We start from the raw sequence: 144,179 nt of genomic DNA, 5'->3' as shown, positions 1-144,179 counted from the left end.
CCCTAAGCAAGCTGAGTACACCATGCCCCTTCGGATAATGAATAATCCATGGTGTAACTACAGTGTGAGTTGAATCCTACAGTCCATCCTCCTCCCTTTCCTTACTACCCACCATTGTATCTCAACACTTTACGTCCCAGGCTCAACCAAAATGAAGTTTTTCCCTTTACCCAAGCGTGTCATGCTACTGAGGCTGGCAAGCACCAGGATCAGCTCCCTGCTGAATTGTGACATATTGACTCTGAATGACTCAAGCTTTCATGGGTCAGCTTTGCCCAGCTCTGAACTCTGGGCATCTGCCTGCTGGCGTGAAATGTGTTGCAGCTTTGCCAGGAATGACTGTCTATCTAGCCCCTGAGCCTCTGCCTCTCTCTGCAGCATATATATGGTGTGATACCTGTTATCATTACTTTCCAATGTGTTGTTCTTACAGATTCCCAACATTATCAGATGTTTTCTTTGGATCTTCATAGGCTATTCAAGTTTATCTGAGACAGGAAAGAAGAAAAGAACTAATTTCTATAGCTACGTGTCATATCTTGCTTTAGCAATTACTATTGCTGCATAAAAAGAAGTATCTCCAATTTTAGCAGTTTAGAACAATGACTGTATTCTGTCTGCAGGTACCATGGGTCAGGATTTCAGGTAGAATGGGAGTGATTTGTTTGTTCTCTCTGATGTCTGGAGTCTCAGCAAGGAGTGTGACTAGACAGCTGGGTCTGGAATGATTTGGTATTCCATTCACTCAGCTGTCTGACTTCTGGGCCAGGCTGACTCAAAGACTGGGATTGCCAACCAGAAGGTTCATGTGTGGCCTTGCTATCTGCTACCCATGGCAGCCTTGGCATTGTCAGAATTCTTACATAGTAGCCCAAGCCTCCAAGAGTGGTTTTTCCAATGAACAAGGCAGAAAATGCATAGCCTTTTATGAACCAGCCTCAGAAGTCAAACAGCAAAGGAGCCTGGGTGGCTCAGTCGGTTAAGCGTCCGACTCTTGGTTTTAGCTCAGATAATGATCTTGAGGTTCAAGCCCCATGTCGGGCTCTGTGCTCATGGCACGGAGATTTTCTCTCCCCCTCTCTCTCTGCCCTGCCCCTGTTAGCACATGCTCTCTCTCTCTCTCTCTCTCAAAGTAAGTAAGCTTGGAAAAAGAAGTCAAACAGCATCCCTTCTGTTGTGTGCCACTTGCTGAGGCTTGCATAAACCTCCACCACCATCACCCCATTCACAGGGAAGATAACTGGACTGCACCTCTTGATGAGAGAGTGGTGAGGTCCCACTGGAGAGAAAGAAGTAAGACAGGAGGTATTGTTCAGCAGTCTTTGGAAAGTGCCATCTGCCCAAAGAACCTTAAAAGCAATTGTTTCTTTTAATCCAACAACTCTGAAAGACAAGTGGCAGTTCTCCCATTTTACAGACGAGAAAACAGAGTCAAAGAGGGTGAGGAACTTGCTCAAAGAGAAAGTGGCAGACAGGAATCAAGGCTGATCATTGAATTCTAAGGGCCACCTTCAAAAATATACCATGATTAGGGGCGCCTGGGTGGCTCAGTCGGTTAAGCGTCCGACTTCAGCTCAGGTGACGATCTCGCGGTCCATGAGTTAGAGCCCCGCGTTGGGCTCTGGGCTGATGGCTCAGAGCCTGGAGCCTGCTTCCGATTCTGTGTCTCCCTCTCTCTCTGCCCCTTCCCCGTTCATGCTCTGTCTCTCTCTGTCTCAAAAAGAAATAAAACGTTAAAAAAATTTTTTTAAATATATCTTGATTATGTGTGTGTATAAATATAAATATACACAACGTATGAATGTGTGTTTAAATTACAATGTCTCCTGCAAAGCAGAAGCACTTTTGTAATACTGAAATCATGTTTAGGGGCCTTTCCCTGACTTAAATATAGTATTAAAGATCTAGATTTCCATGTTTCCCCTGGCTTCCTTTTCATGTACCTACTGGCAATTTGTATGTTTTCTTTGGAAAAATGTCTATTTAGATCCTATGCCCATTCATTAATCACATTGTTTGGTTTTTTGTTACTGAGTTCTTCATATATTTGGGGTAATAACTCCTTATCAGATATATGATTTGCAAATATTTTCTCCCACTGGGTAGGTTGTGTGTGTGTGTCTTTTCATTGTATGTGTGTGTCTGTGTGCATGTAAGCAGGCTTCACACTCAGTGTGGAGCCCAATGTGGGGCTTGAACTCATGACCCTGAGATCAAGATCTGAGCTGAGATCAAGAGTCAGATGCTCAACCAACTGAGCCACCCACATGCGCCAACTTTTCATTTTGTTGATGGTTTCTTTTGCTGTACAGGTTTTTAATTTCCATGAAGCTTCTTTATGACTGAAGGACAGAAATATCTAAATGGCAAGGTTGATTGATGGGATAGGAGCCAATAGCAGATTTAACCAAGTAATACTGAACTGCCTCTCATTCCAGAGGACCAGACGCATACACATACCTTTTCAAAGGTGATAGTATGAATATAGAAAGTTATACATGCTTATAAGATGTGAGAAGAATCTAGGAAATTGAAACTTGAAGGTAACATATGAAGAAACAAAAATCTTTTGAAGACTTTTAATGTTTTTTATTGACTTTTAAAAAAAAATTTTTTTTTTAACGTTTATTTATTTTTGAGACAGAGAGAGACAGAGCATGAACGGGGGAGGGTCACAGAGAGAAGGAGACACAGAATCCCAAGCAGGCTCCAGGCTCCGAGCTGTCAGCACAGAGCCTGACACGGGGCTCGAACTCACGGACCGTGAGATCATGACCTGAGCCGAAGTCGGACGCTCAACCGACTGAGCCACCCAGGCGCCCCAGTTTTTTATTTACTTTAAGAGACAGAGAAAGAAAGTGACAGCACAAGCTGGGGGGGTCAGAGTGAAAGAGAGAGAATCCCAAGTCAGCTCTGCTCTGTCAGCACAGAACCCAGGGTGGGGCTCGATCTCAAGAACCATGAGATCATGACCTGAGCCAAGATCAAGAGTTGGATGCTTAACTGACTGAGCCCCTAGAAACAAATGTTTTATTATTTTTTAAATTGCTTAATGTTTATTTATTTTAGAGAGAGACAGAGCACAAGCAGGGAAGGGGCAGAGAGAGAGGGAGACACAGAATCCGAAGCAGGCTCCAGGCTCTGAGCAGTCAGCACAGAGCCCAACGTGGGGCTCGAACCCATGAACCACAAGATCATGACCTGAGCCGAAGTCGGCCGCTCAACCTACTGAGAAACAAATGTTTTAAAAGTCTTTGCGGAGTGACTGGTGCAGGAATTCTCTCTCCCGCTGAGTGAGAGATCAGATCAAATGGTGAAGGATTTGAGGAGCTGTGGTTGCACGGATCTTCCATAGAAATCTGAATTTCTGATAATGTCAAAACATGTGGAAAATCATAATACTTCCTTATGTGGCATGTCCTATTTGGAATACTTCTATTTCTTTTCCTTGTTATGAGAGACGAATGGAACAAAATTTTCGAGGTTTGCCTTTGCAATCAGCTCTGCTTTTAGTAGGCTACTCAATATACTGTCGGTCTCCACACAAAAACACAGATGAATCTTACAAGCACCCTACAGAGCAAAAGAAACCAGACACAAAATGGTGACATGCCAAGTTACTTCATTTATATAAAATTTTAGAATAGGCACAATTAATCACTGATGGTAAAAATCAGAACTCCCTTGCTTGCAATTCTCTAACACTAGCTTTCCAACAACAATTTGCCAGGGAGAACATATTTTCAAATTTCAAACTCTGCCTCGCTTCGGAGGTTTCTTAGTAATAGGGTTCAACTTCTTTATGGGAACACTCCAGGTTCCAGGGAAAATGGAGCTAACTGCCTGTTGTCTCCAAAGTGCTGGGTGGATATGGTATTTCCTCTTCCAGAACCTCTTCCTAGTTCTTGTAGATCAGTGTGTCCTCCTAATCCCTGCCTTACCTCCTCTCCAGGACAGACTTCCTTCCAGAGTCTCTCCACTCCAGTCTGCAGTGTGGACTGGCACAGCCAGAAACCAAAGTAACAAGGGGCTATGGCAGTACTGGGAACACAGGAAGATCTGCAGCCCTGAATACCAACCGGGCAGAACCTTAGGTTCAAATCACTTGCTGTCTGAAACACTGTCTCAGTCTGCGTTCTCCCCAAAGCAGACCCTGAGACTGTAACAGCACTGCAGCCGGTCTTAAGGGTTAATTTGCTTCAACTTTGTGCACTCCTTGCCAGCAGACCTAAGTCCCTTGATCTGTGATTCCCTTACTTTGACATTTGCAGCCCACTGGCCTTGAGGAGCGAAGGACCAAACTTTCCCAGAAGATAAGGCCTGACTACATGCGAAAACAGCTGCCACGGATGCCAGCATGTGTCTTCAGGGTCATGTCGACATACGACTAACTGCCCAGATCCTGCACACAACCTCCCGCCCTTTCCCTGTAAAACCGTCTGGCTCCTGCTGGACAGGGGAGGGGGTCTTTCAGCTGTTAGTTCACCACCTTCCCAGGTTCATGAATAAAACAAGTTTCCCTTTCCCACTGTCACTTATCTCTCAAGTATCGATTTTGAGCGGCAAACAGCTGAACCTTAGTCTGGAACCGGTTCTCTGCCCGCTAACAAAACAGGGTCTTGGGTGCAGGTTGTTAACATCAGGAAGCTCAGTACAGGGGAGAGGGAAAAGCCATGAAAGAGTAAATGAATAAGCAAGTCATAACTTAGGGCAAACTGGGTTCAGTTCTACTGGGAACCTCCTAAGAAACTGGGTAGAACATGCCTCAAAAACACCACGCTGAGGGAGCTGGGGGTTGTATGCACTGTTAACGGACAAAACGTCCATATGACCCCCAATTCTCATGTTGAAGCCCTGGTCCCGAGCATAGCTGTATTTGGATTTGGGACTGGATGGAAGTAATTAAGGCTAAATGAAGACATAAAGGTGGGGCCCTGGTCTGATAGGATTAGAATCCTTCTAAGAGGGTTTCCTCTTAGAGCCTGCTTACCTGCTCTGTCTCTGTCTCTCTCTCTCTCCCTGTTCCTCTATGTACATTTGCTGAGAAAAGGCCATGTGAGGGCATAGGACAAAGGCAGCCATCAGCAAGTCATAAAGAGAGCCCTTACCAGAAATCAAATTGGCCAGAACCTTGACCTTGAACTTCCAATGTTTGAAATTGTGAGAAAATTTTTTTTTTGTTTTTTTGAAAAATTTTTTGGTTTGTGTTTAAATAGACTTTCCTGTCTCTAAAATTTCTGTTTTTTAAGCCACGCACTCTGTGGTATTTTGTTATAACAGCCCAGTGCAGACTGAGGCATGCACTATCTTTCATTCTCAATGATTAAGGGTTGCTGTTGAGCTCACTGAAGGTGGCTTCAAGTGGGAAATTTTGTAAAAGTATGCAAAACTTTCCATCCTGGCTGCCAGTGAACTCAGAGGTTAACCAAGGGAATATGGAAAAGCCACACAGTATCTGCTATACCATTGTTTCCAATCTTTGACTTAGAAATGCTGCTGCATTGACTATCCTTGTACATATGCCATTTTGCAAGTGTTAAAGAATAAACTAGGGACAAATTTGTACAATCAAATGGCGTGGGCATTGTAAACTGTGATTGATATGACCAAATTATTCTCCCAAAAGATCATATCAATTTATATTCCACCTGCAATGTCTGTTTCTGTAGCGCCTCTCTAACACATTTTATCAGACGTTTTGATCTTGCCAGCAAAGTAGGTAGAACACAGTGTCTCATTGTGATTTTTCACTTGTAAACTTCTTTTGAATCAGTGTAGTAGAGTGTGAGACAAAGGTAGGGGAAGGAAATTTTCCTGCTTCATTGGCAACCTTAGTTCATGTATCATTTCTTCACTGAGGGCATGGATCCGTCAGCAACCTCAAAGATTGTTGTGTCTTTGACTGGGTTGGGGCAGGAAGGAAATCTCCCTAAGTATACTCTGGTCCAGGTATCACTTGATCTTGGAGGTAGCCATGGTAACAATGACAACAGCAACAAAGGCAGCAGAAGTAGTTTCAAAGCATCAAAGGCCTTGGTGCAGATTAAAGCCCAGGAAACACAGTGAGGGTGGGGTTGAGGAGTGAGTGCACATGCCACGCCAAAGCTATGTTTGTGAGCTAGCCTAAGTTACTTCAGCCCGCTGCCAGAAGAGATGAGATCAGAGACAGAGATAAGGCATGTGTGCTGTTACCTTGTTCCTGTATTTTTGTCTCTGCACTGGGTCCACAGTTAGTTTGCCAGGCTTCATCAAAGACACTATATTCTTTTAAAAGACATAAGGACCATAACATTCAAGCAGTTGAAAAACATTATTTGTTGTCACCTCCACTATTCCTATAAACAAATCAGAAATGGGATGGCCATATGGAATGCTGGGGAGATCATAAGGCTCGTTGTGGGGAATTTAGCAGTAGAAAAATTTGGGAGAAATGGGACCTATGGACCGAGGGCTATATATGGATAGAGCTATACAGTGAGAATTCCCTCACAAAAGTTCTGGGCTAAAGGGGCGTCTGGGTGGCTCAGTTGGTTGAGCGTCCGACTTCGGCTCAGGTCATGATCTCACAGTTTGTGTGTTCGAGCCCCGCGTTGGGCTCTGTACTGACAGCTCAGAGCCTGGAGCCTGCTTCGGATTCTGTGTCTCCCTCTCTCTCTGCCCCTGCCCCATTCATACTCTGTCTCTCTCAAAAATAAACATTAAACAAAATTTTTTTAAAAAGTTCTATGCTAAAAAATTATGCGATTTTGCTTCTGGTAGGTGTGGCCAGGGAATTCAAGCTAACTCTTGTACTGTGCACAATTTGAAAGCAGGTTGGTATATGAATATACATTTAAATCATCAATGAGTTATCAACAGAGTAAAGAATTACTGAGCCAAAATCTAAGGTAAGGCAATAATCTAGAAAGGTAAGCGTGGTGCTCAGAACTATTTTTGCCTCTAGATCATTTGTTGATTTGAAAGTAACAGCTACAGGACTGAGCTGTGATTTTGACAGCGTCCAAGGGTGAGAAGAACAAAAGTCAAAGCTCAGAGGCTGCCCAAGGAAAGAAGAGCAAGTATAAATAAACATTCAATGTACGAAACAAAAATAATAATGTCTTGGGAGGTCTTAAAAATATAGAATTAAAATATAAAGAGAAACAATCAGTTTAATGGGATGATGGGGATTGGGTGTTCAATGATTTCAGATTTGCAATAACAAAGTTAGGCTATTTTAAATTCAAGTTTGGTTGTATTTTTTTCTTTTTAAGATCTTTTTATTTTCTTATTTTTATTTTATTTTTTTAAGTGATCTCTACACCCAGCATGGAACTCAAACTTATGACCCTGAGATCAAGAGATCCATTCTCTACCGATTGAGCCAAAAAGGAGCCCAAGTTTGTTTTGTTTGTTTTGTTTGTTTGTTTTGTTTTGTTTTTAATGTTTTTACTCATTTTTGAGACAGAGAGAGACAGAGCATGAGCAGGGGAGGAGCAGAGAGAGAGGGAGACAGAATCCAAAGCAGGCTCCAGGCTCTAAGCTGTCAGCACAGAGCCCGATGTGGGGCTCGAACTCACACACTGTGAGATCATGACCTGAGTCGAAGTCGGACGCCCAACCAATTGGGCCACCCAGGCGCCCCCCAAGTTTGTTTTTTTATTTTTTTTAATTTTTAAAATGTTTTTATTTATTTTTGAGACAGAGAGAGATAGAGCATGAGCAGGGGAGGGGCAGAGAGAGAGGGAGACACAGAATCCGAAGCAGGCTCCAGGCTCCGAGCTGTCAGCATAGAGCCCAACGCGGGGCTCGAACTCACACACCGCAAGATCATGACCTGAGCCAAAGTCGGATGCTCAACCCACTGGGCCACCCAGGCACCCCATCAAGTTTGTTTTTTTAAAGTAAAAGTGTTTTTATGGCTATAAGGACACATACATAAAAATCAGGGAGCAAATCCAATTTGGTTTGATTAAACATTCTTTCAAAAAGACACAGACTTGTTATGTATAGTCTTGTCAACTTTAACATCCATTATTAGGAATTTGGGGATGGGATAAAAGACAAATAAGACTTTAAAAAACAAACAAACAAACAAAACCAGAATATCGGAATACATGATAGACCATTCACAATCACCAATTAACATACCACCTAAGCAGCCTAACAGACAAAGCCCAAGCTGACCTTGAATCCTGTTCTTTCCCCTTGATGCCAACCCTTCCCTGACTTCACATTCTCTAGAGACACGTCCCCATACTAATTAAGGGATTATATTCAGTTTCTCTTCAGAAACTTGTGCTATTATAGAAGTCTGTTTTTAGTGACACACAAAGCCGCAGAGAAGCCCAGAATCTCTAGGGCTTTTGGGGGGAGAGTTGACTTGCCAGATATCAGTGGCATTTCTGAGCCTACTGCCTGCTTATTCCTGGAAGTCTGGGTGGTGTTGCCAGCCGGGGGTATCTTATTCATTCTGTCCTCCCCTCTCTGATGCATGCTTTTTTCCATGCTGATCACATTACAGGGGTGTTCTAGTTTGGGCTAACCTTGAATGACTTAGGTTCTTTTGCTAATACAGAATCGAACAATTGGTTTGCTTCCATTCTGATTTACCTGTTCCCATCAGGAGAGCGGATCATCAGAAGGACACCTACAACATATAGTGGGAAAGCCAAAAGACCCCTCTGTTTTCAAGAAAAATGGCTATGTCCCAGCCCGTGTGCAACAGATCGCCCGCACCCCCAAAATTTGCATGTGCCATGATAATGTGCACCCTTCCTTTTTCAAGGTACCGAGTTGATTCAGGCAAACATCATCTGATGACAGGTAACTGCAGTTGGAAGTTGTCAGCTACTCCTCAGCTTACCACATAAGGGAGTAGAATTGTCTCATTCCCAAGCTTTCTGGAGCTTCCCTTGACATCTCAGAACAGTTGGCCTCACAAGCTTTTCCTCCCTTTGCCTTTCGCCCCTGTGCTCTAAGCACTGTGTGCACTTGATGCAACCCACTTGCCCATGGTCTTCTTTTTTTGTTTTTAAGGTGTATTTGTTTATTTTTGAGAGAGAGAGAGCGCTCGAGCAGAGGAAAGGCAGAGAAAGAGAGGGAGACACAGAATGTGAAGCAGGCTCCAGTCTCCGAGTCGTCAACACAGAGCCTCACATGGGGCTTGAACTCATGAACTGTGAGATCATGACCTGAGCTGAAGTCGGACGCTTAACCAACTGAGCCACCCAGGCGCCCCTTGACCACGGTCTTCTAATATCCCCTGCCACCCCTGTTTTTCCTAGGCCAAGTTCTAACAGTCAGGTTTAGGGATCTCTGTGAAACTGCAGCTTGACAACAGGTGGGAAGGTGACTTATTCGGTAACATTTCCTGTATGGTTCTCTTTCCCCACAGAAATCCTTCGAAATCTTTCTGGTGGGAAAAACATTTAGTCCCAAACTCTGGTCAAGGTGAAGTCAAATTTTTAGAATGATAGTTCAAGATTTTTTACTGAATTCAGGATACAGTTAGATTTGTTCATCTTTTCTGAGAATAATTTATTGAACTAATTACACTGTACAAATCACTTTAGGATTAAAAGAAGCCAGAGCACCTGGCTGGCTTAGTCAATGGAGCATGCAACTCTTGATCTCAGGGTTGTGAGTTTGAGCCTCACATGGGGTATAGAGATTACTTAAAAATAAAACCTTTTGAGGGGGGAATGCAAGCTGGTGCAGCCACTCTGGAAAACAGTATGGATGTTCGTCAAAAAATTAAAAATAGAACTACCCTACGACCCAGAAATTGCACTGCTATGTATTTATCCAAGGGATATGGGTATGCTGTTTCAAAGGGACACATGCACCCCCATGTTTTAGCAGCACTATCAACAATAGCCAAAGTATGGAAAGAGCCCAAATGTCCATCGATGGATGAATGGATAAAGAAGGTGTGGTATATTTATACAATGGAGTATTACTCAGCAATCAAAAAGAATGAAATCTTGCCATTTGCAACTACGTGGATGGAACTAGAGGGCATTATGCTAAGCAAAATTAGTCAGAGAAAGCCAAATATCATATGACTTCACTCATATGAGGAATTTAAGATACAAAACAGATGAACAGAAGGGAAGGGAAGCAAAAATAATATAAAAACAGGGAAGGGGACAAAACATAAAAGACTTAAATTTAGAGAACAAACAGAGGGTTGTGGAGGGGTTGTGAGGGGGGGTGGGCTAAATGGGCAAGGGCATTAAGGAATCTACTCCTGAAATCGTTGTGGCACTATATGCTAACTAATTTGGATGTAAATAAAAAAAAAATTAAGTATTATGTTGAGAAATGAATACATAAATAAATTAATTAATTAATAAAAACTGGAAAAAACTTTTTTTTAATTTTTTAATGTTTATTCATTTTGGAGAGACAGAGAGACAGAGCATGAGTGGGGGAGGAGCAGAGAGAGAGGGAGACACAGAATCCAAAGCAGGTTCCAGGCTCTGAGTTGTCAGCACAGAGCTCGATGCAGGGCTCTAACTCCCGAACTGTGAGATCATGACCTGAGCTGAAGTCAGATACTTAACCAACTGAGCCACTCAGGTGCCCCAAAAATAAAACCTTAAAAAAAAAAGAAGTCAAGAAGAGTTTGGTCGGGTAATGTAGCATTGATTTAACGTCTGTTGGTTGTCACCAAATAGTAGTGATATTGCCAAATCGTTAATAATAAATTGATTCAACTATACTCTGAATAAAATCTGTATTGCAATCTTGTAATAAATGGTGTGCATCCACACATGGTATATAACTAACATTTATTACTATATATATTACAAGACATGATATACAATACAAAGTTGTTATGGCAGACTCGAGAACCATGGGTCCATAATAGAAGAGAAAACCAGAATTCAGAGGTAAAAGGATGCCAAGGACACAAAGAGTCAATTTTTAAACTTTCCTATTTTTTAGTCTTCCTGAGACAGTGCAGCTGTAGAGGTGGATTAACCCACCAAGAATGTACCAGCACGAACTGCAGGCTTTCCAGCAAGGATGCAGCCAACAACTGTAATATCATCTTCTTTTCACCGATTAGGTAACCGATAGAGAGGTTAAGTAGATCCCCGAAGGTTTTACACCACGAGTCGGTGACAAAACCAGGAACAGAACCAAGTGGCATGCAACACTGAGCGGGGATGTGCCAGGTACCTCTTCTGTGAATTGGCAGCCTTGCAATATTCTGAATATGAGCCTTTTTTTTTCAACCATCTGTCACCACACAACACTATTTTAATATCATTGACTATATTCCCTATGCTGTATAATGATTTATTCCTTCCGTAGCTGGAGTCTATACCTCCCACACTTTACCTAGTTTACCCATGCCCTCTACCCCCTCCTTTCTTGCAACCACCCATTTGTTCTCTGTGTTTATGGGTCTGTTTCTGCTTTGTGTTTGTTTATTCGCTTGATTTTTTTTAACTTAAAAAATTTTTTAAATGTTTATTTATTTTTGAGAGAGCACCAGTGGGGAAGGGATGGAGGGGGGGGGAGTGTGGGGGAGTGGGGACAGAGGATCCGAAGCAGCCTCCGTGCTGACAGCAGTAACCTAATGCGGGGCTTGAACTCATAAACTGTGAGATCAAGACCTGAGCCGAAGCCTGATGCGCAACCAACTGAGCCACCCAGACGTCCCTGTTTTGTTTTTTAGATTCTGCATAGAAGTGCAATTCTACGTTTGTCTTTTCTCTGTATGACTTATTTTACTTAGCATAATACCATCCACATTGTCACAAATGGCCAAGATCTCATTCTTGAATATGACTTTTTTCATACATTCTGAATGTTAATATAACCCTTTGTTTTTTGGAGTGTTCTTCTCCAGAGACTGCCATTTTTGTATACAGGGAAAAAAAAGCACATAAAACCCACAGGCAAGGGCTTTTTCTGAAGGCACAGCTCTTAGGAGTAGAAAGACTTCAGCTAAATCAGTCCTGGCCTCCCACACCAGTGTTTGTCCTGGTGAAATCAGATTTAAAGTTAACTCAGAATCAGCCCTAAAGGTTAAAAAAAGAGAGAGAGAGCCCACTCACTGCATTTCGTTCTTCAACAGTGCAGACAGCTTATGGTCTGAAACCAATATTACAGGAAAGCTACATTCTAGTAGAACCACATTTTTTTTAACTCCTGTCTATGCCCAACGTGGGGCTCAAACTCACGGCCCTGAGATCAAGAGTCAGATGCTCTACCAACTGAGCCAGCCTGGTGTCCTTAGTAGAGCCGCATTTAAGAAAGTTGTCCCTTCCAGGGGTGCCTGGGTGGCTCAGTCAGTTAAGCGTCCAACTTCAGCTCAGGTCATGATCTCGAGGTTCGTGAGTTCGAGTCCCACGTTGTGTTCTGTGCTGACAGGTCAGAGCCTGGAGCCTGCTTCAGATTCTGTGTCTCCCTCTTTCTCTGCCCCCCCCACCCCTGTGCTCATTCTCTGTCTCTGTCTCTCAGAAATAAATAAACGTTAAAAAAAAAAAAAAAAAAAGTTTTCCCTTCCAGCTAGCGTCACAGTCCCTGTCCTCATGTGTACTATCCTAGGCACATGTGAGTACTGATAAAATGTGGGTGCATTCATGTTGTGGTAAGCCCAGTTCCTTGTCACTATGTCCTGCATCTCTGTGATTCTGTGTGTGGTACCCAAGTGTGCTCAGAGTTCAGTAGGTTGCTGCAGACTGAGATTCATAACACTCAACCTTTCCGGATCTCAGATGGCTGAATTGCGGCCTCTACCCACCCTCTGGGGATCCTCTCTTCTTCCAAATGAGGAAGCTGCAAGGAGGCACCTTCTAGCTTGATTATATCCCAAGTCAACCATCTTCCTCAGGTATAATGAGCAACAAGCCAGCTGAGAGAAATAACTGGGAGCATGAGTTTTGCAGCAGATCTGGGTTCGAATCCAACCCCTGTCACTTACTAGCCATGAGACATTGGACAAGTTACTTAAATTTCTCCAGGGTCCTGGTTTGGATTCCCTGGAAACAGACCTTGAGGCCCCTAAGAATTTTCCCAACCACAGGGCAAGGGAAGTTGGTTCTTTATCAGCAATTGATGGAGGGCTGCTTGGGGGCAGGGAGAGCATTGATTCCTTGGCCCTTCTGGTTGTTTCCCTTCCCTACCCCTGCCCCCATACGAGTAGAACAGACTCTGGCAGCTAGAGAAAACCCTCAGGCAAATAACTGTAAGTGTGGCAGTTGAAAATCTAACCCTGGGCCCAGAAATGGTAAAGCGCAAGGGGAGATAGCCAGAACCCAGACTGTATATGCCACACCCAGCTGCATTTCCACTATCTCTAAAACCCGCCTCACAGGGCCTGCGCATAGTGGCCCTTCAGCCTATAGAAGCTCTACTATTACAGCAAGAATAGGGTGGGGTAGTTGCAAGAAGTGTGGTGAACCAGATAATTACCTCTCCAAAGAGGTCCACATTGTCATCCACAGAACCTGTCAATATACGACCTTACATGGGAAAAAAAAAAAAAAAGGGACTTGGCGGATGTGATTAAATGAAGGATCTTGAAATAGAAAGGTTATCCTGGATTATCCAGCTGGTTTCAATATCCTCCCTCCTTGTAAGAGGGAGGCAGGAGGGTCAGAATCAAAACAGAAAATGTGGCTTTGGAAGCAGTGGGGCCAGGAGCCAAAGAATGCAGGCAGCTCCAGCATCTGGAAAAGGTGAGGAAACAGAATCTCCCCTGGAGCCTGCAGAAGGAACACAGCCTTGCCGATCCATGGTGTACTTCTTTTAAATGAATTAAACAAGGAGGCCTTTTGCTGGGTGGTCCTAATACCTCAGCAGTCTGCTGTAAACAAGCCAAAAGCTAAACCTGTACATGCCTCAAGGTTAGAGAATTGAAACCAATTGCAGTCAGCTAGTCTCTCTCAAATAAGTCAAATGCTGAAGTCATAGCCAATCAAATGATGTTCTTGCTTGCTTCCACCTTGGCTTTGTAAAAGACTCTCAGTTCCTATCGGTACAACGCTTCTACGAACTTCTGGTTTGGCACGGCTCAATTCGAATCCATTTTTGCTCTAACTCTTAACATTTCAATATGCCCCACGTTATCTTTCCTGACCTGCAGAGCCATAAGATGATAAATCTGTGTTGGTCGTAGCCACCAAGCTTGTGGCAATTTGTCACAGCAGCCATCGGAAACTAATACAGAAGGGTACACCAGGGATAAGAATAACTAACAGGAGGGGTGCCTGGGTGGCTCAGTTGGTTGAACATCTGACTTCGGCTCAGGTCAAGATCTCACGGTTCATGAGTTCGAGCCCCATGTCGGGCTCTGTGCTGACAGCTCAGAGGCTGGAGCCTGCTTCGGATTCTGTGTCTCCCTCTCTCTCTGCCCCTCCCATGCTTGCACTTTGTCTCTCTCCAAAATGAATAAACATTTAAAATTAAAAAAATTTAAAAAGCTAACACACAATAATATTTCCTATGAGCTGGCACTAAGTGCCATAAGTATCTTGACTCCTTTCATTCTTAAACCAACCATAATATATTTGCTACATGGACTGTAATTCACTTTGCCATGTTAAATGTCCTTTTATACCTCTTCTTTTCTATAGCTTAATGATAAAAAGCTTTACATTAATGTTATCATTATGGGTTTCCTAATGCACTCAACCAGTTCTCTTCTGGGAAAATATCTGATGGCAGAAACTTCCTCTCCCTGACAACCAGAGAGTGGAGGCTGACACAGTTCCACTGGAGGCAGGTTGAATAAAAATTGGCCTCGGTGCCTTTAAGTCCCCCTGATTACAAACAGATGCTTTTTATCCTTTGCAGTTTGGTCTGGCTTAGTAAAGCTATTAATCATTAAAGGAAGGGTCCATGCTACTTTCACAGTAGAAGGTGCAGCTTGGGCTAGAATCTTCCTTCCATCATCTCCAGTGATGAAGTTTCCAGATTGAAGCAATGGAAATATCAGTGGTGTGGCATTCCTGGAGTTCATTCTCTTGGCTCCCCAGGGAAAGCTAGACTTGGCTTTGGGTTGTTGCAGCATAAAGTTTCTCACTCAGCAGGAAAATCCACCAGAGACTCAGGCCAGCAACTGTATTGCTGTGAATATAAAAGCACCATGCATATAACAATGAAAGGTTTTGTATTATGGGAAAAGTCCTGGAGCTTGAAGAAAGAACTTCTGTTAATTTGCAGGTCAGTATGCTATTATATTAGACCTTCTCTCTCTCTCTGTCTCTCTCTCTCTCTCTCTCTCTCATTGTTTCCCACTTATTTCTAAATAGTGTTACAAATAAAGGGGGGGGGGGGGCGGGAAGGCAACTGGGCTACCATTTCATTAAGAAAGAAAGAATTATTAACAGCAAGGCTTTGAGGTACAGATTAGGAAACTGTAAAGAGAGAAACAAAGGTTTGTTGACTATAAATCTTCCTTGGGTTTTATGGAGAATTCAGATTCTTGAATCTTGAATTCTCACCTGGATTATTGCATGGTTCTCCTACCTGTTACATCAGCTACCTTCCTTTTTCAGCTGCAAATTCCTCAGGGTAAGCCCCCAGTCCCCTTCCTTTATCTTTGATTCTCCCAGTCCCAGGTGGTTCCAAATGCATAGAAGGCATTTGCTGTTTACTGAGTGGAATGACAAGCTGACCTACTGTATATATTCATACATGAGTAAATAAAGGTCACATGTTGAATTATTCCAGGTGGTAGCTGAAAACCCAGCCCAGAGTCTGAGTGAGCTCAGGGACCACCTTGCTGTGATCTCTGAGCCTTACCCACCCCTTTCTCCAGGACTCCCCAACAGCCCTACTTCGGTGACTTCATTCCCCCCATGCTTAGTTACGGCAGTGCAATTCAGTAAGTATTTTTCGTGCTCTGGTGGAGATGCTAAAGTATGATGATAGCCACACCGTTATGCAGTTCACAGCCTGCATGAAAATGCTCAACTCCAACACTCAAATGACACCGCAGCTGTATACTGGTCCACTCCATGGTGTTTCTGCCTCCACAGGTAAACCACTCCCAGAACACTAACAGGAAAGATGGGTCGGTTAAAAGGAGGAGAGCAAAACAAAGGAACGAGGACTAGTGACACAGGAAATCCTACCATGGAAGGGATTGACCTGGAATTCAAGGGGGAAGGAAAAACACTTTCTCCTTAAACCCAAAGCATCTTCAAGGTAAAAGCGGCTCTTTCTGTTTCCAGGGAAGGCTGAATGAAGGTCACTGAAGATGGGGGTGGGGTGTGGGGGCATTTGTGAGGCCCGGGGGCAGTAGCACACGGTAATTGTAACGGATGCTCTGGCGTCTTGTCAAGATCCCCACTTCAGGACCAAGATACTCACCCCCTCAGTTGCCAGGAAGGTTGGGCCCTGGTGGCTGCCTTGACCAAGGCTGCATGACCTTCCTGGGGGTAGCCTGAGTGAAAAGACTGGTTGTCTCAAGTCAAAACAACTCTGAAGGCCCACCCAGCTCCAGAGCTCTGAGTGGGTTTGCTCGAGGCCTGTAGAGTGACAGCATCACAGCCCAACTTCCCAAGCTGCCCGAACCTTCCTCCCTTTCTCCCTCAAAGGTCTTATGTCCCCCCAAAAGCACTCCTCACTGGACTTCCTCCATGCAGCTCTTTATCTCAGAGTCAGCTTCCCTGAAACCGGAAGGAGGCTGCCAGCGGTGCTAAGTGTGGTAGGACCCTATTCTCAGCTCTGCCAGCACCTGGGGGAGGGACAAGTTTTCATAAGACAATGGCTGCACGCGACATCTCAGGGGACAGGGGGTGAGATGAGAAAAGTCTTCTGAAAATCTACGTCTCCGCCTTCTACCTCACCTCCCTCTGGTACGTAGGTTAAAGGATGTCTGCATTAGCCAACAAAGAATGTGTGACCCCCCTCGAAAGTCACCAGGCATCTGTTGTGTCTAGGCCAAGGCCCTGGTGTCTTCCTCTGGGCTCACGCCTGCTATCTCATGTGTCTTGGTGCACCCTCTTTCTGGAGTCCGCTGTCCTCATGTTTCCCTTGGCACCTAAGTAAATTCCCAGGGTTATTGCCAGAATTCAAATAAACAACCCTGACCTCAGCCTGAACTAAAGGGGGAAAAAAAAAAATAACCTCAGATAACCTTTTCTCCTCATTTGAGGAACACCGACCTTTCCAGCACATGGCCCGATAGGACTGTGTCGTAAGATATTTATATTCCCTACTCACAAGTCTTGAACTAGAACCTCATAACCAGCCAAGAAGGACATGCCAGGCCCGGTGATTTATGTTGTGGTGCTGACAGATCTCGTAAGTGGGAGATGGCCTGTCTGACATGGGCACCTGCCAACCAACTAGATGCCAGCCAGTCCTAACAGATGCCTGTAAACAAGCTGCACTGGATTGTACTGGCAGGGTTCTACCCTGCAGAGCCCTGCATCCCTGACTCTCCTCCGTAAAACATCAGTGGTGGGTGCTGTTTTAGCCGGGTTCCTCCAAAAAAGCGCAATCTGAGAGAAGGCTGTGCGTGCAGGTAGTCTTGTTTGGGAGATGATCCGAGGAAGCAGGAGTGAGGGGTGGGGAGAACGAGACGGGGAAGGGGGGAAAGCCAACACACAGAGTGTGTTAAGGAGCTGGTTACCGCTGTGGGCAACTGAGGCTCAATACCACTGGACTGGGATCTTCTTCTCCTTTTTTAAAATGTTTATTTATTTATTTTGAGAGCGAGAGAGAGCATGAGCAGGAGAGATGGGCAGAGGGAGAGAGAGAGGAAGAGAGAGAATCTTAAGCAGACTCCACGTTCAGCTCAGAGCCCAATGCAGGACTGGATCCCATGACCACAAGAACATGACCTGAGCCGAAATCAAGATCAAATCCGATGTTTAACCAACTGAGCTACCCAGGCGCCCCAACCACTGGAATCTTCTGAAGAACCATGAACAAAGCACATCAGAAGTGTTCCACCAGAGGATGGAGGCTGTGGCAGTTAACCCTTGATTCCATCTACCATTAGATGAACATTGCTCCCTCCCTGAGTATTAACTCTCTTGCACTTTCTACTTAGCTGAATTTGCCTAAGTGATCTTCCACTGTCTTAGAGAAAGCAGAGAGCTGTTTCTATGGAAACTTTATAAAGGATGCTGGCAAAGCATTCAAACTGACTATCAAAGGTGTGCTAAAATCAGGTGAGTTGAGAAGATGTGACATAGGACATCACAAACATTTGCTACAAATGTTTAATAAAGGTACGAGGGGTGCCTGGGTGGCTCAGTCAGCTAAGCAACCGACTTCTGCTCAGGTCATGATCTTATGGTTCGTGAGTTCAAGCTCGTGTCGAGCCCTGTATTGACAGCTCAGAGCCTGGAGGCTGCTTCAGATTCTGTGTCTCCCTCTCTCTCTGCCCCTCCCCTACTTGCAGTCTGTCTCTCTCTCTCTCTCTCTCAAGAAAAAAAAAAAAATATATATATATATATATGTATATATATAATTTTAAAAAGGTACAAATGAAGTGCACAAAGATGGGTGCCCACACCCCTTTAAATCTTAAATTATGAGAGAGAACATATGCTTCCTGTCTTCCCAGCATTCCTTCCTTTGAGGAGTCACCTTTATCTCATTGTGATTGTGTTTGTTCTATGTGGTATGCAGAGTAATGGACCCCAGAGATATCCATGTCATAATCCCTGGAACCCATAAATACATTAGATTATGTGGCAAAGGGGAATTAAGGTTGTAGAAAGAATTAAGATCACTTATCAACTGACTTCAACGTGGAAGATGACCCTGGATTATCCAGTGAGCCCAATGTAATAACAAGGGTCCTTTTTTTTTTTTTAATGTTTATTTATTTATTTTGAGAGAGAGAGAGAGAGAGAGAGAGAGAGAGAGCATGAGCAGAGGAGGGGCAGAGAGAGAATAAGAGAGAGAATTCCAAGCAAGATTCATACTGTCAGCACAGAGCCCAACATGGGGATCAATCTCATGAACCATGAGATCATGAACTGAGCTGAAATGAAGTCACTGACTGAACCACCCAGGCACCCCTCTTTTTTTTTTCCTAAATCACAGGGGTCCTTATAGGTGGAAGAGGGAGATAGAACTTGAACCAGAAAGATGACAGCATAACATGGATGCTATTGGCTTTGAAAGTGAAGAAATTAGGCACAAGCCATGACGTGCAAGAGGTCTCTGTAAGGTGGAAAAGGCAAGGAAATGGATTCTCCTCTAAAGCCTTAGAAAGGAAATCAGGCTGGCCAGCACCCTGATTTTAGCCCACAGGTTCCCATTTTAGACATCTGACTTCCAGAACCATAAGGTAGTAAATTTATGTTATTTCAAAGCACTAGGTTTGTGATAAATCGTTATAGCAGTGATGAGAAACTAATGCACCCCATCTGCTTTGATGAGGCCTACTGGGCCAATTTCTCACCCCATGGGTGGGATCATGACCGAGTCATCCATCTGCCAGGCCACAGTGATTCATTCAAGATCAAGCCCATGATCTAGGCAAGACCAGGCCTCTCCCAGTGCTAATGGGAAAGATACATCCTTAACTGAGATATGCTATGGCCTCCATTGTCCTTCCACTTATAAAGACCCTGTGATTATACATGGACCACCAAAATTGTGGCAAAAGGGGTAAAAGCCTGGAGGATGTCTGCTTGTGGGAAGGTTTCAAGAGCCTAGCCTGGAAGCAATGCACTTCACATCCACTAACCTTCTGTTAACCAGAGCACAGTCCCGTGGCTCTGCTCCACTGCAAAGGAGGCCGGGAAAAGTGGTCTGTAGGTCCAAGGAAGAAGAGGAAAAGAATTTCAAGAAAAGCTAGGCATTTCTGTCTGATAAGCTTGCCCTGAAATCCCTCCATTTCTAATCTAACTGAAATTTATATTCATCCCTATATTCACCATGAACATAATTACTTATTTGAATATGTGTGCTCAAATTCTACTTTTCCAGAAAGAGCCCATGGTGACCACCTTCTCTTCAGCTCCTAGATCTAGAGTATTGGGTGTCAATTTTTTTGTTTTTACGTGTTTATCAAGGAGGAGAGAAGGGCAACTGTTGAGGGTAAGAGAGTGCTATCAGAAAACCCGAGGCATTTTTTCCACCCACACATGCATTCCCCCCACAGATAGCATATCTGTTCCCAAGGAAACCTGGCTCTGACTCAATGAGGCTCAGTGCCAGGGTTAGCCACAGCTGTTGATGGGGAAGAAGGACCGAGAACTATTGATGTGCGTTTATCACTCAGGCATGCAAATCTGGTCGGAACTTTTACTTGTACGAATTTATTATCAGATAACTTTGTATAATGCCACAAGTCAGATCATGACCCTTTGAACACAGTCATGTTCAATAAAGCCAGCTATAACTGCAACTAAATACATGTCAGATTATACTTTTTACCCTTTCTTTTTTATTTTTGCATGGACTCACGGCAGGCCTGGTAAAGCGTGGGGACCTCCTTCTTAGAATAATGTTCTGAGGGACACCTGGGTGGCTTGTCGGTTAAGCATCCAACTCTTGATTTCCACTTGGGTCATGATCTCACAGTTCGTAAGATTAAGCCTCACATTGGGTGCCACTCTGACAGCCTGGACCCTGCTTAGGATTCTCTCTCCCTCCCTCTCTCTTTGCCCCTCCCTGCTCGCTCACTCTCTCAAAATAAATAAACTTAAAAAAAAAAAAAAGAAGAAGAAGAAGAAGAAGAAGGTTTTGAAATTCATAAAACAGAATACATAAGGTTGCAAAGGAAACCAATTATACTGAAATGCACTTACCAAAATATTTAAAAATAAATATGTTTGTTATATATGCTTCTTTATTAATGCATGAAATATCACAATCTAATTGCAGATCTGGAAACCAACGTTTTGGAGTAGTGATGAGTTTGCAATCTGGAAATCTCTGTGTATTTTACTAGGGATAAAGTCATAATTCCTGCCAATGGCACTGTGATTTGTTTCCCATATTCATCATTAAAAGAAAAGGACAATTTTAGTTCAAAGTTTGTGAAAATAAAAGTAACTTTTTTTCCTATCCAAGTTTATGGACCTTCTGAATCTTACCCGTAGACTCCTTAGGAACCATGGACCCCTAGATTCAAAAGTCCCTATTGAAAAGCAAGGCTACATTTTTAAACACAGACTACAGAGGTAACTCATACCTGCCACCTCACCTTTTTGGCCTCATGCCCACACTGGACCCATTTTCCCCAGGTACTCTATCCTTGAGCACGGCCAGCTAATCAACATTCACCCTCACTCAGCACAACAAATCTAGCATTTATCATTATTGAGGGCTGACCAGGCAACAAACCCCCTTTTTTTAAATTATTTTTTCTTTCCATTTAAGTTGCAGTAAAATATACATAACATAAAAGGTACCATCTTAAGAATTCTTAAATGTACAGCTCAATGCTATCAAGTATATTCATGTCATTGTGCAGCCATCACCGCCATGAATCTCCACAGCTTTGTTCATCTTGCAAAACTGAAACTATGTGCTATTATATAATAAGTCTCCATTACCCTTTCCCTCATCTCCTGGCAACCACCATTCTATTTCCTTTCTCTATGATTTTGACTGCTCTAGATAACTCATATTAAGTGGAATCATACAGTGTTTGTCTTTTCTTTTTAATGTTTATTTATTTTGAGAGTGGGCATGCACACACAAGTGGGGGAAGAGCAGAGAGAGAGAAGAGGGAGAATCCCAAGCAGTCTCCATGATCAGCGTGGAGCCGGACATGGGGCTCAGTCTCACAACCATGAGATCATGACCTAATCCAAAATCAAGAGTCAGACACTTAACCAACTGAGCCACCCAGGACCCCCCGTATTTGTCTTTCTTGACTAGCTTATTTCATTTTGCATGATGTCTTCAAGACACATTCATATCGTAGAAGGTGTCAGGATTTCCTTCCTTTTTAAGGCTGAATAATATTCATTTGTATGTATATATCACAATTTATTTATCCATTCATCTGTCAATGGACATTTGAGTTGCTTCTACCTTTTGGCTATTGTGAATAACACTGTTATGAATATAGGTATACGAATATCTCTTTCAGATCCTGCTTTCAATTCTTTGGGGTATATACCAGAAGTGGAATTGCTGGATTATATGGTAAGTCTATGTCTAATTTTTTCAGGAACTGCTATACTATTTTCCACAGTGGCTGTACCATTTTACATTCCCACCAACAGCATATAAGGATTCCAATTCCATCACGCCCTGTCCATACTTTGCTATTTTCTGGGGTGTTTTGTTGTTTTTGGTGGTGATGGTGGTTTTTGTTTTTTATAGTAGCCACAATAAATGGGTATGAGGTGGTATCTCATGGTGGTTTTGATATGCATTTCACTAATCATTAGATGAAGAGCAGTTGTTTTTTTTTTAATTTATTTATTTGTTTTGGGAGAGAGAAAGAGCTAGCGAGGGAGGGGCAGAGAGAGAGGGAGAGACAGAATCCCAAGCAGGCCCTGCACTGTCAGAGGAGAGCCCAACTCAGGGCTCGAACCCACAAACTGTGAGATGATGACCTGAGCCAAAATCAAGAGTTGGATGCTTAACCGACTGACCCAACCAGGGGCCCCAATGAACATCTTTTTAAGTGCTTATTGGTCATTCACGTTTCTTCAAGAAACGTCTACTCAAGCCCTTTGTTCATTTTTATTTAAGCTGTTTGTTTTTTTGTTGTTGAATTATAGGAGCTCTTTATATATTCTAGATATTAATCTATCAGATGATTTGCAAATATTTTCTCCTTTTCTATAGGTTGTCTTTTCACTCTGTTGATACATTCTTTGATGCACAAAAGCTTTTAATTTTTATGGAGTCAAATTTGTCATTTTTGTTTCTGCTGCCTGTGTCTTTGGTGTCCTATCCAAAAAATCATTGCCAAATCCAATATCATGAAGTTTTTGTCCTATGTTTTCTTTGAAGGGTTTTATCATTTTAGCTCCTACATTTAGATCTTTGGTCCATCTTGAGTTAATTTTTGTGTATGGTGTTAGGTAAGGGTCTACGATACCCTTTTAAAACATTATCTAATTTAATCCTTATGACAACCCAGTAAGATAGGTACTATACAGAATTCCCGTTGTATAAACATCACAAAGGGCAGTGAAGTCACTTGCCCAAGGAGGCACAGTGAGTGAGGAGATGGAACCAGAATTCAGTCCTGCTCGTCTGAATCCAGACCAAACTCCACTAATCACTTTACAACACTCTTTTGTGTATTTTTCATGCCTCTATGTGCATACCCATCCCCCTCTGTCTGGAGCTCCTTCTCCGGTTTGTGCCTGGTAACCTCACCCCTTGCAACAGATATTGTAGGTGTTCTACCCGTACGCCTGGGCCCCTACCGGTTCAGTTCATAGCACCCAGACTTCCAACTGCCAGCACCTGCAACTTTCCACAGTTGCTGGTGGATGCTTTCCGCAGTTGCTGGTGGGTGCTCTGGCCCTGGTGATGGGCCAGAAGTGCCAGCTAATCTGTGCTCCCAGAAAAAACTCTCAGTCAATGACCATAGGAGTTGATCATCTCGTCCTATTGTCCCTCGAATACAGCTGTTCTCAGGCATAGTCTAAACAGTTTCCCTGTACCTCCTTGAAGGACACAACCCTGTTTGCCTACAACTGTTCACTTGCTTGAAAACTCATTTTTATTGACTTCTTTCCTTTCCCTGTCTCACTTTCTCATTCCTCTGCTAGTATTTCCTGGGATTATCACCTAAAACAAGTACCTGCCCTAAAATCCTTGTTTCAGGGCAAGCTTCTGGGAGGAGTCTGACCTAACACAGTGTTCCTTCAAAGCCCTGCTGAAACTCCTCCTTCTCCAGGAAGCCTTCTCCACTGTCTTCCACAGCTGGCTGTTGCCGTCTCTGCCCGTGGCCTGGGTCACACTCCTTGAGGTCCATGTGGCTCAAATTGCCTTGCAGTGGTCAGTTTACACATCGGGTGTAGGTTTTCTATTGCTACTGTAATGAATTACCACATAGAGGCTTAAAACAACACCCATCTCTTATCTTACAGTTCTGTAGGCCAGAAGTCCAGGCATAGTTCAACTGGGTCCCCTGCTTAAAGGCTCACAAAGCTGCAGTCATGGTGCTGGTGAGGCTTCGTTCCCTGCTGGAGAGCCTGGGAATCAGTTGGCTTCCAAGCCCATTCAAGTTGTTGGCCAAGTTCAGTTTCTCTTGGTTGTAGAACGGGGGTCTCAGTTTCCTTTCTGGTTGTCAGCCAAGAGCCAGTCTCTGCTTCTTTGAGAGACTTCCTGTGTTACTTATGCTTTCCACATTCCCCTCCCCACCCCCACCCCCAGCCCAGCAAAGTAGGTCAAGTCTTCCTTACAGATTCAACATCTCCTACTTTTCCTTCTACCATGTCTCTCTGACTCCAGCTGGAAAAAGTTCTCTGCTTATAAGGCTTTCTGTGATTAGGTTATGCCCAGATGATCCAAGACAATCTTCCTATTTTAAGATCTTTAACCTTGGGGCACTTGGGTGCCTCAGTTGGTTAAGCATCCGACGTCAGCTCAGGTCATGATCTCATGGTTCATGAGTTCAAGCCCCACGTCGGGCTCTGTGCTGACAGCTCAGAGCCTGGAGCCTACTTCTGATTCTGTGTCTCCCTCTCTCTCTGCCCCTTCCCCACTCATGTTCTCTTTCTGTCTCTCAAAAACTGAATAAATGTAAAAAAAAAAAAAAAAAAAAAAAAAAGATGGGGCGCCTGGGTGGCGCAGTCGGTTAAGCGTCCGACTTCAGCCAGGTCACGATCTCGCGGTCCGTGAGTTCGAGCCCCGCGTCAGGCTCTGGGCTGATGGCTCAGAGCCTGGAGCCTGTTTCCGATTCTGTGTCTCCCTCTCTCTCTGCCCCTCCCCCTGTTCATGCTCTGTCTCTCTCTGTCCCAAAAATAAATAAACGTTGAAAAAAAAAATTAAAAAAAAAAAAAAAAGATCTTTAACCTTAATTCCATCTGCAAATGCCCTTTTGTCATGTAATGTAACATATTTATAGTTCCAGGGATTAGGAAGTGGACATCTTTGGGGGCCATTCTGCTTAACCCATCAGTCTTCCCCCTTCTATCAGTTACCTATTTCTTCATAAAGAAAATTCAGTGGCTTAAACCAACAACCATTTCGTGTGCTCATGATTCTATAGCTGGGGCTGGGCTGAGCTGGGCATTTCTTCTGCTGTGGTGCCAGTGAAACGGAGCCTCAGTTTCCCAAAATAGGCAGCCATGCTGAAAAGCCTTCCTCTCCTCCCTTCCTACCTCACCTTCCCCACTTCCTCACTTGGACTTTGTGTGATCCCCTCCCCCAGAGAGGGCTCAAACTCACGTCTTTATCTAGGGCTGTTACCATCATGGATTTAACGCTTTCCTTATTATTCCTGTTACTTCCTGCGGTTGTCTTCTTACGGTGTTTTTGCCTGGTCTCAATCTATCTGTAAGTATGTCACCTTTTCAAAATGTTTTCTGCTCTTCTTAAAGATACAACCAGACCCCACTTCTGCCCTACTTGATGGCCCATACCCCGGGGTCTTTTTATGATCAAAGTCAGTCTTTCTAACTATATATGTCCTGTTCCAGCCTTTTGTTTCCTTGCAGTTTGAGAAAAATAGTCCAATCACCTACATAAACTTCATGCTGAGGCTATAGACTTTCATGTCCTAATTTTCTCTACTACATTCTGTAACTTGCTTTGTTTCCCCCAAACTCCTGGTCTGCGCTTGAAAAGACTGGTTGGTAGTTTCTGTTCCTTGACAAAGAAAACCCTGTTTACAGTCAGAGTGTCCTCTTCTGTTACCTAAGGGACCAGCAGCCATTTCTTCCTGATGCTGTGCAAGCAGTTTACGTCAAGCTGTGTCTACATACAGCAAGAGAACAATGGCAGAAATCTTAGGATCGTCGTCCCTGAGGACAGCCAGAGTCTAAGCACAGAATGTCCTCACTTATACGTGGAGTCCAAAAAGCAAAACAAAGTAAAGCCCAAACTTATAGAAAAAGAGACCAGATTTGTGGTCCCTAGAGGCAGGGATTGTGGAGTTGGGGAATCGGAGGAAGGTGGACAGAAGGTACAAATTTCTATTTATAAGATAAGTAAATAGTGGGATGAAACGTGCAACATGATGACTGTCGTTAACACTGCCGCTATATCATACATAGGAAAGGCAGTGAGAGACTAAATCCTAAGAATTCTCATCAAGAGTAAAAAAACCAATTTTTTGGCATCTATGTGAAGTGATGGATGTTAGCTAAATTTTTTTTGGTAATTATTTCACAATATATGTAAGTCAAATTATTACCTTGTACACCTTAAACTCATACAGTGTTGTCTGTTATTATATATCCATAAAACCAGGGGAAGATAAACAAACCCAAAACACACAATGTTGGGATGGAAGGAACCACAATTTAAAATCCTTAATGGCGGGTGGGTGAAATAGGTAATGAATACGAAGGAATGCACTCGCCACGATGAGCACTGTGTGGTATATGGAAATGTTGGATCACTATATTGTACAACTGAAACTAATATAACGCTGTATGTTAACTATACTGGAATGAACATTTTAAAATAAATAAATAGGGGCACTTGGGTGGCTCTGTCAGTTGAGCCTCCAACTCTTGATTTCAGCTCAGGTCATGATCCCACGGTTGTAGGATTGAGTCCTGTGTTGAGCTCCATGCTCAACATGGAGCCTGCTTAAGATTTTCTCTCTCTCTCTCTCTCTCTCCCTGCCTTCCCCCCCCCAGCCAGTCTCCCCCCCCCACGTGCTTTCTCTCTCTCTCTCTAAAAAAAAAAATTAAATTAAAAATAAAAATAAATAAACAAATAAATAAAATCCTTAACAATAATTATAGTTAAAAAATCACCAATGGTGAATTAAGGTAATTAAATTATTTGCGGTTTACTTTCGTGTATTTCTCAAAATTTTACAATGATCATGTTTCCCCCTTATAGTCAGAAGAAAAACAAGAGGATTTCTTTTTTTTAATGTTTTTATGAGATGTTATAATGTTTTTATAATATCTTATAATTTTTTTGAGAGAGACAGAGCGTGAGTGGGGGAGGGGCGGAGAGACAGGGAGACACAGACTCTGAAGTAGGCTCCAGGCTCTGAGCAAGCGGTCAGCACAGAGCCCGATGCGGGGCTCGAGACCACAAACCATGAGATCATGACCTGAGCCAAAGTTGGATACTCAACCAACTGTGAGTCACCCAAGCGCCCCAAGAAAAATAAGGGAATTTCTTAAAAAGAAAATTAATTATCCAGTCAGCCTGTTTAATATCTTATATGGAAAAAAAAAAAAAATCCTGCCTTATACTGACCAGCTACCTCCCTTTTGAAAGTGGCTCACCTGATGCCATCTGGTCATTTAGTGGCTGACTGGGGCCATTAATTCCTGGGATGACCCAATGCATTGGTCATCCTTAATGCAAAAACCCCAGGGGCTGACTCTGAGGCAAAGGCTTAGAGTACTGGTTTATGTGGCAGGTAATTTCAGGAATCCCTGTGGGAGGACAGGTGAGATAATATAGGAAAGCAGCCGATCAAGGTGAATTACCAAGGGACCTAGCACTTGGAGACCCCGAGCTGTGTCTGCAGGGGATCTCTGGGAGCCAGAGCAGAATACACCTTAAGGTGTCCCACTGCCACTGCCCATCAGTTGGCATCCAGGGCTACTCAGGGACAGTGACAATTCCTGGGCACTCTGGCCTGTCTTGCGGGTGGACAAAGTGGGCTCTGGCAGGAGAAAGCCCTGGCAGCTGGAAGTGGGGCCTGCGCCCTAACGGGGTCAGTGTGAGGGAGCATGGGTGGCCAACAACAGCATCTGCTACAGGTATAATAGGGAGGAATTCAAACTGTGAACTTGGAGGTGCATCTAGATCCCTAAGTACCAAAACCATAAGCCTGCACTGGTGGTCACAGGGCTCCAAAGTCATCACCATGTGGCAGGGATAGTGGTTTTGACTACTGTGATTACAAAAGGCAACAGACATTACTGAGAGGAATGCTATCATACCGTTTCCTAACTCTTCGACTTTGGGTGTGGCCATATGACTTACTTTGGATAACAGCATATGGAAAGAAGTGACAGCGTGTCAGTTCTGTGTCTAGGCCTTAAGCCATGTGTGTTTCTGCCTGTGCCTCTGCCATCAGCACGAAATGAACGTGTGTGCGCTAACCCGTTGGTTCCCGGAGAAAGGTGAGAAATACATGGAGCTGAGTCAAGTCTCCCAGGCTGAGCCAGACAAGTTGCCAGACTCATGAGCAAACAAATAATTAGTGCTGTATGACATAAGGATGTGGGAGCTACTAGTTACACAGCAATAGCTAACTGACACATTATGTTGGATATAGCCGACTTTACAGCCCCTATTGTTCTTTACTGCACTTAGTGATCTATATGTCATATCTCTTCTAATGTACTATGATATTCCATTGGGAAGGTAGTGGGGTTTTTCTTTTTTCTTTTTTTCTCAGCACCTAACCTGTACCTAGCACACCATGTACACTCAGTGTATACTCGTTGAGTAAATGAAGAGATGAAAGCATGGATAAATGGACGGACTTTTCTTTTCTTTTTTTTTTTTTTTATTTAAGATTTTATTTTGGGGGGCACCTGAGTGGCTCAGTCAGTTAGACATCCAACTTCAGCTCAGGTCATGATCTCACAGTTCGTGGGTTCAAACCCCGCGTCAGGCTCTGTGCTGACAGCTCAGAGCCTGGAGCCTGCTTCAGATTCTGTGTCTCCCTCTCTCTGTGCCCCTCCCCTGTCTCTGTCTCTCTCTCTCTCTCTCTCAAAAAATAAATAAACATTTAAAAAACTTTTTTTAAGATTTTATTTTTAAGTAATCTCTACACCCAACATGGGACTCAAATTTAAAACCCTGAGATCAAGAGTCACATGCCCTATTGACTGAGCCAGTCAAGTGCTCCTGAATGGACTTTTCTACATGGATTATGATTTTAAAATTGTCCTTGAAGGTCCAAAAGAACTTGTGATATAGGGAGAAGGGGAGAAAGTTTATGAAACTTCTTTCAAATTTTAAACTCTATAGGGGCGCCTGGGTGGCGCAGTCGGTTAAGCGTCTGACTTCAGCCAGGTCACGATCTTGCGGTCCGTGAGTTCGAGCCCCGCGTCAGGCTCTGGGCTGATGGCTCAGAGCCTGGAGCCTGTTTCCGATTCTGTGTTTCCCTCTCTCTGCCCCTCCCCCGTTCATGCTCTGTCTCTCTCTGTCCCAAAAATAAATAAACGTTGAAAAAAAAAATTAAAAAAAAAAATTTTTAAACTCTATAAATGATTATATGATTGTCTATAAGTATACTGAAACAGTGTATAAAATAATAATCATAACTAGTATAACTACTATTATAAGTAGTAGTATATAGTATAACTACTATATATCATACTATTATAAGAACACTTTTTACATCACTTCCCAAAAAACCAATCAGCCAACATAAAACTTACCCCCAAATCAAAACAACGTTTTCAGGTATTGATTGCTCAAAACAAGTTTTTTTAATATTCACGTGGTAGGAATTTTTTATTTGAACCTGCGGGAAAAGGGATTTGATTGATCTGGATAGTTGCCTTGCCCTGAGGAAAATGGTGTCACTCATCCAGAAACTATGTGTCCCTTCTCTGGGGACCAGGGCTCCACCAGGGCAGAGAACTAAAGCACCCCAAAGGGGTTGCTTTGAGGCAGCAGCAGAGGATAAACAGTCACACGTGAGGAAATCCAGGATGACAAAACAGCTTGCTGTCTACCTGGGTAAGTGTGTCAGAGATACCAGAGGAATATACAGTGAAATCTTTCCTTAAATAAAAAAAGTAAATAAATAAATTTCACCCTAGCACAGTCACATTGTTCTCTGTTTTATAGATGGAAAAGTAAAGGTCACACTTTCCTGAAATAAAAACATGAAACTGGCGTAAAGTTTTCTAAATAGTTTGGCAATACTCTGACAGCTGTTTGCCCTTCTTTTCCAGGATGTTAAACTGGCCTCCATCCATTATTGACTTTTAAATTGGAAGCATAATGTAGATTGTTTGTTAAAAGGAAATCTGTGATGGTGAAAATACAATGTCAAAGTGTTGACACTTCTGTTTTACAATTTCAGGGAGTTAATTTCCCTTTCACATAGCTCTGTATTTAATAATTAATTTGATAGCAAGTTAAAACTAAGTTATTTGGGATGAAGAAGTCACAAATTTGTATTATAATCAGATCATATTCCCTGGTTTGTTTGGAGGTGGTAAAACAAAAGCCAAGAATGCCAAGAGGTCTGTAATTGTTTTTTTAAGATTTCATTTTTGGGGGGCACCTAGGTGGCTCAGTCAGTTAAGTGTCCGACTTTGGCTCAGGTCATGATCTCATGGCTTGTGAGTTCAAGCCCCAAATCGGGCTCTGTGCTGACAGCTCAGAGCCTGGAGCCTGTTTTGGATTCTGTGTCTCCCTCTTTTTCTGCCCCTCCTCTGCTCTCTCTCTCTCTCTCTCTCTCTCTCTCTTTCTCTCAAAAATAAATAAACATTAAAAAGGGGGGGGGGCACCACCTGGCCCCCTCTCTCTGCCCCTTCCTTCACTTGTGCTCTCCAAAAAAATAAACATTTTTTTAAAAAAGATTTTATTTTTTTTTTAAGTAATCTCTGCACCCAGCGTGGGGCTCAAACTCATAACCCTGAGATCAAGAGTTGCACGCCCCACCCACTTAGCCAGCCAGGCACTCCAAGAATGCCAAGAGTTACATAATGGAAACTGAATCTATTTCTCATCCCAAGCCTGAAATTCTCAGTCTCCTCCCCAGAGGCAACCATTTCTTGTTTCTAGAATATTGTCCCTAGAATATTCCATGCACACATATGCATGCTACAGCTTTAAAAATTTTAAACACAAACTTCCCAACACCTATGGTGTCATAGCACCTTTTTCCCAAATGTTCTCTTTCTTCCTTCTTAAAAATATCCACTCTTTCTCATGGGAAAAAAAAAACAAAATCTTGGAGTTCATTTTCTAAGTGACTTGCACTTCAACACAATCCCTGGAAAGTGACAAGAAAACATGGGAAACCAAGATTGTTTTGAATTGTTTTCTTATGAATAAATAGGTTAGCAAGTGTTTTCGTTCATGAAAGCACCCACATGTGCTCTGGCATTTGTGAACTGTATATTAGAAAACCCAAGGTTGGGGCGCCTGGATGGCTCAGTCAGCTGAGCTTCTGACTTCGGCTCAGGTCATGATCTCACAGTTCGTGGAGTCGAGCCCCGCGTCGGGCTCTGTGCTGACGGCTCAGAGCCTGGAGCCTGCTTCGGATTCTGTGTCTCCCTCTCTCTCTGCCCCTACCCTGCTTGTGCTCTGTCTCTGTCTATCTCTCTGTCTCAAAAATAAGTAAACATTTAAAAAAATAAAAAAAAACAAAAAACAAAAACAAAAACCCAAGGAACGTAAGACATGAGCAATCAACTGAAGGCATATTTTGTAATGGCCACTGACTGTGAACACTAGAAGCACTAACATGAGCTTCGTGGTAATAACTGCTTTGTCATGCCTTCAGTGTCATTGTTGGGGATTATAAGTCATAACAAAGTAAACAGTGCTCTTTAACAGGGAAATGCAAATTAAAATAACGATGAGCTATGATTTCAGAGCCATTAGGTTGGCAAGATTTTCAAGTCTAATCAACTGTGTTAAGAGTGGAGATCAGATATGGGGGCTTTCGTAGTTGGCCTGTGGGAGTGAAAACTGGAATAATTACAATAGGGGGCAGTTTTGCAATACTTAGCAATGTTAACGTGTACGTAATCTCAACTCAACAAACACTTTTGTGTATATGTGCAACCAAGGCTTTTGCATGTGTGGGTTGGCCATCTGTACCTAAGCTTGTTCTTTACAGCACTGCTTGCAATGATGAAATGATGGGGTACTCTAGAGCAATTAAAGTGAATGTATGAATTAGAGCTACGTTTTTTTCAGCATGGATAAATTATCAAAACTATCATGGCGAATGAAAAAACTTAAGTTGCAAAAGTGCATATAAAAATCGGACACCCGCTAAGCGCATCTGTGAACCACACAACCGATGCTTTGTTTTCTTTTGGATACATATTCTCTGCTGCCGGATCCACCTTCCAGCCTTCTCCCCCAGGCTCTGGCCCTGGGAGGCTTTGTGGACTTCATTAGGGGGCTCTTTTTCCTGTGGCTTCAGTTGGGTTCATCCCGTTGGAGGCACCAGTAGGAGTCTGAGGGGAGGAGGAGAGGGAGGCTGGGTATTAACTCTGCCCCCCTGCCTGCCCACTGCCTCCTCGTCAGGCTGCATTAGTTCACCGAACGTCACAGCTGCAGTCAGGTAGTGGCTCCTATGGTGGCAGGTCTATCTCAGTCTATAGCGGGTGCTTCCAACAAGTCCCTCCAAGCCTAGACATGATGACAACTCCCTTCAGCTGCTCTCCCCAAGGTGATTCACCACCCCTTTCTGAGCGTCCTCATCACAGTCTACACATTTGCAGATAGAACTTTTAGTCGACTCCCTCAGGTAGCTCACTCACTGTGCCTGCCAAAGTCCCGAATGATGCACGTATTTCCGTGGGAAGATTTAAAAGCATGCCTGCTAATGTTACGTATACACTCAGTTCAGGAGACTGGGTACCTCTGCGAAAGGGAATGAAATTAAAGATGGGAGAGCAGAGAGAACTGTAGCTGTGCTGTATTCGCCAAAAAATGTTTAAATAAAATTTTGAATAAAATGTGTGTGAAAGTATATCAGCTAAATCTGGGTGGCTAACACATGGGTGTTGTATGATGTTTCGATTTAAATATTTCTAAAAATGTTTTCTTTTAGGGGCACCTGGGTGGCTCAGCCAGTTGAGCATCTGATTCTTGTTTTCAGCTCGGGTCATGATCCCAGGCTGGTGGGATCGGGCCCCATGTCGGGCTCTGTGCTGAGCATGGAGCCTGCTCAAGATTCTCTCTCTCTCTCTCTCTCTCTCTCTCTCTCTCCTTCTGCCTCTCCCCCCATTCACATGTTCTGTCTCTCTCTGAAATAAAAAATAAAATTTAAGATATATATATATATATATATATATTCTTTTAATAACGAGTTTTAGAAAGTGAAATGCTTCTTTATCCAAATTGACACAAGAGAGTAACAGGAGGCCCAAGGCACATAGCATCTGATGGAAAGTTCTTCTTCCTCACCCTGGGATCTCTCTTCACCAGCATTTCTTCCAAAGACTCAGGATAAATCCTGCACAGTTGGACCATCTCTTTGCTTGGAGGTTGTGAGATAGAGCAGAAGTGCAATTAAAACTAACACACAGGGGGGCGCCGTCGGTTCAGCGTCCGACTTCAGCCAGGTCACGATCTCGCGGTCAGTGAGTTCGAGCCCCGCGTCGGGCTCTGGGCTGATGGCTCAGAGCCTGGAGCCTGTTTCCGATTCTGTGTCTCCCTCTCTCTCTGCCCCTCCCCCGTTCATGCTCTGTCTCTCTCTGTCCCAAAAATAAACTTTAAAAAAAAAAAAAAAAAAAAAACTAACACACAGGGGCTCCTGGGTGGCTCAGTTGGTTAAGCATCCGACTTCAGTTCAGGTCATGATCTCACCGTTGATGGGTTCAAGCCCTGTGTAGGGTTGTGTGCTGAGAGCTCAGAGCCTGGAGCCTGCTTCAGATTCTCTGTCTCCCTCTCTCTCTTCCCCTCCCCTGCTCACTCTCTGTCTCTCAAAAATGAATAAACATGTTTAAAAAAAATTTTTTTTAACTAGCATACGTGATGAAGACGAGTTAAACTTGGCCCGTATTCAACTCTGGAAGGCATCATCATTGGTGACAGCCAGCCTGTTCACAAGACAGATCATTGGTATCTGTTCTTTGCAAAGCATTGTTAACCAAGGCCTGAACTCATGTTGCTAAGGAAGTTGCTTATATAGCCAAAACAGATACAAAGCAGTATTGAAAGTTGCACAATTGTTCAACTTCCTAGAGTGAAACATTTGTAACTCTCTAAAACTTAGAACTTAGAGTCAAAGACTGTGTTGCCTTCCCTTAGGTACTGCTGGTTGTATGTTCTAAGGTTTTTTAATATTTGTATTGCTTTCTATGGTATTTACACAAGTTACATTTATTGCTGTGAAAAAGTAAACAATACAAAGTGGAAAGTTGTCGGACACGTCCCCTGGGCTGTTCCAGCCCCACCCAAGCCTCTCCCTTTCTCAGAAATAAACACTGCTATGAATGTGGTGTGTTTTCTCCTGGACCATTTTCTGTGTGTGTAAGCATGTGCGCGCAGAAAAACTGTCTCTAATAGCAAAGCTTTCATCTCGGTGTTTTACAACTTGATTTTCTCATTTAACGTATAAAAGCTAGTGGCACTTGTTGATAACGTGAGACAGGTGTGATTCAAATGCCTTACCTAACTCCCATGTCAAAAATTTAAAAAACATAAAAACCCAAAACTCTGAGAGGAGCGTACCATCTTTTTTTCCCATTTTACAAACGGGGAAGTGGAAGCATAGAAAGTTTGCTGCGGCTCAGACAGCCAGGAAACGCAGGCACCAGGAGATCTGAGTCCAGACAGGCGGTGGTAAAGCCCTCATTGGGTACCTCTGTTCTATACTGCCTTTGTCTTTAAGATCTTGTCATGTTTGCCCACATAAGTCCTCCTAAATCTTTTTAGGTGCTGCATGGTTTTCAATAGAATGGATCAACCATCGTTTATGTAACCACTCTCTGATGCTGAACGTTTGCACTCTTTCCGATGTTTTGTGACTCAGGCCTGCTCTCTGTGTACATGGGTAACCACTTCTCTGGGCTAAAATTGGAGTGCAGGGTATGCATGCTGAATGTTGGACATATACCACCAAATTCTCTTTGGGAAGTACTCTGCCAATTTTCCTCCTTTCTTTATGTGTGTGTTTTTATCATGATAAGAGCACTCTTTAATCCCCATTACCTATTTCACATAACCCCCCCCCCACCTGCCTCCCCTCTGGTGAACATCAGTTTGTTCTCTATAGTTAAGAGTCTATTTCTTCGTTTCTCTTTCTCTTTCTTTCCTCTATTCGTTTGTTTTGTTTCTTAAATTCCACATATGAGTGAAATCATGTGGTATTTGTCTTTCTCTGACTGACTTATTTGCTTAGCATTATACTCTCTTCTTCCATTCATGTTGTTGCAAATGGCAAGACTTTATTCTTTTTTTTGGCTGAATAATAATCATATATATATATATATATATATATATAATATGGTATAATAATATATAATTCCATACATATGGTACATCTTTATCCATTCATCTATCAGTGGACACTTGGGCTGCTTCCATAGATTGGCTCTTGTAAATAATGCTGCAATAGATATACGGGTGCATATGTCCTTTCAAATTAGTGTTTTTGTGTTTTTTGTGTAAATACCCCATAGTGTGATTGCCAGATCATATGGTAGTTCTATTTATTTATTTTTTTTTTTTACGTTTATTTATTTTTGAGAAACAGAGTGACACAAAGCGTGAGTAGGGGAGGGGCAGAGAGAGAAGGAGACACAGAATCTGAAGCAGGCTCCAGGCTCCGAGCAAGCAGTCAGCACAGAGCCTGACGCGGGGCTCAAACCTACGAACTGTGAGATCATGACCTGAGCCAAAGTTGAAGTAGGACCGCTCAACCGACTGAGCCACCCACGTGCCCTGGTAGTTCTATTTTTAACTTTCTGAGGAAACTCTATACTGTTTTCCAAAGTGGCTGCACCCGTTTGCATTCTTACCAACAGTGCACAAGGGTTCCTTTTGCTTCACATCCTCGCCAACACTTGTTTCTTGTGTTTTGTTTTTTTTTTTTATTTTAGCCATCTGACAGGTGCGAGGTAGCATCTCACTGTAGTTTTTGATTTGCATTTCCCTGATGATGAGTGAGGTTGAACATCTTTTCATTTGTCTGTTGGCCGTCTATATGTCTTCTTTGGAGAAATGTTTGTTCACATTCTCTGTCCGTTTTTTAACTGGATTTGTTTTTTTTTTATTTTTCTTTAATGTTTATTGTATTTATTTTTTAAAGAAACAGAAAGAGCCAGAGCACGAGCAGGGAAGGGGCAGAGAGAGAGAGGGAGACACAGAATCTGAAGCAGTCTCCAGGCTCTGAACTGTCAGCACAGAGCCCAATGAAGGGCTCAAACTCATGAACTGTGAGATCATGTATGGAACCAAAGTCAGACGCTAAACCGATTGAAACACCCAGGGACCCCTAACTGGATTTGTTTTTTGGGTGTTGAGTTGTATAAACTATGTATATATTTTGCATATTAACCCTTTATTGGATATGTCATTTGCAAATATCTTCTCCCATTTAGTAGGTTGTCTTTTGGTTTTATTGACTATTTCCTTTGCTGTGCAGATTTTATTTTGCTGTAGTCCCAATGGTTTATTTTTGCTTTTATTTCCCCTCGCCTCAGGAGACATATCTAGAAAAATGTTGCTACAGCAGATGTCAGAGAAATTATTGCCTGTGCTCTCTTGTAGGATTTTGGTGGTTCTAGGTCTCACATTAAAGTCTTTAATCCATTTTGAGTTTATTTTTGTATATGGTGTAAGAAGGTGGTCCAGTGTAGGGACGCCTGGGTGGCTCACTCAGTTGAGGGTCTAACTCTTGATTTCAGCTCACATCATGATCCCAGGGTCATGGGATCGAGCCCGGGGTCAGGCTCTGTGCTGAGCATGAGCTTACTTAAGATTCTCTCTCTCCCCCTCTGGCCCCTTCTCCTGGTGCACACACCCTTGCTCTTCCTCTCTCAAAGGAAAGAAAGAAGGAGAGAAAGAAAGAAAGAAAGGAAGAAAGAAGAAAGAAAGAAAGGGAGGAAGAAAGATGTCCAGTTTCATTCTTTTGCGTGTAGTTGTACAGTTTTCCCAACACCATTTTTTGAAGAAAGCGCTCTGACAATTTTAAAAGTATGTATCCTCGGGGCGCCTGGGGGGCTCAGTTGGAGCTGAAGCGTCGACTTCAGCTCAGGTCACGATCTCATGGTTCATGAGTCCAAGCCCCACATCGGGCTCTGTGCAGACAGCTCAGAGCCTGGAGCCTGCTTCAGATTCTGGGTCTCCCTCTCTCTCTGCCCCTCCTCAGCTCACTCTCTGTCTTTCTGTCTCTGTCTCTCTCTCTTTCAAAAATAAATAAAATGTTTAAAAAGTACATATCCTCATAGACGCCGAGTATTATTGGCCTTTTAAATTTTTTAAGAGAACTCATGCCCTCACCAGCTCTGGATATTACCAATTTTTAAGATGTTTCCTAAACAGACAAGCAAAAATGATATTTCATTAGTGGTCTCAGCTAACTTTCTTTGGTTTTTAGTGAGGTTAAGATCTCTTTATGTTTATTGGACATTTTAGCTTTGACTTCCCACAAATTACTGTTATCTTTTGTCCAATTTTTTATTGGGCTGTTTTCTTTTTCTAATTGATTTATATGAGGTGCCTAAATAATTAAAAATCTTGTTCTGCTATACATATTGCAATCTTTTCTCCCAGTCTATCCCTTGTCTTTTTACATTTATTTTTGGTGTCTTTTGACTCAAGAAGTACTTAATATTTATAAACACAAGCTCATCAGTCTTCTTTTTGATTTCTGAGGTTATATTTCTCACTCCCCACTTTTAGAGGAAAAAAATACATAGTAATTCATGTTTATTGCACTACAGGTAAACAAAAAATAAAAACAAAAGTCAAGTATAATCCTATCCTTCAGATACCAACCAAAAAATGTTAACGTTTTTGGTATTTCTTATTAATATTTTCAATTAAATATTGTGCCTGGGCGGCTCAATCCATTAAGTGTCTGACTCTTGATTTCGGCTCAGATATGATCTCACAGTTCGTGAGTTCGAGCCCCACATTGGACTCTGTGCTGATGGGAAGATCCTGCTTGGGATTCGCGCTCCCTCTCTGTCTCTGCTCCTCCCCTGCATGTATGAGCATGGGTGCACTCTCCCTTTCAAAATAAATAAATAGACTTAAAAATTTTTTAATTAAATATTTTTACTTAAAACATTTAGACATTTAAAATTAGTATTCTTATTAATATTATAAACCTTTAAAAAAAAGAAAAACAGGGCTTTTTTCTTTTAAATTAAAAGGTTCTGGTGTTACTATCTTTTAATGTTTGGTAAGCTGTTTTAAGACACTCAAGACTGTAGGGTAATTATTACACACCAAGGAAAGCAGTCTGGGCTGGAGAAATGTAAAGGCGACATTTTGAAGCAGTTGGTAGGATTTACCTCTTTTATTTCAAGGTGAGGAGAAGATACCCAGAGGAACAGAGGCAGCCCCATTTGTTGGAAAGATGCCTTTGCCTGCATTAGGACCCTGGTTACCCCTTGTGTTGTAAATGGGTAAACACCTCTGGTTACCCCTTGTGTTGTAAATGGGTGACCAAGGACCCTGGACGCCAACACTCTCTCCCTCCATCACAGACCCCATCTGAGCACTCAAGCCCCATATGTCAGCTGGAACTGAGCCCCAAATTCTCAAGAGTCTCATTTGCTGTCTTGCTCTAGGCGCTAAAGAGGCTGAGAACAGTCTCCATTGTTTTCAAAAGAGACCTGCACTAACTGAGCTCCTGGGGCTGTTAGAAAAATATATGACTTTGAAACACTAAGAGATGGGGGGGGGGGCATTTTTTAGGGAGAAATGTGTTTAGAAGTATTGTTTCTCTCTCAGGCCCAATCAGTGCACAAACATCATTATAACAAGGTAAAGGAAGGAAAACATTCATTGCTCCATTACCACCTGTTTTCAAATTTTTGATGCCTTCCAGCAAAAGCAGTATGTTTAAAAGAACAATTTAATTTCCTTCTTCTCCCCTAAAATCACTCATAGTACAGGACAAATTCTCTGCTGGTGAATTTCACTGGTGTGTGTTAAGCACTTCTGTTATAATACACGTGTTTGTTTCTGTCTACATTTGTGATCTCTCTCTGGCTATTAAGCCATCCATGGCTTAATTCATGTATATTGTCAATTCATTGGGAAGTCTAGGCAGAGGGGTACTAAAAATTCTATTTTCTCCAATCAAATTTTTGACCATGCTCTTTTGAATCTCCTTCTCCATTCCTGAATGATATCTACAGCACATGCTATCTGTGCCTTGATCCTATGGCTCTGACAATTCACACCAAGTGCTTTTAGCTGCCAGCACTTGGAATTTTCACCTGAGCTAACTCCAAAGAGGGCAGGGAATTAACACCTCTGAAAGCAGCCCTCAACCAGTGACAGATGGGAGTTGGTGGATAAATACCCAAGCTTTCTTCCTCCTCAGGTAGGACAACTGAGGTGTGTGGGATTGAGGGCTAGTTTCCCATTTCTTTCTCCACGCGCTTCCCTACTCCCCTACAGGTGCTTCCTGGGATCTTCTCCAAAAACAAAACAAAACAAAACAAAGCAAAACAAAAACCAAAAAACTACTTTCATGCATATTCTCATGTTTTGCTCTGTTTCTAGGGGAAGCCTTCAACAATACTCATACAATTCATTCCTGGTACCTGGCTGTGGCTGGCTGGACCCAAGGTGGGTGGGCATCTGACTGTGCCAATTGGATTCTCTCCACAGATTTTTCATATTGGAACTGAAAGGATATTGGTGAGTGTCTGTAGGATGCTGGAGCTTTCACATGTGAACTCAGGAGCTTTCTGGGGTCATAGTGGATCACAAGTGTAGAAACAAAGAAAACCAGTCTGTGGAGTGGGAGTAAGGGGTGAGAGAGAGAGAGAGAGAGGATGGGTAATAGAATCAGAGATGAGAGATGGCTTCCTCTCCCAGGCTTCCTCCCTTCCTGTAGCCCTCCTACATCCAGCTTATGGTCTGTGAATTATGTCTGTATAGTTATAAGAAATTCCCCCCTTTTCTCTCAAAGTAGCTTAAATAACATACTACCAAACAAAGGGTTAACATGGAAGATCATCAGAAAGTTAGACCCACCCTCTCACAGAGCTGGAAATGTTCTAGAACTCTCCCCCCACCTCACGCCGCCTCCACCCTTCCCATCTCATTCTCTGCTGTTGGGACTCATGAGGAGAGGAGGCTCTGACCTCTGACCTCCTCCTGTGTGACCGGCTTCCTGGGACGACTCCTTCAGGCTGGTTCTGCCGCAGGTGGGCCCCACAGAGTCGGTGGGCTATGCTGAGAGGGTATATGTGGTACTTCTGGAGTGTTGCGTGACTTTATCTGGATGCTTTTTGCCACTGAACACTGACCTCAGGCAGGGGCAGTCATGTCTTCCCTCATCCCCCAGGCCCCAGGCTCTCTCTGGGTGAAGCATCTCCTTGTTGGACAACCAGTGGGGAAGCCCCTTGGTATAGGCCTCTACCCTAAGGAGCCTGGGGACCCCTTGAGGTTCTCTTTCACGCCCTCAGGTGAAGGGATACAGGGTGAGTAAAAAAGTCTCCCCATCCTCTCCTTTTGGGGAATGCTGCAGTGTGGTCACTGCTTATCTAGTACAGATGGCCTCATCAGGCCTCCCTGTTTCAGAATTTTTTTTTAAGTTTATTTATTTATTTTGGGAAAGACAGGGAGAAAGCATAAGTTGGGGAAGGGCAGAGAGACAGGGGGACAGAGATCTGAAGCGGGCTCTGTGCTGGCAGCAGAGAGTCCAGTGTGGGGCCTGAACTCATGAACCACGAGAACATGACTTGAGCTGACGTCAGACGCCTAACTAACTGAGCCACCAGGCGCTGCCAGAATTTTCTAGTCAAGAAGCATTGGCTGATCTCTGAGTTCATGAGCACTCTTGAATTCCGGGGGCCATATGTCAACTCTCCCAAGAATCACAAATGCCTAAAACCGATTCTCTGATAGTCTCCCCAAATCTGTTCCCTATGGTCTCTTCGTATCTCAGCTAGTGGCAATTCCATCTTTCCAATTACTTGGACCAACACCCTTCTTGACCCTTCTCTCTTCCCCATACTCCATATCCAATCTGAGAGCAAACCTTGTCAGTTCTACCTTCAAGATATAGCCCAAATTCAGCCACTTCTAACCACCTTGACTGCTATCGTCAACTCTTGCCCAAATTATTGTAATATTCTTCTAACACAGCTTTCTGCTTCCAGCTTGCTCCCTGTATCAGTTATCCATTGTCATTATGAAGATGAATAAGAAACAACCACAAAACCTTAGTGACATACAACAATGAGGCAACTGGGGTTAACTGGGGATCAGCTAGGTGGCTCATATTCATGCCTGGGGCTAGCTGGTTGGGCCGAATGCTATAACTTCATCCTTATTCTATCAGCCAAAGCAAGTCAGAGTTAGAGGTCCTTTCCAAGTTCCATGGCTGAAATCAAATCAGGTGTCAGGGAAATGCATGTCGCTTCCTGTTGGGAGGGGCACCAATGTGACATGGCAAAGGGTGTGGATGAGAGAAGAAATGCAGAACTGGGGCCTTGAATACAATCAGCCTCCCACATCTCTGTCTTGTGAATATTCCAGTGACGCATCACTTCCCTACTTAAATGCTCCCATAGTTATAAAGCTCTTAGAAAAAAAGCCAGAGGAAAAGCTTCATGATACTGGGTTTGGTAATGACACCAAAAACTCAGGCAATAAAAGTAAAAATAGACAAATTGGACTCCATTAAAATTAAAACCTTCTGGGCATCAAAGGACATGATCAACAAAGTGAAAAGGCGGCCACCTATGGAATGGGAGAAAATATCTGCAAATCACGTATATCTGGCAAGGCGTTAATATTCTAGAATATATAAAGAACCCCTGCAACTCAACAATAAGAAAACAAACAACCCGCCTCAAAAATGGGCAAAGGAATAAATATTTCTCCAAAGAAAACATACCAATGGCCAAAAAGAGCATGAAAAGACATCAGCAATCAAATCAAACCACAATGATACCACCTTACACTCATTAGCATAGCTATCAAAACAAAACAAACCCCCAGAAAATAGCAAGTGTTGGCAAGGATGTGGAGAAATTGGAACACTTATGCGTTGTTAGTGGAAATGTAAAGTAATGCAAACTGTGGAAAAGAATATGGCGATTTCTAAAAAAAAAGAAAATTAAACAGAATTACCATATGATCTAGCAATTCTACTTCTGGGTATATAGCCAAAAGAATTGAAAGCAGGGTCTTGAAAAGATATTTCTATATCAGGTTCACAGCAGCATATTCACAATAGCCAAATGGAAACAGCCTAAATGTCCATCAATGGATGAATAGATAAACAAAACATGGTATATACATACAATGGAATAATATTCTGCCTTAAAAAAGAAGGAAATTCTGGGGTGCCTGGGTGGCTCAGTCAGCTAAATGTCCCACTCTTGATCTCGGCTCAGGTCGTGGTCTCATGGTTTGTGAGTTCAAGACCCACATTGGGCTGCTTGGATTCTCTATCTCTGCCCACCCCCTGCTTGTGTGCTCTGCTCTCTCTCTTAAAATAAATAAATAAACTTAAAAGAAAAGAAAAGAAAAGAAGGAAATCTTGAAACATACTGTAAGGTAAATAAAACTTGAGGATATTAGTCTAAATGAAATAAGCCAGACACAAAAAGATAAATACTATATGATTCCATTTATATGAGGTACCTAGAGTAGTCAAAATTATAGAAACAGGAAGTAGAAGCATGGTTGCCAGAGGCTGGAGGGGAGGGCGAATGGGGAGTATAGTTTCAATTTTGCAAGATGCGAGAGTTCTGGAAGTTGGTTGCTCAACAATGTGAACATGCTTAACACTGAATGGTACACTTAAAAATGGTTATGAGATAAATGCTATGTTATGTATATTTTACCGCAATTATAAACAAACCCTCCTGTGACACTCAGAGTCCCTTCTTTAGCCTTCTTATACCATGTGTGCTGTCTCCTTCCCAAATACTGTTCTCCTTCATTTCTTCCTCACAGTTCCTAGGCTGTCCCAGCCACTCCAGAGACAGACACATGCCTGGAATGCTCTTGCCTGGAATGCTCTTTCTCTAGATAGCTATATGGCTCACTCCTTCACCTACTTCAGGTCTTCTCAATTGTCACCTTCTCAGTGAGCCTTACCTGGAACTCTATATCTAAAATGTCAGCCCCTCCCTTCCCCTGCTTTGGTTGTTCCCACTCACCTCTATCTCCATCTAAAATTCCATACATTTTACTTATTGTCTCGTCTTATTTTCTGTTTTCTCCAGTAGACTTCAAGTTGGACAGGCATTCCCTGGAGGCAGGGATTATTGTCTGTTTTGTTTTGTTTTTTACTGTTGAATTACCAGAGTTTAAAGCACGGTGTCATGCGTAGTAGGAACATCAAGGTTCTCCAGAGAAACAGAATATATAAAATCTATATATCTGCACCTCTATCCATATCTATACCTATACCTATACCATTATCTGTATCCGTATCTAAGTCCATTGGGGTTGCTGCTATAACAAATTACTTAGACTGGGTGTCTTACAAACAACAGAAATTCATTTCTCACAGTTCTAGAGAAGACAAATGCTCTTACTCAAATACACTTAGGCAGAGAGAGAGAGCAAATTCTCTCTTATTCACCCTTTTTTTCTATTCAGGCCTTCTTTTGACTGGATGAGGCCCACCTGAATGAGGACTTTACTCAGTCCCCCAACACAGATATTAATCTCATCCTAAAACATCCTCACAGACAGATTCAGAATAATGTATAACTAAATATGGAGGCATCCTGTTGATGAGGGAGTGTAAGGCAAAATGAGGGCAAAGGATAAGCTAACAACCCTCCCTCCCCCACCCCCAGGTGGGATACTGTGTGATATTCCTCAGGCACTCCTGGATGCTCAAGAACAAAGGAAAGGACAGAAAACAAATGGTTAAACTGATAGCTGTCTCCATCAGTTTATAAATGTTTTAGTAAATTACAAGAAAAAGGCAATCTTATCAATAGCTTAATCTCTAGGAACTCCCTACTGTTTTAATGATAATGCTTTGTTAGAAGGAAAAACAACCTTAGCTTGACAATAGCTAGGCCTCTAGTAAACTGTGAGTTTTCTTTAGCAGATGGAAACCCTTTAAGAAACTTCCTCCTGACTTTATCTCCCCCATACTCCATAGTATGTAACCAGTCATTCTTCACAACCCAGTGCAGTTCTTCCTGCCCCCAGGTCCTGTCCCTGTGCTTTAATACAATCACCCCTTCGGCACCAAAGACGTCTCAAGAATTAATTCTTGGCCATCGGCTCTGGGACCCCATCACTCTAAAACCCCATCACCGTGACTCGGTCAAGCTGGCATAAAATGAACCATTCTGTGCCCAATAAATATTGGCTTATTAAATGAACCCCCATCTTCTGTGCTGACAGCTCAGAGCCTGGAGCCTTCTTCAGATTCTGTGTCTCCCTCTCTCTCTCTGCCCCTCACCTGCTCACATTCTGTCTCTCTCTCTCTTAAAAATAAATAAACATGAAAAAAAAAAAAAAAGAAGTGGGGGAGAAGTGAGGAGGTGGGGTGTGGCTTACAGGAGCCTGAGGAGGAAGCATCTGGCCCCATAGGTTGGCAGATCTCTTTAGAATATGAGGTGTTTGTGTTTGTTGTTGTCAACAATGCAACCTGGCAGGTGCCCCTCCTCTTCCATTTTGAAGGGCCTATGTGACTACATTGGACCCACCCAGACAATTCAGGATAATTTCATTATCCAAAAGTCTGTAAACTTAATACCATCTACAATGTCCTTTTTACTCTGTAATGTCACATACACAGGCCTAACACCACTGATTAGAGCATAGACATCTTTGGAGGAGGGGCATTATTTTACTTACCATAGAGACCTCAGATGAGAGCATCAGAAGAACCACCCAGCTGAGCCCAGTTCAAAAGCTAACCCAGGGGCACCTGGGCGGCTCACTCAGTTAAACATCCAACTTCCACTCATGTCATGATCTCACAGTCCATAAGTTCAAGCCATGTGTCAGGCTCTATGCTGACAGCTCAGAGCCTGGAGCCTGCTTCAGATTCTGTGTGTGTGTGTGTGTCTCTCTCTGCCCCTCTCCTGCTCCCTCTCTCTCAAAAATTATAAACATTAAAAAATTTTTTTAAAAAGTTGACCCACAGAATTGTCAGCAAATAAAATGGGCAGTTTGCTAATGCAGCAAAAATGAACTGATACATCCTATATACAATAACATCTGATCACTAAACCAACAACAACAAAAAAGTCTTTGGAATATGTACTTAAAATTCTTGTTCTTGTGCTCTTGGATTCCCGAGAGGTCCCTCAAACCTTGAAAATCCTCAGAGACAAAGTTCTTGGGGCTCAGAGTCCTGACCCAATCTTATTGCTGCAAAAGTCTCCCTGAAAATGGGAAATGGATGTTAAATCTTGAGAAACCAATGGATTCTCAAAGCATGTTATCAGTAAAATGTTGTAGCTGGCCCCAAGTGATCATTAAATATCTATCTATGCTCCATGCTTCTCTAAGTCACTTTTGGCTGCATGTTGAAAATCAGTTGTGGTGCCAGATGGGTCCCTTTAAGGCTGCCACTTGTCCTGCAGACAGTTGGGCACATTTCCCTACAGTATACAGCATCGGTGGAGAAGAAGGCTTTACTGTGAAAAGGCAAAAGCCACAAGACAGACTCCTACATGGTCTTCAATTTCTCATTAAATCCTGCCACAGTCAGGACAACCACTGGATGCAGAGTGGGCTCATTCCAGTGAAAGGACAATACCCAAGCTTGTGACTCAATGGACTGGCTAGCAGGGCAAATGCAACAGCTCATGGACTGCAAATGCCCCAGATTCAAAGCGCTTGGCATCCCCAGACAACTTCACTCAACATCCCAAATCCAGCCCATTTGCCACCAATCTGTGCATGGCACAGGAGGGAGAGGAGTTGCTCCATTAGAATAGAACCCATGGCATCTCCACAAATGCCCTGGATCTGGCATAGCTTTCTTGAGATAAGAAAGGAGGGAGGACTGCCTGCCTTTCTGCTTGCTGTTTTTCCTTTCCCCAATAAGGCTGCTTTCGTACCCATTCTGTATCACATTGTAGCATTTGTTCCTACCTCTTATGTGGCAGATTTTAACCTGCAGGATCCCACTTTAGCATGATAGTAGCTTTTTAAAAATATACAGATGCTGGTACCACCCAAGATCAACTAAATAGGCCCACACACTGGAATTTTTTATTTGCCATGGGCCTTGTTGCCACTGGTGGAAACCTGTGGACTCCTGCTCAGAGTAGCGTTTTTATGAAGTATAAAATGAAATGCATACAATTACAAAGAAACTCTCCCATAGCAGAAGAGAGAAATCAAAGTATTAAGAAAACAAGTTTGGGATGTAATAACATATTTGCTTCCATGTTAACACATTCAGCAAGATGTAGCCAGGGGTCTAATACCACAATAATTCCAAAATAGTAACAAGTGCAAATTTTTCCTCCAGATTTTGCTCTCCACCAGTTCTCACCTTTATGATCTCTAATGGTTTTCCCAGACAAGAGTCCCTTTACACGGTTTCCCATGTTTGAAAAGAGTCTGTCTTCTCTAGTAATGGCAATAACTCGTTTTCCCATTTCTGGAATGAAAGTAGCTTAAGAACCATTGTTATGGCCTCCAGGAAGTCATTGGATTCCAAGGGCCCTATACTGGAATGACTACATGAGCAAATACCAGCTAAGATATTAGGTGGTAGCACCTTAAACTGATATCCTTCTCAGAGGCATTGACATTGTAACATGGAGTTATTTCTATGTATATTTAGAATGGAGATTATTTTTGCATTTTATGTAACACATCCCCACTAGAAGAGCTAAGATTACAAAAGCTGACAAAACCAATTGTTGGCAAGGATGTAAAGCAATTCGAACTCTCATACATTGCTGGTTGCAATTCAAAATGGCACAGCCACGTTAGAAAATAGTTGGGCAGCTTTTTACACAGTTAAATGAAAACTTGCCATGGTGAAACATACCTACCTTATGATTTATATTCCCATGCCTAAGTAACAACTCAAGAGAAGTAAAGACATGGGTTTACACAAAAACCTGTGTGGGAATGTTTACAGCAGCACAATTCATAAGAGCTAAAAATTGGAGACAACCCAATGTCAACCAACTAGTGAATGGATAGCATGGTATATCCTTATTATGGAGCAGTATTCAGCAATAGAAATGAATGAACTGCCAATACAATACAGATAAGTCTCAAAAGCATTAGACACTAAGTGAACAAACTCAGACATAAAAGAGTATACACACTTTGAATCCATTTATCAGAAATTCTAGAAAAGGCAAAACTGTATAGACAGAAAACCAGTCAGTGGTCAGTAAAGCCCTGGGCTCAGGGAAGGGGAAATGTCAGAACATTTTGGGGTAGTGGGAAAGTTCTATATCTTGATTGTGGAAGCACTTAAACTCTTTGTCAGAGTAGTTACATTTTACAAGGATGAGGGTGGAATCAGAGTAGAGGTGTTAATTCTGAAAACGGATAGAAAAGGTAGAGATAGGGTTTGGGACCCTAGGTGCTACTCAGGGGTCTTGGCTACTCAGAGTCCCCACCCGAATGAAGGGAAGAGACAATGGAGGGATTAGGTAGAACTCCACTTCTTCCCACGGATCAGATGACAAGATGTCTGTTCTGAGTAAGCCCTGGGTGTTACAATCCGAAGGGAGTGAGGAGGAAACTGTTCACCACAAGTCTAGAATTGGATTTCTCCATTGCTAAAGCCAATAGAGGTTGGGTCCAATTTAGTTTCATTAAAGAGTGCAGAAGAAGGTGACAGTTTTTGAGTTTGATTCTCACGGAACAAATCCATACAGATTCATATATGTGAGCATAAAATCATATTAATAGAGGGCTGTTAGGGAATATCCAAAGGAGAGGACAGCTCTCTCACTGAGAGAGGTGGTGGGAGAACACCTTGGCAGCAACAGGGCTCCTGGGGTTTTACCAGAGGCTGGAACTTCTCACCTGCTTTCTTAAAAGACTCACTTGCTTGGGCTTAGGGTCTTTTCAGGGAAGTGTACTTTGGTGGTCTGTCGTGTAGCAAATGGAAAGTCAGCTTGAGGACCATGAGCAAATTTGCAAAGACTGTCATTTCCAAGCAGTTTGTTTTGAAGAGTGGCCTTGTCTATGAAAGGCAGCCAACAAGCCAACAGAAGATAACACTGTATTGCATCAATATAAATAAAGGCTCTCTTCTTATAAATACATGCCCTAAATACCGTGTGCAGCTCACCCAGGCTTGGGAGTTAACAACTGCATGTTAAGGTAATGATTGAGAGTTTTGAATTGGGGAAGAACCCTACCAACCCAAGATGTGTCTTTTCAGGGTAAACCGGAGAAATGGATGACTATGTTCACGTCAGCTTATTATACGTATTTATTATTGCACCAGAACCATCTCCTTACATAATCGCTTGGCTTCCTAACAGTTGAGAAAGGCACTTACGTGTGTAAATACGGAACTGTGACTGTAATGAGATTATAATGTTGAGGATCTTTAAAGATCAACCAATAGGAGTGGATTAAGAGTTTTTGAAATGTCTCAGGTTTCTCCCAGCCCAGGATCATCTATCTGGGTGGAGGGGGTCTTAGTTGGCTTGGGCCACCATAACGAAATACCATAGGCTGGGTGGCTTAAACAATGTATTTTCTGACAGTTCTCAAGTCTGGAAGTCTGAGATCAGGAAAGCCACATGGTTATGTTCGGGTGAGAGTTCTCCTGGCTTCAGGTTGCTGCCTTCTTGCCGTGTCCTCACAGGGCCTTTTGTCAGTGCTTGTGTATGGACAGAACAATCCCTCTTTCTTCCTCTTATAATCCTATTAGATCAGGACCAACTCTATTAGATCGGAACTCCACCTTTATGACCTTACTTAAACTTAATTACCTCCTAAAACCCTATCTCTAAATACAGTCATATTAGGAGTTAGGGCTTCAACTTATGCATTTGAGACACAAATGGGACACGAGTGGGACACACTTCGCTCGTAGCAAAGAATACACAGTCCATCCTCACCTCAACATGGAACTTTCAATGTAACCACCATTGAACTTGTAAAGCATGAAGCAGTAGCAACTGGTAAGGGGGGTGGAATCTACAGCTCAGAAAGAGGAGGGCTAGAGTAGTACTCAAAAAAGACTTTCTGAAGTTAGCACTCTCTTGGGACCATCAAGCCTAACTGCAGGTTTTCTAAACCCTGAGTCCAATCTGGTACTTCCTTACTCAATGGCTTCTAATTGCTCTCAAGAAAATGTCCAGAAAAGAGCTAGTATCCAAAATCTATAAAGAGCTCACCAAACTCCACACCCAAAAAACAAATAACCCAGTGAAGAAATGGGCAGAAAACATGAATAGACACTTCTCTAAAGAAGACATCCGGATGGCCAACAGGCACATGAAAAGATGTTCAACGTTGCTCCTTATCAGGGAAATACAAATCAAAACCACACTCAGGTATCACCTCACGCCAGTCAGAGTGGCCAAAATGAACAAATCAGGAGACTCTAGATGCTGGAGAGGATGTGGAGAAACAGGAACCCTCTTGCACTGCTGGTGGGAATGCAAACTGGTACAGCCACTCTGGAAAACAGTGTGGAGGTTCCTCAAAAAATTAAAAATAGACCTACCCTATGACCCAGCAATAGCACTGCTAGGAATTTATCCAAGGGATACAGGAGTACTGATGCATAGGGGCACTTGTACCCCAATGTTTATAGCAGCACTCTCAACAATAGCCAAATTATGGGGCGCCTGGGTGGCGCAGTCGGTTAAGCGTCCGACTTCAGCCAGGTCACGATCTCACCGTCCGTGAGTTCGAGCCCCGCATCAGGCTCTGGGCTGATGGCTCAGAGCCTGGAGCCTGTTTCCGATTCTGTGTCTCCCTCTCTCTCTGCCCCTCCCCCGTTCATGCTCTGTCTCTCTCTGTCCCAAAAATAAATAAACGTTGAAAAAAAAAATTAAAAAAAAAAAAAAAAAAAACAATAGCCAAATTATGGAAAGAGCCGAAATGTCCATCAACTGATGAATGGATAAAGAAATTGTGGTTTATATACACAATGGAGTACTACGTGGCAATGAGAAAAAATGAAATATGGCCCTTTGTAGCAACGTGGATGGAACTGGAGAGTGTTATGCTAAGTGAAATAAGCCACACAGAGAAAGACAGATACCATATGGTTTCACTCTTATGTGGATCCTGAGAAACTTAACAGAAACCCATGGGGGAGGGGAAGGGAAAGAAAGAGGTTAGCATGGAAGAGAGCCAAAGCATAAGAGACTCTTAAAAACTGAGAACAAACAGGGTTGATGGGGGGTGGGAACGAGGGGAGGGTGGGTGATGGGTATTGAGGAGGGCACCTTTTGGGATGAGCACTGGGTGTTGTATGGAAACCAATTTGACAATAAATTTCATATATTGAAAAAAAAAAAAGAAAGAAAGAAAGAAAACGTCCAGAGGGGTGCCTGGGTGGCTCAGTCAGTTGAGCGTCCGGCTCTTCATTTCAGCTCAGGTCATGATCTCAGAGGTGTTAAGATTGAGCCCTGCATCAGGCTCTACACTGAGAATGGAGCCTGCTTAAGATTCTCTCTCTCTCTCCCTCTCCCTCTGCCCTTCCCCTGCTCACACTCTCTCTTTCTAAAATAAAAAAGAAAGAAGGAAAGAAAGAAGAAAGAAAGAAAGAAAGAAAGAAAGAAAGAAAGAAAGAAAATGTCCAGAAAGCAGATCCTCAATTCTACTTCTAAGCCTCTTCTCTTGCCAACCTCTGATGCAATCCTACTGAATTTCTTTCAGGATATGCTCCTCTACCTTCAAGCCTATGCCCATGCAGTTCCCTCTACCTGGAATATTTACCCACCTAATACCTCATTCTCATGCCCTTACCTTCGGTTTATGCCTGCTACTCCCTCTCATCCTGAAGTCTCAGCTTAGAAGACACTTCCTTCAGAAAACTTCAGATTACCCCCACCAGAGCTGGTTATGTGGTTTTCATGTTTACTACATGCCATAGTAGAGAGAACAATACTATGAACTCCCTCTAACCTGTCATTCAACTTCATTCGATGATGGAATATCATCAAATATTCTATCAGTGTTTAAATTCCCTTAATTGTCTCATAAGCAATTTAAACAAGTTTATTTCTTTGAATCAATATCCAGAGTTCACATTTTGCAAAATAACACTTAGAGTTTTTCACTGAATTAATATATATAATATGTATCAAGCACTCATCCCTTGCTACATTGGTTGAATCACAGGGTACTGTTTGTACTTGCATACACCCCAGGCCACACACCTGGGGTGCAAACTCATGGTTCACATTTATATTTGCAGAGCTAACTCCAGCCACAAACTACGACTGGCGTTGTCCCCCCAGAACTAACTCACCCAAATGTATTGACAGACAGCCCAGATAGACCATCGGTGTGGTCATTGTCAGCACAAACTAGCTTCATTGTAGTGCCCTTCAAAGCTGGAAAACAGACCGTGAGCTTTAAAGGAAAAGAAGGGAAATGCTGTGTGATGCTGCAGTCGACCAGCACAGCCTCTGAGGGCATCTCAGGCAGTTTATAATACGCCAGATGAAATGTGTGAGTGCACCCTGTGAGACATACTGCAGCAAAGGCTGGATCTAAGTTTAGGTGGATTCCAAGATCTTCCCTCTCCTAAGATCCCCTGAAAATAGCTTCTCTGTTACTGAGGAAATCTGTGCTGCTCCTGAGCACAAACATGCTTTGATTTGACTCCAACAGAAAAAGGCATTACTGCCTGCAAGAAAAAACAGGGCTCTTAGTGAGGGTAGGGAACACGGATGGGTAACGTGCGTGATCTGCAATTAACATTCCTTGCCTTTTAGGATATACGTGATGCTCCTCTACCCCCGTTTCTGTGTTTTGGGCTGAAAACACAGAGGACGGGGGCTTTACCATTGCAGTTTGGGGAGTGTTAGGAGGATGGAGATAAAAGCAGTGTTCCCAGTGCTGCTTTGTAACACAGAACGTGTCAGAGAGAGAAATGCTGGAAAACAGAGAGGAAATAGGGGAGGATTTATATTTCCCTGCTGGCAGCTGATCACATTCAGTCTTATTCAGGAAGCTGCTTCAGTGCCTGTTGCCATGGGAACCAGACATGATTAAGTAGTTTATTGGATGCGGCTTCCATGGACCAACATTCTGAAGCTGGGTCAATCCTCACGTCAGGTGTTGTAAAGCTACCAGGGTGTTTTCTTCCCATAGGTGTGTTTCTCATTTCATCACCCGTGATGTTTGGATTCCCATCCAAAACATCTGAAATAAAATGGCCACATGCACGAACCTGATATCTGTAACATTTTTGACTATTTGGTCAGGAATGAAATAAGTTGGCAAATTTGCCCGGAGAAGGCTGCGATTGTAAATTTTGGCTGTGTACATGCTGCATTCTGCATCATGACGTACAAAACTCTGCGAGATCACCAAAGCCATCCCTGATTCGCGGTCTTCTCTTTCCTGACTGTGCTGGGTCAGAAAAACATTCATCACCGTAGTGACTTCTTTGTAACCTTTCCAGATTCTTTACGTGCCTCTTTTTTTTCAAAGCCAGCAGTTCTCTGGTGTGAGTCTGGCCAGTCATCTGGTCTCCCTACCCACCCGGGGAGGTGTAGCAACACTGATGTCCTCCTCACATCCTGCCCTCTTCCTTACTCACACGACAGGCTCGTGGATGGGCAGCTGACACTTAGATACTGTGTATCTGGGATTCTTTCCAGAAATACTCTGTAGCAGTGTGTAGAAATCCAGACGCAGCAGACAGGAAACAACAAGGTGAGAGCTGGGGCAATGCCGGCTAAAAGGCCTGCATGCAGATCTGGGCTTTGCTTCTAGAAGTTGGGTGAATTTCTTCCTTTCCCACACTGCTTCGTGATGACTGGAATGCACCGCCCAGATTCCTCTTCAGGCCAGAAGGACTTATTCTCCCAGCTGCTGGAAGTGTTGTCAGCTGACAGCCCAATCTCTCTCCGGGAATCGCCTTCTCCTGAGAAGAGCCGGCTCCCACAGGGGCCTGCTCCCTCCCTGGGCATCCCGCAAACAAAGTCTGGTTTCTACAACCAGAGGTGAAGGTGGGGGTGGTGTGAGGGCCCCGCCCCTCATTCCCACTTACCTTATTCCGACTCAAGATACCTCTGAAGGTTCAGCCCTGCACCAGAGCTCCCTGTAGAGTTGGCCACAACCCTTGTTGAGATGTCTTTGCAGTCCGGCTTTTCCTGTGCTCAACCCTATTTCTTCCTCTTCCCTTCCAAGTTGCTGCTCACAAGGACACCCCCTAACGAACGTGTCCATGAATGTCCATCTCAGAATCCGCTTCTAGGATAAAAATCTGCAGCAACGCTAGACTTCCTTTGAGAAGGTCTCTCTCTTACTTTTGCAGTGCAGATTTGGAATGATTTCTTTTATACTCAGCCTCGAGTTTAGGGCTTTTGGAAAAGTCCATCTGCTCCTCCACCTCCAGGCCACGTTGATGTCTGAATTAGGGCAATGAAGGCTTGAGAAAAGATCTGAGGAAGACTTCTGAAAATGAAGCTTTCCTAATTTTCCAGAAGATCCGCCAGAAGGGAGCTTCCGTGTCAACGGATATGAACAAGGAAGCATGTGGCCTTTGAGTTGCTGACAGGCATCTAAAGATGATAAGGGGCGCCTGGGCTGGCTCAATCAGGTAAGCATCCGACTTCAGCTCAGGTCATGATCTCGTGGTTCGTGGGTTCGATCCCTGTGTCAGGCTGTGTGCTGACAGCTCAGAGCCTGGAGCCTGCTTCGGATTCTGTGTCTCCCTCTCTCTCCGCCCCTCCCTGCTCATGCTCTGTTTCTTTCTCTCTCTCAGAAATGAACCTTTAGGGGCGCCTGGGTGGCGCAGTCGGTTAGGCATCCGACTTCAGCCAGGTCACGATCTCGCGGCCCGTGAGTTCGAGCCCCGCATCAGGCTCTGGGCTGATGGCTCAGAGCCTGGAGCCTGTTTCCAATTCTGTGTCTCCCTCTCTCTCTGCCCCTCCCCCGTTCATGCTCTGTCTCTCTCTGTCCCAAAAATGAATTAACGTTGAAAAAAAAAAATGAACCTTTAAATAAATAAATAAATACATAAATACATCAATAAATAAAAATAAAATGATAACGAGACATACTTGCTGAGATTATAGCCAGCATGGGGAAGTGGAGGCAAGAAATAATCACAAGATTAAAACCACTGGCTCAAACCACGTCTACACCAGTCACCAGGGCATTTCTCAACCTACAAACCAATTAATTCACTCTATTGTCTGAGTCCATTTCAAGTTCCCCAACTGTAAAATGGCATCGATGACTGTAGAACCTTCTTCATGAGGACGTTTTGGAGAATCAATTATCAATGTACCCAGCGCATCGGAAGTGTCCCATGGATTTTAGTAATTCATATGGATTTCAAAACCCATAGCTAATTTACTTGATGGAAGCATGCGTTTTTCAAAGGTACAAGGGTCTTTACTGGACAATATCTGGGGCTTTCCTTCAACCTGTAGTTAGGCTTATTGCAGAGCTAAGATTTTCAATATTTATGCAGTGGCATTTTTTAAAAAAAATTTTTATATATTTATTTATTTTTGAGAGAGAGACAGAGTGTGAGCAGGGAAGGAGCACAGAGAGAGGGAGACACAGAATCTGAAGCAGGTTCCAGGTCCTGACCTGTCAGAGCCCGACCCGGGACTCAAACTCAGGAACCTTGAGATCATGGCCTGAGCCGAAGTCGGACGCTCAACCAACTGAGCCACCCAGGTGCCCCCATTTTTTTTTTTTAATGTTTATTTATTTTGAGAGAGAGACAGACAGACAGACAGACAGCGTGTGAGCAGGGGAGGGGCAGAGAGAGAGAGGGAGACACAGAGTCCGAAGCAGGTTCCAGGCCCTGAGCTGTCAGCACAGAGCCTGACGCGGGGCTGGAACCCACAAACCGCGAGATCATGACCTGAGTCAGATGCTTAACCGACAGAGCCAGCCAGGTGCCCCTGCAGTGGCATTTTTAAAACCTGAAATCTCACGTGGAAACCGTGAATACACATACACATAATAATCCCCAAAATGTTCAGCACACTTGCTGTGTGCCAGGGACCATGCGTACCATTTCACTTTTACGTTATATGTGCATACTTGTGTTATGTACGAACTCACCGGCACCTCCCAACAACCTTGTGAGGTACACGCTATCATTGTCGTTCGTAGTTTTGGGGGGAAACTTCTCGAATGCATTCCCAATAGTACAGAGAATGGTAGAATTTGATAAGTATGACTGTTTACTCTGAATAATAGACACTGTGAATGCAGTTTGGGGGGGTGGGTCACAAGAGTATAAAAAGCAGGAAATCGAATATATGTAGCAGAAATAGCATAAAGTAATAATGCGCACACACATTCACACACAGTCACACACACTTATTTCTGAGCTTTAGCTGGCTCTCCGTGTGGCTGAGAACAGTTATTGAGGAATGCACCCACTCAGTCACAGATCTCTTTCATATTCCAAACAGGCCTGAAAAAAGCCATCTGAAAGGGGGAAAGGGAAGGGAAGGCAGATTAAGGAAAGGAAGGAATGCAACCTTATATAGAGATGTGGAGTTTTATATTCACTGGGGAAAGATAACTATGCCAATTATAGGGTATGTAGGAAAATGTTTAATTTCCTCGTTTTGGTTTAGACTAAGGACTTACGTCTCTCTTTGGGAGACTGTGCATGTGTTGTGTGTGTATGAGGCTTTAGCATCCTGAGGGGCAATGAGAGAATAAAGGGTTTTCTCTGTAACCACACTGGCAGGGACACTTGGAGTTCAGAGTTAGGACTTAGGGACCCACGTCCCTATTGGACTCTTGGAAGAGATTTGGAACACCGATACCGTCAAGAACCATCCTGACACCCATGTCCCCAACGTGTTGACCCAGACCAGATAAATCAGCCTTGAGGCCATGAAACACTCAGGGAGGGACACCTGATGAGGACCCAAGACAAAGTCATATGGGCAGGGGCTGGGTTTGAATGAGCGAAAGAGCTCTGTGTGGCAGTGAAAGAGACTCTTTCACAGACGGTGAAAGATGAGTTGGTGAGGGCAGATTTCAGACCTGGGGTGTGCCAACAGGAAGTCTCAGTGAATAACTGAACTGTTTGGAAAGTTTTCCCTTGAACTAGAGAAAACTTCTTGCCCAGCCTCATCTGAACTCATATCTTTCCCCTCCTATGTGATCTGACTTTTCCTCAACAGTATGGTGAAATCTGACCCAATGGCATACCTTGTGAGCTGTGACAATCAGGGGGCACAGGACCTGGGGAGACCTGCATCCAAAGCAGAAAAGGGGAGGGGGAGGGCCTCTTAAGACTGGGGGGTTAATGGGGTCCATAATGGATATCGGGAACCTCTTGTGTCCCAAAAGAATGTGCTGGGGGCACCTGAGTGGCTCAGTCGGTTGAGAGTCTACTCTTGATTTAGGCTCAGGTCATGATCCTAGGGTCTTGAGATTGAGACCTGCTTGGAGCCTGCATGAGATTCTCTTTCTCTCCCCCTACCACTTCTTCTCTCTCTCTAAAAAAAAAAAAAAAAAAAAAAAAAGGACGGTGCTGGCCCTCAAAGTGTCCAGAAAACCGACCCTTGAGTTACAATAAGCTTTTCTCCTTAGCAGACTAATCAAAATGCATTCCAAACATTTCTCTACAGAATTGAAAATATTTGTTCAACATTTCCTGTGGTAGAAATGTGAGATCATGTTAAAGACTGATCAAAGAAGTTGTGGGAGCCATGTACTTCTTAAAGAGAGACATTCAGCACCAGTGGACCTCATGTTACCGTGTGCAGAGGATCCTTTATGCAAGGACCCCGGGTCCATGAAACACAAGCACATTTTAGCAAGAAAAGAGAGTGGTATACGATGGGGAGCCAAGAGCTCCAGCTTCAACCCACCACCAGCCAGCAGGGTAACCTCCGGCACATCCCCTCAGCCTCTTGGAGCTTCAGGCTTCTCTTGTTCAAAATGAGAGGGTTGCAAAATCTGCCATTAGAGATTCATTGTTTTGGCCTAAAGTGTTTCCTCCTGCTAAAATATATGTACCCCTGAGAGTGTGGTCAAAAACCATAATCAGGTATTTATGCTAAAGCGAATTTATTCAAGAACAGGCTTTAAAAAAATTGTTTTTAATGTTTATTTTTGAGAGAGGGGGAGAGTGAGCAGAGGGGGGCAGAGAGAGAGGGAGAGAGAGAAAATCTGAGGCAGGCTCAGCGCTGTCAGCGTAAAGCCCAACATGAGGCTCGAACCCACAAACTGTGAGAATACGAGCTGAGCTGAAGCTGGATACTCACCCCACTGAGTCACCCAGGTGCCCAAGAAACAGGCTTTGATGGAGGAGAAGGGAGATGTGGAGGAGGTCACTAAGTTGGAGAAAAAGTACCAACGGGGGAGGCCAGAGAGGCCAGCATGCGGTTTTCATTGGACCTAATGAGCTAAGAGAAGAACAATGAGGAGTCTTGACATTGTTTCCATGTCAGAGTGAGAGGGAAGTAGAAGGCAGACACACGGCACCACAGTTGAGTTTTATTAATATTGGCTCTCTTGGTAAACAGCTGCTAGCTGTGCTGGTTAAAACCCCGGAGGGCAAATCTGGGGTTGTGCTATGACTGCCAGGTAGACCTCGGAGCGGGAGAATTAACTAATGCCTTTCTTTCAGATTTCCCCTCTGTAATGTATGTCTGGTGATCGTTTTCCAATTAAATCATTTATTGAGAATGTAGGAACGTTCTACTCTGTTTTATCAACTCCAAGCTAAAAGATGAGTCAATGATTTAAAAAAAAAAAAAAAAGAAAGAAAGAAAGAAAAAAAGGCAGCATCAGAGGAGGTCAGCCCTCAAGTTCCTTCCTGAGATATTTGGGTTGCCTGTCTTGCCTTGCATCTAGAAAGTGGAGGTATTTGAAGAAGGCCCAGGCCCAGGCCCACAGGACCCAATTAAAGAAGGGGAATGCACCGTGCTCGGGGCTGACCAATTTGGCTGACTCATGGAGAGCAGAAAATGCACACTGTCGGTATTTATTGAGCAGTAAAAGGAGAGCTGTAAAACAAATAAACAAATAAAAATAAATAAGTCAATGAAGAGCTGTGTCTTGTAGCTGGTGGCATCTCCTAATTTCTTCCAGAAGCAAGGCAGACACTGAGGTAGTGATGAAGCCAGTGTCATTTTCTACCTACAAGTTAAGCTGGTCACCTCAGTGCCGGGCTCAGTACAAACAGCTCCCTTTAGAAGCAGCCAAGGAAACGGTCTTAACAAATACAGCATGCATGGATCGGTTAGGACAATCTTTTAATCCAATCATCTGATCCTTACAGTTCACCAAACAAACAAAAATGCTTCTCTTGATATCATTTAAAAATTTTCATTGGGTCCTGCATACCATAAGGATTGTAATAATTGGCAGAAGAAAATATAAAAGTGGCATTTTGGGGGGCGCCTGGGCGGCTCAGTTTGTTAAGTGACTGACTTGGGTCCCAGTCATGACCTCACAGTAAGTTTGAACCCGCATAGGGCAGTCTGCTGTCAGCAGGGGGCCGCTTCAGATCTTTCTTCTGTCTCCCTCTCCCTCTGCTCCTTCCCCGATTGCCCTCTGTCTGTCTGTCTCTCAAAAACAAACAAACATTAAAAAAAAACTTTAAAAAAGTGGCATTTTTGTCACTAAAATAAGCTTTCTTCCTCATAGAAACAAATACAAACTGGGCACAGTTCCTCTTCAGAGTTTCCTCAAGGAAAAATGAGCTTAGGACCTTTGACCCTTGAGTATCTGTTGACTCACTCTCTACAGGTAAAAATGTTTTTAACTGTCTGAAGATTGGCCAATACAAGCCTATTCCCTGGAAAATACATTTCTTCCCAGAGAATTTTATCCATGCACTTTTTTATGATTTATTTTGAAGCATTTGAAACATTTTTGGTTCTTTGGGTGGGGGGTTGGGGAGGATGACCTGAATTCACTTAACATAGGCTGAACTTTCCGGATCTGTAACTTGACAAAAGGGATTTATGGCTTTTATGAATGCTGGAAAGTAGGAGCTTCTGTGGGTTAAATTCCACTGATAACTTGCTGGTAATTTGTACCCAGCATTTAGTGATTTATTAACAAAACAGAAGGGGAGCTGTTTAAGGTGTTAGAGCATCCTGAGTCAGATGTAGCCAAGTAAATGACAACTCCCAGTTGCATAATTATTAGACCTGTTGTCTGGCTCAGAGAGCATAACACAAAGTGGCTGTAGACTTAAAAGCGAGACATAGGACTTTGAAGCGTCTATTTCCTTAATGTTAATAGTTTCTATGAAGGTGAGAGTTTAAAGTGCCAGAAGCTCATCTGGAATTTCATTCATGCGCTCATCCACAAGAGTTTAAGCCGAGTTCGAACCTTCTTTTCTTACTCCATTTCCCAAGACTTCAATCTTAGGGGCAGAAAAAAGAGAACAACAGTCAACTCCAATGAGAAACACAGGAAATGAGACTTGTGAGAAAATTCTTCCAGTCTCTGCATGTTAAGTTGAACGCAGCTGTGTGTTACTGAGGGCCAAGACCGCAGCAAAACAGGAACTGCTTAGTGAAACACTTTCCACTGAAGGGGTCTCAAGAATGTCCTTATTTTCGGTTTCAGATGCTGATTCACCTTATCAATGTTTAGATATGGATACTATTGGGTGTGGCTGGTCACATCCAGCAGGATCCCCAGAGAGGAGAGAATTCATTGTTTATGTCGCCTTTGGTTTGTTTCAAATCTAATAAGTTTCCTTAAAAGTTTCCCAGTGTCATTCATGGAAGAATTGGGCTGGCAGTATAACCATGGGAATAACTGTGATGATGGGGGCGGGGAAAAGGAGCCAAGAAGAGAATATAGAGGAAGAGAGAGGCTTATTTTAGATAGGATGGTCTGGGAGGCTTCTTTGAGTGGACAATAATTAAGCTAAGATCCAAAGTAGGAAAAGAAAGTGCTAGGATAAGAAGAGTATGGGAAGAGCTTTCATAAGAAGGTATAGCATGTGCAAAGGCCCTGAGACTGGATGGGGCCAGTATAGTGAGCCTGAGAGACAGAGGTGTGAAATGACTTGGGGAGGTAGATAGAGGTACTATAGCAGCTTAGAGGGCACAGCAAGTTTATATTTAATTCTAAGTGTGGTAGAAATCCATTGAAGGATGTTACATAGATCATGGAACGATGTGATTTTTAAAATCAACCTATTGGGGCGCCTGGCTGGCTCAGCTGGTTAAGCATCCGACTTCAGCTCAGGTCATGATCTCGCAGTCTGTGGGCTTGAGCCCCGCATCAGGCTCTGTGCTGACAGCTCAGAGCCTGGAGCTTGCCTCGGATTCTGTGTCTCCCTCTTTCTCTCTCACTTCTTCCCCCACTCATGCTCTGTCTCTCTCTGTCTCTCAAAAATAAATAAATATTTTAAAAAATCATAAAACATTCAAATCAAATCAACCTATTTAATGTGTAGAGAATGGGTACGATAGGGCAAGGAGATTGGGTGGTAGTGGAGGTGGGCAGGTGTGAAGTGGGCTTTGGAGATAAAATCAATAGCCATTCTGATGAATTGGATATAGAGAGTGAGGGAAAGGATGAATCAAGACACACTGAAGTTTCTCACCAGGAAGACTAAATAAGGGGTGGTACTGTTTACAAGGCAGGTTAGGATTAGGGTGTGGCAACAGATTTGGGAGGTGAGGAACTAAGAGCAGACACATTGTGATATCTGTGAAATTCTCTAATGGGAATATCAAGAAGGAAGTTGGATATAGGAGTCTTGAGTTCCAGGAAGAGATCACGGCTGGAGGTATTAATGTTGGCATTGTTGGTACCTACATGGTGTCAGAGCCGAGGGATGGATAAAGTTTATGCAGAGAGACAAGAGAGAAAATTACCAAGTTTAGAGGTTGGATGGTAGAAAAAAATTTCAGACATGGTGAACAAAAGGGATTTGTGGCCGAAGAGTATTTCCAGAAACAGTGGGATGGTCAACTGGGTCAATGATGCTTAGAGATCAGTTAATACAAGAAACAGAAAAATATCCATCAGATTGGGCAACCAGGAGGTTCGTGTTAACCATGATGAAAGCAGGTTCGATGAAATGATGGGGGCAAAAGCCAGTCCAGAGGGATTGGGGGAGGGGAAGAAGTTGAGACAGCATGTGGAGGGCATTCTTCCAAGAAACCTGGCTCTGATGAAAGTAGTTAAAAAGATCTTTGCTTCCATTCATGTTGTGCAAAAACAAAGCTCTAAGATTCTTTTCATATTAGTCTGGTTTTCCCTTCCTGTTTTGATTGCAAAGTCCTCTTTGCTTCAATTTTCAATTAGCACTAACTGGAAAATCACCTCCTTTCATCGCAGCATGAAACCTGGACATTATTGTCCTGTGAAGTAACTACTAATTATGTCGGCAAAAGTAAACTTCCTAAAAGATTGTGTCTTTGCTGAATAAAGATATCATTTAGGCAGCCCTGATTTCTTGTTAGAAGCTGAAAATATTTATCTTCATAAAACCAAATAGTTATTCAGGAGAAATAGTCTCCTTTATGGATCAGCCAAGAAATTGAAAATGACCTTTAAGGCCAGGGACAGTTTGTCTCCCATTGTTAATACGATAATAACTTTGGAGGAGGAGAAATTGGCCTGTCATGCTCCCTTCTGTTTCACTTCTTATCTTCCACAAGATGTGTCAGGGACTATTAGCCCTCAAGACTCTCTACCCCATTTCCAGCTCCCACATGAAAACTATTGCTTGACTTCTCCTTAAAATGCTCCTGGCTTCGGGGCGCCTGGGTAGCGCAGTCGGTTAAGCGTCCGACTTCAGCCAGGTCACGATCTCGCGGTCCGTGAGTTCGAGCCCCGCGTCAGGCTCTGGGCTGATGGCTCAGAGCCTGGAGCCTGTTTCCGATTCTGTGTCTCCCTCTCTCTCTGCCCCTCCCCCGTTCATGCTCTGTCTCTCTCTGTCCCAAAAATAAAATAAACGTTGGAAAAAATGCTCCTGGCTTCAATATTACATACATCCTTTGTGTCTTCTTTTCTTTTCCCAATCATCTTTTCCTTAGTTTAACTGAGCTCAGTTTCCAGGATGGCTCCCAATGATCTCTACCTCCTAGTATTTATTCATGTCCTTATGCAGTCCCCTCTTTCATTGAAAAGGGCCAATGTCTGTGACCAATAGGATATTACAGAAATGACAGAGGATGACTTCTGAGGCCAGGTCACAAAAAGCAATATGGCCTCCACTTTGCTGTCTCTTGGACTGCTTACTCTGGGAAAAGGCAGCCACCGTGTCAAAAGAACAGCAAACAATTCACTGAGAGGTCCTCAAGGAGAGGAACAAAAGATTCATGTCTATAACCAGGACTATGTGAGCGTGCCATCTTGGAAATGGATCTTCCAACCCAAGTCAAGCCTTCAGATGACGACAACCCCAGACTACATCTTGCTACAGTTTCCCACAAAACCTGGAGCCAGAATCACCCAGCTAAGCTACTACTGAATTCCTGACCCATGGAAACTATGATATAAAATGCCTATTGTTTTACAACACTAAGTTTTGAAGTTATAAAGCAATAGATGACTAGTACATCACCAGCCCCTCTCTGCTCCAGCCACTCAGCCGAGTGCAAGTAGAGAAGCCATCTTGGACACCTGGTCAGTCTTTTAGCCAGCTCCAGCCCCAGCTGCCATGTCACTGCAACTGCATAAGAAACCTGGGCAAGATCCTCCCAGCTGAGCCCAGCCAGCCAAAAGAACTGAGGGAGATAATATAATGGTTGTTTTACAACACCGAATTGTGAAATGGTTTGTTCTGCAGCAAAACTAATTGGAACAATGAAAGAGGGAATTGATCAGAGAACACTAGGATGTGTTAATGCTGGTCATTAGTTTGTAATGAAGCCATTATCCAGCGGTGTGACCTCCTCCAGCTTGGCATCTCAGGTTCAGGAGTAGAGGGAATAAAGGGTAGGGTTATGCAAGATTAATATTTTGCTACATGGCATGAAGAGACAGAAAACATTCCAGGGGTGATAAAACGGGCATGTAATGAAACTGAATTTGATTTAAAAAGGAGAGAAGGAATCCAGAAAATGGAGGTGTGGTTCCTAAAGTCTTGTTGTCTAGGGCCAGTGGTACCCAAAGAATCGAGTTGTTAAAAAAAAAAACAACACTACAAAACAAAAAAAGACAAAGCTAATGCATTTTCTCTTCTGAACTCTTCGCCATCTCGGTTCATTCACACTTTTGTGTCTTCCACTGTAATTACTTAGGCACTGAGTTATTTCCAACTATGACATGGTGACATTTAATAGGGCAATGACCATCTCATTCTTTTGAACATCCTGGTAGTCCCCTGCCTTATGCTTTAATCAGGCCTTCAATAAAAGTTTGTGGCTGCTAGGCATTTAGTTTTTAAGAAGAAACATCAACATCCTCTTACTGTTAACATTTTTCTTGATCATGAAGCAGAGTGCTGGAAGCTGTCAAATCCACTAGAGGGGCACCTGGCTGGCTGAGTCAGTGGAGTCTGTGACTCTTGATCTCGGGGTTGTGAGTTTGAGCCCCCATTGGGTGTGGAGCCTACTTCAAACAAAAAATAAAAAACAAAACAAACAAACAAAAAACACTGGAAATATGCTTCCTATCACTGTCTTTGGTCACTTTGATTACTTCTCTTGGTCAGGTCAACCTCCTCATTCTTGGGGTAGCTCTTGACTTTGGTGAGGCTTCCAATGGCAAATATTTCAGACTTGGATATTAGGTACACCACTTAATAATGAAAATGCTTATTCTTCAGGGAGGTAGGGTAAGGCAGGATGTTTTGTTTTGTTTTGTTTTGTTTTGTTTTATTTTATTTTGTTTTCAATATGAGACTTTGGCAGGGCATCCGGCTGGCAGCAAAGTGACATTTAAGACATTATAGAAAGGACCTAGGAGATGAGTGCCCCTAAGCTTATCAAGTGGATGGTTTCTACTAGACGGTCAAGAGTAAGGTGATTTATTTTCAGAAAGCAGGTACATGCTATTAAGAGAATCAATAGGACAAAAGTTTATTCTCTTGACTTGTACACCTGCTATTTTGAAGGTATTCTACTTGGAGAACAAAATGTGAGACTCATTGTCTGGGATTTCCGTAAAAGCAGTCTCAGTGCCTGCTGATAAGTTACAAACTCTACAACAACCACTCCCAGACCATTAAAACAGGCCTGAACCCATCCTGTCTGTCAAGTAGCTGATATTTCACAAAACAAAAGTGAGAAAAGTAAATGCAAATAGAGCCCAAGATTGCAACCCATGACTGTGTTGACTGGGCATAGAATATGAAATACCCCTATGTCTACAGCTTTGGGTTTTTATTTATTTATTTATTTATTTATTTATTTATTTATTTTTTAATTTTTTTTTTCAACGTTTATTTATTTTGGGGACAGAGAGAGACAGAGCATGAATGGGGGAGGGGCAGAGAGAGAGGGAGACACAGAATCGGAAACAGGCTCCAGGCTCTGAGCCATCAGCCCAGAGCCTGACGCGGGGCTCGAACTCACGGACTGCGAGATCGTGACCTGGCTGAAGCCGGACGCTTAACCGACTGCGCCACCCAGGCGCCCCCAGCTTTGGGTTTTTAATCTCACTTAATACCCAGAAACTCTCAACATATTTCAAGCAGAGACAATCAAATGGAGACACCAACTTTCATTTCCCTAAAAAAAAAGGAAAATACAAAGGTTATTTATTACATACTTTGAAAAAAAATTGTTGTTTTAAAATACTTTTTAACATCTTAATCTTTTTTGAGAGAGAGACAGACAGACAGACAGGGACAGAGAGTGAATGGGGTCCGGGGGGGGGGGGCAAAGAAGGAGACACAGAATCCAAAACAGGCTCCAGGCTCTGAGCTGTCAGCACAGAGCCCAACACGGGGCTTGAACCCGTGAACTGTGAGATCATGACTTGAGCCAAAGTTGGAAACTTAACCCACTGAGCCACCCAGGCACCCCTGAAAAAATTTTTTAGATGACTTAATATCTTGAAAAGCAAAGCAGCTATAATTCTATAATCTCACTGTATCAAATAAATATGTAGGCTATTTTATGAATTTAACATTAAACATACAAGTCTTTTTTCTGTCATTTAAAAAACACCTTAAGGGGCGCCTCAGTGACTCAGTCGGTTAAGTGTCAGGCCTCAGCTTTGGAAGGTAAAAATCTTTAGTAAGTAAAATAAATTTTAACAGTTATGAACTAAGTGTTCAAATGAACTTTCACCTGTCGGTGGCAGTTTTAATACATCACCTTGCAATTGCTTAGATTCTCAGCTATGATTATGCATAGTTTATAAAAATAGCTGTCCTTTTAGCACCTGAGACTGGAAATGGAAGGGGATTTTTCCTAAATAATCAAGTTGTATAGAATCTGTAAGCTCAGGGGCGCCTGGGTGGCGCAGTCGGTTAAGCGTCCGACTTCAGCCAGGTCACGATCTCGCGGTCCGTGAGTTCGAGCCCCGCGTCAGGCTCTGGGCTGATGGCTCAGAGCCTGGAGCTTGTTTCCGATTCTGTGTCTCTCTCTCTCTCTGCCCCTCCCCCGTTCATGCTCTGTCTCTCTCTGTCCCAAAAATAAATAAACGTTGAAAAAAAATTAAAAAAAAAAGAAAAGAATCTGTAAGCTCAAAAGGAGATTTGCGTAGATGAAAACAACATGGTATAATTTAGTTCAGCCTAACTTCTACCTGACTTGGGGAATTTGTAGAATTTATCTCCGTATTTTTTTTTTCCTCAGAGAGATCACCCAACCCACAGTTTCACAACATCTCTGGTGGGTTGTAAATATTATTGTGTCTACTTACTGGCTGTGGAAATAGCATAAGAAGTTTGGGGACTTATCAAAGGTCTTCACAAACTCGGGGAAAGCTAAGTGAATTTGGAACCAAAGATGTTGAAGATCATCTTGATGTGTGTCATTTACCTTCTATGCAAATACTTTCCCACTTTTGCTTTGCTTTCATGAGTCATTATGTAAAAGCAACTGCACAAAGGCGGGGTGTGGATTGTCAGCTGGCCTCTGCCGGCGGGGTGACCTGATTGATGGCAGGGGTGGCCAAGCCGTGCATGGCTGAGGGAATTCAATTCACCTGAGGCAGATCAAAGGCTCTAGAAGTTTAGTGAATACACCTCAAGGGAGCAGTGGCCCACTGGTCAGCTAGGGCTTATGGATATTTTGAGGTGGGTCATCGAATGGGCCTGTTTGCATTCAGCCAGGAGGTTGGGGGTCACTGTGGGACCCTTTACCTTACTCAGGTTTCCATTGCTCAAGCCTATTGCCTAAAAGCAGCCTCTACAGGGGAGGTAATTTAAACCCAGGGTTGCAGGGGTGTCTGGGTGGCTCAGTCGGTTGAGTGTCTGACTTTGGCTCAGGTCATGATCTCATAGTTTGTGGGTTTGAGCCCCGCGTCCAGCTCTGTGCTGACATCTCAGAGCCTGGAGCCTACTTCAGATTCTGTGTCTTCCTCTCTCTTTTTCCCTCCCCCACTCACACTGTGTCTCTCTCTCTCTCTCTTAAAAATAAAATAAACATTAAAAAAAAATTTTTTTAAACCCAGGATTGCAGTATCAGGTCATGTGCAGGGACGAATGCTTTTGTTTAAGAGGCAACCCTATGATTTTCGGTGTCCATGTAATTTTTTCATGACTCGCATTGGCATCACCTTGAAAGCTAGTTGGTGTTCCACCATCTAGAGCTCCTGAAAATACCTGATCTAACCCAAGAACGTTAGGTGAGAGAGGAATCACAAAAGGCTTACGAAATGACCTATTCCTTGAGTATTACTCCACTGTGGCTAGACTGTGTGAACCTCAGTGGTGATTTGAGGGTAAGTTAAAGTTTGAGAGGCACTGATCTAGGCCCCAGATTCCAGGCCATCCCATTATTGTATTTAATTGCCTCAAATTATCCAAAGACCCATGACACCTCTCTCCGTCTCACTTCCACACATCTCTCTTCTGTTCTCTTTATCTCTTCATCCTCCTTCTCCTTCTTAGTCTCTTTCTCTCTCGTCCTCCCCGCCTCCCTCTCTCCTTTTTCTTCCCCCTCTCTCATCTATAGAACATATGCTAGGAAAATAGAGACCTTCAATTCAAGCATTTCTATGCGTATTTGCAAAGCCAAATAACCCAGCCCACATGGAGCATAAATCTGTAAAGAAACTGAGACTGGGGCATGGAAAGGTAGTGGTTCTAGTTGTTTCTGCCGAGTTGGAGCCGCTCTCTCTTCAGCAGCAGAGCAAGGAAGGAAAAGGCAGGTGGACCGTGGCAAAAGGGGGGTTTTGCCTCCCTCCTCTGCTAGCCTGAGATTGGTCACTGAGATGTCATCACTTAACTGAAGTTATTGAAGAAGAGGCAAGGTATCATGACTCTGTACCCTTGCCCCCTTGTTTTCTTTTGTTACTATTTTATTTTGAAATAATTTCAATCTTAAAGAAAATTGCAAAAAATAATGCAAAGAACTTCTGTATATTCTTTATCCGGATTCACTTTTTTTTTTTTTAGGAAACTCTATGCCCAACATGCAACTTGAACTCACAACCCCAAGATTAAGAATCACATGCTTTACTGACTGAGCCAGCCGGGTGCCCCCAGATTCACCATTTTTAACATTTTACTATATTTGCCCTGCTCCCTCTCATTCTCTCTGTACACACACACACACACACACACACACACACACACATGCACACACACACACATGAATTATTATCTCAGTAGGCTGTATCCATTATGCCCCTTACTCTTATCCCCGTTTTTTTAATGTGGAGCAGACAAGGATCATACCATATTTTCGCAAACTTGTGATTTGAATTTTATGATTTGGGAGATTATCCTGATTGTTTAGTAGGAAAAAAGAAATTCAAAGTTCTCAACATTAAAAAGCTTGCCTTGTCCATGAATTCCACTCTTAGATTAATTAGGCTTTTGTTTTGTTTTTCCTCTATGCCTGTTTACATACTCTATCATCCTTGAGAACAAATAGCCACGTTTAAGCTGTCTTTCTAATCATTTTTATATGTATTTTTTTGATATGTCTGTAGGGAAAACTAGCAAGAGCTAACCACATTTTGCATTTGAGTGTGTGTGGTTTTTTTTTTTTTTTCCAGCTTATTGAGATAACTGGCATACAACATTGTATACCTTTAAGGTATACACATTGTTGATTTGATACACTTCTATATTGCAAAATGATTGTCACCATAACATTAGCTAAAACCTCCATCCTATCACATAATTACTATTCCTTTTTTGTGGTCAGATCTACTCTCTTAAAAACTTTTTTTTTCAACATTTATTTATTTTTGAGAGAGAGCGGGAGCGGGAGCCGGAGAGGGGCAGAGAGAGAGGGAGACACGGAATCCGAAGCAGGCTCCAGGTCCTGAGCTGTCAGCACAGAACCAACATGGGGCTTGAACTCACTAACCGTGAGGTCATGACCTGAGCTGAAATCAGACGCTTAACCGACTGAGCCACCCAGGCACCCCACTCTCTTAACTTTCAAGTACACAATACAGTGTTATTAGTTTTAATCACCATGCTGTACATTAGGTCCCCATGTACATCAGATCTCATAACTGGGAGTATGTTCCCTTTGACTAATATTTCCCCATCTCCCACATCCCCCAGCCCCTGGTAAACACCACTCAATTCTGTTTCTCTACTCCTAATACTTTAGTGTGTATTTCCTAAAAACAAGAATATTCTCTTATGAAATTAAAGTATAAGTTATCAAATTCAGAAATTCAACATTGATAGAATACTATTACCTAATCTATAGTCCATATTCCAGTTTTATTAATTGTCCCCAAATGTCCTTTATAGAAATTTTTTTTCTGGAACAGGATACAGCCCGGGAGCACATGTTATGTTAGATGGTCATGTCTCTGTAGCATTGTTTAATTTGGAACAGTTCCTCAGCTTTTAGACAAAGAAAGATGGGGTGACATTTTAGAACAGTATAGGCCAATCATTACTTTTACATTATTAGACTCAGATTATACATTTTTGGCTTGAATACTCCACATGCTATTATGCCCTTCTGCCTGTGTTTATTCTAAATGACAATCGGGAAGTTTTAGAAAGCTCACACAAGAGATGTTTTAACAACTTTGAGTCTAAGGTTTCAGTATAAAAATTTCAGATTCTCCATATCAATACTCTTTCCCTGTAGGCTAAAATATTTTCCATGCCCAGGTTGGAACAACCAGAATGTTCTGTGCAATAGTGGAAATGGTCTGCCCTTTAGATACCAGCATGGACTTGGGAAATGCAGAAAACTTGTGGGGCCAGACTCTTAACAGACATGACTCAGCAAGGCCATGGCCAGGCACTGGCCTCTTAGGAGGTGTCTTGGGGAAGGGAATATGAAGATTAATCAGAAAGGGTGGGCCCTGGTAGTAGTTAATATTCTTCAGGCTACTAATAACAAAAACCTGACTCTTCTTATCTTGTAAGAAAGGGAATATATTGGACTATACTAACGAATATATTAGAGCCTCACTACTTAAAAGTGTGGCCCCTGTACCAAGAGCATCACCATCACCCGGGAGCTCGTCAGAACTGCAGAGCCTCAAGCCCCACCTTGGAACCACCAAATGGCAGTCTGCAGTTTAACAGGATACCCAGGTGATTCACCTGCGTGTTCAAGTGAGAAGCACTGACATGGGTGGGGCAGGGGTCTCAAGGAGATGGAAATAGCTGCAAACCAAGCGCTAAGAGGCAAGAGCCAGGGCAATTCTGGAGCTGTAGGGGCACATGACTCTCCTGTTGGAGTTCACTGTCAGGAAGACTTAACACAAAGTCACGGAGATGAAAAGCACAGCATAGGGAATATAGTCAATAATATTGCAATGATGTCGTATGGCGACAGATGGTGACTACACTTGTCGCGGTGAGCAGTAATATACAGGGAGCTGTGAAACCGTTATGTCGTACACCTGAAACTAACATAACATTGTATGTCAACTACACTTCAATGATACGGTTTTTTTTAATTAAAAAAAAAAAAAAAAAAGACTCATCCCAAGTACTCCCTAACTCTGATCTCTGTGTTCAAAACTCCCAGTTCCCAGTGAAGTAGTTTCTGTTGATACCCTAACCATGCTCCTCAGCTTCTCCCAGAGATCACCTGCACACCATTCCCCAATGTTCATGTCTTCCAGCGCCTTCTCTTTGTCCAGAGGTGTTCTCTGGCCACCTGCCTCAAGTGCGGCAAGCCAGCAGGTATGCAAAGCTCATGCCCCCAGAAGCAGCCCTCAGAATGAGAGATGGACTTGGGATAAAAGCCTCAGCCTCCTCACCCCTCAGCAGGACAGGGTGGTCTTCTACACAGCCTCTGTGCACCCCAGGAGGATTGAGCCCTGGTTGCCCACAGCGGTCACTCCCTCTTGTGTAATGGGCTGGAGACATGTTCTACTGGCCCTTGAGAGCAAACTGTTAAATTTTCAGAAATGTGGCAAGCTTAGAACCATGATTAAAATAAATGATATTAAAAACAAAGGTAATACATACTCAAACTCACTTCCTAATTGCTTTTGAGGTTATTTACACCTATTGTATTTGTATGACGGAAATGCTGTATAAGGGCATGCAATTGTGTGTTTCATCCCAGCTCAACATTCAGTGATGTTAAGTTGGTAGGTGAAAATGGCCATGGTGAGGGTATTGATACTATGGAAATTGGCAGAAGCTGTAAATTAGATTTTTTTTTCCTCCTGGGGGGTCAATACCATGAACTTACACATTCTTTACTGGCTCTTCTCCATTCCTTGTCCCCTTCCTCACTCCCTCTTAATACTTTCTGAGATCACTATGCAAACAAACTACTTGCATACAAATCTTGGTCCCAGAGTTTGCTTTTGGAGAAATGCAAACTCAAACAACAGGAGAGAGGGGCGCCTGGGTGGCTCAGTCAGTTAAGCGTCCAACTTCAGCTTAGGTCATGATCTCAAGCTTAGGTTCGTGAGCTCAAGACCCACATCCGGCTTTGTGCTGACAGCTCAGAGCCTGGAGCCTGCTTCGGATTCTGTGTCTCCCTCTCTCTCTGCCCCTCTGCCACTCCCACTCTGTCTTTTTCTCTCTCTCTCAAAAATAAAAATAAACATTAAAAATAATTTTAAACAACAGGAGAGAAAAAATTTTTCCAAGCTGACACCGCTGCTCACGTCTGGATCAATTAGCTATAGCCAGGGAGGCTGGGTCTCTTAACACAAAGCTGCGACCATGTATCCACCCTTATAGTTTCCAAGCAATGAAGAATCCTTGTGAGCCCTGTAGTCACTGCAAAGGAGGCCTGACGGAACTCTCAGCCTGGTGAAAATGTATTTCAAAGGAGACATTAAGGGGAAAAGGAGCTGATGTGGGCTTCATTAGAGAAAGGAACTAAATTCCCTACTTGGCAAAGCTTGTGGGTGTTATGTGTATGGAATTCATGGGTTTTAGCACAGGTCAGTGGCTATCAGATTTTAGAAATTTTAATCCAACAAGGTCAATTTAAAATAAAATTCTGGATCTAGACATAGGATTGCCAGCTTTAAATATTGCCAAATAGAGGGGCACCTGGGTGGCGCAGTCGGTTGGGCGTCCGACTTCAGCCAGGTCACGATCTCGCGGTCCGTGAGTTCGAGCCCCGCGTCAGGCTCTGGGCTGATGGCTCAGAGCCTGGAACCTGTTTCCGATTCTGTGTCTCCCTCTCTCTCTGCCCCTCCCCCGTTCATGCTCTGTCTCTCTCTGTCCCAAAAATAAATAAACGTTGAAAAAAAAAATTTAAAAAAAAAATATTGCCAAATAGAGCATTATGAAACATTTGCCTTTTACTAGCCATGTGACCTCAACCTCCTTATGCCTCAATTTCCACAGTATTATATGGTAGTAACAATCTACCATTGGTAAAAGAAAAAAAAAATTATAAAACAAAACAAACTACTGTCATTTCAATTTTAATGCTATTTTAACCTTTAAAAAGTAGAATAAATAGTATTTATTACAGGATATCTTTTTGTGGGATAAATTCGGCTTCATGGAGAATTAATGACACTTCCTTTGGGTTTCTCATTTCTCTTCTGACTAGTGAACGTGCCTCCAAGGAATCATTGCTTGGGGAAATCATTCTTCTCATCAGAGTTCCAATGGTTTTACAATATACAAAGAGACAGTCTCTGAAGTGAACAAACATAAAGAAGGAAATGAATGGTTTAATGGCAAGGATGCAGTGGAGATCACATGGTCCATATTTCAGACATTGTTCCCTCTGCTTCTTTCTGTACATCTATCCTGCCTGTCTGTTCTTTCTACTGCCTTCCCCTGTTGACTCATCTTGGACTCGGCCTGAGTATTTACAACCTCCTGGCCTAAATGTACAGCACTTGCTGAGGACTTCCTCCTCAGTGTCTGTTATGGGATGAACTGTGTCCCACAAAAAGATGAGTTCAAGTCCAACCCCCACATCTGTGAATGTGACCTTTTGGAAATGGGGTCTTTGCAGATAAAATCGAGTTAGGATGAGGTCGTTAAGGTTGGTATGAATCCAATATAACCCGTGTCCTTAGAAAAAGAGGAGAAGAAACACAGACAGACACACAGGGGAGCATGCTGTGTGAGGACAGAGGCAGAGACGAGAATGAACCACCTACAAGTCCGCAGTGTCGAGGATTGCTGGCAACACCAGAAGCTAAGAGAAAAACATGGAACAGATTCTCCTAGTGCCTTCAGAGACAGCATGGTTCTTCTGCTGGCTCTTCTGGCTTTCGGAACTGTGACAGAATAAATTTCTCTCGTTTTAAGTCACTAAGAGTTCAGTACTTTGTTACAGGAGTCCTAGGAAACTATTACAGTCTCCTAGCCGAAGTTGCTGAGAGAAACCTCTCGGGTGTCTAACACTGGTCCACTCAGAGGCCAGCTTTGCTTTCCAGCTTGAGTAACTCTGAGTGGGGCAGTTTGACCTACGTGTCTAATATAGGAAGGCTGGCAGTCTAGGACCCACTGGAGAAAGACCAGTGAGTGTGGCCAGTGGCTTGAAGACATACGGGAAAGCAGGACTCTTACCCTCAATCTTCATTGACTTGCAACTTGGCTTTTAGAAGGGGACAATGAACCCCAAAGTCTCTCATTTCTTCAGCCATAATGAGAAACTCTCAATATTTTATCATGGGAGAAAGGGAAGCTTTCCAGGGTTGAATACCAAGCGCTAAAATAATGCTGACCAATACTGCCTTATTTTGATAAAATACCTTAATTTCTCCATGCCAGGCATTCTTGCAAGATATGGTTCCACAGGAGAAGAAACACAGCCTGATTGATGAACTAGCTGTTCCAAGGCACAAATATGCCAAACAAAATGGACTATTCATAAAATTATTAATCTGGGCCCTTTCTGGCACCAATAAGCAGGGTAGAGAGTCAAAAGAAAAAGAAGAAAAAAAGCTCACATCAACACCCAAAGATACTGTATGTGGTGTATTGTTTCTCTAATCAGATTGAAGCAGCTGAAATGGGAAAAATCTTTTTCTGGGGCTTTTTTGCCATTCTTGAAATTCCTCCACATTGCGCTGGGAAAATAGACCTCATGACATGCAGAGCCAAGTGATGAATCATTTGCCATAAATAAATAAATAAAACCTGAATTTGAGCCAAACCAGTAAATCCATTATCTTTCAATCTAGGAGCTGTGGTGTGTTGGTAAATATCCAACAACCAAGTCTCCAGAGGGAAAGGCTCTGGTTTGCAGCCCTTGCTGGTTTCTTACTCCCACCATGACTTCATTTCCAGTCACCACCCTAAAGACAGTGAACTTGAAGTTGGGAAGAGGTGTCTACAACTGACTTGTGAGCTAGCTCCTGCATGCTATTGCTTAGGAGTTTATTTTAATAGTTGTACTTGACATCTGTAGAGAACCTAAAAAAAGATGTTTTCTTTATATGGGGTGTTTCACAGAAGAACTCCTTCACAGCTGAAGTCCTTTTTTAATCCTTATACTTGATGAGGTCGATGCTATCTTAGGTTTATAGGCCATAAAATTGAAAGCCTCAGAGAACGAGGGGTTTAGATGAAGCCAGGTAGCAGAGCTGAACCAGGCAAGTTATTTAATCTCAATGCCCTTTGTTTCCTTTGCTGCAAAGTGGTTTAATAAGAGCATGTCAAAGATGGTGGGGAGAGTTTAATAAAATAATGCGTGTAAAATTCTTAGCACATTGCCTGGTATGCAGTTCTTCTCTATTTCAAATGCGATAAATATTTATTATAGAACATTAGAAAGTACCAATAGGCAAAAAAAGGAGAAAACTTAAAATATAAAAATTCCCATTTAAAATATTATAACAACGTTGGTGCAGAATTCTGGTTCTGGCTTCATACGACTTAGGAAGGGCAGGCTGAGCATATGAAATATTTTTTCAGTGATGAAGTATCTGAACAATCGTTGAGTGCAATTCTGTTTGGTTCATCATGGGAGCTTAGGTTGCATCCCGATGTATGCAAATTACTTTTTAAAATAAATTAGAGCCGGAATAATAATGTTGTTGTCACTGGAGTGTGCTATGATGTCCTCTCTGGAGTGGGAATCCTAAGGAAGGAGATGTAGCTGGGGCCACGGGCTGGGACATGGGGACACATGGTGGTTGTAAACTATACCCCCCATGAATGTTGCAAGAGAGATGGGGAGAGAACAGAGTCAGCTAAATTCATAGTTAGGGGGAGCTAATGTGTTTCTTCCAAGCCTGCTCATTGGTAAATGCTCTGTATGCTGTGTGCTATGTTGCAAAGGACAGCAAGGCCTGTCCTCTGAGGGGGGCAGCAGGCTGTGTGTATGTCAAGCTTACCATGGAGAGGAGGGGGAGCGGTGGTTTGCATGCCAAGGATATGCTATTTTTGGTACGTGGCAGTTCTCTCTCTGAGTTGACTAAGGATTTTCAGTGGAAACATGAAGTGATACTTTTCTTTTGTTCCCCAAATTTTACATTCTCTTGTCTCACTTTTGTTTCCTTTGTTACCATAACTCAGTATTTAGAAGATGGGCTGGTAGTTTAGTGTGCTTGTGTATGAAAGAATCTTTCCTGTTGTTCTCAGGCATGATAAAAAAATTAACACATATTCACATCTAATATTTGAAAAACTGAGAAAAATGAAAAAAAAAAAGCAACAATGTCACATAGCCTCACTGCCTTTTTGTGCAATTCTTCAGCCTTTTAAAAAGTGTTATAGCCACTAGGAGGAATTTATCTAAGGGATACAGGAGTGCTGATTCATAGGGGCACATGCATCCCAATGTTTATAGCAGTGCTATCAACAACAGCCAAATTATGGAAAGAGCCCAAATGTCCATCAACTGATGAATGGATAAAGAAGATGTGGTTTATATATACAATGGAATACTACTTGGCAGTGAGAAAGAATGAAATTTTGTCATTTACAACGATGTAGATAGAACTGGAGGGTATTATGCTAAGTGAAATAAGTCAGTCAGAGAAAGACAGATATCATATGTTTTCACTCATATGTGGAATTTGAGAACCTTAACAGAAGACCATGGGGGAAGGGAGGGGGAAAAATAGTTACAAACAGAGAGGGAGGGAGGCAAACCATAAGAGACTCTTAAATACAGAGAACAAACTGAGGGTTGATGGGGGGTGGGGGAGAGGGGAAAATGGGTGATGGACAATGAGGAGGGCACTTGTTGGGATGAGCACTGGGTGTTGTATGTAAGTGATGAATCACAGGAATCTACCCCCGAAGCCAAGAGCACACTGTATACACTGTATGTTAGGTAACTTGACAATAAATTATATTTTTTGAAAAAGTGCTATAGCAACATCTATCTCTGTAGATATACATATATCAACATATACTTCTCAAAAAGCGGGATCATACTATGCACCTACCATTTGCTTTCTTTTACTTAAAAATAGACTGAACATCTTTCCAAGTCAGTTCGTAAGGAGTAATCACATTCTTTCACTTATGTATCACTTATATATCCATTACCATACTTCCAACTGAAGGGTGTTTACATTGATTTACTTTTTTTTTGAAAATTTTTAAATATTTATTTATTTTTGAGAGAGAGAGATACAGAGAGCGAGTGGGGGAGAGGCAGAGAGGGGGGGGGGGGGCACAGAATCCGAGGCAGGCTCCAGGCTCTCAGCTGTCAGCCCAGACCCCAATGTGGGGTTCAAACCCATGAACCAAGAGATCATGACCTGAGCCAAAGTCAGATGCTTAACAGACTGAGCCACCCAGGTGCCCCGATTTACTTTTTTTTTTTTTTTAATGTTTATTTATTTTGAGAGAGAGAAAGAGAGAAAGAAAGAGCATGAGCGGGGGAGGGGTGGAGAGAGAGAGAGAAAGAGAGAGCGAGAGAGAGAGAAAGAGAGAGAATCCTAAGCAGTCTCCATGCTGTCAGCACAGAGCCCACATGGGGTTCAATCCCACAAACCATGAAATCATGACCTGAGATGAAATAAAGAGCCAGATGCTTAACCAACTGAGTTACTCAAGTGCTCCTACATTGTTTTACTTTTTACTTTTGTTTTTCGTTTCTGTGTGTGTGTGTGTGTGTGTGTGTGTGTGTAGTTTTTTCTTTTTGGCAATTTCAAGCTATGCTACATGAATATTCTTGGTATATCTTTATGTGCCTATATTAGTATTTTTGTAAATATATGTTTCTAGAAGTACAATTTGTGGGTTGAAAGCTATGCACACTTAAATTATTCATAGCTATGATCCAAATATTCTCCAAAAAAGGGTTATCAATGAATCTGATAAGGATTAATGTGCCAGAACACTCATTTCCTCACATCCTTCCAACAATGCGTATTACAAACCCTTATCACAGAAACAGGTAAGTTTCCATGATTTCCTCCTTATTAAGGATTCTTGGAAACTGAGGAGGTTGAAGGCCACAGAACTACAGATGGGATGGAACAGATTGCTCCATGGGCTGCTAGGAGAGGTCTTTGGACCTAGAGTCAAAGGGGGCCATCCTGGGATCTGGGACTCACGCTTGCCCTCAAACCTCAAGGACTAAAGCACTACACACAGTGTAGGCCTGTGGTGGCAGTAGGGTGGCATGGTAAGATGGTAGGTCCCAGCATTTGGCTCAGGGCAGCATCTCTTGTACGAGAAACAGGATGGGGAGCTAATGTGTACTGGAAACAGGATAGGAGGAGTTTAGTGCTCAGTCCCGTGCCAAATTTAAGTAGACCTGTATGATTAAAGATCTGTGATTCTGAAATCCCTTTAAACTCTATTAAAGATTAGATGCTCCTTTAGGTGACTGAGTCTAAGTACAAGATAGGGTGGGCTGGGCTTTAGAAGGCAATCTTTTATTTCCTCAGGCAACATAATTCATCAACGCTATCTTATAGGCATTGTTCTAGGTACTGGGACTTCAAAATAGAAATAAGATAAGGTTCCTGACTCCAAGGAGTTTCTACTCTAGCTGGGGAGTGCAGAGGAGATTGAAAACCAGAAACCAGTACCTTCCCTGGAGTTCAATCCAGGCATGAGGAACATTTGCTTATGTAAACTTCTCCCATATAAATTTTTGTCACACCCACAGAGGAAGAACTAAGGAGGGAGGAGGATGTTTGGAAGGATAATGTTTCCAAGATGAGTAGCAGATCACTCGATTGCTTCTTGGAGCTAATTTTACATTGGTTCAAGTAGGTGGGTGGGTGGCCAGTGAAGAAGGCTCTTGTAAGAGATTTTCTCAAACTTTGTACACGTGAATCCCTGGAGTTCTTGTTAAAATGTAGGTTCTGAATCAGCAGGTCTGGTGAGGCCCGAGAACATTTCTAACAAGCTCCCAGTGAATGTCAATGCTCCTGGCTCAAGAATCACACTTTGAATGACAAAGTTCTAGACTGAGGAGGCCCTGAATCCTTTAGTATGACTGGGAAGGAAAGAAGTGGCTTGGGTCAGAAATAAAGCTTGAGAGGTAGGTGGGAGATAGCTGAAGAATAGCTATCTAATTGTGGGGAGCCATTGGGACACTAAAAAGAGGAGTGATGAGTTGGGGAAGGTCGTGGAATCTAATTCAGAGAAGCAGACTATGGAGAATAAATCTCCTGCTTCCTCCCTTTCTCCTTTTCTGCCTAAGAATTGTTCTTCCTCTCCTCCTCCTTATCTTCCTCCTTTCTCATTATCATCATCATCATCTTGCACTGAGGCCATAAAAGTGGAGAATTACTTGAAGCAGGCAAAGGAGATTTCTAAAACTATAGATTCAACTTGGCCGATAGAACACAGACGACATATGCCAGCAGTATTTACAAAGAGGTGAATAGATACCCTGGAGGGAATCTTGGTTTGGTTGAGTTTGGCACACAGTGAAATCAGCACTTTTGTGAAGACAAAAAAGAGATCTTTGGCTATTACAGGATTCTTAGGTCTCTGAATTCCTTAAAATTTCCAAGGTGAGTTTTTACCTATAAAACAATTTTGGGCTATTTGCCTTACACACTGGGTGTCTGCTTTGACTGTAATTCTACGATTTGCATAGTGAATTAGTGAGTCGACAGTGGCTTCTCTGGACTGTGATCTGATACCTGAAATAATCACTGATTTTACTGACAAGTTTTCTCAGACTCTGAGTCCATTTTCCTATAGAACTTTTCTGTAGTAAACTCTCTACCTGGAACTTCTCTCCCCAAACTCAGTAAAATCAACATCTGTACAACCAAATAGTTGAATTTATCAATGCTCAATTTCTGTAGTTGGCTGAGCAATACAATAATTCGGGAGACAATTTCCATTTCTGATGGTCTTTGGTTGACACACTATAAATTAGTCCTCTAACCATGAATCATAGATATGATGTTTGTATTAAATAAAGGAAGGCCACTTATTCAGATTAAACAACAAAAAAAGCCTAGTAGTTTGTTAAATCTGGAGGAAAAAGATGGCCTCAAAATTCTAGCTTCCATCACTTTCATAGGTCTTTAGAGTTTTCTTTCTTTCCTTTAGGAAACTATTTTGAATACTTTAATCTTTGATGGCTTAGCATTTTTATGTACAGTCACATTAATTGATTGCATGGTGAAGCTAATGAATCCCAAGTGGTTTGAATGATTCTTACCCTCTATACTCCTTGGGTTGGGACTTATAATTGCTTTTTTTTTTTTTTTTTTAAAGGAAAATGAAATAAGGAACACAGCCATAGCATGCACTTATTTCCATGAAAGGAAGACAAGGTTCTCTTGAGCCCCACTGGACTAGGATAATCCAGCTGGGTTGCCTTGGAATCCAAACTCAGAGGGCTATCTGGGCCAGGAAAGACAGAAGTTGTAGGATGAGGACAATGGATAAGTAATAGGGAATGGTGGGGCCTGTGTCGGGCTGGGGTGTGCATTCAAAATTTAAAAAACCAAAAAACCAAAAAACCAACACTGTGTGAGCCATATATCCATGGCTGTAGGTCAGAATGTCATCTAACTAAATGTCAGTGTTGATAATCAGAGCAGTAGTCCTGTAAGACAAGCGAGTGAGTGATGTGAGTGCAAGGAGAGGCCATACAATGGAACCCATAGCAACCGAATCCCTGCTTCTCCGGTGGGTATACACAACATTGCTCATCATTAAATACTGACTTCTAGAACTGATAAACTTACTTAATACTTTTTCCTAAAATTTTCAGTGATTTTTATAAGCGTAATTATACCTGCTATGTGCCAAGCACTGTGCTGGGATATGAAGGTCGATAATACGTAATCCTGGCCCTCGAGAGCCTGATTACAGGAGGGCTGAATAGCACTATCACAGATAAAAGCAATCAAGTGGAAGTTCTCACTCTCATTTTCGTTTTATAGGAAAAATAAGAATAGTATGATGTAAGCCAACAAGTCAAGAGTAAGACAAAGGGCAGAATCATTGCCTCTAATCTCCCCCATCTAAATCATTCACATAATACATGCACCACTATTGCCAAGAACCTCTGCCTTCCTGACTTCAATCCCGGCTCTCTGGCGTGTTGCCAGCCTCGAGTGAGCAGCTGGGATTTTGAGGCTGCTGTGTGGTAGCAGTGCTGTTAGAGTCCTTTTGTTCAAAGTAAGGATATGCCCTGAAAACAACAGCTCATTCTGTGGACAGTCATCAGTATTTTCACTAAAATGATAAAATGATAGCCAGTCGACTGCTGAACAATTTGAGCAGTAAAGGGAATTCCCTTGGGGAATCCATTCTGATGCAGAATGCACAAGACCGAGAGGCATTTAGAAAGACAAAAAATAATGAGAAGAGGCTAAAAACAAAATGGCTCAGTTTAGCGTTTTCTGAAATAACTTGTGCTTTTTAGTTTTACGAGGTCTTGTCTCCTAGTGTCCATAAGATAGATGCCTTCTAGAGTTGTAATCATGTTAAATTATGTTACATGTAGTAATTTTTCTTTAGACACTGTTTGATGATATCCAGTTTTACCAATGTACATTTACAAACGGTATTCTACTCTCCTAAATATGAAAATTAGAGCTAACATTTATATGGGGTTGGTAAATGACCCCAAATGGGGCCCACACATGACTTATTTATAGATGAAAAGTTACTCTAGTCAAAATTGAATTGAAGATGTCCCCAATCACTTATGAAAAATGGTTATTTATATTCAATGATTTATACTCAAAATGTCAGATGGTGAGGGGTAGGTTTCAAGTTGAAGTCTGGCCCCTAAATCTAGAGTTTTCCATCAATATCATTACCTTAACCCAGCAAACGTGAGTTGGCTCCTTGGTGAGTCACAGAAACTACACCGGTTGAGTTGATACACAAAGAAAAAAACCCTTTATTTGCAGCAAATAAGGAGATCACTTGGAATAGCTTGCAAAGCCATGACTCCCCGAGAGAGGGTGAATGGGTACCTTCCGTGTAGGATTATGATGAATAGTTCCATAGGGAAGCCTTGTCATCAAATGTAGAGGCGGACATAAGGTCAAGCATGCGCCTTAAGGAAACATCATACACATACATTGTATGTTACATAAATAAGGCTGGGGCTCATTCCTTGGGAGGAGATTTACCTTTAATGAGTTAAAGGTCATGGTAGATCATTCCAGAGGTCACTCCATGGCCCATCTGTGCAGGCTGGAGTTGGGGTTTAGCTCAAAGGGTGCAGGTGGTCTGGGCCAGTGGGAGGTCTTGTCAAGGCAGTTGCTATCACCTGAGGGGTGGTTTTGAGTTTCACTGGCCTGAGATAAGAGGTAAATTGAAAGAAGAGCTTAAGGAAAAATGTAAGACTATGGTTTGTGAGTACAAGCAAGTGGGCAGTAAAGGTCAGGTGTTGGGATCTAGTTGATGACATCACCACCTTTAAAAAAATTACAGTATAAAGTGAGATCATGCAGTGTTGATTTTAGACGAATGAGGTACCATATTTCATTATGTAATCAAATAAGATGTTAATATTTTGTAATATTCAATATATATGGAGCTCTTCTGGAAATAATGAGTAAATCAATCTCATTAATGATGTTTTTAAAAAATAATAACATTCCACAGAAGTAGCAGGAGGAAAGAATGTTTTATATTCTACCTGAATATCTCAATCAGAATGGGGCATATATGATGTAATCTAAAATATCTTGCACTATTAAAGAGTTTTTAAGCAAGGTTTTGTAATATGGCATCTCCAGGAGTACCTTCTTCCCCTGTGTGGGTCCAGGTTTTTCTGTCCTTATTCTTCTTCCAATCATCTAATGCTATTGGCTTGTTTTAGATCTTGTAGAAATTCCTCAACTTCCAGCCCACTGATGGCATCTTTCGAATCTATGTAATGCTTCTATAATTTCAATAGGATTTAGGGAAGGAACACAGACTGGGTCCATCAACTTGAACCATGAACATCAGCCAATAATAACTTGACTAAGTGGTGATTACAGGAAAACAAAGATCTATTACACACATTTAAAGGAAGCAAACTTGGGGTGAAGAAATCCATCGCTCAAGTATGACTAACAACAGAAAGAAATGATATAAACTCCAAGCTATTAAGAAATGTACAATAGCAGACTTCAGCAGATAATGGTACATAATTGGGAGGAAATTTTAAGTCTTTAAGAAATTTGGGATTAAAATGAGCACTATCAAAAAACCACTGCATCCTGTGCCTAACACAAAGCAGGCACTTGATAATTATTTATTAACTGAATGGGTGACATTGTCATTAGAGCCCTGGGATCTCATCCAAGCTCAAACATCATATGTGGTCGTGAGCAATTTGATTTATAAAACTAGAAACTTTCTAAAGCTAGCGTTTATCCAGTACAAACGTTTTTTTTCAACCAACTTGCAACTCGGAGCTATGTCTTTAACTGCAAGAGTCCTTCAACATTCACTAAAAAGGTAGTTCTTTAATTGTCAGCACCTCACTTGATTTAAATGAAATCTGCTAACGTAATTTTGTATTAGAGGTTAACCAGAGGTTAACTTTGATGCCGGACAGGTAACAGTTTAAGTTAGGTAAGTGGCAAATGCTGATTAATATTTCTGGGACCATCAAAGGAGAGAAAAAAACTTCACTTTTTTTTCTTGTAGGGTCGATTTTTCAGAAAACAAAAAAGTACTACGTTTGTTAAGAGGGTCTTTCTTGCTTTAGGAAAAGTTCCTTTAAACTTTAATTTGCCTACAAATAACCTGGGGATCTCGTTAAACGCAAATTAGATGAGGGCTGAAAAGGTCCTGAGAATGCGAATTTGACAACTCCCAGGTGACGCTGCTGGCTCTGTAATATAAACGCTCAAACATCTTAGGTCACCTAATTCTCGTTTTCAACTTTAAAGATTTGGTCCAAATGTGCTTGCTGTTTTGTAACGAAAGAAAGTTTCCAGAAAACCTTAGGCCTGCTAATTTCCATCACTTTTGAATGGCAAAAAATGCAACTCAGAACTGCGGTTCCGGCCTCCACATTCGGTCGTCCTAAGGCGGCTTCGGGAACCGACTAAGGAACGCGTCTAAGTCCCGAGCCCGGGAGTCTGCGAGGCAACCCGCCTCGGCTCGAGGTCTGCGGAAAATGCTCACGGCGGGAACTCCGGGGATGCCCGGCCGCCCCCGGCCGCCGATTCCCTTTCCAGGAACGCGCGAGCCCGCCCCCCGCGCGCGGCCGCCGATTGGCCAGGACGGCGCCGGCGTGACGTCACGCCCCGCCCCGCCCCGCCGCCCCCGGCCCCGCCCCGCGGGGTGGCCTGGCGGTTTGGTCTGGAGCAGCTGAAACCGGTTTGAGCGGATCCGCTTCCTGCCGCTCGGCGCCGCCGCGGGCTGCCTGGGGGAGCGCTGGCGAGGCGCTGACGGCGGGTGCCGGGCATCTCGGCCCGCGGCCCTCGCTCTCGGGCGCAGCGGTAGCGGCGGCGACGGCGACGGCGCGGACCCGCGGACCTGACAGGTGAGGCGGGCCGCCAGAGGCCTGGCCCGGCGCTCGGTACGGGGGCCGCGGCGGCAGCTCACGTGGCGGTGGAGCTGTCAGGGCGGCCCGGCCGGGGACGTGGCGGGGCGAGGGGTGGGCAGGGTGCCCCGGCCCCGGCGGGCGCTGCCCACCCCCCTCCCGGGGGGGGGGTGTGTGTGTGTGTGCAAACAGCGGCCTGGACCTTGGCGCCCGCACGTCGGTGGGCAGTCTCTGTTTATTCGACTTGTATTGTTTGCTGCCACGATTCCGCTGGGCTGCCTGGTGCTTAGTTCCCCTCTGAAAAATGTGTGAAGTCTCTTCCATGCAGCAGAAGGCATGGAGCGTAAGACCACCACGAGGAGACGAACTTAAGGAACGAAGAAACACAAATTGGCGCTGAAGTCGTTTGCGTACCCCTAACCCGCAGCGTGTCCCTCGCCGACCACCTCTCGATCCGTCCATAAGTAATTCGCGGTGTTTTGGCAACTGCTCGTTTTCTGAAATTGCCCAACCGCATAGTGGAAGGCATGCTTGTGTAATTCAGCTGTATTCCAAAAAAAAAAAAAACCCCAGAGTGCCTTCCTGTCCTGGGAAGAGGTTCCAGGAATAGACATCTGTGCTGTCCATGCAGTTTTGGGAGAGCTGCACCTTGTCGCCAAAGCTGTACTTTTCCCAGAGCTGTTCGGATTGCCTTGATGACTTCTGCGCCAAAGCCCCCCTCCTACCCCACTGCCCGCTTATAAAGGGAATCATGCATGCATTCAGTCATGAATTGCAGAGAATTGTTTCATTTTGAGGCCGCCGTGCCGTGCCGTCTGATGCGGTGATAACGTAGAACAAGATCCAACCAAGCAGGATGTTTCGACCTGATGATGTTTTCTTCATACTGTGCTGTGGGGCTCCCTGTGTGTCCCCAGCAGCTCCCCCCTCCGCTGCCCCTGCATGTGTCTCCATCTTGCTACATTTCTGACAGTTGTGACTTAGCTAAGAAGTGAATACAAGCTATCGGTCCTCTGTCAACTCCTGATGTTCTGGAGACGAGGAGTAAGTCAGGATGAAGCAAACAGGTCATCCTGCACATGGCCTCATCTCTTCTGGACCTAAGGACTAGGGAGAACCAGTATTCTGGACAAAGTAAGATTTAGGAAAAAGTTGTTTTCAAAAAAATAGTGACCACGAAAGAAGTCTTACAGCAGCAGAGTGGGTAAAATTTGATACTTACAGAATGTAGGTTGATGAATCAAATCTTTTTGTATGTAACTTCCCCAGGAAAAGTATGTGGGTTATACGTGAAATAATACCAAGACCAAGTGAGATGGAAAACATTTGGAAGAGTTTTACTGCATTGTTTACAAAGTTGAACAAGGAATTAACCTGAGTGAAATCTCCAGAAACGCTTTCTTTTATAAAAGTCCATTCATGTCTGCATACGTTTGATTAAAATATTGGCTCAACTGTACTGGGGTCAGAATAGTGGGGGGATCCTACGACAGGGTGAACAGAAATGAACTCTGAAAAACCTAGGCATTTCATATATTCCTTATGGCCAGTTATGAGGACCAGAGCTGCTGGCGTCTAAGAAAGAGCAAGACTTGGAAATGGCTTTTTTTTCTTTTTGAAGGAAAACAGAGATGTTCTTTTTGGCCAGGAAAACACACTTTAGCTAAAAATATCTATGACCTCAATTTAGCTCTAAACTAAATGTCCCTGTACCTTTGGTTTGCTTAACTATCCCTTTTGTTCCCCAAGCTGGTAAACCAGTAAGATCATGTGTTGGGATAGTTTATTTGACAAAAAGAATAGAGTAGAATTTATTTTGGCAGGTAGTGTAAACTCTGAAATATTTCTCGAATGTAAATTGCAATGTCATATTTTACTAATTGCTTGTGTCTTTAAAAAACTATTAAAATAGTGTTAAATGCTACTCAAAATCTCATAAGAATACTGTTTTATATTTGTCTTCAAAAAGCGCAAAATGGAAGTTATATATAAAACAAATTGAGTTGGTTAAATAACATTTACAGTCAGCTCATACAGATAAAAAGGACTAGGATTTTTCATCTTGTTTTGTGTATGTCTGGAAGACCTCCCCCCTCCAAGTTGGGGTGGTTTTTTTGTTTTGTTTTGTTTTGGTTTGGTTTGGTTTAGGGTTTTTTGGCTTGTATGGAAGAAGAGTTGGTGAGTTCAGTGTAAATTTTGCATTCCATGACAGGACAGTATTTTACTTTGTCACTGTTTTGGTGGTAACTGGGTGTCAAAATTGTACATGCCAGTCCTGCACCAGAATTTTGGCCTCTGTCCACGATCAAGTAAACTGGTGTAGGAGCAGCTCCCCAGGCTTTTATTTGGTATGATATTAAATTGTGGGAGGAAGGGGAGTGGAAATTAAACCAGACTATAGGACTTTTGGCAATCAAAGCGGAAAATGGTGCTTTGTTGATGTCCAGGGAGGTTTTTTTGGGTGGTATTTTTGTGGTTGTGTGTATAGGTTTGTATAGTACCTTTACTGCAGCTGTTTACAGACAAGTTACTGTGGCCACTCTTACAAGCAGCCTTAAGATTGAAAGTCAGTTTTAATAATCCGTTGAATTCTTTTATTAAATTTATTGTGTAAGTTCCCCATTTAATGCAGTAGAAATTTAGAGGTAATTTTGTACTAGTTGTTGATTTTAATATATAGGAATAATTATATTTGATTTCCCTAAAATTGTCTGAAGTAGATATTTAAAAGTGATCAAAAATAGTTAAGTACCACCTATGTAATTATGTAGACGAGATGATGTAGTCTTAGTTGAAAATTGTGACAGTAAACACTGGGTGAAAGTAACAATTCTAGGTAGAGATTGAGGTTGGTTATTCAGCAGTTTTGCTGGATGATGGGGCTTTTTGCTGTGTCTTTAAATTAATTCAGTTACGTAAAAGCCAAGCTCTTTTGCTAGCCTTGAGGTTTCTTTATATTACATGAATAATTAAATGTAAGAAGGCAGTGTTTCAGTCAACTATTTAATTATTAGAAAAGGATTATTCCTACTCTTAGAGTTATACTCAGATTGATATGTCATGTTAAAGGAGAGCTAATAAGATGTTTGGATTGGTTGACGAGGGGGTAACAATGTAGAGCTATTTTTAGATTTAGAACATTCTTTGCTAGAACTGGATGTATATGCTTTAAATAGATCTTGTTTATTCTTAGACACAGAAAGTGGATTAAGGCATCTTAGAAATTATTTTGATCAAGGACAGGTTTTTCTCCAGTGCACGGTCTTGGGTTTTCTCGCTGAAATAGTAGAGTTATCAAATAGGGAATTCTGTATATAGGTGATATGACACTGACGGGTGGTCTTGCTTAATACACTTAACATTTGCGTCTTATAATTGATGAAAGTGGGATGATAAATAATACGTAGCTAACATTGAGCCTGGATTCTTGACCTTCATAGCAGCCCCCAATAGATCAGCTTTCTCAAACTCAGCTATATTAATATTTGGAGCTGGGTAATGATTTGTGGAGAGCTCTTCCGTGCACTGCATGTGTTTAGCAGCACTATTGGCCTCTACTGACTAGATGCCAGCAGTATTGCCCCTAATGAGAACTGCTGCTATAGATCCACCTTGACTTTGAAGTGTAGTTACTGGAGTAGCAGTGTTCATTAAATGCCCATCGCATAGTTGTGCATGTATTCATGGTGGGGGGGGGGAGTACAGAAAGATGAGTAGCTGTGAAAATTACCTTATGATTTTTTAAATAATGTATAAATGCAAATAACATTTATGCTGGTAAATTAATGAAATGATGCAGAGTAGAGCCATTGAAATTCTTTTAGGAACACATTGGTTCACATTGGTGAAATTCAGAGGGAGTTGGAGAAATTATGTGGAATATGATCTACCTTTGTGTAGAGTATAGGTTTTTTCTCTATATAAATTGTGTAACCCATTTTAGAATTGATAATGTATATATTTTTAAAAATCTATTTGTCATCTTCCCTCAGGTACTTAAATTAGGGGATAGTAAACAGATTGGTTTGGGTGGGGAAAACAACCGTAGTGAAAAATCAACTAAAGAGAAAATGTGGATAGGACATCAAAGGCTTAGGGGTTTAGATTTCTATAAGTAATCAAGCTAATTTCAAGCCAGGGACATGAGGAAGAATATTCTAACTGACATAAATATATTCTTGGGAAGACACTTAGAAGCCAAAACACAGGTTATAACGGATACTTAGGAGTTTGAATGAAGTTCAGACTGTAGACAGATAGGCATGGATGTAAGAATCAACAGGATTTGGTAATAGATTGCAGAGTCGAGACTCTAAATTCCAGTCTATAGAACTAGAGTAATGACAGTCCTATGGTTAATACAAAGAAAATCTGAAAAGAATGATTTATGGGGGAGGGTTTGTGTTTCATTTTAAATTATTAGTTACATTACTTAGAAGCAGAATCTCCCTCTTGTTGCAGAACATAACTAGTTTGTTTCAGTGAATGGTACTTAAGTTCTTCAGTTGTTTCCTTGTTATTAAAGTTGAAGCATTACTGAAGTAGAAATCTTTTCTTGAGCCAAGTTTTTTTCTATCTGTAGTTTTTTTGTTTTTGTTTTGCTTTTTTTTCTTCTTCATAACATGAGCCTGGTCTGGAAAGATAGGCTGAGTTCAGACCAGCTGCTTATCAGAAGAGAAAGTTTGTAACAAGAGAATCTTGAATCCTTAAAAAAAAATGTTTGGACACACCTGTTTTGCAGTCTTTCTGGCCCATACCCACAGACTAGGTTTTAACACTAGGCCCTAAAAATTGCTAGGTACTTCTTAAAAAGTCTTTATATGTAAGTTTTCTGAAACCTTTTGCTCACAATTGAGATGTATTTTGGGTTTTTTGTTTTTAATTTGTTTCTTGGAGGTAGCTATCTAGAGCTAAGATTTTTATATACTGTAAATGACGTTTTCTCTTCTTTCTAGCACAACATTCTAAAATAAATCCATCAGAATGACACCTTCTCAGGTCACCTTTGAAATAAGAGGAACTCTTTTACCAGGTATTGTAAAGTTTTATTTTAAAACAAAATTTTAAGTTAAATGAGCATTTTTCTTATCTGGAATGTCTTAAATATAGAGTTTGTTAATACAATGGGCCTAATTTTTAGATGAAGATACCTTTAGGGCTTGCCTGGTGTCAGAAATGTGCTTGGAGTATAGTAAACTCATGAAAAAAACCCATACTTCCCCAAATAGTAAATATCTTTGTCTCATGTTTTCCAAGAAAACTGTGAATGTATTTAATTTTGCATAGACAGTTGGACTATGATTTTTAAGTACTATGAAAATGAGGGAAGTTTTGCTAGTGCAAGAAGTTGGTGAAATAAAATTAGTTGGCTAAGATAACTTTGTTCCTTTTTTTTTTTTTTTGGCTACTTGTATTTCTTGCTGTCTGTTAAAGCAGTGTGAAATAATTTTAGTGTAAGCTAGCAAATCAAAACAGTATCATGCCTGGGATATGGATCTCCTTATTTGATATACTCTGGCTAAACTGACCATTTCTCAAATCTGTTACATTCCTTCCCTCTTTTGGGGGCTTTTTCAGATTATTACCTCTGTCTGTATCTTTGACCTCCCTTCTCCCCTTTAACTCTCCTTACTCTAACCCCACATTTAGCTAGGTTAGGATCCCTGTGAAATTCAGAATTTTAGTACCTTTAAGATTTTATTTGAGGAGCGCCTGGGTGGCTCAGTTGGTTAAGCGTCCGATTTCGGTTCAGGTCATGATCTCACGATTCATGAGTTCGAGCCCCGCATTGGGCTCTGTGCTGGCAGCTCAGAGCCTGGAGCCTGCTTCAGATTCTGTGTCTCCTTCTCTCTCTGCCCCTCCCCCACTTGTGCTCTGTCTCTGTCTCTCAAAAATAAATAAATGTAAAAAAAAAGATTTTATTTGAGATTGATAGATTGTAACCACTGTGAAAATTTGACCTTGTGTTCATGCTGAGTGCCTGCACTTAACACAGTACCTGGCTCAGAGCTGGTGTAAAATATGTGTTCAAAGAATGAATGAGTGGTTCACTTGTGTATATCCAGCATCTTTGGTATAGCAGCCATCAGAGCAGTTGACAGAATGTGTGTTTGTCCAAGTTCAAAGTCTTAGCCAAGAAGATCTGGTAAAGCTCCATCTCTGGGCAGGATTCTGCAGATTGAAGATTGCTAGTCAGCTGATAGGTTGGCTCCTTTGGGTCAAGAGCTCACCTCTAGTCCAGTTTGGAGCCTTCTCTATGGGTAGAAGACTGCAGAAGTGTATCGTACTCTCTCAGGGAATTGTTCACAGGCAGCTTAAACTAGGAGGAGGAGCTTGGCTCTACCAGGCAAATGGACCAAGCACAGAATTAGCCACAGAAGGGTCGGCTTGATGAGGGTCTCAATCTTAATGACTAGAGGAAAGATAGTGGCGGATGTGAATGTCGATGAATCTGTAGGTGCAAAAGAGAATATTTGTATTTAGCAACAGTGTTTATCTTTTCTTTTTGTATCAGGGAGGGTAGTGATAACCTAAGTTTACTGCAAAACAAAATCTGGTTACCCTAAAGGATTGGTAAGTATTTTGATGTGAAATCTCTATATGTAACCCCTCTGTGCTTGACAAACACGTATTTCGAACCCCGAAAACTCCTGAAGGACTATCACACTTGAAACTTTAGTTAAGTTTTAGACAATCCAAGCTTACAGAGTACTCATGCAGGTGGCTGAACCCAACTATAGTTCTCGTTTTACTAGAGTAGTGCCTAGAAGTTACTCAGAATGTGGAGGAGTTTGTCTTGAACTTTGTTCACTTGGGCTCAGTTCATCTTTTTCTTTTATGAATTTTAATTGTAGTAATTCAGAATGTCTTGATACATAAGTCAAAGACTTCTTCATACTTCTATCCAAGAAGTTGTAGACTTTTACCGAATATACAAAATTCAGCAAATGTAGGCAATAGCTATATTTTGGTTTGTCTCTTGATGATAAGTGTTCAGGTAAAGCAGTAGTCATTATTTTAGTAAGGAAAATTAGATTTGTCACACTCTGAGTCTGTTTTGAGTAGTTTTTGTTATTGTTGTTACATCGCTGCTTTCCCATTGATCATTTTCTTGACGTTTAGTGTGTTAATAGCCACTGTTTGTTCCTGGAAAATACTGGTTACTATTTCTCTAGAATACTTAACATGCATTTAGTGTTTGCCTTTTTAAATTGGAAGCTGCCTTGAAGGTAGGAACTGATCACTCAGACTGATCACTCTGTCTTCTTGGTGCTTGTTATTGGCTCAGTTAAGGAGTTGAACAAACGAAGGATAGTTCATCCCTACACATCCCTCCTTTTCTTTGGCTTTGGTTCTGTAGAGGTAGGTCAAGTTAAGAACGCAGGGTCCAACACATGTCTCTGGTAAGGTTCCTCCATCTGCTAAAGGGGACTCTGTATCCAGGTGATCTAGTGCAACGGACTGTTCTTTTTTCTTTAAACTGAAATTTGAAACTTTACTTATCCCACTGTAACAGGTTGTTCTGTTTCTTTAGGAGAAGTTTTTGCCATATGTGGAAGCTGTGATGCTTTGGGAAACTGGAGTCCTCAAAATGCTGTGGCTCTTCTTCCAGAAAATGAGACAGGTGAAAGGTAAGCAGGAAGACAACAGTTGACAGAGTACTTGTGACATTCACATTATAAACTTAGGGGGTTTATAAGATACCTTCGTATAGTTTCCTCTTCTAGTTTTAATTTTTATCAGTTCTCACATGTGCCAAAGAGTGAGGTAGTTGTACAAGGTTGGTGGTAAACAAACAAGTTTCTCTGTTTCTCAATTTCTACCTCTCAACCATTTTCAGCTTTTGGCTGGTTCTTTTGGTAGTGACTACCATTTTTCTAAATAACTGGCTTATATTGCTATTTCTTTCTTTTTTTTTTTAACTTTTTTTAGGTATTATCTTTTGGCTCTCAGTACATATTCTTTTTTTTATATTTTTATTTTATTTTTTAATGTTTATTTTTGAGAGAGAGAGCAAGAGTGAGCACGAGCAGGGGAGGGGCAGAGAGAGTGAGTGAGAGAATCCCAAGCGGGTGCTGAGCTGTAAGCACAGAGCCCGACATGAGATCATGATCTGAACCGAAGTCAGATGCTTAATTGTCTGAGCCACCTAGGTGCCCCTCTCAGTACATGTTCTTGATAAAAGATCTTATTTTTGCTTTAGCCTATAAAATAATTTTCTGTAGCAGAGAGTGGAACAAGTATGTTAGCTAATGTACTGAAATGAATTCACAACCAATATTAAATACAACACTAAACTTAGCATGGGTGTATTGGTGCATTGCCCTAGGGAAAGGAGGGTCTGGGTACTGGTTTCAGTTCTGTAGTTAACTGTGATCTTGGGCAGATCTGATTTCTCTAGGCCTCGGTCACATCATCTACACAGTAAAGAATCATGAATGTCGATAAAGGTGGGACTTGTTCAGTTGGGGATATTTGGAAGTGTTATGGGTTGTCGAGATGTTATGTGTAGGAGGTAAGGAGATATGAAATCTTAAATAGTATACAAACACATACAATGGCCTAAGGGAGAAGCACCAGATTGTGTGATTATTAGGCTCAAATTCTGTTTTCCTGTCGAGCAGTGCTACTGAAAATGTGGCCTGTGGGCCAGTGCTAGAGAAAAAACTTTATTGTCAGTGCATTATGGGAGAAATACAGAAATTAAGAGCAAGCAATGTTTATAGCAATTTGACATTGCTGGGACATTCATGCATGTCACTGTGGATTCATCTCTGTTGTACTGGATACATAGACCAGAAGTATTGGTTGCAGGACAGGCAAGCCAACAAAAATTGGTCCTTCGCAGCAAATAGTTTGAGGAGCACCAATGGCGAAGCAAAGGAAAATAACAATACAGTATCATAATGTAAGCTAAGAAAAAGAAAAAACATCTATAAAACACTCTTCCCTATTTGTCATTAGTGTAATACATTTTTCAGCCAATTCTCAGCTTTTTTTTTTTTTTTTTAATGTTTATTTTTGAGAGAGAGAGAGAGAAATAGTGCAAGTTGGGGAGGGGCAGAGAGAGAGGAAGACAGAGAATCCAAAGCAAGTGAAGTTTTATTGGTAAATACTGGGATCACAGAGGAATGAGATGTTCGTTCCTGTTTAGTGGCTGGTTTTTCCTCCAGTTTCAGATCAGCCATTCTGATCTGAAGTAAAACCTCATGTCTTTCTGAACTTGTTCCTAAAACACAACTCTGCTCTGGATGCTTGAGCTGCCCTGTCACCTGTCTTAAGTCCCTTTCCGCCAACCTGGCCAAAATTATGTGAACAGATAACACTTAACTACATAACTTCAAGGGACCAGCCACTTTTGCCTTACTGAAGTACACTGAAATGTAATTGATTCATATATGTAGATAAACAGTGTTTCACATGAAGGAAAGAAGATGATGATACAAGATGATAGAAAAGACATTTGCCTTGGACACCATTCTTGTATTTTAGAAGAGTGTTTGGTGTGCTCTGCATTTTTGTTTTGTTTTGTTTTTTTTAAGTAAGCTTCAGCCTAGCGTGGAGCCTAATGCAGGGCTTGAACTCATGACCCTGAGATTAAGAGTTGGCCGCTGAACCCACTGAGCCACCCAGGTACCCCCTCAGTGTGGTCTGCATCTAAGCCCTCTGTACCTCTTTTTTTAGAATCTCTTCAGCCTCTCCATACCTACAGGCTGTTAGGATTTTTTTTTTTTCAACTTAAAGATAATTTGAAGGTTGTAGTATTGTTTTCTAATAATGCAGAAAATGTGGGTCACTTGTGGTTTTATTTGCTCTTGTAGATTTTATAGTATTTTGGGGCAGGATATGAGGGGGCTATTCAAAATCAGGCAGGTATACTAGACCTCATTGTCCCTGTGTCCTCCCTTTTCTTGAATTTCATCAGATTATGTTCATTTTTGATGTCACTGAACAGTTCTGGTTCATTTTTAACTTTGCAACCTTTATTTAAGGGAAATGGAGTAAAAAAATTCATTGCTTTGTTCTCCCCATCTCTTTTCATTCAGTGGTTCTTAACCAGGGGTACACATTAGACCCACTTGTGAGGGCTTTAAAAAATACACGTCTAGATCCTACCCCTGGGCAATGAGGAATAAATAATGCTTGAGAGAGGGGCCCAGCACATTTTTCAAAGCTTCCCACTAATTTTATTGTACACATGAGGCTAGTTTCACATAGTCTGGCTGACTATGAATGAAATAGTATTAGAGATTTGCTGTTTTTTTTGGAGCAGAGGTGAGAGAGAATTTCACCTCAGAGTTGGTAGAGTCTGCCCGGGGTGCTGTGTTGAAAAGATTCTGAGGCTTAACAGGGAAAAGTAGTGGGGCACATATGCCAAGCATTTGCTATTCTTGTTTTATAGCAGTGCTTTTCGACCAACCTTACGTGTTCAGATACTCTGTGAAGTTTGATCAGACGCCACATGACCAGGCTCCACCCAGACCTACGAAATCAGAGTCTCCTAGGGTGGAGCCAAGGCATATGTATTTTATTACTACCAGATGAATCTAATTGTTGACCATGGGTGACAGCTGGTTGTGGAGATTTTGTTAGGAACCAGGATTGAGTCAGAGTGAGGATAATGCCCTAAAGCCTGTCTTGGCAGAGCCAGGTGGGGAGCCGTGCTAGCCATCTGGTGTCATGGAAGAACGTTTGGAGCTGCTGTTTATTCACCGAACTATTCATGCTGAATTAAGGTTTGGGTAACGGCCTGTGACGGTGGCTCTCAAACTTAAGTGTTCATCATCAGAGTCACCTGGAGGCTTGTTAAATTACAGATTGTTGGACCCTCCTCCAGAGTTTCTAATTCAGTAGCTCTAGGTGTGGCCTGAAAATTTGGATTTCTAACAAGCTCCAAGGTGATATTGATGGCCCTTGGATCACACTTTGGATACCACTGGTCTATGACTGGAAGGTAAAAGTCAGTTATCATCATGAATTGTAGTGATTTCTTTCACTGTTGAGTCAAAACTTTAGAACAGTAATAGACTATGTTAGCGTAGCATTGTTCGGAGGAAGACGTTGAGTTGAGACAAGTAAGATACAGATACTGATTGCTTGAATAGGGGAATGAATAGCCAGAGGCTGGGCGGGACAGTCAGAACAAGGGACAGTTGGGAACATGAGTATAGCTTGCCTGCCTCAGCCCTAAAGCCTCTTAGGCCTGTAACATCTCTGAATAGGTGGCAAGTCAGAGAAGATTCTGACTCTGGCTTCCACCTTTGGGCTACTTTTTCTGTTTGGAACACTCTGGCTCTTTTATGGCTGATTCCTTCTCATCATGTAGGACTCCTGTCAGACAATTCTTCCTCATTGAGGCTTCTCCTCCAAAACCTCCTGTCATGTCAGAAAGGCCAAGCAGCCTTACTGTGTGTGTTTGGTTATTTGTCTACCTTCGCCAGAAAGCAGTCTGCTTGAAGATAGGGCTCTTTCTGCCTTACTCATCACTGTGTTCCCAGTGCCTGGTGCAGGGTAGGCCTGGAGTAAAATTTTGTGTGGGAATAAATAAATGCTGTTGGTCACAGACCTTGCTTGAGGGATTTTATGAATTGTGAAGTTTCTGTGCACTTTAGCTTCATCTTAATGCTGCTGCTCTAATTCTTTTTTGTCACAGCATGTTATGGAAAGCAACCATTGTACTCACTAGAGGAGTGTCAGTTCAGTACCGCTACTTCAGAGGGTGCTTTTTAGAACCAAAGGTATGTTTTCTTTATCTAGTTTCCAGTTTCGTTAACAAATTTACTTCTTTCAAAAGCAACTAATTTAAGTTTGGAAACATTCAAAGTAATATGAGTTTGGATCAAATAAGGAAAACAGAACTCTAGCTTAATAATATTTTAGTACTAAAAATCAAGGAAGTAGCCACTTCAGAGGCAGACGATGTCTGCAGTGGAGTTTTAAAAGACTAATAGTAAGTATCTTCTGCAGTATTCTTGTTATGAAATTGGTTTTAATGATAAGTGAATGTTGTCAGTAGCTGTACATTTTCTGTTACTTTTGTAAACCTGTTAGTAACCAGTTACAAGGGTTTTCTTTTGTTTAGTTTTTTTAATCCTTATGTGGTATGAATACATTTGGAGGAATATATAGCCAGCTTTGAGTAATTCTTTAAAAAAATTATTTCATAGCAGCCATCTCTCAGTGGCTGCGTTGTTTTAACTCCTATCAAAACTGAAGTCATTCCTCTTTAGATTTTTTCAACAATGGTGTTGATAGATTAGGATCTTTTCTGAAGGCTTTTGGAATATCTGTTAAACCTAATCTGCTTGCTCACAATGATTTATTATTTGGGGATTGTTTTCATATTTGGAAAAGAAAAAAAAATTAATTCTTCCCTCTTATTTTAAAGATGCTTATTTCCTGAAAGGATTCTTTTCCTTCAGATTTTTATCTTTGAGCACACTTGGGCTGCATGTGAACAGGGGTTTAGGCAGGAGTCTAGGAAGCAAAACATGGAATAACCTTTTTAAAAGTTTTATTTCCCTTTGGGATCATTTAATACGTGTTACATGTGAAAAAATGCAAGCAGCCACTGTTAGCTCATTCTCTTAGCCACCATTACAGAAAAGAAAACTGCAAAGCCACTTCAGCTGTCTTTTGCACCTATTACGTTTCTTACTCCAAGAATATATTGTAAATACTCAGTAATTAAAACTACATTATGGTTGATCATTGTGTTGGCTTATCTTGACAATAGTCTCATTTTAATGACTTAAGAAAAGATCGTTTATTTGGCATAGGGGTTATGCATTGTGGCAAAGTTTTTTAGTATAAATTGAACAGTTGTGCAGGGACAGTAGGTCATAACACTCGTATCATCGAAGGTTTATTTGAGGATCCTGGTATGTGAAATTTGTAATATGTGAAATCAACTAAATTTTACTTACAGGGGTATTTGGACAAGAAAAATCATGAGTCTTTTGGGTGTAGTTTTCTAAAGTAAGACTGTTGTCAACATGGATCAAATTAAGCCAACCTACAGTATTTTTCCTCTTCATTAAAAATGTAACCAAAAGCAGCAAATCAGTCCAAATTGCCTTTCTGAAAAAATTGGCAAGAAGTCTGCTTACAGTAAAAAACAAGTTTTTCCCCTTGTAATACTTGCAAAAGTTCACAGTATGTGTTGGTGAGTGTGTTTCTTTAAGTAGGTGCTCTGTATCGTGTACACATGTACCGTGTGATGCAGGGGCTGCCATGGTAAGTATGTTTTTCATGGACTAGAGTAAATAGCTACATAAAATCCCATGCATATAGCTACAGGGTTTTTTTCCCCACATGCCAGCTTAAAGTGACACTTCCTTTCTTTTAAAAGTTGGTGGCGCTTTTTAAGTAAAACATTTTAAATAGAAATAATTACGAAACTTTGTCTCCATTGTGCATTGTCAAATGATAAAACTAATGTGCAAAGAGCCTTAAACTGTAAAATGATACAAGCTATTGGGATATATATTTTATGAATATAAAGGATGATAGGAAAGCAAAGTAATTATGAAACATTGAAAATCTGAAATGAGTAATGAGATTAATTTTGCTGAGTCACAAGTTTTAGGAGGTAGTCTACCCAAGCATTTGTAGAGCCTAAGCTAGAAATCTTGTGATCTTGTCACTTGACCTTCATATTTCAGTTTCCTTATTTATAAAATGAAAGGCTTGAACTATAGATTTCCTAGGTCCCTTCCATTGCTAAAATTTTATTGCAAATAAATAAAATTTTACCATTCATGCTTTTTCGTCCATTTTTGCTCTTTGTAGCATATTCCTTTTAGATTAGAGGTTAAGAGTCTTGAAATCCCTTTTCTCTCAATTTTTCATGGCTAGCTATTCTCTTTTACTTTGTAGAATTCTAATAACATGTTAATAATGTTGAATTTTAAAATAATGTCATAAGTGACAAATCAAAATATTATCTTAAACGTAGCACACAAAGGTGGTAGATATTCCTGGAATGAAAACATGGGTGTGAGTCTGCAGATGGTCCATTAATTTCACATCTTCACCTAAGATGATTTTTCAGTGAACATGTAACATTTTTTTATCCATGTCTGTCCCTCTATATTTGTGGCTGGAATTAGGAATGTAACCTTATACTGAAATGTTACCCAATTTTTTATTATATTGTCTTAGAGATTTTTCCTTCATTTCAGTGGAAATAGCTATTTTTCAGCAACTCATCTGCTTCTGATTTTTATAGGTGTTAATGTTTACTCATAATTAGGTCGTTACAATCTCTTACTTTGTTCTTAATCTCCCTTGATTTTTGTTTAAATCCTGTAACAAAAGAATCATCTGTGATAGGCACCCGATTGTTTATTTTTGCAGTAGCCCAGATTCTTGTTTTGTATAGTAGTTTTCTTAATAAAATTTTCTTGGATGTGGAATACCTTCACCTGTTAACCTCAAATTTGAACCATCTCAGAAATGTCTGTCTGCCTCGCTTTCTTCACTTCATGCTTACTTACCCATAGGTGACCATTTTCCTATTGGTCTTATTAAAAATAATTATTAAATAGATATAGGTCTAGCCTCTGCCATCATAGATAAAAATTGCTCAGAACCCCTTTTTATATGCATCTTTTTTTTTTGATTTTTCAAAATGTGGAAAAACAATAGTCAATAAAGTTTTAGAAGTTTACATTTGCATTTTTCATATTTGAAAGCAGCGATATTGCATGACTAGTTGATAATTTTGCTACATGGTTTGTTCAGAACAAAACAGACCAAAAACCTCAGTCTGCATGTTGTTTCTCTCCATGCTTTTGATATTGCTGACTGGTGTCAGTCACTGTTTAAGAAAGCAGTCATTATACTTTTTTCTTTCTTTTCAGAAATAGATTATTGGTATTTTTGTTAATATGTATGTTTGGAAACATTTCAGCAACTATCTGATTTAATATATGCTAAATTGTGAAACAACTATCAGTAATGGAATACTGTCTTGGACTGATGATGTTATTTTTTTCTTCAAAGATCCATGTACACTTGACTCCAAAGTACTTAAAATTGTGGCAGCCTTTTACAGAATGGAACTGTTCTTTTTTTTTTTAAAGATCTTGAAGAATGAGTTTATTACAGTTAGCATATTAAAAAAGATTGCATGTTTTGGGGTCATTACTGAGATTTTTAATTTCCCAGTGCTTAAGTCTTAAATTTCTTAAGAATTTCAGTAAGCTAAAATTTAAGATTACCTTCTAAAGTTTAATAGTCACAACAATTTTGAAAGTTCAGTGTATTTTGGAACTTGGTGGATTTTTTTCTATATTGTAACATTTTGTTGTACCAACCAACATGGATTTGTAGTGTGAACACTTGTATACACAATAAGTCACCTGTTGAATCAGCTCTTTGGACTGCTCCTCAAATGGTCCATTCTGTCAAGCCTAGGTTATTTTATGCTGGGAGTAGTGGTTTGCTACTAAAGCAGATGAGGGTGGAGTTATTAACATATTATTAAAATATGTTCTTTATCATATATATTTTATCCATAGGGTTATTCTTACATGATTAAATGTAGATATTGTAGCTAACACTTTGTAAAGTTCCCCCCCCCCCACCTGAATTAATACAAAAACAAACTCTTCTATCCACTTCTTATCCCTGCTGATATTTAATATTATGTTCCTGGCACCCTTTGAAGTCACCTGTGGTTTAGTAACTTCTATAAGACTGTAGATTGCACCATCTTTGTAGCAAAGAGGGTATTTTCTGGGAAGGAGGGCATGCAGGGGAACTGAGAAGAATGGAGGAAGGGAATACATCAGATCTTTCTGGCTGCTGTTTATTGCTAAGAAACATTGTTCCTTTTTTGATATATACATTTGCATCATCTTTTGAGGATTAGAAAGTTTGACGTTTAAAACACAAATACAGAAAAATGTGATAGGGAAAAGTTGTAGTAAAAAATGTCTAGCGGATGTAGGGTTAAATATATCTCCCTTTTTTTTTATTTTTTATTTTTTTTAGTGGAAATGAAATTCACCATATTTAAGATGAATAGTTTCACATTAAAAAAAAAAAAAATTCACGAACATCTGCCCAGTCTACCAGTTCATAAGTGAACCCTTAAAACAGGGAGGTATTCAGCTAGAGAAAATAAGGATTTGCCATATTATCCCAGCATTAATGATTTGAATGAATAGCTAATGCTATTTTAGATTTCAAGTTCAAAAGTTTGCAAGTTTTAAAAAAGATTTCAACCTCTGGTTATTTTTAAGTGGCAGAATTATCTGTTGTGTTTAATTATTTTCTGTGCCTAATTTGTCTCATGCTCATTTGTTCTCATTTGGCACATTTAATACTCATCAATATTGAAATTCTGTAAAATGATATAGAAGAGTATTTAATGTTATCTAAAAGTGTACAGTATATAGAGAGAAACTTATATGTTCTGTGCTTTTTAAGAGTATGCTTAGGAAAGGGCTTGAAGATTATGTATGACAACATTGACAGTGATTATCCCTAAGTGGTATGATAATGAATGATTTGTTTTTTCTTTTTGCTTCTTTACATTTTATTAAATGTCTTCTGAAGATGTGAAAAGAAGAGAAATGTAAAATACCTTATAAAGTTACAGTTTGAAATTTTGCTTCTAAAATGTGTACTTAAGGGTTTTGGCACATGAGTTTAGTCAATTTTTTTTTAATTAAAGGGAAATTAGGAAACAGTACTTCAGGCCTTTAGGTGTTGATAGTTCATTTTTTTTTAATTGCTGTAGATATTAACACATAAAGCTTTATTTTCTTTTTTTAGTAAGAGCTTGATAACAGAAGACAATATTAGTTGTCACACTGTATGAGTTCATAAACTCTAAGGCATAGAGTAAAACTAGATGTTAGTTCCCCTTTTATCAAACTTACTCTTCAAAGTTACTCATGTACATGTCTTCTATTTTAGGGTTTTCTGTGCTTTTAGAAACACTGGTTTCTATGAGAAATCTTATGTTCTTCTTGCTATTTACTTACTATAATAAAGCACTTTATTATGCCCTCTAGTTCCTTGAGTAACTTGTGATCATTGATCCTGAAGTACTTGTACCTACTGTTCCTACTATCACAGAGTTTAGGCTTTTTCCAAACACTTGGAGAGTTACTTAAGATGAGCTACTTTATTCCTTGACTGCTGACATAACCAAGCCTAAATTATATTTGGTGTTAGTTTAACTTAGGACAGAACATCAGCTAAAGATGAAAATTTCTTTTAAAATATTTTGAATATTGTAGGCAGATTTAAGAATAAGGTTAAGATGGTTTTATGTGCCAGTTTCATCTCATTTTTCTCTGTTTACTGCCTCACCCTCATTTTCTTCCAGCACTCATCATGTTTTGTGACCTGGTACATTCCTGATTTCTGGCATATAACATTGATAAATAACAAGATGAATCTCTTGGTTTCATATTTAGTATAAGACTTAGGCCACAAACATCTAATGGAGTCATGGGTAGAAAATAAGATCTAAGAAATTATTGCAGACGTTTAACTTTTAAATTGCAGACTATCGGTGGTCCATGCCAAGTCATAGTTCACAAGTGGGAGACTCATCTACAACCACGATCAATAACCCCTTTAGGTATGGGCATTAACTGCATCTGTTTGAGGCATATGCATTAAAGTTACTAATATGCTGCACAATGGCTTAGTGGGATTTAATAAATTTTTATTCTAAAGTTTAAGGTCAATGCATTGTCAGTACTGCAAATTTCACTTAGCATATCATGGATCTTTTAAAACTAAACAGTTCTTAATTGCCTTTCTTTATAAACTTTGTTAGAAATGCTTGCCAAGTTATTTGGGGGGTGGTTAGATTGATTTATTGTGGAATATTTATTTTCATTTGGAGTAGTTACAGAGTTTGTAAAATACCATTCTTCTTGACTGAGCATCCATGGCTTTGATTATTTGCTCAGAGAGCTTCAGAGAACATTTGAGGAAAGAATTAATCCAAAACAAAGATTCTTAAATTTTTAACTTTGAATAGTAAGAGCAGTAGAATAAGTTATCCTATTTATTGTGTTTTGTTTTGTTTTGTTTTTAACTAGTAAGTACTTGAATAAGCTTGTATGAACGCATTCAGATTTCTTGGTGGTAGCAGACGTATTTTCCTCCTAATTTACTTAAATACCTGCTGGCTATGTTTAAATGGATAATCAGTTTTGTTTTGTTTTTTAAACATCATTCAGTTTTCTTGTGCCTAAAAATGGCATTTCTCTTCATACAAGTATTTTTGAATTTCCTTTTCCATACTGAGATTATAAAATTTGAAGTTCATTTCACATACGTAAATTCCCCACTTGGATTCATCTGTAAATTGACTCAGTGCTGAAAACTGTTTCTTTTAGTTTCTAGAGAGAATTAGCATTTAAAGATAATAAATGGCTTGCTAGTAGCTATCTTAGATTAGAAAGTAGTGAGAGATCCTGCTTTAGCCTGTGGCAAGGGCACATCTTTGTTTAAACAGATATTTCATTCCATCCTCTTTATTGGATTTTCTTTTTTTGTTGTAATACATTTTTGATAGTATATTTAGAATTTTCGTGATAGTGTACTTTAGAATTATAATAGTCCCATACTGAGGTTGGAAAATAATTAGGTATTAAAGATTAAAAAATAATTTGCGTTTGGAAGCATCTTGCCGTTAAATATATATTTACTTATTGTGAGAAGTGAGATGTTTGTTTCTGGTCTTCTAAAAATTAATGTTATACTTTTAGAAAACATAACTTCTAAACTTAAGAGCTGCGTGAAGTCTACCAAGAATCTTTATTGGAAACTATCACACTTATTTTAAGGAATACATCAGACTTAACGTTTATCGTAAAACTGGGAAAGGAAGTAGAAGGGGAGATAGCGTTTTACTCAGGAGGGTGGGGCTTACCAGCTTTTCTCACTTAGCTGAAATTTCTGTTAGAAGGGAATGTGCTAGCACTTATTCTTTTGGTAGTTCCTCACAGCTCTGTATACGCAGGTAAGTTTGTGCTGTTTGTAAAGCTTGTAGCCGGCTATAGAGAATAGTTGGGGTTTGAGGAGAATTACCTTTTAGATAAGTTCAGAATATGCACTACATAAGAATAAGCATTTTAATTGTGCCAAGACCTTTGGTTTAAATAATCAGCCGGGAGATACTGTTGTCCAGCAGCCTGTCTCATAAATTGGTGGGTGCAGAGGTTTGCCCCAGAGCCTCCAGAGCACCTCTCTGAGGAGTTTTCTTTCTCTTCTTGTAACACCACGAATCATCACCAAGTTTGTAAGCACTTTTACCGTTTGAGAGTCTCCTTAAAAGGGAATTCTTTATTGAGGGCTACAATAAATATGCTTATTCACTTTGGGCTGCTTGTAAATTTTAGATTTAATATTTTTAAAAATCCTTAAGGTGGGTGATTTCTCAGTTGTTCACTCTATATACATCATGAATTTTAACTAAGTTTTTTTATTTTCCTTCAATTCTAGAAAGTGAAATTATTATTGACGACGGACAATTTGGAATCCACAGTAAGTGAGACTGAGTTTTGAAGATCTTTACTACTGATAATTGAGATGTTACTTTACATTTCATTAGAAACAGCACAGGGAACTATGATAGAGCATGATATTGAAAACAGAGACTAGATCCAAGAAACAAGTACATTCTGTTAAGTAATAGTTTCCAATATAATTCTTAAACTTTAAAATTTTATCCTTTCGGTTTTTATTTGACTGGTGACTTTGGGTATATGAGTTAATGTACTTAACTTGAAAGTATTATACCTAACTGTTAATATATCATCACTTTTTGACATTTATGTTTGATATTAATGTTTCTAAACATTCTAAACTCTTCAGCTAAGCTTGTGCATTTTGTGTATGTGTATATGCATTTACAGTAAGATCCAGATTAAACAAAATGTTCCAGTAATTCTCCTGAGATTTTTAACAGTTAACTTACAGTATAGTAGACAACGCTTTTTCTTCTGAATATATTGAAAATGTTACCCGTTCATATATTTTTTTGCTTCAGTAAATACTTCATCCTGAGGGTTTAAGTTGTCTTCAATGACTGGAATTCTCACAGTGTAATAGCATTATCATGCTAAACTGCATTTTTATTTTAGAACCTATACTGTAGAAGTCTAAGATGGGGGGGGGGGGTGGTGAGCAGAATGTGTGCTTGCAGTGACTGTGAACCAGAGATAAATTGCTGATCCTAGATACTTGTGTTTATGCATTTCAAAAATATACATGCTTTGACAGTATTTGGATAGGAATTTAACTTCTTTTCCTGAATTTTATTTGGGATTACTGTATTTATATTACATTGTAAGGTAGCCTAAAATACTTGAATAGCTTTAGCATGTAGTGTTTTAGAGTCTCCTTTATTTACAAAAGATTATATTTTTATGTCACATGTTTTTTTTTTGTTTGTTTTGTTTTTTTAATTTTTTTTTTCAACGTTTATTTATTTTTGGGACAGAGAGAGACAGAGCATGAACGGGGGAGGGGCAGAGAGAGAGGGAGACACAGAATCGGAAACAGGCTCCAGGCTCTGAGCCATCAGCCCAGAGCCTGACGCGGGGCTCGAACTCCCGGACCGCGAGATCGTGACCTGGCTGAAGTCGGACGCTTAACCGACTGCGCCACCCAGGCGCCCCTTATGTCACATGTTTTAGAGAGCTTGGTTTATGGAGTAGTTTTCTCATGTCCTTAACTATAGTGCATGACATTACATCCCTCTATTGTATGTTAGTTACTATGTGTAGTTATAAATGCATGGCATTTCTTTCCTCCTTTGTAGTTGTTATTCTCTTAAAACTCAGCTTAAGTTAGCTTTCAGGATGAAAAGCCATTTCTTCAACTTTGTCCATTTCTGAGAAGAGTTTAAAATTAAAAAGGATAATAGTTTCTCTTTATTTTTAAGATTTGAAAATTATTAAACCTTTTAAAGTTATACCTAAAGGAAAAGGTTTTTTCTTTTTTTCAAGTCCTGTTGATAAAAAAAAAAAAAAAAAAAAAAACACGTTCAGAACAGTTGGTAACTCTCTGGTATTTATGAAACTTTCATTACATATGTTAGCAAGAAATTTCAAGTTAAATAATGCTAACACAGTGTTACCTTGATCATGCAATTTATTTATGGCAGAAAATATAAATGTGAGAATACATAATTCACTCACAGTTTTGTCCTTACCTTCTCATGTTTGAAGCTTCAGCTGTAGTGATATGACTAGTTTCACCTGCATAGCTCATGTGAAGCTTTGTAAGTGTGATCCCCAGTGAAACAGCTGCTAGGTTAGAGATATTTGGAACATATAGTCTTCCAGAAATAGATTTGTATAACTTCGATAATGGATTCAGTGAGAATTTACTTAAGTTTAAATTTAATTTACGTAAGTTGTTACATATGGCTAGTTGTTAATATTCATTTAACTTTTTTCCCCTTAATATAAAAGTGTTTTTCAGTGATAAATTTAAGACTATCTCTATGTTTGCTTTGGAGAGAACTTCCAGTGATATATAACTTGAGTGTGTTAAAATGTGAACATGAACTAGAATTATCAACGTGTGTTGTACTTAACAGATTGCTTCAAAACATATGTATAATAATTACTGTTTTCATATTTACTCTGCCAGATGGTGTTGAAACTCTGGATTCTGGATGGCTGACATGTCAGACTGAAATAAGATTACGTTTGCATTATTCTGAAAAACCTCCTGTTTCAATAACAAAGAAAAAATTAAAGAAATCTAGATTTAGGTATTGCAATGTGTATATGTTACTTAGACCATTTGTTTTTACTAACAAATGTTAGTAAATGTAGATTTCTTTTCTTTTTTTTTTTTTTTAATGTTTATTTTTGAGAGAGAGAGTGCACGCACATGAGAGGGGGACGGGTAGAGAGACACACACAGAATCCAAAGCAGACTCCAGGCTCTGAGCTGTCAGCACAGACCCCGACATGGGGCTCAAACTCATGAGCCAGAGATCATGACCTGAAACAAAGGTGGACACTTAACTGACTGAGCCACCCAGGTGCCCCTGACCCATTTGATTTTTAGCCTTTAAGTGTATAAACTAAGAACATAACACACTTACAGATAATGTTACATTTTCTAACTGAAGGGTCTTGTAAGAGTGAACTGCCTCCCTGACTCAGATTGTTACAGTTAAACATACTAGTCTTTTTTTTTTTTTTTTAATGTTTGTTTATTTTTTGAGAGAGACCAAGCATGAGCAGGGAAGAGGCAGAGAGAGAGGGAGACACAGAATCCAAAGCAGGCCCCAGGCTCCAAGCTGCAAGCTGTCAGCACAGAGCCCGACATGGGGCTTGAACCCACAAACCATGAGATCATGACCTGAGCCAAAGTTGGACACTTAATCAACTGAGCCACTCAGGTGCCCCACTTCTCTTAGTCTTAACTGCTAAATTTGAAACCAGAAAATTTTGGTTTTATATAGATAAGTGATTTCCAAGTGTATGTATCTTTGTAGTTTCTACTATTTAAAATTTCTTAGTGTTGCAGTATTTAAACTTGCCATTTGAGCCCTGCGTTGGGCTCTGTGCTGACAGCTTGGAGCCTGGAGTCTGTTTCAGAGTCTGTGTTTCCCCCTCTCTCTGCCCCTCCCCTGCTCGAGCTCGCTCGCTCTCTCAAAAACATAAAAAAAAAAAAAAAATTTTTTTTTTTTTTTTTTTTTTTAAAGGAATTAGTAGATAATTAATGGTTGGGGTTCTGCTTGGATTGCAAATGCATACGGAGTCCTATACCATTCTTGTTTATGTAGAAGTTACTTTGAGTATTTGTATATATTATTGTGTTACTCAGGCTTATATTGGAATCTTTTTGTATAACCATACTTTGGTGGGCTCTACTAATTAAGTAACTGATTCCTATTGAAATAGTTGTGTATGGGACACCTGGCTGACTCAGTTGGAAAAGTACGTGACTCTTGATCTCAGGGTCCTGAGTTAGAGCCCCATGCTGGGTGTAGAGATTACTAAAAAAAAGAAACTTAAAAAAATTCTGCATAACTAGAAATTTGTGTTTGTTCTGACCACCTTTCCCCCACCCCCCAATTCATATTAGTGATAGACTAAACCCTCATGGCATAGGAAATAAATTTACCTGCAAGAATATCAGGACTTTAAAAATCTAGCAAAGGTTATACATCTTAACCCTTTTTTTTTTAACGTTTATTTGTTTTTGAGAGAGAGACAGAGCGGGAGTGGGGGAGGGGCAGAGAGAGAGGGAGACACAGAATCCGAAGCAGGCTCCAGGCTCTGAGCTGTCAGCACAGAGCCCCCCACGCAGGGCTCGAACTCATGAACCATGAGATCATGACCTGAGCCAAAGTTGGGCACTCAACTGACTGAGCCACCCAGACACCCCAAAAGCTTGTACATTTTAGGTAAAACACTAGACATGTTGTTCTGTCTCATTACCACTAAGTTTTAAATACAAGTTTCTCTTTTATTTGACTTCATCAATAAGGGGAAAGCAGTGTCTCTTTATGATCGATTATAACCTTCATATAGCTACTTAAAGAAAACCTTTAACATAAATGACTAAAATTCTTTCATGGATCCCTTTAAACTTGAAATTTTTTATTTTATTAAAACTGTTTTTTTTTTTGCTAAAACATTGCTGTTAGCAAAATTGTCATTTTTTATTTTTATTTTTTTTTTTTTTAATGTTTATTTATGAAAGGGGAGAGACAGAAAGTGAGCAGGAGAGGGGCAGAGAGAGGGAGTCACAGAATCTGAAGCAGGCTCCAGGCTCTGAGTGGTTAGCACAGAGGCTGACGTGAGGCTTGAACTGACAGTCTGTGAGATCATGACCTGAGTGAAGTCAGTCACCCAACTGACTGAGCCACCCAGGTGCCCTAATAGTCATTTTTTAAAAAATCTTTATGCCTTTCTTGCCCACTTATTACTATGCAGTTGTGATCTCTTTTCATATATCCTGGTAGAGAATGTTTGTTCCTTCAGGCTAACTAATAGAGTCAGTTGTCCAGAACTCTTAAGAGTTAGACTTCTGAGAAAAGATGATTTTTGTTTCTATTATTAATATACTACTCTTGATTTTACTGTGTGATTATAGAACAGTATTGCTAATTGAGTTGTGTAGATATACCCTCTGAGAGACCTTGGGCCTCAGCAGTGGTTGGAGGCAGTAGGTTATGTAGAGAGAGCAGGCCCCACTAATACAGTTCCATTATTTGTGTTATCAGATCTCATTTAAATCTAGAGTGAAAAGTTTTCATACCTTAACTGTTACTCTATACAGCAGGTAACATCACTTCTATGTTCATAGTTTATAATTGTTTAATCTATGTACACTTTTTTCTTTTTTCTTTTGTAATGTTTATTTTTGAGAGAGAGAATGAGGACGAGTGGGGGAGGGGTGCAGAGAGAGAGAGAGAGAGAGAGAGAGAGAGAGAGAGGGAGGGAGGGAGACACAGTATCTGAAGCAGGCTCCAGGCTCCGAGCTGTCTGCATAGAGTCCGATGTGGGGCTTGAACTTGTGAGATCATGACCTGAGCTGAAGTTGGACGCTTAACCAGCTGAGACACCCAGGCGCTCCTAATCTATGTACATTTCAATTGGTGCAAGAAATATTCTAGAATTGAGTTGACTCTTTGGCATTACAAGTACGCTATGCAAGTAATTGTTTCTCATTGGGAGGAGACTGGTTTTTGTGGCTCTGTGGCTTAGACAGTTTGGTCTTTGTTTTCATTGCTTGAAGCCTATAAAAAGTTTTAGACTCTTGGTCTGTTTTTTGTTCATGTTTCATTTAGAAAGCACATAAATATAAATACATAACACATGTAAAAAGTATGCATACACACAAATAGATTTAATACAGTATTTTTCCTTAATAATGTACTTTTCCCAGAGTACCTGGACTCACTGTGGATAAGGTAGAAGAAAAGGGAAAAGTTTTAATTTACAGCCTCCAACTCTAGTCTTTTAATGTACACTAACAATATGGTTCAATTTTATGCTTGTTTTATACGTATGTTCTTTAGTAAGACATTTCAGAAGAATTTGACATGGCCAGTTATAAATGAGATAATAGTAAATGCCTCTGTAGATTCAGTTTTTTAAAAAACAATGAAAACAACTTCAGGCATAATGAGCATGTATCTTGTTTTTTTTAATACTTTGCAGAAATATATGTAGATAAAAACATAAGTATTTTATGAAACTAATGCCATAACCTGTAGTATGATGCAGTCTTATATAATATGGTATTTGTGTTATTTAAAGAATTAGCATATTCAAGGAAACTTTTTTAATTAAAAAAAATTTTTTTTAACATTCATTTTTGAGAAACAGAGTGTGAATGGGGGAGGGGCAGAGAGAGAGGGGGACACAGAATCTGAAGCAGGCTCCAGGCTCTGAGCTGTCAGCACAGAGCCCAATGCGGGGCTCGAACTCACAGACCGCGAGATCATGACCCGAGCCGAAGTCAGGGGCTTAATCAATTGAGCCACCCAGGTGCCCCCAGGGAACACTTTTGAATTTAGCATTTAGGTAACATTTGTATGAGTTTTCCTCTTCCATTTTTGTTTTTTGCATTTCATTATTTTTTCCTTTCATGTAGGGTAAAGTTGACACTAGAGGGCTTGGAAGAAGATGACGATGATAGGGTGTCTCCTACTGTTCTTCACAAAATGTCCAACAGCCTGGAGATATCCTTAATAAGCGACAATGAATTCAAGTGCAGGCATTCGCAGCCAGAGTGTGGGTATGGCTTACAGCCCGATCGTTGGACAGAGTACAGCATACAGACAATGGAACCAGATAACCTGGAACTAATATTTGATTTTTTTGAGGTAAGTGATTATTTCACTGAGGGGATTGAGAAAGAATGCAAGCATGGGCTTATTTTTATATGTTTTAATTTTTGTAGTCTGATTTGTGTAAACCCATGATCATACATCTTTTTAGATGTTTATTCTATACATTTCAGCAGGCTTAAAAAACTTGGAGTTGATAGACTCAAGTACTATAAAAAGAATTTCAGCTGAATTGATGTTTTACATCAATGTAAGTGCCTGTTTTTTTTTAAGATTTTTAAACGTTTTATTTTTTAGTCTTTTTTGTTTTGTTTTGTTTTATTTATTTTGAGAGAGAGAGCAAGGGAGAGGGGCAGAGAGGGAGTGAGAGAGTCCCAAGCAGGCTCTGCACTGTCAGCACAGAGCCTGATGCAGGGCTCAATCTCACAGACTATGAGGTCATGACCTGAGCTGAAATCAAGAGTCACTCAACCCACTGAGCTACCCAGGCGCCCCAAAGAATTTTTTATTTTTAAGTAATCTCTGCACCCAACATGGTGCTTGAACTCACAACCCTGAGATCAAAAGTCACGTGCTCTTCCAACGGAGCCAACCAGGTGCCCCTGTGCCTGTTCTAAATGTAAATGAATAATATCCAAAGGAGCCGCTAAGGGTAAATAGAGGGACAAGCAGACTGTATAACTATTGGTGGGCAACCCAGTGTAACCAGCATGATTGTGTCCTCTTTATGACTGAAGTCTGTGGTTTATTGAGGCATTTTATTATAAGAAAGCATTATAACAGTGAACTCATTTTTGCAACTTTACTTGATATTATAAATATGTAGTAAAAAATAGTTACTGTGAGAAGTGCGCCAGGTTGTTTAGAATCTGCTACCAGCTTTCTAGAGCTGCTTGTGACTCTCAACATTAGAGCTCTCTGGCTTGCTGGCTGTACAGGTGCTCTCCTCTCCACAAGTCATGCGGGGTCCTCCACTGAGGTCCTTGCTTTATTGTGCCTGGCTAGTAGTTATGTGTACTGCTTTCCTGACACTCTTGCTCTTTGTCACTTGCACTCCCATTTCCATTAGATTAGAGCACCTAACCACAGTTTTGTGAAAATAGCAGAATACAGAATGGATTTAAGCTCACAGGTAGCGCCTGTTACCCATAATTAAAATCATTATAGTCTTCAAGTTTTAATTGTCTTTATGCATAGCTGTTGCAACTGGCATTCTGGCTACCTTGCATTGTATGGGATTTAAAGTGTTCCTTTCAAAAAACTACAATAAAGAATTCTATTTTTAAAAAAAATCTCTGATTCAGTGTTCCCTAAGTAATAAGATCTGTGGGACTTTATTATAAAAATGTGAGGTTTTGGTTGACTGTTTCCTTATTTCTTCAGGACCTACCTTTTAATACTCTCTTGAACATCCTAACTTCCTTTTCATTTGGTGAGCAGTTTTGGAAATACTATTTCTTTCATAGATTAGGCTGATAAAATATCCAGTGTAATCTCAAAGTGAGTATTCAGTTTCCTAGAGAGTTAACTATCCCTTTATGTCACCTGTGTGGATTCATTTTTAGAGAATATAATACACATTAACAGCCCACTACAGATACTTATTAGTCTTTGAATGTAAAAGTACTTAGAAACTTCATCAGTGTTTTAAATTCATCTAATACATGTTAGAGGATCAGAACTGCAAATCAACAGTTACAACTAATCAAGTACCATATAAAATCTTAAAATATTATATATTAAAAGAAAATGTATCTTTTATATTACAAAGAAGCTATCTGAATTACTTGAATATACGTTGTTTTTTTTTTTGTTTTTTTGTTTTTTTTTTTAATTTTTTTTTCAACGTTTTATTTATTTTTGGGACAGAGAGAGACAGAGCATGAATGGGGGAGGGGCAGCGAGAGAGGGAGACACAGAATCGGAAACAGGCTCCAGGCTCTGAGCCATCAGCCCAGAGCCCGACGCGGGGCTCGAACTCACGGACCGCGAGATCGTGACCTGGCTGAAGTCGGACGCTTAACCGACTGCGCCACCCAGGCGCCCCTTGAATATAAGTTTGATTCATATTTTATGGATCTTCCTCCATAGGTTCTGAATTAATGGAAAATATTGAAGTATAAGAAGTTGAATTACTTCATACCTCTTTTTTTTTTTTTTTTTTTTTTTTTTTTCCCCCAGGAAGATCTCAGTGAACACGTAGTTCAGGGTGATGCTCTTCCTGGACACGTGGGGACAGCATGTCTCTTATCATCCACCATTGCTGAGAGTGGGAAGAGTGCTGGAATTCTCACTCTTCCCATCATGAGCAGAAATTCCAGAAAAACAATAGGCAAAGTGAGAGGTAAGCCTGGAGAAGCAGAGGGTCCCTTTACAAATGAGCAAAGATTAAGTTCAAATTTTAGCTAGGGTCAAATTGAGCTTTTGCGAATGGTGGTGATTAAATTAATAATTTGTTTTAGAATATTTACTACTATAGTAACAAGGGGCATCAATTACATTTTCTGGAAGCTTTATTTGAATCAGTTTTGACTTGTTATTTTCTTTTTTTTTTTTTTATAAAATTTTTTTTTTTTTTTTTTTTCAACGTTTATTTTATTTTTGGGACAGAGAGAGACAGAGTATGAACGGGGGAGGGGCAGAGAGAGAGGGAGACACAGAATCGGAAACAGGCTCCAGGCTCTGAGCCATCAGCCCAGAGCCTGACGCGGGGCTCGAACTCCCGGACCGCGAGATCGTGACCTGGCTGAAGTCGGACGCTTAACCGACTGCGCCACCCAGGCGCCCCTTGACCTGTTATTTTCTATTTGATAGAGATAAAGTTGGTGTGATTGGTATTGAAATGTAGTGCCATTTAAATGTTCATCGTGGCCTTTTTAATCATCTTTGTCTTTGTTTCTCCCCTTTTTTTCTATGAAAGTTGACTATATAATTATTAAGCCATTACCAGGATACAGTTGTGATATGAAATCTTCATTTTCCAAGTATTGGAAGCCAAGAACACCATTGGATGTTGGACATCGTGGTGCAGGGAATTCTACAACAACTGCTCAGTAGGTTGACTATTTGAGTGGTATTAGCATTTGGTAACTTATGCATGGTAAGGTTCCATTGGTTTGGCCCACTAAAGGTCAAATGAGCCTTTTATTATTACCTGGGATTTAATGTAATTTGGTGATTAGGGTTCCCAATTCAAATTAATTGGAGACTCTCTCCTAAGACTATCTGGTTAATCTAATGTCTGCTGAACTGATGTCGAGAGGGACATTAACAAGAGAAATCCAGGAAAGCTTGATGCGGGGAGGCAGCCCAAACCTCAGTCTGTGTGTTGTGATCGCAGCTTTTGGCATGCTTCCCTTTCTGGGGCTCAGTTTCCTCACCTATTCTCAGTATCATTTCCATACTTCTGCCCTGCTGGGTGTCAGCCTTTCCCCACTCCCCCGGTCTGCCAATATTTAAGTCCTCTGAGGCACCATTGCAAGGAGCAAGTATCTGTGTCTCTCATACTTCATGTCGCTGCAAGATTGTTTTCCTTGATAGGTCAACTCACTTGGGGAGGTATGCGTGGGTGTGGGGTATGTTTATATTAAGCTTGTAAATACCTGTAATCATTAGAGCTTGCATTTATGGAATAAATGCATACACCAACTAAGTGATGGTCACAATCTTAATTTGGTGGTGGCAGAAGTAGCCTCAAAACAGGATAAGAACTGTTTCCATTGTTGAAGATAGAGTTGGCTTATCACATTTGTTTTGTCTTTTCTATAGTGGATGATAACTATATATATTTCTTCTCTTTCAGGCTTGCTAAAGTTCAAGAAAATACTATTGCTTCTTTGAGAAATGCTGCTAGTCATGTAAGTGACCCTCTCTTCTTTTAAACAACTTGGGAATATTGGTCCAAAGGTAGGAAAGTAGAGAAATGTGGGCCTGGGGAGTCTCTTCCATTAGTAGCTTAAAAAAGTTAAGTAGGTTGAGACTGTATGCTTCTTCTGAATGTATATCTAAGTGAAGATAAAGTATCTCTAAGCATTTGTTTTTAGATTCTTGGTGAAGATTGGCATGAAAACAATGGAATCATTAGCATCTCTGTTTGAGGTTACAAGTTTTGAGTGATGGGGGCAAGGAAAACATTCCCCAGTAAGCATTCGTTTTCATTAACTCAGTAATGTGCTCATTCAGATACTTTGGAAATAATGCTTATAGAAGGATTTGATAGTGGTTTTATGTTAACATTTAAGTCTGTCAGTTTATATCCTGCATACCATCTTGATTATGTTAAATTATGTTAAATTAAGAAATTTATCCAGTTATAAAGTGTCCACTTTTTAGCTTGTAGTTTTTTCCAGCAACTGCAACTTGACATATTTAATCAAGAACCTGAGATTCCCCTGTGGCTCCCTGCTGCCCTGTACCTGACTAAAAGGCCTCATGCTCCCAAGTTAGGCTAAGGTGAAAACAGAGGACCATCTCATGCTCTTATTATCATTTTTTTCCCCACAGTGTCCTTCACATGCCTTAAACTTTGCCTTTTAAAAAAGAGTTCAGCAAGTAAACTTGATTAGAGAGATGTTTAACTTTATCACTTATATGAGCACACTTATTCTAAGACATACTTTTTCATATTTTAGCATCTCTAAAATGGGTATGGGTTTTACAACTTTCTTAACCTTGCATCATGGTTTGGCACCATTTTTTCCCCTTTTAGTTGTATATAAATGTTGCATTTTATAGTTCATTACATCTTACATTAATTATTTTAATGTTTGAAAATATTGATAGTGGACACTTCTATCTTTGTGTTGAAAGGATTATATTAAATCTATGAGTATGTTGGGCTCTAGTTCATCATTTGGAACCAGTTTTAGTTCATTGTAGCTAACTGTTCTAAACATTGGTTTATTAGCTGTAAGTACGTGAAGATCCCTGTTAAGGAACTTTAGCTGTCTCCATGCTTTTTGAGAGAGGATGTCATTAAGCCTTTTTTTCTTCCATGTTCTGATGAGATCCTTTGTAATTCATGCTGATCACATTTCAGAATGCCATATGCAAGTTATTAATGGCTTATTTGTTTTAATGTTACAAATATCCCTGTAGAGGTTCTGGTACGTTATTGGCTAATTTCTTAGAGCTCACTCACACATGGATTTTGGGATCAAGTTTTATCACTTGGTAAAATTATCTTCCTGAAGGATGGTGATCCTGTAAAGTTAAACATTTAAACTAAAGAGCTACATAATTTGTTTAATTTTTGTAATTATTTAAGGGTGCTTGGGTTTGTTCTCTTCGGTAGAAAAGCTTTGTGTTATTGTCTTGTTTACAGTACTAGAAGAAGGTAAACTTATTTCCTGCTTCAGAAGTCATTAAGGAAATGGGCTCCTTCGGTTCTAGTCTGGGATCCACGTGTGCTCACAAGTTGAATACCCTCCGTGACCTAAAGCTCGGGGAGGGGTGCAAGTGTATCATCCGTCCCCACACAGCACTTCTCTGGGCTGCAATATCGAACAGAATTCTCAGACCTTGTTTCCTTTGATCCCAACTGGCTTTCTTTCAGTGAACTCACACCTTTGTGGGTCAGTTTATGTTCTCAGCTTTATTTGAATTAATTCTTATGTCAGAGTGGGTCCGACTTGGAAAAATGCATCCTTAACTCATTCTTGTCGTCCTCCATCCTGTTGCGGCTCTGTCCGGAGATTGGGCTTGTGTGGTGCAGTTCTTGACCCCATTGCTGCTCTCTGTGTTTTCAGCAGCACCGTCCTTTCCTCTTGACGCTGCTTCTGGGGTTTTGCCTGGAAAGGCTGGAAGGTGTGCTGCTCACGTTCAGCAGGGAGCAGAGCTAAGGCACGGCAGTTTACTCCTTTCCCTCCTCATCTCCGAGGGCCAGCTGTCCAGCTCTGGGACCTAGGGGCAAGAAGGCACCAGCTGGCCCTGTACTCCTGGCTCTTGGTGGACTCCATTTCTGCTAATAGCAGTGGTGGAGGTGACAGGCCGGCCGTTGCCACAGAGTGGCCCTGGGATGTGTTCAAGAAGATCAGTGCCCATATTTTTGCCAGGAAAAAATTGCTGTGCTATCACAATGAAGTAAATACTTAAAATTGTTTTCAGAGAAGAAATGAGTTTTTAGAAAAAGCTTGAAGTGTAACATTAATTCATGAGGAGGTTTTTTGTTTTTATGTACAAGTCTGTAAGTTTATAGTGAACAGTAAATTTTTTACGCCCTTGTAGTTTTGGATGTATTGTGGGCCAGGTAGTGTTTTTCAAATCCCTGTTTCCTTTATTTGTTAGGGTGCAGCCTTTGTAGAATTTGATGTACATCTTTCAAAAGATTTTGTGCCTGTGGTGTATCATGATCTCACCTGTTGTTTGACAATGAAAAAGGTATGTTGAAATTCCTTCATTTTTAACTCTTAGAGTTACTTAGGTTTGAACACTAGAAAGTTGGTTTTATGTATATGTATATATTTAGTTATTTATTAAGTAGAGTTGATCAGTTCATTTTCTTAGTTGATTACTACCAATTCTTTTCCTCTGTCAAGCTTTTGCAACATCAAGAGAGTGAGGAGACAGGAATAATAATTCCCTAGAGCAGGATCTCTGTACTGCTCAATTTGCTTTTTTCTGTTATCTAACAAAAGGACGTTCCAGGTGCCTTTTATGTCAGTCTGCCACTGTTCCTGTATTGAAGCAAGAGAGGAAGCTTTTATAGTGTCTATTTTCTAGGCTCCCTTCTGTTTCTGCCTCCAGCTTTTTCTCAAATTAATATGCTAATATGATTTGGCAAAATGAGAAGAGCCACAGTGGAAAAATGCTTTGGAGCCAGATAGTGGAGGACCTCAGTAATGGGGTGTAGACCTAAGAGCTGGGGAGATGTGACAGACTTTTGAGCCAGGAAGGGAAATGTTCAGAACTAAACTTCCCGGTGTAAGTACTTGATATAAGGGGAATTTAAGAGGACAGAAACGAGAGACAGGGAGAGTGGTAATGTGGCCAGAGGTACAGTATGCCTGGACTGGAGTGGAGATAGAATGGAGAATGGCATGGTGGAGGATAGAGTCCAGAAGATTTGAAAATCCATATAGTTTCTTAAAAATTGTAATTGTTGTGTAAATGTAATTGATAATTACATAGTGCTTAAACTTTAGTATACCAATTAAGTGATTTCTTAAGGACTTAAACTAGGAGGGATCATTTGCCATTTTCTTTAAAATTGTTGAGTATCATTTTCTGTTGAGATGATTTAAAGTTCAGGCTAATTTGCTATCATGTATGATGTTCTACCAGACACTATTGTTGTGGTATATGTGGATATGGCAAGGCACCTGGCTCTGCCTACTCGTGAATTCGAATCAGTCATGGGGATTCGGATTAGTATGATATATAGAAAAGCATGGTTTTGTTTCTGTGAAATGGTATTAGGAGAAGGAGGGGAGGATATATGTGCACCTGTTTAGATGATAGAGGTAAAATATAACTTAGTAGAAAAGGAGCAGATGGTTTTGCCATGGGGGAAAAAATCAGTGCAAAATAGAAAAAGAAGGAATGGAGCACTAAAGATCTTAGTAACCAAGATGGAGGTTAATGAATCCAGCTGTAATTTCTAAAAATCTGTGAGAGTTAACTGAAGAGTATTACTGATGCTATTGTTAATCAGATTTTGTCTTGCTCTTCAGTTGAACCTGGATGATGAGTTAGGGAATGAAAGTATCAAATTGTATGTATTTTTAGTTTTAATTTTTAAGCAAGTATGTTAAGCAAGTACTTTAAGCAAGTTTTATTTCATAAAACAAATTCATGTTCATTATAAAACAGCAGAAGGGGCGCTTGGGTGGTTTAGTTGGTTAAGTGTCCGACTCTTTATTTTGGCTAAGGTCGTGATCTCATGGTTTGTGAGTTTGAGCCCTGCTTTGGGCTCTGTGCTGACAGTGCAGAGCCTGCTTTGTGTTCCCTCCCTCCCTCCCTCTGTCTCTCTCTCTCTCTCTCTCTCTCTCTCTTCCCCCCCCTTCAAAATAAATAAACTTAAAAAAAAACTGCAAAAGATTATGAAGAGTAAGCCTTCCTTTTTCCCCTTTTTCCTTGGTCACACTCTCTTACTCTTAAGTTTATTTTGTATCCTTCTAGAAAAGCTTTATGCATACATGGCTTCATACCATATGTACATGAATGAATATACATGTAAAGGATTTAGCATATTTGTTGAAGATTTATTGGTGGTCCATTAACTCATGTCTGAACAATGTGACATATGATATGGTATTAAAATATAAAACATTTGCTCATGGGGAAAACATAATAGAGTTCCTATTACATATTACTGCTTAGCACTAATCAGACATTTGTTTCCCGTGACCATTGATTTCTGTGGCTATTTTTAACCAACAAGTATGAAAGATTGAGAAAAGTTTAGAAATTTACTGACAGAAATTAATCCTTACATAGTACTTGTACATGTTGATTGTGTAGTCATGTAACATGGATATATAGGTCAAATAAAATGTGAACAGAATGACAGGAAGTGGGGGAAAATAACTGATTTCTGGCTTTGTTCTCTGTGTCTTCAGGGCCCTATCCTCCCCCCAGCTGTTATTTTCTTCCAGGCACTCCCACCTACATCAAAAGCAAAAGCCAGAATTTAAGAGTTGGAAGGTGGTGCTAAAAGAGAGGGGCTCCCCTACGTGGGCTCACTGTGGCCACTGAACAATTCTTCTCATCATTCACTAAGTTGGGATGTGAGGCCTGACTAGGGTCAACATTAAGTAATAATTTGAGGCTTATTTTTCTCTTTATTTTCTTTTTAGAAATTTGATGCTGATCCAGTTGAATTATTTGAAATTCCAGTAAAGGAATTAACATTTGACCAACTCCAGTTGTTAAAGGTAGTCACAATAGCATACGGTGTAAATGATCTTTCAGTTTTAGAATGATTTATACTTATTTGTTTATGGTAGTGTTCTCTTTGTGCATGGAGATGACTATATATTCAGCATGTATAGAGCGTATGCTTTGATTTTCTGTTAGGAAAAATGGGTTTGTGCTAATCCATTTGTCTTCTCTAACAGTTTCCATGGACCCCACTGTTTCTGCATATGTGAAGGGGCTTGGCTCTAATCCTTTGTAGGTAGACCATAAGGGCTAGCCCTTCTTTCTCATTCCGTAGTCTCAGGTCGCCTCTGGTCGGCATTAGCCCTTCTTTATCTAACTGTCTTTATTTTACAGTTGGCCTTTTATGCTGTCCTTGGTTTTTATATTTCTGTTACTATCTAAGCTTTGTGTATCTTTTATACCATGTAATCTTATATGATGACTCTTCCTGTTCTCGTTAGATACCTAAATAAATGGTTGATTGAATGTAAATACTTTCTTAAGAATTTTTATTTATATTCTTCTCCCCTACTTGGGTATTTGATCATGATCTTATGTGTATGTATGCACATATGAAATATATACAGTTGTTAGTGATTATTCTTACTGACTAATAATTCTACATTTTACAGTTTTCTTTAACTTGCTAGCTTTTCAAGTTACAGTTCTGTTAACGATACACCTTCATAAACTAAGACTTTTTCTCCAATTGCATTTCGTGTGTGTGTGTGTGTGTGTTTTCTAGCTCGCTCACGTGACTGCACTGAAATCTAAAGATCTGAAAGGTATGTACCGATATGGAAGTGCTGTTTTCATTTCATAGTTAACATATATATGGTATTTCCTTATTCTTTTTAACTACTGTTGGTCATTTTAATGTGTATAATACTGGGCTATCTAAATAGTTTTATAGATATGAGGTCTTTACGTATATTAATTTTCAAATGCATTTATGTCGTGTGTATAGTAATTACATGTTTTTACTGTTAACGAGTTTTCTTAGCTTGATCATCAAAGTTCTTTATGATTTTGTACCTATCATTCTTTCTAAACATTCTTTTTCTTTTCTCTTTCCAAACATTTGTAACCATGACAAAATAGAGGAAAAATCAAGTATAGAAGCTGGCTCCAGAACCAGGAGTCTGAATCCAGTTCTAATATTTACCTACTGTAACCTTGGGCAGGTTACTTTAACCACTCTGTGCCTCAGTTTCCCCAAAGCTTGTCCTGCCTGTGGAATCCCTTTGTAACTCCACTTTGTACTCTCATAGAACTTTATAGTTTGTGTCATTCATTTGAGATTTAGTGGATCCTTTTTTTAACCCTTTATTCTGTACACGTCCTGTCTCTTCAACTAGAATGTAAACCACTCTAGGGTGGGAAAAATGTTTTTGTATTCCCTGAGACACTTACAGTGCTCTGTATATAGTAGGTGCTCATTAGATGTTTACTTGAAGTGGTGATAACAGGATAGTTGGAATGCCTTTATGAAGAAATTGTGAAGTGCTAAAGACCGAAGTGTATCCCTAGAGCATAGATAGGACTTTCTAAGCTTTGTAGCTATTTCATGACTGTTAAAAATAAAATACATTTTATTCATTTAATTTATTAGTATTACTTAATATTTACGTGGAAAATATTATATGACTTTAGTCTTTGTAATACACTTTTGTTTTTTTTAAGAAAGGAAAAGTTGAAAAGTTTGCTATTAAATTTTTTTGCCCTCTTGGAAAAAAATTCTTACATGTTTTGAGATAAAATTTGAATTAAATGGTAGTGGTAACAAAAGCACAATAGTAGCTTTAGATTCTCTTAATTTCCAGCTTCTAAACTGATTTTGATATTTCAAATAGAAGCCTTAGCAAGAGGACCCTGCTCTTTAATTCCATTGAGAAATAACTAATCACTGCTGGTGACTATTTTGTAAAAGTAGTAAGAAATAATCACTATTGGACTCTCAAACTTGGTGTTTCTATGAAATGTTGCAAACTAGTCTTCATAAAGGATGCTTATTTCAAAATGGAGGTTTTATAAACATAATAAATATGCAAGTTTTCAAAAAATACTGCATAAAAAGGATCTCCTAATTACCTCTACATCTCTTTCTTTGTCCTAAGAGTTTAGGAAAAGATCTTAGTGATAAAATGGTATTTTATCTACTGAGTTTTTATAATTTAAAATTTCAGAATCTGTGGTTGAGGAAGAAAATTCTTTTTCTGAAAATCAGCCATTTCCTTCTCTTAAGATGGTAAGTTTCTTAGGAAAACTAGCACAAGACTTACTTCATTCATTCTGTTATAACTTGAATAATTTATTTTGGGCACTAACAAGGCTGTGTCAGGACAACATTTATAAAAACTTGTTATCGATTCCTTTTAGAGAAGATACATTTTTGGTTTGTGTACCTATCCTACTTTTTTTTTTTTTTTTAAGAATAATTCACCTGCTCAAATGAATAAAAATGCTCACCTCAATGGGTTAATTTGGTAAGAATAGGAAATTCACACATTTCTGTATATAAACAAGAAATAGAAGGCACAGAAAAAAGGGGTGAGAGGGACATGTGATGGTGGGAGAGGTATTTTTACAATGTTTAAAACTATTCCTGGGGCATCTGGCTGGCTCACTTGGAGGAGCCTGCAATTCTTGATCTTGGGGTCGTGAGTTCTAGCCCCACGTTGGGTGTAGAGATTATTTAAATAAATAAAAACTTGAAAAAAAACCAAACTGTTCCTTAGCTTTTGGAGACAAATGAGATTGTCCAACCAAAGAAGATGAGTACCCTGGTTACATAAAATGAGACACAAATTTCGAGAACTCCCCTGAAAAAACATAACAGATACTAGCATGAGGATTTAAAAACTAGACACAATTCATACGGAATCCCTTTAATATTATCAGGCAAGCCTATATGGATGCCAGGCACTCCTTGGTCATGCTGGGTCTGCTTTTTTTCCCACTGGCTCCATTTCCTAACTTCTGCTTTTCTCCATTGTCTTTTTCTGGTGATGTCAGGTACAGTAGATATATCTTAGGCAACAATATATCATTTCAGTTTATCATGATTATTCACCCTACAGAGGAAGCTACCAGAGAGCTCCTAAAGTGGACATTGTTGTAGTGTGTTTAAAACCTGATTGGAGTAATTTTTCAGTTATTTATGAAGCCCAGTTAAGTTACATCATTTCTTCTAGTTCAGAATTCTGAAATCATTTGGTTCTGAGCAATCACATGATTCCTAGACTTGTGATTAAATACAATTATTAAAAAATTGTGTATTAACAGTTTAACATTTATTTAACCAGATAAATTAAACACACATTTATTCACTCTGTCACCATCGCTGTAATTTAATCATAGATGTTTCAAAACCGAAAAAAGCTAATAAATACAATCCTAATTTAAAGGAGAAACTTTGATGTTTAGGAGTCTTAACACGAATATACAGTATTTTCCTTATTTTTCTAATTTTGTATTAGCTCGGTAACAATGTGATAGGTACATTAAATAAAATAAGGCTAAAGATACCAGAGAAGAAGGTCGAACAACCACACATGAAATTGTTTACAAACTGTTTAAGGTACTTGTCATGCAGCTGGTTAGGGCAGACCCAAGATCCCTGATGGCAAAAGGACTTTAGGTTAAGGATGTGTCTTTTGTAGTGGTAGTGTATCTGCCCTCCCAGATCTTGCCATAGACCACTGCTTTTGCTGCTTAATCTCTTGTTTAACTTAATCACCAACCATGTTGTAATTCGGGGAATGGGAAAAGATAGTGGTTTATGCCGAAGGCACAAAACATTTTATCCTTACTTAGTGATACGTTTTACTATCGGTTGCTTTTTGTAGTAATTCTGTTTTCCTTTTTTTCTTCTCTTATTCTACCATTCATCTCACCAAAAACAAAACAAAATTCACCTCCAACAAACAAAACTCTAGGTTTTAGAGTCTTTGCCAGAAGATGTAGGGTTTAACATAGAAATAAAATGGATCTGCCAACAAAGGGTAAGTAATCCTTGACGTAACACATTCTTCTTCCTCTTTCTCCCCATTTCTTCAAATGCATTTGTTCCTCTCTCCTTGTTTTAGTGGAAAGGTAAGACTGAAATCTTACTCTGGCTTCTTTCAGCAAGCAGAGTGCTTGTTGGACCTTTTTAATAAAAGCATACTTTATCCTTATATGTGAGTACTTGAAAGGAGTGATGAATGTATTGTAGTATAAATTTCAGTTTAAACATGTCTCATGTGGATATTAATATGGTGGTTTCTGGACATACTTATAAAATGAACAGTGGAAACTAAGAACTTTATATAACTGATGAGTTTTTGTTTTCTTATCCTCCATTTAAACATATATTTTCAGTAATTTCCTAAGCAGTTTTCTGTTAAGTGGCAGTAGTAGCTAGTAATAGTTAATCAAGAAAAGAAATTTTCTGCAGGTGTGTTTTAGATCAGTCACAGATTTAGACTTTTTGCTGTTGTTCAACAGTTATATATTGAAAAGCTGCTATGGGTGAGCATTTTGTTGGTGCTGGGTTCAAGTACTGAGCAAAACAGAATAAAACTTGCCTTCTTGGAATAGTATAGTTGAGGAAAATAATTCACTATTGAATATATCAGATGGAGATGTGTGTAAATGGTTGGGATGTATGGTAAGAGGGTTGTTGGGGTGGGCAGGGCACTGAAAGCGGTTAATTCAGGTATGATTGGGCAATCAGAGCAATATCCTAGAATTTGTTTTGATCAGAATAATCTACAACTGCCCTCAAATCATGCCTTCTAAGTAGCTGTTTATGATAAGCTGGTCCTGGTTAACATAGTGATTTTTCTTAATAAGTGATTTTTAGTTTTCTGAGCTCTTAGGGTTATTTTATTTTATTATCATTTTTTTTTTTCAATATATGAAATTTATTGTCAAATTGGTTTCCATACAACACCCAGTGCTCATCCCAAAAGGTGCCCTCCTCAATACCCATCACCCATCTTAGGGTTATTTTAATGACTAATATATAAAATGCCTAATATTTGAATATCAACAGGACTCTGGGTATCTTAGCTATATTTAGAGACTATTTTTATTACGTGTTGAGGGTACTTGATATGCCTGAGAGCCAAAGAATGAGATTTTTAACTAGTAATTCATAATTACCTGGACTTTTTGTAATGAGTTAGCAAGTGAAGTAGAGTCCTTTTGTCTTACAGTTCATGAAGATTATATAAAAATATTTTAAAGTTATTAAGGTGCAGATTTCCAGAGTTCTGGTTTTTATTCTGTTAAACTTATTAAAGCAAAAGTTTATTGATGATATAATCACTTTGCATATAAGTGTCTCTACCTGAAATATGACAGCTGCACCATCACTAAGCAGCTGTGTGGTCTTGGGCAAATCACTCAATCTTTTCAAGCCTTAGCTTTCCTCATGTAAAATAAGAGTTGGGTTAGATGTTCCCAGGATTGATTGATTGATTGATTGATTGATTGATTTTTTTTTTTTTTTTTTTTTTTGGCACTGTGATCCTAGGATATTTAATGGCCTTTGTTTTTCTGTTTATTTTTTCCATATAGGATGGAATGTGGGATGGTAACTTATCAACGTATTTTGACATGAATCTGTTTTTGGACATAATTTTAAAAACTGTCTTAGAAAATTCTGGGAAGAGGAGAATAGTGTTTTCTTCATTCGATGCAGATATTTGCACTATGTGAGTAATATTAAATTTTTTTCACCTAGACTCTTAAACCGTAGCTGGGATTTAGGGACAGAGGTTGTGATTGGAGGTGGGGAAGTTGCCCAGACTTCACCCTTGACTTGTCCTCTCAGTTAGGTTCTATATATTCTCACACCTCTTCAGAACTTCCCTCTACTCCAGCAAACCTCACACCCACAGGGTCCTAGTACCTCACACTCTGTGTTCATTTTATAGGCAGGTAACATCCTCCTTACCAAGTATAAACCCTCGAGGGCTTTCTTGTTGGCCATTTCTGAAAATATTTTAGCTTTTTTATAGAATAATTAAAAAGTTTTCTTTTATTGATTGAAAGATGCAATACATGTTAATGGTGATTATAGCTCAGTAATGGGATTATGCTCTTTTGGTGGGGGGCAGGGGCGGTTTCTTTATATAGTCACAGTTTCCTAAAATTCTAAAATGATACATAAGAATTATCTCCCTGATGAAAAGTACTTTCTTATTGTCTTCTTTAGGGTTCGGCAAAAGCAGAACAAATACCCCATATTATTTTTGACTCAAGGAAAATCAGATATTTACCCTGAACTCATGGACCTCAGATCTAGGACAACCCCCATTGCAATGAGCTTTGCACAGTTTGAAAACCTACTGGTAAGTTACATTTGAATTTTTTAGATTTTAATTTTTTAAGAAATGTCTTAGAGCAGTAGTGAATAAGTTTTTGTGTTATTTTACACATCTGATTGGTTAGTTTTGACCCATGTGTAGCAAGCTGATAGCTCTACTTAAAAATGAGGATATTAGATCTCAAAATAAAAAGCAGTTAAATGAACATTAAAGTATTTTCTTCCAGGCCTAGGTTAAGTAAGTTCTTGTAGTTTAGTTTTCTGAGTGGATTTTATGAATCATCTAAAATGGCTAGACTGTAGACTTCTTTGATAAATAAATTGTAATTGTAAGAAAAAGTCCTAACAGTTTTTTCCCTGTGCATTCTACTTTGGAGAACACTGATGTAGAGTATGACCAATTAGTATTTGCAGTTAATAAGTTACTTTCTCATGAGTAAATTATTTTTCTTCTTTTAGGGAATAAATGCACATACTGAAGACCTGCTCAGAAACCCATCCTATATTCAAGAGGCAAAAGCTAAGGGACTAGTCATATTCTGCTGGGGTGATGATACCAATGATCCCGAAAACAGAAAGAAATTGAAGGAGCTTGGAGTTAATGGTCTAATTTATGATAGGTATTTGTCTTTCATGAAAAGTTTTCGTGTATTGTTAGGAAAAAAATAGTTATAAAATTAAAAATAATATTAAACTTAGTTAAAATTCTGTAGTTCAGCCTGAGGTTTAACATTTATTTGTAGAGTTTTTCAAACTTTGGAGTATAGCACAACCACTTGGGAAGCTTGTTAAACATTCAGATCACTGGGCTCCATACCAGATGTACTCTTGTCTTGGCTGGGGGGCTCTCTCCCCCAAATGCTTCTCTCTCTCTACCAACTTTCTTGGGAGTCTCATCCAGTTCTGTGGCTTTTCATACCTTTATTCTTAAGTTTTATGTCTCCAACCTTTACATCTCAGACGTTTCCCCTAACTGCTTAAACTTTTGTATCCAGCTAGCAACACCTGTTCTTTCTGTAGACTTCCTGATTTCAGTATGACAGCTCTGTCTTTCCAGTTTCTCAGGCCAAATCGTTGGAGTCTTTCGTGACTGTACTTAAACTCATACCCCAAAACCAGTCAGACAGAATCTTGTTGATTCTGTCTTCAAAATCTACCCTGAATGTATCCATTCGCCACACTTGCTATAGTCAGTCTCCACTGAGAAGGACACCTCATTTCTCACGTGGATTATTGAAGTTGTCTGCTCACTGGCCACTGCCTTTACTCATGCCTCCCTGCTATCTGTTCTTAGCACAGCAGCCAGAGGGAGCCTGTTCTGATTAAAGTCAGATCCTATTACTGCTTATAACTTGCACAGTTTTCTGTGTCACCTAGAGTAAAATCACAGGCCCTTCCAAGACCCCGTGTGAGCGGATTCCATCTCTTTTCCCCCCTCCCCCACCCCAACACGCCCACATAAACAAGCTCCGTGAGGACAGGCTCTTTGCCTGTTTTGTTCACTGTTCTATCTCTAAAAATTAGAATAATGTGTGATACACAGTAGGGGTTCAAATATTTGTTGAACTTTTTTTTTCTTTTTTTTTTTTTAAGCTCCCTCGGTGTTTCTGATGTAAGTTTGAGAGCCACCAATCTGATAGATGAAAAGATTGCTTCATATAAAGAAATTATGGGTTAGGAGGGATGTCATTTAGTCCACTGAGGGGTGGGCAATCTTACTAATACTTGAGCAACATCGTACAAAGAGTAAGTGATGAAATTCTTACCAGGCTTGTTTTAAAAAATACTTTCCTTGGCGCGCCTGGATGGCTCGGTCGATTAAGTGTCCGACTTCAGCTCAGGTCATGATCACCAGCCCCACGTTGGGCTCTGTGCTGACAGCTCAGAGCCTGGAGCCGGCTTCAGATTCTGTATCTCCCTCTCTCTCTCTCTGCCACTCCCCTGCTCATGCTGTTTCTCAAAAATAAATAAACGTTAAAAAAAAATACTTTCCTTGATTTTAGTTCACTTTACTGTTTGTCCTGTATAGTTGTATCACTTATAATAGACCTTTCCAACTAGTTGAATGAAGATAAAAATTTTACATCACTTATATGAGACATTTCCAACTAATTAAAGGAAGATAAAATGTTTACATTAATCATTTGAAAGAAGTGCTGGCTTTAGCAAAATTTTGGAGAATATTTCTTTCTTTGAGGAGAAGGAAGGGATGATTGCAAATATTTTCAGGCAAGGAAATGTATTGTGAGACATACCGTGTATAATAACTTCCCTTCATCTGAAGGGCCTTACTTAGAGCCAAATTGTGACATGTGATGGAGAACAGGAATATACTTTGTGATAAAAAGCCCCCAAGAAAGAGAGTTCTTCCTGGCTAAGGATCAATAAGAGTACCTTTTTTAAAGTTTATTCATATATTTTGAGAGCGTGAGAGAATCCAAAACAGACTCTGTGTTGGGGCTCAAACTCATGAACTGTGAGATCACCACCTGAGCTGAAATCAAGATGCTTAACCGACTGAGCCACCCAGGTGCCCCAATAAGAATGCTTTCAAAGAGGAAGTGTTGAGTTGGTTTTTGAGAGTGGCTAAGTTTGCTTTGACAGGATTTGAGTTTCAGGCAGAAGCAATAGCATGACTCAGGGCAGGACTATGTTGAAGACATTGAGGAGATAGCTCAGGGTGGGGCTCCTGCTAGGATCTGTTAGAGTTGGTGTTTACCCTTGAACTTTTTTTTTTTTTTTAACATTTTAATCTGAGAACTACATATATAAGTATGTATGTGTGTTTTGTATGTGTATACAAGATTTACAGTGAAAACCAGCAGTCCCCTGTGCCTGTTATCCCTTTCATTGTTTTTAGCTGAGTTCCTGTGCCCTGATGTTTTTTAAGCTATTTTTTTCTGGTATGTAATGCGCTTATGTTACTATTTTTTTTTTTTAATCATCAAATTTAGACATTGTGGAGAAGTTTTTGAACGATTAGTGATTTGGGAGCCTTTGATTTATTTTACATTGGGGAGAATTATTGATAAGACGAGGTGTTTTAGTGGGTCAAAAATCGATTTAGTCTCCTTTTACAAAGGTATTAACACACCGTAGATTTTACATTAATCATGTTTTTGCAGTACGTTATGGCATATAAAGAGCTGTGTTCGATTTGGTGATATTTGAAGTTTTTGCATTTGTGATAAGATGACCTTTAATTTACCTTTCTCAACTGGTTGTTTCTCATTTTGGTATGGGGCAAATACTTGCCAAATAGAGTAATTAGGCAATGTTCCTATTTTTATAAAATAATTCCTGTACCTGCTCAAATGGTTAAAAAATTAAAATATAAATTCAGTAACAGACACGCATGTTAAAGAATATTAGCATTAGATTTGAAGTCTGCCATTTGCCTCTCCCTAATTCAATTTCCTTATCTCCTCTCTCAGATACAACTTTATCAAATTATTATTCTCTTTTTAAAAATTTTAAATTCTTGGGGCGCCTGGGTGGCGCAGTCGGTTAAGCGTCCGACTTCAGCCAGGTCACGATCTCGCGGCCCATGAGTTCGAGCCCCACGTCAGGCTCTGGGCTGATGGCTCAGAGCCTGGAGCCTGTTTCCGATTCTGTGTCTCCCTCTCTCTCTGCCCCTCCCCCGTTCATGCTCTGTCTCTCTCTGTCCCAAAAATAAATAAACGTTGAAAAAAAAAATTTTTTTTTTTTTTTAAATTTTAAATTCTTATTTCGATCACTAAATAGTATCATTTAGTTTCTCATGGCTTTAGACTTTATTTGTACTTTTTTCCCACTTGTTATAATGTTCTTAAAGTCTATTTATTGTATGTAATTATAATTTATTCATCTTCGTGACTGTAATATTCATGGCTATGTCTCTACCACTGTTCTACTTGAGAACATTTAGGTAATTGCCAAGTTTTTGCTTTTGCAAAACTTTTGCTTTTGCTTCCTATCATCCTGAGTGAAGACTGCCCCCTGACCCTTCCTGTGTCTGAGCTTCCATTTCCTGTGGTCCAGATATTTTTTGCTTTATGGTTATTTTTATGGAACACACCCTTCAGTAACTTCTTAAGAAAGGAAGACATGGAAAGTAAATGTGTGGTCTTGCATGCTTGGAAGTATTGTGGCTGGGCATAAATTTTCATGTTAGAAACCATTTTCTTTCAGAATTTTAAAAGTATTTCTCTGTCAGCTTCACAGTTTTCAGTGTTACTGTTGAGGAGTGTGAAACCATGTTGAATCTTGTTTCTGCACGAGTGGTTTCTTTGTTTCCTGTCTGGAAGCTTGGAGAGTCTTCTTTTTGTCACCAGTGTGGTAAAATTTCATAGAGATGGGTCTTGTTGTGGGTCTGGTTTCATCCCTTGTGGTGGGCACATGGCAGCCCATTTAATCTGTTGATGCGTGTCCTTGAAGATGCTGAAAATTTTGTAAATTATTCTTTGATTTTTGTCTCTCCCGTTTTTCTGGGGTTTTTTTTCCCCCCCTTTATAAAACAATCCTTTAGTTTACATATGACACACTCTTGGACCAGGCTTCTAATTCTTATTTTTTCTTCTATTTTCTATCTTTGTCTTTTTGCTCCACTTTGAAAGATTTTGCCAACCTTATTATCATCCACCCGTTCTCTTGACTTTTTTGTGTCTTTAATTTCTAAGAACTGTCTTTATTCTCTGAATGCGCTTTTTTTTCTCTATATATAACATTCTGTTTTGGCTTAATGAACTATTTCTAGGAAGGCATCAAGGACTTGTGTGTGTGTGTGTTTGGAATTTTCTTCTCTTTGGCTCACTATCTTACATGTTAGAGCTTTCCTCAAGTTGCTTAGAAACCCTTGACTGCTTCTCGTGATAAGAAATAGGGATCTAAAAAGCTTGTTGGAGGCTCTGTGTGCATGGGGCGTGTTCACTTGGATTTCACTGTGGGACGATGTAAGTGGCCTGTTTGGTCATACTTCTGATGTCAGTAGATTCAGAACTTTACTTTTTGACTGACCAGATTCCTCACAGAAGAATCTATATAAACTACCTAGAGGATCCAGATCTGGCTCCCAGGGTTCTTGGGAATCAGGTAAGGGACAAGATCTGGGGAAGGGAAGGCATGTCTCTGAATTTTGCATGTGTGATATGTGTGGACTGTCTCCTGGTGCTGGTGGCTTTTGTAAAATGCCCAAACACTTACCTGGTTGTCTTGTCCTCCATTCCAAGACATTTCCTGTTAAATTCTTGAAATACCAACCTCAGGGGTGTGGGGCAGCCTCCATGGCAGGAAGTTAGGAGGAAGGGAGATGCTCACTGCTGCTCAGGCCTCACCTCATCTGCCCTGTTTTAGTCTCCCCTCCCCCTAGTTCTAGGGGGAAACGGGTGCTGCTTTTAACTCTGCCTTCTCATGGTTTCCACTACTGGCTTGTGATTTGGTGATTTGGCGTTTTCCGCTCAGCTAACTGAAATACTTTGTTATTACTTACGCATCTGTTTCCCAGCTCCCAAAACTGTGTTACTGTGTCTCTTTGTTTCTGTTTTTCCCTGTATGCATGGATTCTTTTTTAATCCCTTCATTTTCTTTTTAATGGGATATACAGGGAAAGTAAACGTAGATGCTTCAGTTCAGTCTTCTGTCTTGACCCAGAGGTCACTTCTCATTTTCTTGGAAATTGTTTCCTGCTCTGATACCACAGCGACCTCTGTCATCGCACCTCACGTGAGCTGCCCGGCCCTCACGTTTAGGCCTGAGAGGCTGTCCTCTCTCTGCTGATGGGCAGTGCAGTGCTGGCATTGTCACATGGGCTTTTTCTGGGCTCTCAACTGTGAGTGCGTGTGCCTGTGCCACACAACTTCAGGACAGTTCTCAGTGCACATCTTCAGTGCTTTGAAGTCACAACTGGGTATGGATTCCAGCTCTGCCTCTTTCTAGCTTCCCGTCATAAAATAAGGCCTTGTCGATTGATTCGCTTGGAGAGAAGATACCTGAAGAATCAGTCACTCAGTAAACTACAGATTTATTTCATTTTCTGTTTCAGTTGCTTTATAATCAGGCTTTTTCATCACGGGCCCAAAAAGAAATGCTGTTATTCCGCATTATTAGAAAGATGGAGAAGTATTTTTAAACAGAGCTGATAACTTCCATCTTGTAAAAAGTTGGGGGAGGGTGTGCTCCTGTACTTGAATGTTCCAGGCATTCTGTAATCAAATTCTCCTGAAAAGGTTAAGTCAGGTCTTAAGGGAACCATGAGATTACACTATTTTATGTGTTGTTTGTTTCATCATAGGATATATGATTGGATGCCTGAACAGCCAAATATATTCCAAGTGGAGCAGTTGGAACGCCTGAAGCAAGAATTGCCAGAGCTTAAGAGCTGTTTGTGTCCCACTGTTAGCCGCTTTGTTCCCTCATCTTTGTGTGGGGAGCCTGATATCCATGTGGATGCCAACGGCATTGATAACGTGGGGAGTGCTTAGTTTTTACTGGGCAGAGGCCCTTTTGGGGCACGCACCACTGTTGTGGGGATTCACTTTTCATCACTGAGCATTGTTTATCTATGCCTTCTAGGTTTCTCAGTCCAATGAAGCAATAATGAAGTATTTTACTATTTCACTACAATTCTTGCTAGAATTTCAAGTATGCTATTTAAATCATTTGGCCAGGTATAATTACCAGTCAGTCTCTTTACAATGAGAAAATTTATTGGTTGGCAAACATTTTAAACTAAGTATGTAAACATATAATGTTAAACGTCCATTAAAACCATAGTGCTTGGAAATTAACTATATAAATATGTTATATTTACAGTTCTTACAACTTTCATTTGATCAGGTCTGAAATATTTAGCACTTGAGGAACATGACTATGCATAATTATACCTGACCATGGAAAAAATAAGTACCTCAAATGCATGCATTTGCACTGGTGATTCCAACTGCACAAATCTTTGTGCCATCTATGTATATATGTATTTTTTACATGGATTGACATGCACACACACCATTTTCATTCAGTATGAACCTTGAGGCTGCTGCCATTCTCCCACTTAACCAAACCAATGCCTGTGTAAACAGCCTGGAGGTGATCCTTGAAAACTTGTCTCATAAGTCTTTCAAAAGTTGTTTTGCATAAATGTTAAAGTTTCAAAATGCTGCAGGGTAATTTAATTGTATAAAATATTAGAAGTATGTAGTGCATACTTAATAGAGTAGGCCATAATGTGTAAATTCTATTCCATGCATGCTTTAGGTTTTAAGCATGAGATTGTACATGTTTACTGTAAGTCCTTGCATCTGTGGTGCTAGGTGAGTGTGAGAAGGTGTCAAGGACTGAAAATATTTTGTTGCCTAAAAAAAAAAAAAAAAAAAAAAAAAAAAAGCCTGTTTGTAGGCATTTTAAATATGCTTATTTTAAGTGTCTCTCACTACCTATTACACACCGTTGCTCTGTGGGTTTGTTGTGTGTGCGTGTGTGTGTTGTACAGCAGTTAAATCTCCATGCAGAAAAATAAATGTCCTGAATTCTCACATTGGTATTTTTTATTGGTTAATGTATATCAGGCATGTAACTTATTTAGGAAATGTAGACGATCCTTCTAAAAGTATATGCATGTATTTAGGATTATACTAAGGTTTCTTTCCTTAGAAGCTGATTGTTTTGGCATTAACTGTAACTTAAGAATGAATGTTGAATAAAATACACAGATTTATTTTCCTCCTTTTAAAACAAAATTTCAGGAAGGTATTACTTTTATAGACTTGGTTCTCTTACTACGAGACATTGGACTCCTGCCCTAAAGTAATGCCCTACTTACATCTACCTTTTACTGCATGTTCTCCACTTAGGCAATTTAGTCATGCATTGACACATTTTAGGACTAGCTGAGAATCCTAGCTGAGAACCTAAGACTTGGAATTACACGGTGTATCTTTTTATTTTTTAAGCCAAACAATGCAGTTTTGGTTCAGTCTTAATCGTGTGAAGATAGGCTTTGAAATCCTATGTTATGGTGTTGTGCTGTAACACTGATATTTAATGGAAAAGAGTTTAGGAAATGCACTCATCTACAAGTGTTCTATATACTTTTCCCACACTGAAAGATTTTCCAACACTTTGGTGTGACTTTGGTGTGAATTAGGCAGTTTTAGAAAACTCCTGAAAAAATTCATTTTGTCTGCAGACCTGTGTACAGTACAGTGACCATTACCTTATGGTAACTCGGTTAGCTGTAGGTGTGCGTTTTCGGTCCTGTTCACTTGCCCTCCTCCCCTGTGCCTTTCCAGTCCCATGGCAGTGCAGCTCCATGTTGAAGACTCAAGATCGTAAAGGGAAAGGAGAGGTGGGAGGGGCGGGGGGGGGGGTGTTCCTGAACAATGTAATTTGCAAAGAGCTCCCAAGGACTGCTCATGACACAGAGCCTCACTGCTCACTTCCTTTGCATCCCTTCCTGGCCTTATAAACCAGGGTTAGTAGAAAATTAAAGCATAGCAAGCAGTAGCTCCCCCACTTTTCTAGGACTAAGTCCAGGCGTCCATACCACTAGCCGTTGCCCTGTGCAGTGCTCTGGCCACACTGTACCCACTGTGCCCACCATTCCCCTGGCCACGCCATGCTCCTACTCTATTCCCTGTCTGTAGCCATGCACCCTGTGCCTGGAAGCCCTCTCCTCCCCACACACACTTTCGCCCTGCCAGACTCCTTGCTCCTTGAGCCATCGGCCTCTCCTCTGAGTCCTTGCTGAAACTTGTTCAGAAGGGATGAGTCCATCTTTTACTCCATAGCCATGTCCATACCTGGATCATGCTGTGCATTCTAGGTAGGCATGGTGGTTTGTCTCACCAGGCTGCAGTCTCTTCAAGGGCAGGGACCTTGGCTTTTTATTTCCACAGTGCATGGAACATAGAAAAATGTTGGAATTATTGGGATAATAATTTGTATCAAATGTCCTTTTGAATTAAGAGATTTAATTATGTTTACTAAGAATGTAAACTTTGGTTTACATTTTGACAGTGGGAACAGTTTGTTGATGTCAATTTTCAATATAGAGGTATAATGTTAAAATCGTTTTATATTTTCTGGAAATTGCAATGTTTGATAAAATGCCGCCATTGTTCTCTGGTGTTTTCTACTCTCTGGAACTCTGTACTGTAACTGACTGGATGTGAATGTGAGGAATACAGTTCATTCCTGTGTCGGTAGTGCCTCAGGGCTACCACAGCCGCTCATTACCTCACTGCCATTGTTCCTTGTGTCTCCTCTCCTCCCAATGCCCCTCCCCCGCCCCCCCTTAGGCCTACCTCAGTACCTCAGTACCCCTTTCCTTGTCTGAAATGCCTTCTCCGTCTTCCTTCAGTGTCCAGCTCAGGTACCGCCTCTTCCATAAAACTTTGCTCAGCTTCTGATTGGAATTATGATGCAGACAAATGCGTGCAGCCTCTAAATCTCACTGCTTCGTTTTGTAGCTGGGCCAGTAAACCCAGAGAAGTGAACTGACTTTTTTACCAGGTTGGGACTAGAACTGGGTTTTGTGATTCCTAATCCCGTGTTCTTGAACTATGCTGCCTTCTGAATTCTCGTGGCGTTTTGTTAGCATGTGCTTTCTTACAGTCTCTCTATGTGCCTGTTCTATTTCCCTAAGATTGTAAGCCCCTTAAGGGCAGGGACCTCTTTGCATTTCTAGCACTACTATAGTGTTCATACTTAGTCATGAACTAGACAAATAAATGGCGGTGGCAACGATCCTAGTTTCCTAACTCAGATTGTTTCACAGTATACATATGGTTTTGTACGGCATGCTTGGCTATGTTGTCTGGAGTGTGTGTGCTCGTGTGCATGCGTGTGCATGTGTGTTTGCATGTGTACTCTGCCCCAGTTGCTTGGGGTCACAGGTGGGTTATTGTAAACCAATTTTCTACTTCATGCTAAGTGAGGACAATTATGAGACTGAGTGGAAGATGAGGTACAGGTTTCCCCCCCCAGGCCCGGCTGCCCCTTCCTGGGGAGTACACCTAAATCCTGCAGCTGGTGGCCTGATAGGGCAGGGTACGCGGCCTTGGATAGGACTTGGGTGACCGGAGTGACTGTCTCATTAGTCCCGGTGGAGTGTCATCGTCTTTTGTGCCTTGGCTCTTTCTCTTCACAGCTGGACCGCATTTCTGTCTTTCACGTTATCACTGGCTTGGTATTCTAGGTTGGCAGTGGAGTCCTGTTCATTTAGATTTGGCTACAGCCGACTCCTTTGCATTTTCGGTTTGGATTGTGTGGTGTTGGGGTAGGAAGCAAAGTAAACACAGGAGGAACACTGCATTATTTTGGTGTTCATGAGTGGAAATTTACTCAAATATCTCAGTGGGTTTGCATAGTTTGAGAAATAGATTCGAAATGTTGAAAATGCAAGAGAGCATATGATTAAGACCGTACAAGTATGTGTTAGAGATGAGAGAAAGAGGTTAAGTTGAAACAAAGCTCTCGAGCCCTTGCAGAATGGGGTAGAGATCAGGGTAGTTGTGAAGCCACTTTGGGGCATAATCATTGTAAACTCAGGCCAAGGTAGTATTTGTAGTATGTTTAGGGAGAATGAAGAAGCCATCCTGACAGTGTGGAGGATATTTTTTTTTTTTTTACTGATTTTAGAAGGAAATGAGAGAAATCCATTTTAAAATAATGAGGAAAGTAGTATTAGTACAGGAGTAATAAAAGAAGTACAGAGATTAATTTATCTAATCTTGTATGAAATTGGTCCAAGCATACATCTACCTGTTTGCTCAGAAAACAAATGCAGACAGGTTAAGTGAACTTCTGAAACTAAACTTGCAAACCAAACTATGTATTGTCACCAGAAGATAACTAAAAGTCTAGCAAATGTTCCACCCCATGGCTTCAAGTGTCTGTCTGCAGCCCAGACTTCTGTAAGCTCAGATTCACACATCCAGCTGTCTGTGCACATCTCTAGTTGAAGGTTGAATGGGCACCTCACACGTCATGTGCCTCCAAAAAACTCTTCCTCCTTCCACTAAAACTTCCCATTCTACCTCCTGCAATGATCCGAGTCTTAGCAAGTGACATCCAGGAGTATTACACTAATCACTCGTTACCAGGAAGAGAAAAATCATGGAAGTTTATATTATGGTATGTGATAGGTCAATTGCCCATTTGTTACTTTTTAATTAAAAAAAAATCTTGCACATATTCCTTTAATTGCATAGAATTACCTTATCAAGTGCCAGAAAAGTCCCCTTGGGATTTTGATCAGTGTTGGGTTGATTTTCTGGATTAACGTGGGAAGGATTTAATGTTTTACAAGTATGAAGTCTATCCAGAACATAGTGTGTGTCTCCATTTTTTTTCAAAATTTTTACATCTTCCAGTAAAATTAGTTTTTCACATAGGTGTTTTAAACTTTTTAAAGCTTATTCTTACATTAGAAAAACTTAATGAATTTGTTTTTTAATTCCTATTTTCCTTAAGTATGTTCTTCAGTAATCAGTTAATTTTGGTTTACTGCTCTCATCTGTAGCTGCTGAATCCGATTAGTCAAAACATTTTGTTATTTAACTGGGGTTTTCTAGTTGATCATATTATCAAATACGTTTTCTACTTTTTAATGACAGCTTTCTCTTTATCTTGTCTCACTTCAGTAGCTAATAACAATTGTAGGCGTCCTTATTTCTTTATCGTCATGGGAAATAATATGATGGCTGCTGGAGTTTCTAGTTATAGAGGTGACCCTTACGAAATTAAGGAAATTTCTTTTTCTTCTAGGTTAGCTAAAGGATCCCTTCGCCCCGGCCCCTACCCACCCCCAAGGAATAGGTGCTGAATTTATTCTGTGGGTTTTTGAGGAGTTAGAAAACAATCATAGTTCTTATTTCATCTGTTAATATTAATGGAGTGAATGATGCTAATATATTTTCTAATGTTGAATTACCCTTCAGTAATTGGTATAACACTTATTAATGTTCTTTTGACAGGTATTGACTGATTTGTTTAGGATTTATTATCTGTATTCATTAACGAGATTGACTTTGTTTTCTTTTGCTATTTTTGTCTAGTTTTGGAGACCATTAGGATAGCCTTATAAAGTCAGTTGAGTAGCTTTTCAGGTTTTTCTGTCTTTGGAACAGTTTATGTAATGTTAGTATAGTCTGTTCATTGGCACTTTGATAAGTACTCCTATAAAACTATGTGCATATTTTGAAGTATTCCTACCCTTACAGTTACTTCTTTAGTTAGAACCTGTTAATGTTCTCTTTTTTTTTTTTTTTTTTTTTTTTTTACTTTAAAAAAAAAAATACTTATCTTCAGAGAGAGCATGAGCAGAGTTGGGGCAGAGAGAGGGGGAGAAAGAGAATCCCAAGCAGGCTCTGTCCTGTCAGTGCAGAGCCTGATGGGGGCCTGATTGATTCCAGGAATCATGAGATCATGACCTGAGCTGAAACCAAGAGTTGGATGCTTAACTGAGCCACCCAGGTGCCCCTCTCTACTTTTTTTTTTTTTTTTTTTTATTAAATTTATATTTTTTGGGCACATCAGCTAGTTTTCCTAGATTAAAAAAAAGTTACTTGTACATCCAGCTGTATAGTGTGTATATATTATACATTATATACATACTAAATACTGGATATCATAAGTGTATGTAAACATACATATATGTATATATGTATGTGTGTATGTATGTATATATATATATATATATATGTATTTGTATATACTTCCAAGAAGTCTTCCAAGAAACACTTTTTCTTAATATTTTCTTTGGTGTGAAGGGGTGAGTTATCCTTGATTAGATTGCTAAAGATCTACTTTTTAAACTAGGCTTTACTAGTATTGAGCAGTGTTTGTTTTTTGTTTGTTTTTTTTTTTTTTTTTCATTAATTACTCTTAAATTTAGTGTGCAAAATTTTACCTAATGTAGATTTATTTGGTACCTTTTCTTGGGTTGAACCTCCCTCAATACTATAACAACATTAATAGAGTTGGCCTTGGAAAAATACTGTTGTTGTTGTTGTTTTTAATGTTTTAATGTTTATTTCTGAAGAAGAGAGCCATGAGCTGGGGGTGGGAGTGGCAAGAGAGGGAGACACAGAATCCGAAGCAGGCTCCAGGCTCTGAGCTGTCAGCACAGAGCCCGACACATGACTCGAACCCATGAACTGTGCAATCATGACCTGAGCCAAAATCAGATACTTAACTAACTGAGCCACCCAGGCACCCTGGAAAACCATTGTTTTAATCAAAGGGGAACAAGAATTTTACTTTTTGGAAAAAAAAAAAAAAAAAAAAAAAAAAGTCTATACAAGGAGCTATTGTTTCTATCATGATGGAAGTATGTATAAAGTATGAACCTTATGTTTTAGTTTCTAGCTAGACTGAGGGCTTAGAATAAAGTAGCTTCTGTCTTCAACATGCTTATTACTTAGTTGAGGTATAATGTATGTTTTAAGATTGTAAAGCAGTTGTCGAAGAGGGCAACAGAAGGAAAGTAACTAAGCGTTAGCCTGGTATTAGCTCATTTAATGACAGATAAGTCCTACCACACTTCAGCCACAGTGACTCTGTTCTGACCTGTTTTGGTTCTCCTAATAGAGATGTGATTTGAAGGTAGGATTTGAAGGTAGGGCTCCTTGGCTAAAAACACTTAAGATGCCTGTCAGACGTGTAAGTGGAAAGGTGGTGTGTGTGTGCACGTGTGTGAGTGAGATGGTTGATTTCCTCAGTGTTGTATTCCAATTGTTTGCTTCCACTGTATCTCATTTACACTTCTTACTGAATTTTTAAATATTAAACTATATTTTTCATTTCCAGGATTTCTAATCAATTCTTTATGTCCATCTGATTTTATTTCATTACTTCCCATTTTTATTGAATAATTTACAGTTCTTTTTTTTTTTTTTTTTTTTTTTTTTTTTAGTAGAAGTGTAACTTCCACTTATCTCTTTAAACATTCTCAACCTATTTCGTTTTACCCTATACTTTTTAGGCCTTTCTGGAATGAGTTATCTTTATTTGCATTGAGTTTTCTGGTGTGGTTTGGAGTTTTGGTGCACGAGCTCATGCTCTTGTTTCTTTCCCGCTTCCAGCTTCTCTGCTGGTCTTGTGGTTGGCTCCCTTAGGAGTTCTGGGACCTCAGTGTAAATCCAGGTATATGATTGCACCTGGTAATTACTACCCAAAAGGAGAGTGGGGACATTTATACTCCATCCCAGAGTCGCTTGGTAGCATCATTTTGATTTCTTGTCCAAGGAGTTTTTTCTATTTTATTTTATACTTTTTTCCTCCCTCTTTTTGTGATTTGCCTATTTTTCCTGTGTATTTGTTTGGTGTTGTGTTTTGTTTTGGCACAAACTCACCAAATCATCATCCAGTGCTAAAAATTCCCACCATCCCAGAGGATTGTGATACAGGTTCCTCCTCTCCAGAGGGGACCAAAGTTCGTGTGTGTGGTGTATGTCGTGGAGGTTTATGGGTGTCTAGCTGCCCAGCACCCACCTCCTATTTCCTGAGAGCAGTATTTTGGGGGGATGTTCTCTCTCCTCTGTTAGGTACAGTCTTTGGGGACCTGTAAAATAAAGCATTCTCCTTTAGCCAAGGGGCTAGGTGCATGAACAAAAGCAGACCAACTGGACCCTGTCCTGCATCATTGTCTATTAATCAGAACAACCATAGAATAGAACAAGGGCTTAGACTGTTTCCTTTCCAGAGCAACTCTAGTACCTACAGTGAAGCCCATAGAATCTTCCCGCTTGCCCCTTCTGACCTCTGCTAAGGCCTTCCCTTCAGTTATGTGAGATCACCTACATCCCTCTAGTGAATTCCTTTCTTCTAATATTAGAGGCAGGTTTTGTTGCTTTAACACCCAGGAAAACTTGACTGGTAGACCATGTACCCTTACACATGTATATGCACCTACAAGCATGTAAGTGCTCAAATATAATTTTTACATACTATGCTTTGCAGTACAGCAGCCTGCATTTTCCTCACACACGTCAGACACTCCATGTACTTGGCATTAAACAAGCAGTAAGTAATTCGAGTAGGTTCTACTCTGACTTGGTGTAGGGATAAATGAACAACGGGTAGGTCATATCTCAGTTAACCAGGCAAGTGTCGTCTTGCTGCCGTGAAAACAATGTGGCTAGAGTGGCTTTATCCAACCTCATGGATGCTCTCCTTCCCCTGCTGCCTCCCAGCCTTTTCTCTGGCCATCCTCAGCCCAGGCCCTCCTCTCCTGTCACATTTCTTTCCTCGCTGTCAGAAAGCTCTTATGTTCTCTCTTCTGGGTGTTTGCTTTTGCCATATTTTATTATTTCACTTCTTCCTTCCTGCATGACCACCTCAAAGGCCTGAAGTGTTCTCTGAATTCTGAATAGCCTACAGGGCAGTGCCCTTTCCCCTGCCCTGAATTCCCCGAGTAGCTAACTGCTGTTCACTTCATAGTTGCTTGCCTTGTTACTTGTGTGTCTGAGTCCAGGATATAAAGAACACTCTGACGTTGCTTTGATGGCACGTCAGAGAGGCTTATCTCAATGCTTGGTACACATATACTTGCTTTCTGTCTTTTAAATGCCCATCATGGTGTTATATGTGCACTGTTTCATCCACTAAGCAGGACCCCACACACACACAGGAAATTTATTTCATTACCCAGCACCAAGGGTGAAGAAGCCCGCTGCCCCCAAAATGATTTGATTCTGCTTCTGCCTCAGAAACCTTGTGAAGCCAGTTTTTTCTATGGCTGGTTCTAGTTCTTAAGGAGCTGTCAGAAACTCTTGCGCGTTATGAATTGGAGAGACCAAGGTGCTGTATGTCCTCAACGACTGGAGCCTGGACCTCTGGTTACAGATGTGGTGGTGGCCCATAGGAATGTCTTGTTTGTAGGGTACATGGACAACTTTGTTCACCTAATAAATTTCTTGTTTTGGTAGCATGACAGACTCAGAGACTTTAATTTCTGAGAACCAACAAAAGCCAAAATACACCTACATCAATAATAGTCTCTTGAAAATTTCTCAGATTGCTAGGGGCCCAGCAAAATAGTAATATTTAAATACTTAATACATTTTATAACATGTGAAATCGTTTCATAGTAATGTCCCTTAGTTAACATCCATAGGAAATGAACTGAGCTGAATATATGAAGTCTCTGAGAAAAGTTAACTAATAGTCTGAAGATGAGAATGGTAAGTGGCTGCTTTCTGCCAAAGACAAGCAGGAAGAAAATATTTTAAAAATTGGAACAGAGTTCATATTGTCAGTAAGGAAGGGTTTCCTGTTTTAAGTTGCTAAACACGAACAGGTAGCAGTTAATTAGTGGACTAGTCAGGACTAGAACATTAAAATGTCAAATGACCCATAAAACGAGCATGAACAATGACTAGATATTCTTCTGGCATGTCTAAGCCATTTTCATGGTTTCTTTAAAAGTTAACATACACTTATCAGTCAGCCAGCCATTCTACTCCTAATTGTTCACCACAAGAAATGAAAGCCTGTGTCCACATGAAGATTTGACAGTTCATAGCACCATATCTGTACCAGCCCCAAACTGGAAACAACCTATGTATCTATTAAGCGGATGGATGCAAAAATTGTGGTATATCCATAGAATAGAATGCTTTTCATCAAGACAAAAGAGTTCATGCCACATAAACCCATTTATTTAAATTCTAGAATACAAGAACTAATGTAATTAAGCAAATCAGTGATTCAGAGGAATGGGGGTGAAGTGGGGAGCTAGGAAAGGTTACAAATAAGGCTTGGGGAAATTTGGGGGAGTGATACGTTCAGTATATCGATTGGAAGTGCTTGTTCTTAAGAAAAAAATTATTCTTTGTACCCCAGCTCCTCCTGGTGCACTAGTCATGCTTGGAAGATAAGCCAGATCTCACAAGAAAGTCTGTTAGAACTGACCCCAGACCACAGCCTATTGCTATAAGGTAGCAAAGTATATACTTTGACTCTCGAGAGTACCCACTGTGTTCATACAGGGAGGCAAAGAGGTAAGGGTTGTTCATATCTGAACTGTCTAGCCTGCTTACCAGTGTCATTTGCTGGTGGTGGCAGTCGAGGGTCTTTGCCCAAGATACCAGCCTTTCTGCCCTCTGGCTCCATTGATTCTCCATTTGGGAATTTCAAAAAGCATTCTAAAATAAGGGTCCAAATAGATCCAAATACTGTTTGGCTTCGGTAGTTTGGAACCCACACTCACATAGCAAAAGTGAATAGTTATAACCTGGGGTTTTCATATGAAGGGAAGACACTAGTCGAAATCAACTGGTAGGAAAACAATTTTTTTTTAAATTATTTCCAAAGTGATACATGTTCATTATTTTAAAATGGAAAATAGAAGTAAACAAGAAACAGATATTATCCACAAGTCTATGACCCAAATACTACTATTATTGTAATTCCGTATACTGTATACTTCTAGTCCTTTTTCTGTGCATGTAGTACATTTTATTTTTGGTAAAATTGTAGGTCTTTTTTTTCATTTTTTGATTTAATATATAATGAAAAATTGGACTCCTTCCAGAAAAGTGGAAGAGACGGACTTTCCATCTCTGCTAGTGCAACTGAAAACCTCATCAACATTATATGTAACACAAACATAAGACTGAAAGGCAGAGGGAAGAAAGATGGCTAGGGACCTTGGGACTCAAGGAACAACACGGTGGTGAGTTCCCTGGGTTTTCTTTTTGCCTCAGCTATCCCAGACAATACTGGAGAAGCTGGCAACGAGGAAACACCGAGTGTAGAAAACAACAGCAAAGCTTGCTCTCTACAGCCACAAAACCAGGAAAAGGAGAGCCTAGCAGGACAAATCTTTTAGGCAATAACGGCTCTATTCCAATCAAATGCCATGGGAAAGACTGCAGCCCCATCCTCCCCCTGCAACCAGTAAAGGCCAGGTGGAGAGCCTAGATTCCACCCAAGCCAGGCTAAAACTGCCCCCCCCCCCCCCATCCCTGACAGGACGGTGCCAGAGAAGGCCTAGAGGGGAACCTGTGCTCCACCCTCACCTGCAGTCATGAGGCACCCTCCCCTTCCCTCCCGGGATGGAGGCAAAAGAGACCCAGGAGAATCGGGGTTTTCACCACCACACGGGTAATGAGGCAGCTCTGGCTTCAGTGTTCGTGGAAACTACACAGGGAGCCCAGACTTCATCTCCTTCCCGTGGTAACAAGGTGCCTCCCTCCCCGCCCCACCCCTGTCCCCAGTGGGCGGTGTCAGATGAGGTCTAGTGTGGAGCCTGAACTCCCAGCCCTTCCAGTCTCCAGGGGCCGACAGGAACCTTCTCCCTGGCAGTAATGAAGCAGTGCAGGGGCAGAAGAGGCCTGTTAAAATACACGATGTAAATAAGGTCCAGAGTCTTGTAACATACTGCTAAAAATGTCCACTTACCATAGCAAGCACTAGGAAGATCTCAAACCACGTGAGAAAAGACGATTGTCAGCACTGAAGTGACACAGACACTAGAGTTATCTGTGAATGATTTTAGAGTACCCCATCACAGAAATGCTTTGACAAGCAATTAGAAACATGCCCGAAACCAATGAAAAATACTCTTAGCAAAGAAGAACTGCATACACATTTTAGAACTATGAATATAAACAAATTTAAAAACTCAACAGGAGAATAGAGAGGACAGAGGGAAGAATCTGAGAACTGGAATATAGAATAAAGATTACCCAATCCGAACAGAGAGAAAACGGACTGAAGGAAAAAAAAAAAAAAAACAAAAACAAAAAAAAAAAACCATAGCCTCAGGAGCATGTGGGACTAAAGCAAAAAATAAAAAAATCTAACATTCATGTCATCAGGGTCCCAGAAGGAGAGGAAAAAAGAGGGTGGGACTGAAAAAAACGTTCAAAGAATAAATGACTAAATTTCCCAAATTTGGGGAGAAAACCCCATAAACCTAAAGATTTAAGAACCTAAGCAAACCACGTACAAACCCAAAGAAATCCACACCAAGACATCATAGTCCAACTCCTGTAAATTAAAGACAAAGTCTTAAAAGCAGCAAGGGAGAAATGGCCCATCACCTACAGGGGAAAAGCAGTTCAAATGCCAGCACATTTCTCTTCTGAAACCATGGACGTTAGAAGGAAGTGACATTTTCCAAGTGCTGAAAGAAAAGTACTTCCAGCCCAGTTCCTGTATGCAGCAGAAATAATATCCTCCAGAAATGAAGGGAAAATCAAGATATTATCAGATAAAGGAAAAGTAGGAAAATTTGTTGCCCAAAAAACTACCCTGAAAGAATGACCAAAGGGAGGTTTCTAAGCAAAAAGTGAATAAAGTAGAAATGTTGAAACACCAGGAAGAAAAAAAGAACTTGGGGGGCACCTGGGTGGTTCAGCTGATTAAGCATCCAACTGCGGCTCAGGTCATGATCTCACTGTTCCTGAGTTCGAGCCCAGTGTCGGGCTTTGTGCTGACAGCTCAGAGCCTGCAGCCTGTTTTAGATTCTGTATCTCCCTCTCTTTCTCTGCCTCTCCTCCGCTCCTGCTCTGTCTCTCTCAAAAATAGACATTAAACAATTTTTTTTAATTAAAAAAACTTGGTAATAGCAAAAATATGGGCAGATACAATAGAATTTCCTTCTCCTATTGAGTTTCCTAAATATCATTTGATACTTGAAGCAAAAATAGCACTAATGTTCTCAATGTATGTTGAAATATTTAAGACAGCTATAAATGAGAGAGAGAAAAGGATGTAAAGGAAATGTTTCTACACTCAAACTGGTAAAATCATGGCCCCGGTTGACTTTGATAAGTTTATGTACATACAAGGGAATAAGTTAAGTAACCACTTTAAAAAAAAGCTATACAAAGAGATAAACTCAAACGCTATAGACAAATAACAACGTGAT

The 144,179-nt window shown here is 40.7% G+C and overlaps 1 protein-coding gene and 2 long non-coding RNA genes across 4 annotated transcripts; 2 read left to right on the top strand and 1 right to left on the bottom strand.

Annotated features, from left to right (window-relative positions):
• The first annotated feature begins 14,354 nt into the window (after positions 1 to 14,354).
• On the top strand, positions 14,355 to 22,064 carry LOC123579661. Its single transcript, XR_006702878.1, has 3 exons — positions 14,355 to 15,165; positions 15,984 to 16,152; positions 22,019 to 22,064. It is a non-coding gene; the product is annotated as an uncharacterized LOC123579661 (long non-coding RNA).
• A 21,385-nt stretch (positions 22,065 to 43,449) lies between these two features.
• Positions 43,450 to 61,286, bottom strand: LOC123580476. Its single transcript, XR_006703317.1, has 3 exons — positions 61,276 to 61,286; positions 43,874 to 43,972; positions 43,450 to 43,711 (listed from the first exon to the last, which is right to left on the bottom strand). It is a non-coding gene; the product is annotated as an uncharacterized LOC123580476 (long non-coding RNA).
• Positions 61,287 to 83,108: 21,822 nt separating this feature from the next.
• GPCPD1 (glycerophosphocholine phosphodiesterase 1) lies at positions 83,109 to 134,044 on the top strand. 2 transcript variants are annotated; one of them, XM_045445239.1, is made up of 21 exons: positions 83,124 to 83,345; positions 88,301 to 88,377; positions 90,880 to 90,976; positions 94,999 to 95,083; positions 100,872 to 100,947; positions 102,825 to 102,866; positions 104,982 to 105,105; positions 108,954 to 109,185; positions 111,331 to 111,493; positions 112,070 to 112,202; positions 112,952 to 113,006; positions 115,435 to 115,527; positions 117,945 to 118,022; positions 118,754 to 118,793; positions 120,195 to 120,256; positions 121,947 to 122,012; positions 123,574 to 123,710; positions 124,214 to 124,349; positions 124,784 to 124,944; positions 129,323 to 129,394; positions 130,593 to 130,618. In XM_045445239.1, exons 2-20 carry the CDS (start codon positions 88,329 to 88,331, stop codon positions 129,345 to 129,347), a joined length of 1,854 nt encoding a protein of 617 aa, XP_045301195.1. In that variant the 5' UTR covers positions 83,124 to 83,345; positions 88,301 to 88,328; the 3' UTR covers positions 129,348 to 129,394; positions 130,593 to 130,618. The 2 variants fall into 2 exon arrangements, with proteins under 2 accessions (XP_045301194.1, XP_045301195.1); XM_045445238.1 differs by lacking the exon at positions 129,323 to 129,394 and having other exon boundaries at positions 83,109 to 83,345; positions 130,593 to 134,044.
• Positions 134,045 to 144,179: the final 10,135 nt, after the last annotated feature.

This window comes from Leopardus geoffroyi, chromosome A3 (genome assembly GCF_018350155.1).
Source record: "Leopardus geoffroyi isolate Oge1 chromosome A3, O.geoffroyi_Oge1_pat1.0, whole genome shotgun sequence".
In the NCBI taxonomy this organism is placed as follows: domain Eukaryota; kingdom Metazoa; phylum Chordata; class Mammalia; order Carnivora; family Felidae; genus Leopardus; species Leopardus geoffroyi.
This window is presented reverse-complemented; position numbering and strand designations above follow the sequence as displayed.

Coding starts and splice junctions, on each gene's coding strand:
- GPCPD1 (XM_045445238.1), top strand. CDS start 88,329: ATGACACCTTCTCAGGTCACCTTTGAAATAAGAGGAACTCTTTTACCA. Junction 88,378..90,879: donor AAGAGGAACTCTTTTACCAG/GTATTGTAAAGT, acceptor CTGTTTCTTTAG/GAGAAGTTTTTGCCATATGT. Junction 105,106..108,953: donor TTAAAGAAATCTAGATTTAG/GTATTGCAATGT, acceptor CCTTTCATGTAG/GGTAAAGTTGACACTAGAGG.